The 144179-nt window shown below is 42.1% G+C and overlaps 7 protein-coding genes and 1 long non-coding RNA gene across 12 annotated transcripts in view; 3 read left to right on the top strand and 5 right to left on the bottom strand.

Annotated features, from left to right (window-relative positions):
- Window positions 1-19034, bottom strand: part of LOC306969193 (leucine-rich repeat-containing protein 3-like) — a gene marked incomplete at its 3' end in the record, with an annotated part of 20604 nt that extends 1570 nt beyond the window's left edge. Inside the window, exons 1-5 of the mRNA XM_079564793.1 lie at window positions 19025-19034; window positions 4593-4804; window positions 3186-3311; window positions 409-573; window positions 81-159 (exon numbers count right to left, since the gene is read on the bottom strand). Coding sequence (XP_079420919.1) covers window positions 81-159; window positions 409-573; window positions 3186-3311; window positions 4593-4751 — 529 coding nt within the window. The 5' untranslated portion in view covers window positions 4752-4804; window positions 19025-19034. The remainder of the gene's footprint in view (window positions 1-80; window positions 160-408; window positions 574-3185; window positions 3312-4592; window positions 4805-19024) is intronic.
- Window positions 19035-28633: 9599 nt separating this feature from the next.
- LOC306969409 (dehydrogenase/reductase SDR family member 7C-B-like) lies at window positions 28634-32722 on the top strand. The gene is made up of 7 exons (XM_079565030.1): window positions 28634-28808; window positions 28872-28984; window positions 29173-29295; window positions 29372-29459; window positions 30135-30227; window positions 30301-30444; window positions 32342-32722. Exons 1-7 carry the CDS (start codon window positions 28646-28648, stop codon window positions 32551-32553), a joined length of 936 nt encoding a protein of 311 aa, XP_079421156.1. The 5' UTR covers window positions 28634-28645; the 3' UTR covers window positions 32554-32722.
- Window positions 32723-34132: 1410 nt separating this feature from the next.
- Window positions 34133-36719, top strand: LOC306969025 (protein NATD1-like). The gene is made up of 3 exons (XM_079564635.1): window positions 34133-34355; window positions 35027-35139; window positions 36424-36719. The coding sequence occupies exons 1-3, from the start codon at window positions 34196-34198 to the stop codon at window positions 36538-36540; spliced, it is 390 nt and encodes a 129-aa protein (XP_079420761.1). The 5' UTR covers window positions 34133-34195; the 3' UTR covers window positions 36541-36719.
- A 639-nt stretch (window positions 36720-37358) lies between these two features.
- gsg1l2a (gsg1-like 2a) lies at window positions 37359-45071 on the bottom strand. Its single transcript, XM_079564576.1, has 6 exons — window positions 44619-45071; window positions 43467-43514; window positions 41930-42082; window positions 39286-39397; window positions 37505-37994; window positions 37359-37414 (listed from the first exon to the last, which is right to left on the bottom strand). The coding sequence occupies exons 1-5, from the start codon at window positions 44920-44922 to the stop codon at window positions 37688-37690; spliced, it is 924 nt and encodes a 307-aa protein (XP_079420702.1). The 5' UTR covers window positions 44923-45071; the 3' UTR covers window positions 37359-37414; window positions 37505-37687.
- LOC306969049 lies at window positions 40501-41039 on the bottom strand. 4 transcript variants are annotated; one of them, XR_013793288.1, is made up of 4 exons: window positions 41014-41039; window positions 40755-40874; window positions 40601-40675; window positions 40501-40555 (listed from the first exon to the last, which is right to left on the bottom strand). It is a non-coding gene; the product is annotated as an uncharacterized lncRNA (long non-coding RNA). The 4 variants fall into 4 exon arrangements; XR_013793289.1 differs by having other exon boundaries at window positions 40521-40561; window positions 40596-40669; window positions 40744-40874; XR_013793290.1 differs by having other exon boundaries at window positions 40521-40561; window positions 40596-40658; window positions 40744-40874.
- A 3632-nt stretch (window positions 45072-48703) lies between the features above and the next one.
- Window positions 48704-50425, top strand: rcvrna (recoverin a; the record flags this gene model as incomplete). Its single annotated transcript, XM_079564989.1, has 3 exons — window positions 48704-49084; window positions 50027-50138; window positions 50307-50425. 3 exons carry the CDS (start codon window positions 48704-48706, stop codon window positions 50423-50425), a joined length of 612 nt encoding a protein of 203 aa, XP_079421115.1.
- A 9841-nt stretch (window positions 50426-60266) lies between these two features.
- gas7a (growth arrest-specific 7a) lies at window positions 60267-97575 on the bottom strand. 2 transcript variants are annotated; one of them, XM_079564560.1, is made up of 11 exons: window positions 97491-97574; window positions 89653-89886; window positions 72108-72197; window positions 70229-70344; window positions 68803-68877; window positions 65559-65637; window positions 65356-65487; window positions 63887-64007; window positions 62671-62750; window positions 62489-62587; window positions 60267-60534 (listed from the first exon to the last, which is right to left on the bottom strand). In XM_079564560.1, exons 2-11 carry the CDS (start codon window positions 89782-89784, stop codon window positions 60421-60423), a joined length of 1038 nt encoding a protein of 345 aa, XP_079420686.1. In that variant the 5' UTR covers window positions 89785-89886; window positions 97491-97574; the 3' UTR covers window positions 60267-60420. The 2 variants fall into 2 exon arrangements, with proteins under 2 accessions (XP_079420686.1, XP_079420687.1); XM_079564561.1 differs by lacking the exon at window positions 60267-60534 and adding an exon at window positions 62327-62366 and having other exon boundaries at window positions 62460-62587; window positions 97491-97575.
- Window positions 97576-102939: 5364 nt separating this feature from the next.
- Window positions 102940-109802, bottom strand: sco1 (synthesis of cytochrome C oxidase 1). Its single transcript, XM_079564846.1, has 7 exons — window positions 109591-109802; window positions 108229-108303; window positions 106994-107084; window positions 106643-106840; window positions 105213-105305; window positions 104677-104792; window positions 102940-103304 (listed from the first exon to the last, which is right to left on the bottom strand). The coding sequence occupies exons 1-7, from the start codon at window positions 109735-109737 to the stop codon at window positions 103170-103172; spliced, it is 855 nt and encodes a 284-aa protein (XP_079420972.1). The 5' UTR covers window positions 109738-109802; the 3' UTR covers window positions 102940-103169.
- Between the last annotated feature and the right edge of the window lie 34377 nt (window positions 109803-144179).

Genomic DNA, 144179 nt, shown 5'->3' with positions numbered 1-144179 from the left:
GCACACAGGAGTACACGGGAGTACACGGGTATGTAGTAGTGTCAAAGCAGCAGAGGTATCAATAGTATTAGTATCAGTACCCAGGTTGGGGATGTCGGAGCTTTGACATATGACGTCGTTCAGAGACAGAGGGTCGAGCTTCAGCTCCGGGAGCGCCTCCTGCAGGAGCACAACCACACATCCATCAGGAGGCACTCTAGATAGGACGTTGTCATGGTAACCTGATGGTCATGTCCAGCTTTCTGAGCCTGTTCCTTCTGTGGCTCCTGGACCTGTTTTAATTGAGCGTTCTCTCCCGACACAACTGAACGGTGAAGCCAGTCCCTATACTAAAGAATGGTGAGGGATGATGTGTCCATTTTCCCTGTATTAAGATGACGTTTAGTGACGAGGTGGAGGTGTTGGTACCTGAGTGCTGCAGTCACAGTGCCAGGGGTTGTGGCTGAGGTTGGTTCGGGCGCGGAGTCCATTCAGCGCCGCCAGCTCCAGCCTCGACAGCTGATTGGACGAGAGATCCAGGACACGCAGAGATGCAGCCAATCCCCGAAAACACCCGGGCTCCAGGAACGAGATCTGAACCAGAGTCGGTGTCATTTTAGTCAAAGTCATATGTTTGCAGACTGAAATGAGACTAGAACTGAATTAAAAGCAGTTCATGGGACAAACTAAAATCTCATGTCAATATTATTTAAATTCACTGGCAAAGGAACAGGTGCTTTATTGTGTATTATATGGTAAGATTTGAACAGAAGCGAGAGAGAAGTTGTCAGAAATCAAGCGTGAACTACAGTGCAACAAGTCCGAGTGTCGTCTTAGGTTGTCAGGATGCAAAGATGAAATGTACAGATTTAACGGATACATGAGACGCCGAAGGCAAGGGCATCTCAGTAAACATGTCCTTGCCCCTTGTTATCTATAGAAGCAGAACCAATGATGTAATCGGCGCCGCTGCTTCCTACACGCTCATTATGCACAAGTGCTTCGAGGGGCATCACATGACCTTTGACATAAAGCGAAAAATCAGAAAGAAGAGTGTAAAGACTTCACGCACATATGAAATATATAAATTCATTGACAAAATAGACAGTTGTGCTGAAAAGTTTACATACCCTGGAACAATTTTTCATTATATGACTATTTTTCAAAGAACACATAAAGGGTTTTTTTCTCCACTCATTGTTAGTGGTTAGTGTGAAGCCATTTGTGGTGAAACTACTGAGTTTTCTTCTTTTTTTTTTAATCATAATGAAAAGAGAAAGTATCAAAATGACCCTGATCAAAAGTTCACATACCCCAGTTCTGTGTATTTCCCCCTTTAACATCAATGACAGTTCGGAGTCTTTTGTGATTGTTGTGGATGACTTTCTGTATTTTTCTGATGGCAAAGCGGCCAAAAAGCCTCCATTTTCTTGTAAATTCCTGGGCTGTTTAGCATGACCTGCATGTTTGAGCTCTCCCCACAGTGGTTCAGTAATACTGAGCTCAGGAGACTGAGATGGGACTAACGGGACCTTCACTTGATTCTGCTGGAGCCACTGGCATCAGTGAAACACCTCCATGTTTCACAGTTTGGTGCACTTTGTTGTTGTCGACAAGGCCAAGGATGAAAAACTGGGTTATGTGAACTTTTGCTCGGGGTCATTTTGGTTCTTTCATTTTTCATTATGATTTTGAAATAGGAAACTCAGTTGTTTCTCCCTAAACGGCTTCACACAAACCATTAACTATAAGTGAAAAAAACACTTTTTGTTACCTTTCACATTCTTTGAAAAATAGTTTAAAAGCACAACTATAAGTTCCTTGACAAAACTTTTGCATCACGGAGTGTTCTCTGGACCCAGTGCTCATCTCGCCAAGTGAAAAACAGAGAGAAAGGTTAAGAGTGAGAGTGAGGAAAGGCACCGACAATTACACTCGACAGTCACATTTAAAAACTCATTCAGTTCATTTCTACAAACCCTCTGTCTGAACTCTACAGCTGCTCAGAGCTGAGGAAGGCCACCCAGATCACTGAGGACCCCCCAGATCACTGAGGACCCCCCAGATCACTGAGGACCCCCCAGATCACTGAGGACCCCCCAGATCACTGAGGACCCCCAAGACCACTGAGGACCCCCCAGATCACTGAGGACCCCCCAGATCACTGAGGACCCCCCAGATCACTGAGGACCCCCCAGATCACTGAGGACCCCCAAGACCACTGAGGACCCTCACATCCACTCTAAAGCTTCACACTGCTCCCATCGGGCAAGCGCTTTAAGGTCCCCCTGGCCCACACAAACATACATATATAGAAGTCATTTGTTCCAGATGTGTCACCACTATGACCGGTCACAAATAATAATCCTGTTGTTCATTATCTTTATAAAGATAAAGATGAATTTCTGTCTGTCACCCTCTGGGACAGACAATAAAGTATATCTTATCTTATCTTATATCTTATCTTATATCATATCTTGGGTGTACTTTCCAGTTTGTTAAACACAAGCTGGAAACTACACCCAAGACAAGTTTCCCTCACTTCAGTTTAGGGCGGAGGTTCCCAAACCTTTCTGGCTGCGACTCCCGAAATGACCACACAAGCCTTTTAGACCCGCACTTTAAAAGGGCCTTGGTGATTATAATGATATCAAGCAGCAAAAGTCTCTGTTTTAGACACTTCACCCTCCTGGCCTCCAGTGTCTGTGTACACTGGTGTATGAATGAGAGAGTGAATGGGTGAGTGTTCCTTTCTGTAAAGCGCTTTGGGCCTGATGAAGGTAGAGAAGCTTTACATAATATAATGTACCACTTACCATTTAACATAGTTTTCTTTACTATTTGAAATTATTTGAAACATCTTCTTAAACATAGTGTCAATATCTATTTATTTGTGTCTTAAAATCATCTTGGGGGCCCCACGCAAAGCTTCATGGCCCCTGGAGGGTCTGACCCCCCTGGCTGAAATGCTTTCTGTTCACAGGTCACTGTGTGTCAGGGTCACATGTCAATGAGGCAAATGTAACATGATTATGTAGTAGAGGAACACACAGTCAGTCATTCAGTCGACTAATACTGAAAGAATAAACAATAAATATTGACTAAAACTAAATAAAAATATTTTATCAAAATGAAGCCGAGGCCGGGACCAAATCGGAGCTAAACCTAAACCAAGATGAGTTGAAATCCAAACCCCGGGTCCGGACCTTGTTGTTGGACAGGTCGAGCGCCTCCAGGCGGCTCAGGTGGAGGAAGGAGCTCGGAGGAATCGACACGAGGAGGTTTCGATCCAAGAACAGACGGACCGTGTGGACCGGGAGACCGACCGGGACCTGCACCGGAAAACACATCTGGGTGAGACACTTCAGAGGCGCAGCATAACAGAGGGGACCGGGGCAGGTCAACATCAGAGCGTCCCACAGGACACACACTCATATTAAAGGTAAGCATCTCTTCCTTTAGTGTGTGGGGCTGTGCCTGTTCTTGTTAACTTTGTCAGGCACGGTGGCACAGTGGATAGCACTCATGCCTCACAGTTAGAAGGTCCCGGGTTCGATTCCCACCTGGACGGGGTCTTTCTGTGTGGAGTTTGTATGTTCTCCCCGTGTCTGTGTAGGTTAGTGATAAAAACATGTGCAATAGGTAAATCCTACAGCCAGGTGTTTGTGACCACCAGCCTGGCTCCACAGCATGGACCATCTCTCCCAAGGCTCCTGCAGGTCACCCAGCACACCCAGAACACATTTCTCTACAGAGATTAATAATAAAGTGTAACTTAACTTCATGTGGAAAGTAATGTGTCACGTTTTTGTTTCTTGTAATAAAGAGACAATATTAGTTTTAATATACTCACTTATCAAAGCCTGTTTCACTAATTTTAGCTCTTAATTTTGCATCATAAAGAGATGAAAAATGTTCCGTTATGCAATATTCTTAGATTTGAGGAAACTTTTCGACTCAAAGAAAATAATATTTTTCAATGAATTCTTATTTCTTATGGACACTGTGAAATGCAAATTAATTATAGGTTTATGTTATATTTCGTAAGTTATAAACAATGTTGGGAGAAACGTACGACAAAAGTACATTGTTACAAAAATACATGACTATGTTCAGTAACTAAAGAACATATTACACAAAATACGTGAATATATGAGTCATTACAATCCAAGTAACTCGAGTTACAAGAGCATTTAATGTATGAATAAAAACATGCTGAACTCCCCCCGAATCAAATGCACCAAATCAAGTTTGAAGTCGGTGAGTAAGATTTTTCTGGGTGGTATTATTACTGTATTTTCAGGTTCTATTTCGCAAAAAGTAACTCAAAGTAGTGTAACTCAGCTATATTTTTGAAACAATGTAATAGAAACATATTACATTTTTAAAGTAACTTACCCAATACTGGTTATAAACATAAACTGCTCAAATAAACTGCACTTAACTAGAGTAGTAGTTTGCCAGACACAGACAGTTAAAAATGCAAATACAAACCAGCTCCACCAGAGTGAATGAATAAGGTATGACTGATGTTCTGTAACAATATCAGTCACAGCGCCCCCTAGTGACGCCCAGCCCAACATGAGGCCGTGTTCGTGTACACTGGTCCTGACCTGGGTGAGGGCGCGGCCGCTGCACCTCAGGGTGAATCCGGCCAGAGACTCCGAGCTCTGACAAACTCGCACCGACACCACGTAGGCCGACCCGGCCGCCGCCGCCGCACCGGAGGGGCAGAAGAGAAGAAGAAGAAGCCGGAGGACCGCGGCCGCCATGAGCCCAGACTGAACAAGGACTGGACCAGGACTAAACCATGGCTCCGAGTGAACTGGAGGAAGAAAATCTGAACAAATCTGAATAAATAAATAAAAAAAAAATATATATACTGATGTCAAACAGTGGAAAAAAATGACAAAAAATATAGCAATAAAATAAAATAGTAATATATTTATAGATAGTTCAGACAAAATTTGAATAAAAATAAAATTGCACTCATTAGCTCCATAAAACAAGTATTTTTAAAGGAAAATCATAATGAATCAAGTATTTGCGTAGAATCCCAGCAGGAGAGAAGGAGACGTTCTTCACTGACGAGTGAAAATGTGAAATATGAGGATGTGAGGGCGCGGCGCAGAGAGCAGAGATTAAAGCGTGGATTATAATCTCAGAACAAGAGGCTTATTGTCCCAAATGCAGATTAGACGGATCCAGTGGGTCTTAAAAAACAGGATTTGGACTAAAATAACCCTTGTGTTTGTTTCTGTGGATAATTTAGACACAACATGAGGTCGTAATGTCGCTCGCTCAGAGTCTGGCCAATAGAGAGAGAAGAACAGAAGTCACCACAGCCAGAACAGGCAAATATGGCAACTTTACAAACAAGTGCAGGCCTTCAATCAGATAAATCACTTTTGCTTTTAATTCTAATGTAATTATTATATTCATTACTAATGCTATTCTGACATCAAATGCTCTGATTCAAAGCGTTTGCTCCAGGGATCCAGGATTTATGTTTTTTAATGACACCAGACGGATAACTCATTTCATCGAACACGTGATCGATTACCGGCACATCTTCTGATTTCAATCATCTGAAATTGCAATGGGACTGACTTTTACGCTTGAGCTGCCAGGCTACTCATGAAAGGACTGGCAGTTTTGATTCTCTCCTCCTCAGAGGGCCATGAGGCCTTATATATATGAACCTGGTACCTGCCACTTTAGGGTTAGGATTAGTAAGTATGCATATATATTGACTGGAGAGTTTACAGCCTATATGCCACTGTGATGCCTCATTTGAAAGCTAAGACCTTCCAGTTTCTTAAAATATGTGTGAGATCTGCGTGAGTGAAACACAAGTTCACATTTGCCGTTCCTAATCATAACCCTAATCCCCGACCCTAACCCTCGATCAGGGGGCGGCAGGTGACAGGTTAACAACGCTGTGGCTTGGGTTCCAGAGCCACATTCTGAAGAAGCTTGTGTGAATAGAAGCAAATTGTCCTCAACTTAACCAAACCCAGTCCAGTCGACGATTTAAGCTTCGTGACAAAAGAGGAAGGACAAATAAACCAACTGTTGGACACAGGAGTAAATAAATGATTAAAAAAACAACAAATTCAGTCCTGGAAAGAAGGTAGCAATAGCTATAGTGTGGTGATATCTGGATCAGAACCTTCTCATTAGGGCCCGACTGATATATCGGCCGGCCGATATTAGGATAATTTCAATACCGGCTATTGGCCAAAATCGGCCGATAAAAAGGCCGATATCTCCAGGACCGAAAGTGATAGAGACTTTGAGCGTTTTCGGCTCCGTCAGAGCAGAACCCTCTCACAACTTCCTCGGCCTCAGGGGGCGGAGAAACATTGCGGTGAAAATTGTTTGTGCACCTATTTTACATATTGTAGTTTATAAACTTCTGGTTCCATAAGAAATAGAGAATGACCGTTTTTTGTTTTGTTTTGGAATCTACTGATTTTTGTCTTTCAAACAGGCTCCCTCTGAAGTAACTACTAAACATAAATATACAGCGCCCCCTGCTGTCACAGTTCAACACTGACACATTTAGAGGCTTCGTACACAGGATTATACACAGTTACAAAATCTGCCCAAAAAATATCAGTGGTGCATAGATACCGGCATCGGCCAATCAAATAAAAATAATTGTTTAGTTTTGTTTATTAAAAGGACAGTGTGTAGTTACATTGAAAAGATGTTGCACCAGATTTAGCACTATGCTCATTTCCATCTGTAATCCCCACATCGGTCGACCGTATGATAGAAACATTTGCTATAATAATAAATGTTTAACTTTATGTTGAACTTTAGGCTTTGAGAGATTTAAAAAAAAATGAAACACACTATTTCATAAGGTCTTTCTTTCTTTCTTTCTTTCTTTCTTTCTTTCTTTCTTTCTTTCTTTCTTTCTTTCTTTCTTTCTTTCTTTCTTTCTTTCTTTCCTTCTTTCCTTCTTTCTTTCCTTCTTTCTTTCTTTCTTTCCTTCTTTCCTTCTTTCTTTCTTTCTTTCTTTCTTTCCTTCTTTCCTTCTTTCCTTCTTTCTTTCCTTCTTTCCTTCTTTCTTTCTTTCTTTCCTTCTTTCTTTCTTTCTTTCTTTCTTTCTTTCCTTCTTTCCTTCTTTCCTTCTTTCTTTCCTTCTTTCCTTCTTTCCTCCTTTCTTTCTTTCCTTCTTTCTTTCCTTCTTTCTTTCTTTCTTTCCTTCTTTCTTTCTTTCCTTCTTTCTTTCTTTCTTTCTTTCTTCCTTTCCTTCTTTCTTTCTTTCCTTCTTTCTTTCTTTCTTTCTTTCCTTCTTTCTTTCTTTCCTTCTTTCTTTCTTTCCTTCTTTCCTTCTTTCTTTCTTTCTTTCTTTCTTCCTTTCCTTCTTTCTTTCTTTCCTTCTTTCTTTCTTTCTTTCTTTCCTTCTTTCTTTCTTTCTTTCTTTCTTTCTTTCTTTCTTTCTTTCTTTCTTTCCAGGTCAGCTTCACCCAAATCACGCCTCATTTGAAAGCTAAGCGAAACTAACCGGATCCTTTTTCCTACTTATTGTCGCTTTTTTGTCATTTTTCTGTTGCTTTTCCATCCTTGTTTTTGTCTCAATTGTGTTACTATTTTGACACTTTTTTTCATGAAGCTTTTAGATTTGGGTAAAACTGGAGAAAATGTGCTCGGTTCAGGCGGGGGGTAAAAATAAACTTACCTATGTACACGCCAACACGTCTTCAACAAAGGTGGTCGTCTTTAGGAAATTGAATGCCCTCCTTTATGTGCCAATCTAGTATGTTTCTCACTGCAGACGTTCTTTTTTTAAAAACCACACCTGTAGTTATGTATATATTTTCATAGAACTTGGTCATTTTTTCTTTTGGCTGCTTCTACACACACAGTAAGCCGTTCTACAAATCAACAGCCTGTTTTTTTCTCTGTGATTCAGGACTCAAACAGGTTCATCCATGTGGGTCAAATGAAGAGTTTTCACCGTGAGGACAATAAGAAGTTGAAACCTTCCCTCCCAAACAGACCGAGTACACGTGCAGTAATTTATGTAGTGATTTGTGAAGTAATATTCTCTCATATGAGCTCTGCGCCCGTGCTTCGCCTCTGCCTCTGACCCACTTTCATTCAGCCGTCATTATATCACATTAAACTTTCATCTCGTCTGTGTCTAATTTCAGCGACACGCGACTGATCACTGTCCTCCCGAGACCGGCGCCCAAACCGCGGGTCTGCCCCGGCGCCGCGTAGCAACAGCCGACCCGGGATCAGCCAATCGGCACGCTCGCCTCCCCGATAATCCGGACGGAGACGCTGTCGCTGCAGGAAACAAAAGTAAAGTTTAAAAACACGTCTCTGAAGGAGCAGTTCTCTCACTTCAAAGTCTGGAGTGTGGCGGCCCCGTGAACTTTACTTTAAGTTTATACTTCTAATATCTTAAACTTACTTTTCTTTCTCCTTTTTGACAAGGAAGATCAGCCGACTTCATCGTGTAGTGAACAGTTTATCACCAGTTATAAAACGAGTTGCGGAATGATGTGCGTCAGGAGGTTTAAGGGGATATTTCAGGGTTTTTGACATAGGGCCTCATTTCCTCACTATCCAGAGTGTTGTTGATTTCTTGCGATATATATATATTTTTTTTAATTCATGCAGTTCTTATATTTGAAGAGTTTAGTGGTGCTAGGCTAGTGCTAGGCTAGTGCATGTCTATGGTATCAGCTAGCCTGCATTAAAAACAGTCTGACCCGCTCCACAGTGCGCCTGAGGCAAATCACTTATAACATCAGACTAACCATATACATGTCTGTGTCCATAGAGTAATTTTGGGAATATAACTGACCTTGCATCACATGACTGATCACATTTTGAGGGACTATTTTCTAGCAGATCACTCCACCGCTGTGTAGCTTATACAACCACGAAGCTGATGCTGCTCAAATATAAGGTATTTTAAATGCAAAATGGTTGAAATTACTCTGTGGACACAGACATTTATATGGTTAATCTGGTGTTATAAGTGATTTGCCTCAGGTGCACTGTGGAGCGGGTCAGACTGTTTTTAATGCAGGCTAGCTGATACCATAGAAATGCGCTAGCCTAGCACTAGCCTAGCACCACTAAACTCTTCAAATATAAGAACTGCATGAATTACAAAAAAAAACACTCTAGAAATCAGCAACACTCTGGATAACTAGGAAATGAGGCTCTATGTCAAAAATCCTGAAATATCCCTTTAAGCATGAAGTGAAGTGTGCGCATGAACTGTGTCACCATTACCGAGAATGTAATCTCTTAACCCCCACCTGAACCGAGCTCATGTTCTCCAGTTTGGCTTTGCCCAAATCTAAAAGCTTCTTGAAAAGGGTTGAGAAAACGAGGATGAAGACAGAACAATAAAGGGACATAAGGGCAACGTAAAAGCAACAAAAGCGTGACAGAAATAGTGACAAAAACTGACGAAAACAAGACGAAACGCGTCAAAAAAGAGACGGAGAAAAAGACACAAAGAAGCAATGAGAGACAAAAATGTATAAGTAAAGCAACAATAATATATATAGCAAAAAGTGACCCAAAAAAAAGGGATAAAAATACAGCGACAACAAAAGTTACGATCAGTTTTGCAGGTCTTTCAAATGAGCCAAGAAGCTTTTTGTATGAGGTTAATGGAAAACATGATCATTTACATTTAAAGCAGAACTAAGTAACTTGTTTACCTTAATAAATCCTTTCCGTAGTCCCTGTGGGGGTAATACAAGTGTTAATGGGATGATTGGAGGGTCTTTCATCTCCCCCTGGTGTCTCTGGCCAGAAAACCACAATTGCAACTTGACTGCCACCGGACCATAGTCACCAATACACACTAATGCAATCACGAAGCAGAAGCTAACAGGCTAACGGGCAAAGCTAACTGTGGGCTAGCGCCACTTAAACAGTATTTACAGCCAAGTTTAAGTAAAAACAATGATTTCCATTGTATAATTGGATGTACAATATCCCTCTGTCCCTTTGTCTTTTCTGTCAGTGTAGTATTTACTCTCACGGACAATTAATGAGTGAAAAAATGCGACATGCTACGACACCTGCATTGGCGCTTATGGCCTCAAGGGGCAAGAGTTACTTAGTGCTGCTTTAAAGGGGCTGGAAGCAAGTTCGCCATTTTATACTCACTACTGCCACCTCTGGCCATATATGTAGCTGCACCTTCTATGTTAAGCTCGTGCATGACGGCAATTCGGGCCGAAGTGATACATTTTTGAGTGACCGTACAGGATTTTAGAGGCAGTTGTGGTGAACAGGTCTGAGCTCATTCTACACATTAGGACATGGCTGGAACATGTAGGTGGAGGAAAATACTTAATTTTAACATTTTTAAACTCCTTATAGTCCCTTTAAGGCTATGGCATAATTTTTGTAGAATGTTTTTTTGTACAAGTCACTTTCTCATCCAGCCAGAAACAAAAACGTTTGTAAGGATTAACTCAAGTGTATGAGTATCTAAAGTAAAGCTTGGCCACTGATAAACAAAAATAGCATCATCTCCTTATAAATGAATACAACTATGTCTGATACTACACCCAACAGAATTAATATTACAAAAACAACAATGGATCTTCTGACTAAATATTGCTAATATATAGAGGTTAGAGGTTAAAATGCATTCTTTTAGATTAGGAAAATGATTTGTTTCCAGGTGAAAGCTCATGCGTTAAGAGCTGTGACACGTCTCCTTTAAAGCCTAATGAATGGTCCAGTGTTTATCTGCAGTTTGTCCCGGGACGTGCTCCGTTAAAAGACGCTGCATTCCTCACAGAGCGGCGGCACCGGGGCGCACACCGGCACTTTCCCGCTCACTCTCCGGCTGCGAGTTTGTTCGCACATAAATCACTGCACGAGGAGGGGAGGGAACCGGTCAGCGCTCGCCAACTGCACCGGGAGAATACACAGCCGTTATCATGTTAGGGATTCAGATCACGTCACAACACCCGGGACACTGTAGCTGTGGGAAAGTGCTGCTGCTAATCCCCTGAAACTGCTGTTTGGTCGGTGTAAGCAAGATAAATGAGCGAGAATATCAATGACCCTGGGAAACTGTTGGAAGTGTTCAGGGGAGTGGATATCCTTTCTCTTCCTCACTCCATCCAAAGATAAGCAAAGGAGACCAGGGCTGGTTGTCACACGGGTTGGTTGTCACATCACTTATTATAGCAACTCTAGATGTTAATACTAGGGCTGTCAAAATTAAAACCACAACTCACGATTAAGCGAAAAAATTATTGTTTGTAATTGATTTAATTCATTGTGATTGGTGGCGTTCACGTGACCTAAAGAAACTACACGTTTGTTAAGTGTGACGTCACGAGTTTTGTTTCCTGGGACTAGCATACTGGCTAATACGCGAGAAAAAAACATTAAAAACTGTTAAAAACAACCGTCAATATTTCTGAAACTCAACGGAGAGTTACTGAACCTCATTAGCCAAAAATGCTAAAAAAGTTATATTTACTTAAGTCACTACTTAGCGGGTTAGCGTAGCTGCTGCACCGTTAGCATTTATCTCCGCTAACCCGGAAGTACTGATTTGGGTAAATATTGCTTTTATAGCAGTAGGTGCAGCATTTTTGGCTAATGGGCCTGATAAATAAGTATGTTCAGTAACTCTCTGTTGAGTTTCAGAAATATTGATCGTGGTATTAAAGAGTTTTTTGTAGTTTCTCGCACATTTGCGAACCCGGAAGTAGAGCTGTGTCGTCACCACTTAACAAACATATAGATCCAGATGGCATCTCTGGAATCGTCAATATATTGTCATGTTTGAAACAGTTAAGGGGGAAACAAAGAAGAGAAAAACCTTAACTTTCTCTAATTATTCAATAACTACAGTATTTCAACAAATGCTGAATTATTAATATACTTTTCTACCCAATAAAGATTCAAAGACGTGGAGAGGAGCAAAGTGGTTCAACAGCCCACAAATACAAAAATAACGGAGAATGCTAACATGATGCTTTATGTTAGCATTATGCTACATGCTAACGCTAGCTGCCATTTTTTCGATTCTGCTGAACAATCTGCTGTGAAAAAATATCCATATGGAGCCGATTTAGACTTGACTTTATTCATGTGTGATCAATGAGTCCATATTCCACCAGAAAATGGCTAAAGAGTGGAAAATTGTGTTTCTCCAAATATTATCTGCCACGCCCCCTTCTATGACGAGATGCCGTCTGTATCTATAGTTTAAAGTTGAGGTGGAGCAACTGAAAAGCCTATGGCAGTAACTATGGTAACTAACGAACTGCAGATTTGTTGTCTTAATTTTTAGCGAATATCTCATTACTGGGAGAATCCATATGAAACAAAAACTGTCTCAAAGTTCATCATCTTCTCTGTCAGCATATATAAACTATGTCTAATTATTTCCCCATACAGTGGAGACAATACATGAGCGTGATGTTGCTCAGTAGAAAGGACTTTCAACCATGAAAATAATGTGGCAGGTTTGTGAATCCAATCACTGTCAAACACTGATGAGGAAAAACTTTTGATAGTTTTAGTTTTGGAGATTCTCCCATAGAGTTATATTGGCCCTCCTGGAACCGCCACCTCAACATGGTGGAGGGGTTTGAGCTCCTGAATGATCCTGGAGCTCTGTTGTCGGGGCTTCGTGCCCCTGGTAGGGTCTCCTGAGAACCGTGAGGCCGTCCTTTTGCTGACCTACCACCTGCAGGGGCCGCCATAGGGGCTGGTGCAATGTGATTACGACCCGGAAAGGTGGAAGTAAATGGATGGATGGATGGATAGAGTTGTATTAGCCCCTGCCTTCCACCTGACATTATGACATCATCAAAATCATCTAAAAAGTGAACGCCGCTTACTAACTACTGTACATAAATGAAAATTACTTTAATTTTATACCTATTTTTTTTTCACTCCAAAGTCTGGAGTGTGGCGCCAGTAGGACGCTTGAGGATCTTTTTGTTTTTAAGGCTTTCCCTGTTGATTGAACCAACAATCGAATGGAGTAAAAAGCAGCATTGGAGTATTCATTAACTTATTTGGTCTTTTTTTCTCAATCTAAAAAAAAAAAAACAAGATCATGCACAACACTAAAACCCCATTAACAATAATAGAACAACCTGCTCCACACATGGGACACATTGTCACAGTCGATTTTCCAGTTGTTGATGCTCAATGACTATTTCTTCCTGTAAGCTGGAGGAAAAAAGGAAACAACACCTACTTTAAGTCAAGTTTTTTTTTTAAGTGTGATTCTGGTGAGTTGTTTTGTTGATGAAAAGTGGATTCTAGAAAAGAAATGTGTGACAACGAGCCCCGGTCTCCCCTACAGGTGAAGAAGAGCAAAGAAAAGGCCTCGTAAATGAACGTGAGAGTGAAGGGTTGGCTCATGGCGCTGTGCTGCCCCCTGCTGTCAGGCCTCTGGCACTACAGCCGTGTCAGTGGAATAACTTGAGTAGTATAGTTTTTGTTGAGAACTTTTACACCACTGACTGCATTTGAAAGATTAATATTAAAATCGTCGTCATAATCTGTTTATTTTTAAAGGCTAATAATGCTCCAATCTTTATCCAAACCATACATTGCTTTTAAAATGTTTTAGCAGATGAAAAAAATGGCATCTCTGGAATCGCACATATACACATGCTTGAAAACAGTTAAGGGGGAAAACAATGTGGAGAAAACTACTTTAACAAATGCTCAATCATGAATATAGTTTTCTACTAAATAATAATAAATATAAATATAAATATCTTTATATTTAGACTTGACTTTATTTATGTGTGATAAATCAGTTCATATTCCACCAGAAAATGACGAAAAGAGTGGAAAATTGTATTTCCCAAAAGTCTGTTTTCGCCCCCTTCTATGACGCAATGCAGTCTGTATCATAGACTGTAAAAATAATTGACGTCTTCTGCTCACTCCTCCCCGTTTACCATAATGACCACGGTCGTGGGGGAAGTCATGGAGGATTTACAGACTCCCCCTCCCCAGCGCTGATGAAGCATGTTCCTAAAAAGGACATAGGGGCGGGATCTTCACTGTAGACTCGGCCCTTGCGTGACGTGTAGCTCGCGCTGCTCCAATGCTAACAGTCCGACCCGCATTAAGTACGAGATTTCTAAAATTCATATTACGAAAACCAGCCTGGTTTCATATATTGTTATTAACCCAGCGTTATCTCAGGAGGAATATCTAGCCTAGTCTAGTGTTGAAAAAACTGAAACCAGGCGTTAAAGTTGTTTTTAAGGTGTCTAAACTCCAATGCTTTTCAATGGAGAACTAGTGGTGATATGGAGGTACTACAGCAATGGCGGAGCAATGGCGGAGCAATGGCGGAGCAATGGCGGAGCAATGGCGGCCCCCAGGGTCGTGTTCATAAAGCAGAGCAGCCAGCGCCCATTGGTCTGTATAGATCTATACGTAAGTGGTGATGTCACAGCTCTACTTCCGGGTCTGGAGATGTGCGAGTAACTACAAAAAACTAAAGTCACTACTTCCGGGGTTAGCGTAGCTGCTTCGCCGTTAGCATTTATCTCCACTAACCCGGATGTAGCAATTTAGGTAAATATTACTTTTATAGCAGTAGGTGCAGCATTTTTGGCTCATGGGCCTAATAAATAAGTCTGTTCAGTAACTCTCTGTTGAGTTTCAGAAATATTGATTGTTTTTTTTCGAAGTAGAGCTGTGACGTCACCACTAAACAAATGTATACTGGATTGCGTTACCCTGGCAACGCAATGCACTTCTGCTGTTTTACAACTGCTGCTGCTCTTAAGCTAAAGACTGCGATTTCAACTCGATGTTAACACTACACATGGCACAGGTAAGTAAACTTGTAGTTGTTTACCAGATTTTCAAGATTTTGTTTTGATGATGTCGCCATTTATCATGATGATGAAGAAGCTAGCATCTCTCAGAGCTAGTAGCTAATGTTCAGTTAGCCAGCGTTAGCTTATCAGGAGAGTAACTGACATTTTGCTTCTTGATTTGAGCACATTTTAGGATTTTAGGAGTACATATATTTACTTTAGCCAGAATTTATAGGGAAAAGAGTTCAGGAAAATTCACTGTTACCACGGAGAGCGGCCATGTTTGTGGGTACTAGCAAACATTTGCCGTAGATTTGCTAAAAAACAGTATAGAAAGTGGAGAGAAATGGCCGTAGAATGACAGTTAGCTGCCGAGTACGTCAAACTCACTGTAGTGTCCAAGTGTTTTAATTTGATCAATACCTCTGAACAACAGGATTTTTTATCTTTTAAAACCATTGGTTTATTATTGCTGCCTAGGGATATGACATCACGATCCTGAAGTCTATTGAACTGTCCAAATGCTGTAATAATGAGAATTCCAGTAGACTTTTTTACATTTTAAAATCTACATTTATTTATCATTATGGAATGTGCCAGAAATCCCAGAACAAGATATTCAGGAATATTAAAAAAATGTAAATCTAATCAGTCCAAACCTCATTGTTTTCTCTGGTTAGGTCTGACCCATTTGTGACTTTGTGAACATGCCTAAAGGCCAAATGTTCAGAGCGTTGGTGAACGAGCGGCTGGCGGCAGCTGCTAAAGACATCTTTGCGCTGTATAAAAGAATGATCACAGAGAATGAGGAGGAACTACGTACATCTGAAGAGGAGAACCAGAGGACGCAGCAGCTCCTGGACCAGGCCTTGAGTCCAAGAGTTCTGCAGCACAGAGTCGGTCCTGGTCCTGGTCCTGGTCCTGGTCTGAACCAAGAAATGACTCCATGGATTAAAGAGGAGCCAGAGGAGCAGGGCGCCACACAGGAGCAAGAGCAGCTGCCAGTGTAGGTTCAACCACTTTCAAACTGTTTCACAAAAAGTGTACTTAATATTTGTATTCAAATAATTATTTCAGGTCTGTCCCTGGGTCCAGTGCACATATCAGCTTCGAGGGAATTCACACTGACAGCAATGCAGACTGGACACGTCCACTCAGCTGGTCAGACGCAGATATGGAGACAGAGTCTGATGGAGACGAGAACAACCAAGCCCAGATCAGGGGCAGAAGTACCAAACGCTCCGCCCGAAACAGGCCTGCACCAGACACCAGCGCCACTGTCCAAGCACCAAGACCTGACCGAGGAGAGAGGACGAAGCCCCAGCGCCCTGTTTGCAGTAAAAGATTTGGACACAAATGTAATTTGCAAAAGCAGACAAGATTGCACACAGGAGGAAAACAATTTAAATCCAATCTAGATACACATAGCAGAACACACACAGGCGAGAAACCTTACAGCTGCACAGTTTGTGTTAAAGCCTTTGCTCATAAAAGTAGTCTAGATACACATAGCAGAACACACACAGGTGAGAAACCTTACAGCTGCACAGTTTGTGACAAAGCCTTTGCTCAGTCCAATACTTTAAAGAGACACAGTAGAACACACACAGGTGTGAAACCTTACAGCTGCTCAGTTTGTGACAAAGCCTTTGCTCGAAAAGGTAATCGAGATACACATAGCAGAACACACACAGGCGAGAAACCTTACAGCTGCCCAGTTTGTGACAAAGCCTTTGCTCAAAAAATGCACCGAGATAGACACAGCAGAACACACACAGGCGAGAAACCATACAGCTGCTCAGTTTGTGACAAAACCTTTGCTCTAAAACGTCCTCGAGATATACATAGCAGAACACACACAGGCGAGAAACCTTACAGCTGTACAGGTTGTAACAAAGCCTTTGCAGACCCCTCTACATTAAGAAGACACACCAAAACACACAACAGACAGACCTTAGCTGTGTAGTTGTAGCTGTGTATGATTTCAGAAGACACATGATATTTGAAGTGTATCATGTAAATATGTTCCATGATGATGATGCTTCCAAGCAAATGTGTCAATATTACAGACTAAAGGAAAAAACGTCTGATTTTTGACAATGTGTTGTCTTCAAATTGCAAATAAAACCTTTTAAAGACCCCGTCTCTGCTACTCATGCTTAAAACTTCAATCTTTATGTGAGGAGACAGCCAGACTTGAAATTGCTACTTTATCAAAACAAAAACATGCACTTTTTAGAGTCTTGGACGTCATGGTCTTCATCAATCAAATCTCTGTAATGACTTGTTAATGTGTATGTTTCTCATTTTAAAAATATACATGCTTTTCACACCGAAGTAGAATTATGCAGTACTACAACATGTAACAATATCTCTACTCAGGATGAAAAAGAAAGACAACTGATTGACTGTGGCAGGTTTATTTACTCAATTTACTATTTGCTCAAGAAGATAACAATAAACACACGGCCCCAGAGACACACGTTTATGTGAAGAAACCAGTGAGTCAGTGTTTAACCTGCTCAAGATGTTAGCATGCTAACGGTTAGCATTTAGCTTCAACAGCTCAGCTCTGACCTCTCCAAGAGAAAGCTCTGAACCACACTCCAAACCTCGGATACAACATGTGATAAAGGTCAGAGCTGAGCGGTTACTGTATTTCCTCAGCGTTCATAGATGTGAGACACACATGTGTTTATCGTGTTGAAGCCAATGACAGTTGATTGAATCAAGTGTCAATGGTTGAAGCTAAATGCAAACCGGTAGCATGCTAACGTCTTGAGCAGCTTAAACACTGACTCAGGCTGAGACTCTGTTGACATGACAAACTGTAAAAATCACAGTTAAAGGTTCTCAGTTTCCTCTTTGACGGGTTAATTTAGTCTTCAGAGTGAAGCAGATCTTTAGTAAATCCTGCTGTAGCTCCACAGACAGAGCTGCTACGTCTGAGCCACATTTGCTGGTTTTATCACATAAACGTGTTTTTACTGTTATCTTCTATGATTTCGAGTAAATAAAAATGCCACTGTCAATCAGTTGTCTTTCATTTTCATTTTTCTGCAGAGCCTTTATAGAAATGCAGTGGGGTAGAAAGTATAATCTTTATCTTTCAAATGTTGAGGAGTAAATTCAACACGTTCTGAACACAAATACTCCTCAAGTGAAGTACAGATCCTCAAAAACTCTACTTAAGTACATTTGCTTCGTTACTGACCACTTTTGAGACTTTGTGTGTGTGAGGCGGTTTGTTGTTCTGAAGCGTGTGAAGCCCTGAGTGGGTGAGGTCCGGGCCGTTCCTGGGCTGCCGTGCGGTCGCCCATTCCTTGCCAAAATATCCAAAATGGCATTCACTTTCCATGATTATTTTAAGCCTTTCTCGTCCAAAAAATGTTTAATATTTGAAAACCTAGAATAACACTCAGTAATGCTATGTCATCATTTTCCTCCTCATTCCCGTATATTTTGCTCCACATTGTGAAATCTTGTGACAAAGTCTGCGAGTGAACGACCTCGTGCAAGTCCTTCAAAGGAAGCAGGTCTGACATATGGGTTTGTGGGTCCTGGAGCTAAAACGGGCCGAGTTGGAACAAAAGACTAGGAACTTGCATCGGGGCTGAGGTCCACTGTGACTAAAAATAACAGTTAAACATAGAAACAGAAATGTCACTATGGATCTGACACCAGGCCTATTCAGGGCACAATTGAAACAAGCGAGTGGATGCAGAGCAGGGGTTTCGAAACCCTTCATGCAGATGCGATCCCCAAAATGACTCCAGAATAATAAAACTTTAGTTCAGTTAACTTTTGACAGGGACTATGTCCGAAATACATTCATGAAAATATGCTTTGTGTAACAAGTCCTCCAAAAGTCGTTTGTCCCTGAAATACGACCATAAGACGTCTGCTAAAACAGTTCAGAAACGACTTTATTGTACCTTGTGTATCTGACCAACCAATCCAAAACTCAAACGCAAAGAAATGAATCACAAACTTGCAAAATTAGCCCCAATTGTAATATGTTAGGATCAAAAGCCGTCCCAGATCTTCAGCCCTGCCACACCTGTGGAGGAACTGAACGTCCAGCTGTGCCAAAGGCTCTCCAAGCGCGCTCTGCGCTATTACGCATCTCCCCAACAATTCACCGCTCTCATATTATATTACAAGGGTGAGCTAAGTTATCGCCATTTTACTCACAACAACAGCGACACCAAAGCACAACTCACCATTGATGTCTTCGTGAGTCCTTCTCCTCCACAGCTCTCCTGTGCACTTCCATCTCTGTCCTCAAACGACCCCGTGTGGTGAGACGTCCGGTTGTCCGGTGACCGCGGCGAGCGTCGGATCGGCGCATTGACAGAAGCAATCCACTGCCAATGGATTCCGGGTTCCAGTGCGTCTGACACGGGGAAACTTCTCTCGTCATCCCGGCAAAGTCGGGCCTCGCTGCTGTTCTCCACAGAGTCCTTTCAGAGTTCCTCTTCAGATCGTGGCGCCAAATGTCCGAGATGAAGTTGATTTCCCCCAGTAAACATTACAGCTTGTTTAGCTCGCGGGTTTTTGAACTAGATTTGACAGACACGCGTATCAGACAGAGGGCGTTTGGGCAGGTGAGCCTGCGCCTCTCATTGGCTGAAGGGTCAGCTACGTCATAATGCGTGTCATAGTCAGTAATATTTCTTAAAGGAATAGGCCACCGTTTTTACATACTGAGATATGCTCTTACCTCACTTTAGCCGAGTTAATATATCCCCGTCTTTGTCCGTGCGCTCTGCCAGGCAAACGGAGCACATACGCAGCCTCTCCCACATGTCATATAGCTCCAAAAAAGCTCACGATAGAAGCTACCAAGCTCTTCCACGTGTTCCCTATTTAAATAAAGTTACGTGAAGTGTTTTCATGCGAAGTATATTTACACAGAAATGTAGCATGTCGATTTTATAAGCAGATAAAAAGGGGTACTATATTGTGAGGCGTAATGATACGAGGAGTAAAACGTCCGCGCAGTAACTCCTAAAGGTTATTGACAGAAGTGAGCGAGGGAAGTCTTTAGGAGTTACTGCACGGACGTTTTGCTCCTCGTATCATTACGCCTCACAATATAGTCCCCCTTTTTATTTGCTTATAAAATCGACATGCTACATTTCTGTGTAAATATACTTCGCATGAAAACACTTCACGTAACTTTATTTAAATAGGGAACACGTGGAAGAGCTTGGTAGCTTCTATCGTGAGCTTTTTTGGAGCTATGTGACATGTGGGAGAGGCTGCGTATGTGCTCCGTTTGCCTGGCAGAGCGCACGGACAAAGACCAGACGAGGATATATTAACTCGGCTAAAGTGAGGTAAGAGCATATCTCAGTATGTAAAAACGGTGGCCTATTCCTTTAATGCGTGTCATAGTCAGTAATATTTCTTAATGCGTGTCATAATCAGTAATATTTCTCAATAATTATCATCATTATATTATAAACTATCTGAAATAACAATCTTTGTGTGTTGGAGGACTGTCTCACTTTGTACTAGATTTTCCATTTGCAGTCCCTGGTTTAACCTCTGACCCCCCGCCTGAGCCGAGCGCATTTTCTCCAGTTCGGTTTTACCCAAATCTAATAAAAGCTTCGGGACCTGAGAGCAACAGTGTAACGCCTCATTTGAAAGCTAAGACTTCGAAAGCGTTTCTGTCACATTTTTCTTTTCTTTTCCGGCATGTTTATGTTACTGTACAATTACGTTGGCCTGCCAGAGGGTGACCTACTTTTGCGCTGCATCTGGTTAACTCTCTCCCATTCATTCTCAATGGTAAATTTGGATGCAGTACACTATTTGGCCACCAGTGTCAAATTGGGGGCGCTGTTTCACACCTTTCACAAAGTTAAGGAAACACTGTTGTAGTGTCTGGTTGTTATATTATCAATTACAGAGCGTTGTAGCATCAACTTTAACATTTTTCCAACTTTTATTGCAAAGGTTGTTGACGTCAACAAAGGTACATGTTAAAAATTGACTTATAAAAGAATTTAAGCTGAACTGACACTTTCAAAATTATCTATGTGTGTGTCATTTTCTTTTAGTTAACGAATGTGGTAAAGTTGCTGTAGGTACTTTAGATACAGGTGGTGTTGTTGTTTACATTTTGCACTATATTGCTACAATTGTTGATTTTTAAGAAGTTAACTACCAGAACGTCATGTCATCATTTTAGTGGTTTCTTTTGTTTAGTACAACTCAGTGGGAGAGAGACAGTTTTGGAATAAATCTCCAGAGGGGAAATGCCCAAATGTTTCCCCAAGTCATGTCAAATTCACCTTATGGCTGAAAGTCCCTTCACCTCCTTTTGAACACTGATCTCCAGTCATGTGACCAGTGTTAATTTTGACAACATATTTTAATTTCGTTTTAGTCTTAGTCTTTTGACGAAAATGTAATTAAATTTGAGTCTAGTTTTAGTCGACTAAAATTGCAAGTAAATTTAGTCGACTAAATTCAAGACGAATTTAGTCGACTTTGCATTGATAATATTCATTATAATAATATTTAATCTTGCTCCTCTGCTTCATGGAGCTGTTTCCACATGAACAAAGCTCAGAGCTGATCCTTTGGCAGTGACTTTACATGATCTGAGGCTCTTTCAGACGCTCAATAGAAGTTTGGATGATTTCAGTCTCTCCCTTTCATTTTTATTTAGTCTCATTTCAGTCGACTAAAATATCTGGACATTTTAGTCATAGTTTTAGTCTCATGAGAAACTTTTAATTTAGTTTGAGTCCAATTTTGGTCGTCAAAAATAACACTTTGACTAAAATTAAGACTATTAGGAATATTTTAGTCGACGAAACTAACACTGCACGTGACCTGAGTTCACATGTGCTGAGAGAGAGCGTTTTGGTTTCATGTGGATCGCTCCAGCTGTTACAGAGACAATAACCATGAACCAAATCCAAAATTCAGCAATTTGACAGTTACCATGGTTACCACAATAGAACGCACCAACTCCTGTGAAAGCAGAGGAGGGACTGTGAATGTGGGCGTGTCTCTTAAAAGAGCTCCCTCCTCTGCAGACCGTCAGCTGTGGCCTATTTTTACACCGGGGCGCCGTTTGTCCCCTTCAGTTCAGGACCAGACTGGGACCAAACCAGGACTAAACTTAGGACTTCAAGGACCCGACTGGAAACTAAACCGAGACAAGACTTGGATTAAAGTCTGGGGGTGAAGGACTGCGGGAACTGAATCAGGACTTTAGGATTTTAGACCAGACCGGGATTGAGACCGGGACTAAATCCTGGAAACTGCTGAGGTAAGTCGGTTTTCTCTGTTTTGCTTTGACAGTTCAGGCTTGTCCGTTCAAAAGTCAGAGATATGAATCGTGAAGTAAGTAAAAGCATTTATTTCATGCAGACACACAAAAAACAAACAAAAACAAATCACCTTGCCTCAGACCTGACTGGAGCGTCACTGTTTACAAAAATGTTCACTCTTTTTAGCCGTTTTCTGGCTACAAATAGCCAGAAAACGGGATGTTTTTCACAGCAAAATTGTCCAGCAGAAGCGAAAAACAGCACGCATTGCTAACGTTAGCATATGTAGCATGAAGCTAGCGTAGATCCCTGGTTAGCATTGTCCGTTTTTTTAAGTATTTATGGGCTGTTGAATCACTTTGCTCCTCTCCATGTCTCTATATCTTTATTTAGTAGAAAAATATATTCATGATTCAGCATTTCTTAAAGCAATGGTAGAGAAATGGGAGACAGCTCTGTTTTTTCCCCGTCATATTTGTTTTCCCTCCTGCAGCTTCGATCATGACCATAGGCTATATGGGTAATTCCAAAGATACCGTCTGCAGTAAAGATTATGTCAAAATATGGCATTAACAGTGAGCGATATAAGAAATGTCAGCAGGAGATGGTAGAAAACTTAATCCCACTATAATATCACCATTTCTGGGACTTAGCTCTGACAGAATTGACCGAAAAACTGCATGGAAATGTGAGACACGGGGCTTATTTTAGCAGCAAGAAGCTAAAATCGTCAAAACATAATCTTCATAATCACGTCTGGAGCGAAACACTGGACTTTTGTTAGTTCATTAAAACTGCTGAGAGTTGTTGATAATCGTGGTGTCACATGCGGGACAGTCAGCGCCAAACTGGAGGGTAACAGGCAGCTTTCCATGGACTTACACACGGCCCTTTTCCACCAGGCTGGTGCCGGTGCTGGTTCCGGGACTCCGGGTTCTTTCGTTTTCCATTGAAAAAAACACTGGCTCAAACTGGTGCCGGTCGGGAACAGCTGGACTAAGAAACGAGCACCAGTGATGTCAGCACTGGGGGGTGTGGCTTTCTCTTCCGACAAACAACCAATATTAGCTAGTTAGTCTCTGTGGAGGAAACTAACTGGTGTTTTGCTTTATGCTGTTGAGCTAAAACAAGAGGGAGCAGCTAGAACTAAGAAATGAAAATGTTAAAGGAGGGGTATTATGCAAAATCGACTTTTTCAAGCTTTACATCATGTTATTATGTCATTCCCTCATTAAAAACATGCAAACAAGTGTTGCCTTGGCACATTCACGTATTTTTGAGTAATCTGTAAAAACTCCGATGGCAGCCATTTTAGGGATAGGTTTGCCTGAGTCCTCCTAGGAACGCCCCCACCTCCTGGAGACGCCTCCGAGCTTTCGTCACCAGCCGAGTAACCAACCACTGCTCCTCAGCAGAACCCCCTCCCCACTGATGCCACAGACAGCGTGTGGAGGGGGCGTGTCGGAAAGGCTCAGAGGTTCTTAAAGAGACAGAGGCCGATTTCAAGACATTCACTACAGCCATTTTGAGAGAGCAATTTTATACAAGGCAGTTATTCTAATTTACTGCATTGACAGACCAACAGAAGGTTTCGTCATCATTGTAGTGTGCTAGACTGGTGCTATGTGATTGAAAAAAGCATAATACCCCCTCTTTAAGGACTACAAAGTCATTTTTGTGTATTTTATAACTAGAAATGGCTGTAGCAAGGTGTTACTATCCATGTTTTATGTGACGGTTGACTTCCCAAAGTGTTGCTATGGCGACACCATGCCAGCTCTCATTTTGGTGAAAACCAAGCCAGTACGGACCCAACCCGGCACCAGCACCAGCTCTGAGCCGGCCCAGAACCAGCACCTTGGTGGAAAAGCCCTAAGAGAGAAGAAACTGATCAATGTTTACGGTTTCCAGAATACATTTCCTTTCTTCTCCCTCTGTGATAGTAAAAAAAAGTGAGGATATATGAGCAGTTATAGCTTTGTGTTCAGTTCAGATTCAGTGTGACATTATTTACATTGGAAGTATTATCCAGAATGGCGGTGGCTGCCGTCAATCCAAAGGAGATAATCCCACAGCTTGGAATGCGAATGGAACGGATTTTCCCTGACAAACATATTCAGAGCTCAGGTGACGGATCGAGCATTTAATTCCTTCACATAGTAAATCAGTGTCTGCAGGAGGGACTGTGAGAGCTAGAAACGAATCAGCGCATCAGCAGATACTTTATAAACCCCTCTTTCGCGGCGAGGTCACGCATTGGAAAGTGAAGGCACCGCTGCCGTTCAGGAGACTCAGCTGTCGAGGGCCGTGTGACATTCAAAGACCTCTGCGGTGTTTGTTTTGAAGCTCGCCGCTAAAAATACGGCTTCTGACAGCTGCAGGGACAAAGCCACTGTTCAGGATTTCTGCGCAGGGGATTGAAGGCGAGACGCTGCAGGTGGATGGGGAACTTGTGGAATAGTGACAATCTATGGAAAAAAATAAAGTGGGAGGAAAATGTATGTGAACGCTTTGGAATTTCTCACATTTCTGCCTCAGTTGGTCATAAAATGTGGTCTGATCGTCAACAAAATCATAAATATGAATAAACAGTGTCTGCTTAAACTAATACCACCCAAACCATCGTATCTTTATTGCCCATAACATGTAAACATTCACAGGAGAGCGTGGAATATGTAAGTACACCCCCTGACTCTCGCTGAACTGCAGCAGTTTTGTAAAAGGGGACGGTCCAAGATTCATCCTGATCGTTGTTCGAAAAGCAGTTATTGCTACAAAAGAAGGATCAGCAGCTGTTTAATACAGGGGTTCACTTACTTATTCCACGCTGCTGTGAATGTCTCAGGTTTGGTCTGGTGCAGGAGAATCATGCCTCAGGGCCTCGACAACTTGCTATCAATAGAAAAATGAATTCACAGGTTTATCAAGATTTAAAAATATTCACAACATGCGTGGAATAAGTAAGTGAACCCCTGTATTAAATCGCTGGCTGATCCTTCTTTTGTAGCAATAACTGCTTTTCTGTAGTTTAACGATCAGGATGAATCTCGGACCGTTCCTCTTTACAAAACTGCTGCAGTTCAGCGAGGTTGCTGGGTTCACTTACTTATTCCTCCCTGTCCTGTGAACATTAACATTGGCCAGTAAAAATATTTTAAAATGTAAATGTTTGGGTGGTATTAGTTTAAGCAGACACTGTTTAACCTCTTAGCCCCCGCCTGAACCGATCTCCAGTTTGACTCTACCCAAATCTAAAAGCGTCTTGGAAAAAAGGCGTCAAAATATAGCGACAAAAACGAGAAGAAAATGGATGAAAACACAACAAAAAGTGTCAAAGAGTGACCAAAGGAGCAACAAAAATGTGACCAAAAAAAAGCGATGAAAGTGCAGCAAAAGTGAGACAAATGTGGCAAAAATGTTACAAAAAACAGAATGAAAAAAATCAACTAAAGTGCAGCAAAAACGTGACAAAAACTCAACAAAATAGTGGCAAAAAGGAGATGAAAAAGATCAGTTTATATCAGTTTTGTATAGGTCTGAGGCGTTACTCAATTCCACAGTTACCATGGAGATCCGCCATCTTTGCAGCTGTTAGCATGCATTTCCACAGACTAACATTAGCTAAAAACAGTATAAAAAGTGAAAAAAAAAAAGCTGTGGAACAACTCTGTTAGCTGCCGAGTTATTGCTGGTAAATACAGCTAACTCCCTGTGGTGTCCACGTGTTTTAATGTGAATAGTAACTCCAGTGTTTGAACTTTTAAAATCTCCATTAGTTTACAATTGCTGATAATCCCATAATGCTTAGCGACATCACATTCCTGAACTCTATTAGCTGTAAACTCCAGTAGAGAAGCTTTTAGATTTGGGTAAACACTTGGTTAAGGCGTTTGGTAAGAGGTTAATCATTCGTGTGATGTGGATGAAGATCAGACCTCATTATATGACCAATGTAGGCAGGAATGTGAGAAATTCCAAAGCACATAGTTTTTCCTCTCACTGTATGTGTCAGTTTTATATAATTTAATGGCCAAAGTTGCTGGAAATCAATGGAAATTAATTGAAAGAGCCAGGTTTAAACATGGGTTTATATTGTTGACATATTACATAGAAAATTGATTGGTTTTGCCTTGTTTTCTGGGCTAAAGCTGAATAAACCAAACTAGGAATTAGAATTCATAAAATGTACTTCATTAAAAGATACTAGTACTCGGTGACATTTACTTAAGGACAAGTACTTGAGTTGAAATTCATGAGAAATATCCAAAACAAAAATAGGTTTGCAAGATCTATTTATCCCTCTACATTTATCCGACCAGAACTACAGAATCTACGTTTTACTTTCCGCCGTCTCAGTAAACACCACAGCAAAAGTACCTGTGACAGTTTGATTAATTCATCCCTTTAAAAACATTGTGAATGTTTGTGAATGTTTGGAAATGAACAGTCTTTCTTTCAATCGTATTATTTGTTTGTGTTTTCGTTGCAGAATTTGTGAACAAAACACAGTTAGTTACAAAAGTAAAGTAAATGGAGCCCAATAAAACAGAGGCGGACAGCAGCTCGGTAAAAAGATCACGATCGATCACCGTCATCAATCCATTTTCCATCGATTAAAAAACGCTGATTTCCATTGACTGAACACAGAAACATAGACGCTGGGATCTCACGTCTATGGTGCTTCATGAGAGTGACTTTAGCTCAAACATTGACTTGTGTTTTGTTCAGTTTATGCATGTCTATTGTTGTTCCACTGAAGACGACTCCTGCTTCAGGCCGAGAAGGTCCTGGGTTTGACTCCTGGACACGGTCGTCCTGTGAGGAGTTTGCATGTTGTCCCTGTGCGTTGGGTTTCCTCTGGATGCTCCTCCGGTTTCAAAAACACGTGTGGAAGAGGGTCGGCGCTAATCCTCCGACTGAGCTGAGCTATGTCTGTGGTGGCGTCAAACATGGATGAGGATCTTTATGATGACAGAAACGCACTTACAGGGTTAATTTCAATCCATTTTGCATTTTCGATATTTTCCCTCAGGGTTCGTAGGAAATTCATTTAATCTATTTGTCTTTATGAAATGCTCCCTGTGCCACTGGCTGCAACAGAACCCCGAGGGATGATGGATCCACCCCCAGGCGAAACAGTTGGACAGAATATATTTTCAAGAAGAAAAGAAATTCAAGAAGAAAAGCCCCTTCTTCTCCCAAACAGACCTTTGTTCACTGCGGCAAAACAGTTCTACAGACGGATGCAAAAGTTTAGGCATAACATTTAGACAAGCCTCATGCATATGGAAGTTTAAAACAGAACTTTTGGGCCGGAATGAGTGAATGTCCATTTGGGGATGAAGACTAAAAAGCAGAACTATAACTTATTTACCTTAATAAATCCTTTCCGTAGTCCCTCTGGGGGTAATGCAAGTGTTAATGGGATGAGTGGAGGGTGTTTCATCTCGACCGGTGTCTCTGGCCAGAAAACCACAATTGCAACTTCGCTGCCTCCGGGTCGGAGTCACCAATAGACACTAATGGAATCGAGAAGAAGAAGCTAGTAGGCTAATAGGCAAAGCTAACTGCGGGCTAGCACCACTTTAGCAGTATTTACAGCCAAGTTTGAGTGATTATTATTTTATTTTTTTTAAAGATAAAAGATGAACTTCAATGTAAACTGTCATACAGACACTAAACACATGCCTATAGTAACTGTACCTAGATCTATTGTCTGTAATGTTGCATATCTGTGAGCATGATGTGCTGCACCGAAAACAAATTCCACCAACTCTGCTGTGTGACCATTAATAAATTATTCTGATTCTGAAATAATAAAAAAAATAAAAATAATAATGGGCAATGTATGGGGCTTCAACTGCAACCTTTTGCCTTTTGGAGGCCATTTCATCTTTTCCTTGCTTCATTATTATACAATTGTACATGATAGTGCATTCAGGTGTTAGTTCTGAACCGCTGCGACTGAGCGCGCTGCCATTGTAGGCCAACCTGACCTGGATGTTTTTGGAGGTCGGGGAAACCGGAGAACTGCCTTTAGTGATCGTCTGAATCGGTGCCCCGCCTCCTGGGTTTGTCCCTGTTTCAAAGCGTGGTGTCCTGCACTGGTCAGCCCCTCCTTCCTCCTGTGCAGCTCCCTCCACTCCACAACAGTCTTTCACCATCTTCTCCTCGTTTGTCCCTTTTTGTTTCCTGTAGCTCCTCTTGTGACGCCTCCACTGTCCTGCAGGGGGTTCTTGGTGCCTCTTGAGTGTTTCAGGAGAAGACATTTCTAGGTCTCAAATGTCTTTGTTTTAATACACTGTGATGAGATGAGACCTGCATCCCATTGACTGTAGGAATGGTGAAGGACAGTGAAGTCTGCTTGTGCATGGACTTCACCATTTTATGTGAAAAAAGTGTTGCTTTATAGAACTAAATATAACTACATGTAATAGATGTCCTAGAGGTATAGACATGACACAAGCATTGTTCTGAGATGTGCTACAGGTGAAATACTGAGGCAAAGGTGTCTCATGACCTGTTCTCCTGCAGGTGGGAGCCCCAGGGATGGAGTGGCTCTGGGGGACCACGGTGCTGCTGGTGCCCGCTGTGGTGGTGCTCACGGCGGGCTTCTTCTACCTCTACGGCCTGGTGCTGAGCCTGGTCTCCAAAACGTCGGTGAGGAACAAGGTGGTGCTGCTGACGGACGCGCTCACGGGGCTCGGCAAAGGTAACGTCTAATAAAGGTAAATAAATGATAGAGCACGGATGAGCACTGACGCCGTGTGTGCAGAGTGTGCGGGAGTGTTCCACCGCGGGGGCGCGCGACTGGTGCTCTGCGGCCGAGACTGGGACCAACTGGAGGAACTGTCCGAGGAGCTGAGCCGCAACTCGGACCCGGCTTTGGTGAGGCGCCATTTTATAACTCTCTAACTGGATGTGATGGGTTTGACTTGGGAAAAAGGAGACCTAGAGGAGGGTTTAAGAGATTTATAAATGTAGGAGTGCATTAGGACATAAAGTTCGTTGGTGCAGAGAATGCAAACGAGGAGATCTTCGTCCTAATCTGGATGTCAATGGTGTTCTCTCCCCAGACTTACCCGGTGAAGCTGATCTTGCTGGACTTTGGGGACATGGACAGTCTCCCTGAAGCCGTGGAGGAGGTTCTGGAGTGTTACGGCTGCCTGGACATCCTCATCATCAACAGCAGCCTCAAGGTTCACGTTTGCTCCTCTACGCAACACGACAATCCCAATCAGCAGAGAAACGATTTGTATTGTCCTTGTAATTAAGGTGAAGGCCCCGGCTCACAGCGTGTCTCTGGAGATGGACAAGCTGCTCATGGACAACAACTACTTCGGGCCTGTCACTCTGACCAAAGGTACGGCTTCGAAGGCGCAGCAACTTTGAAATTGCCGGATCTGTAGTGCCAGGTTTCAATCCATGTTTACTTCTGCAAACACATTGCACTGTGTCACGTGGTGCACAAAAGTTCTTGTCCCACATGAACTGGAGGCATTATTTTATTCTCAGAGTAACCCCTAACTCGAGGGGTTGGGGTTACTCTGGCGTTATGTCCAAAATAGAGCTAAAATACTCTCAAAGTCAAACAGTTGGAGATGCATTTGTTCTGACAGGACACTCGTCACAACCGGGAGAGTTGGGACCAATTTCCGATTGGTCTTTCAGAATCAAGGAGATCAATAAATAACAGACTTCCACAGTTGGAATATTGTAGGTCTAGGGTTTAAATGGGCTGCAGCAGGAGTGTGGAGAAAGTAGTCCAATCAAACAGGTTCACACAACAACAAAGTGTCCCATGCATGATGAATACGTTGGATTTAATTTATTAGAACACTATTTTGACGATGCATCAGGCCCAGATTATGCGCCAGCCCCGTGTGAAAAGAGAAAGTGTTGTTTTGCGAGTGCGATCTCTCAATCTCTGACACAAAATGTATCTACTCTCCTAGTGAGCTGAACTTCCACTCAAAAGAACGAAGCCTAAGTGGGAGTTTTTGAGAATACTTACGTTTGCACGTATTATTTCCAACAGCGGTGCTCCCAACTATGATCTCTCGTCGGACCGGACACATTCTGCTCATCAACAGCATCCAGGCCAAGCTCCCCGTGCCTTTCCGCTCCAACTGTGAGTCCCAAATCTCCAATAAAGTTGAAAAAAAGTATTAAAATAGAAAGTGAGCGGATGCCTCTGTTTGCAGACGCGGCGTCCAAACACGCGGTGCAGGCGTTCTTCGACTGCCTGCGAGCCGAGGTGGAGGAGTTCGGGATCACCGTGAGCACCATCAACCACACCTTCATCAGCAGCACCGCCATCGAGGAGCCGCAGCGCCCCCTCTGGTCATGTAAGTGCACTACTGTAGGACTGTTTGGGGGAAACGAAAAAGAGATAGGTGTAGAAAAGGAAAAGCTTGCCCGGGATGTCAGGATAATTTTGTGATTGGTGGTGGTCAGAAAGAGCACAAAGTGGCAACTCAGCTATAAACTATAGGCTGTTTAACATGTCGTAATGTCATGTGAACGCCTTGCTCTGGTGGCCAATTCAAGGTTTAGCTTGCCAGGTTGGTAAATGACTTTGGAACCAATGACCCGGTTCACACCATCACCATTTTGTTTTCACAAGAGACTGCCACACATACTGTAAGTCTTTAGCTATGAGTTAAAGACATTTGAGACCTACATTTTTCCTCTTCTGAAACACCAAGAGCCCCCCACACGTGCAGGACAGCGGAGGAGTCACAAGAGGCGCTACATCAATCAAAAAAGGGACAATTATCATTTCCCTACATGAACGTCTGGGTCTGATCTCTGGGGCCACGTTACATTGGTTGAATTTCAACCTACCATTCAGCGAGCGGAGGAGTCGGGGCTTGTAGGTGACGTCAAGCATTTGCTGGTTGTTGTTTGGCAATGGCGGCGGATACGAAAGTAATGGAAGCTCTTCAATCCGTTCTGGCTCGGCTCCCAAATATCCAGAAATCGAAACTGAAGCCTTGGAATGCACAAGGAATGCCCCCAAGAGTTATGATAGAGTTTTGATAGAGTTATGATAGAGTTATAATAGCTGCTTCACTCAAGGGCGCATTACATACGTCACGACCAAACGCTAGCGAAAATCAGATCCAATCGTTTCAAAGGAGTTCACCCCTCCCACCACATAACGGAGCTCAATTGTGAAGATCCAGATGCTCTGTAGGAAACGCAATGAGTACGAGGGTCTGGTAAAACCAGGCTACTTCTAACCCTACTACTAATAATGTTTGTGGAGAACAAGACGGACTGCTACAGTCGTCCTAGAAGATGGTGAAAGACTTGTGGAGCAGAGGGTGCGAAGGGAACGGAGGGAGCCGGGGTGGAAGGAGGAAGAGGAGGTGTTGACCAGTGAGGAACACCATGCTCTGAAAAAGGGACAAACCCAGAGGCGTTGCACCGTGTCAGGTTTCCCCGACCTTCAAAAACATTGACCAGCATGTTTTCGGAGGTCGGGGAAACTGAAGTACGGCTGGTCAGGTTGGCCCACAATGGCTGGAGTACTAACCCAACAACTGAAGGCAATTTTGTTGTACAATTAAACTTACAAATAAAGCAGTTACTTACTTCTGACTTACTTACATCATCAAAGACCCATCTTCAGAAGGCTTTGTCCTTGCAAACTCTTACACATGTGGGTCAAAACCAAGCTCAGGGCTCACTCTGACAACAATCTGGCCCTGGTCTTAGCAAAAAATACTGGAGTGAGGAGCTCTTAGAGAAGATTCAAAGTCGCTGAACATATTGTAAAGTCTTCATGTTTGAATGCCACAATGCTGCAGCTCAAATCACAGCATTTTCGACGTGAGAAATGGAAGGTGTGGCGTGTGATAGACCATGAAATAAGTGTCTCCCGCTCTCCCTGCCTTTCCAGCCACTGGGAAACCTCCCGACACTCACGATTAGCCAGCACGACATCATAAACGTGTCTCGCACACGGCTTGAAATCGCTTTTGACACTGCAAACTGCACAGCCGCCAGGGCCACAGTCCGCAAATGTAAAGGCTTCGAAATGAAAGAAGGTGTTGGGTCTGTCTTTCGGAGGGTGTGAAATACTGGTGGCTCAGTGTTTTGTACTGACATGTCAACAAAAGTCCATCGTAATGTTGCAGCTATGGAACTCGACAGGACATCAGGACAGTCTACTTAAAAATGAACCAGTTCTACAATAAAAGTACTAATAACTTGTACTGCGTTGTTTTCTCTCTGAAGGGCTGTACTCCAGGAAGCCACTAGGGGTGTCTGTGGACGAGGCGACGACGGAGATCGTGAAGACGCTGAGCAACAGAAAAAGAGAGGTCCTGATCGCGCCATCTCTCCCCAAAATGGCCGTCTACGCGAGGTCCTTCTTCCCGAACACGTTCTTCGCCGTGATGGCGGCCGGAGTGAAAGACGCAGCCGCAGCCGCAGAGAACCTACAATAAAAGGGAAAATAAAAAATTCAACCAAAGATGTTTAACGGAAAGTGTAATGGATTTGTTGAGGAAGATATGTCACACAGGGGACACTAGACAAGGTGAAAAGGAGGAGGTGGAGAGGCTGATGGTTCTGCTTGCTGAAGTGGAGATAAGGGAAAGGAAGGTTATAGCTGAGATGGAAAGTTGATGGAAGAGAATGTCGGAGGCATTTGGTTGAAAGAGAAGTAGCAGAAGTACCAAAATACAGCATTTACTCAAGTAGAGTAATGTTACTTCAAAATTATTTCCCTCTAGAAGAAGTAGTGACCCAAATAATGAATTAAAAGTAAAAAAAAAAAAGAAAAAAATCTTTGTAAATGCAGTACTTAGTATTTGCGTTTGAGTGAAAGTCTGATGTTTAGTGTGAATCAGTGGTGGAAGGAGTGCTCAATGTTCTTACTTGAGTAAAAGTACATATACAAGAGCAACAAATTTACTGAAGAAAAAGCAAAAGTATCAGACTAAATTCTACTGAAGTAAAAGTAAAAAAGGGTATAAACAAAAAGAAACTCAAAGCAGGGAGGGATAAACCAGGGCCAAACCAGGGCTAAACCAGAATAAATCCAAGACTAAATCAGGCTAAAGCAGGTCTAAACTAGGAATAAACTGGGTCTAAATTAGGTCTAAACTAGGACCAAACCAGGGATAAACCACAACTAAACTAGGTTTAAACCAGGTCTGCCTCTTAAAGAGGTCCGTGTGACTCCAAATCAAAACTGTAGTGGTGTAGAAGACAAAGTTAAAAGTAGTCATCCTAAAAATGTTTACTTGTACTTTTTACTTCATTACTTTCCACCACTGGTGTGGATTTAATTGGACGGGACTCAACATACGATGAAGTGAAAAGGGTTTTATTTAGAAGAATTATTAAGAACAACTTAACATTAATAAAAAATGAAGCTTTTGTCTCTTTAACAAGTCATGTTTATGGGAAAGAATAACCGAATGTTTCTTCAGATGATACTGTATCACTCAAGTAGTTAAAGTACTGTGTGGTAAAACTGCAGGAAGTGAATGTAACTATACCCGCCTCTGTGACTGACTGACTGACGCGTGACAGGGAGAAAACAGAAAGTGAAAAGAGAGAAAGTTGAATTGGTTGAATTAGAGTTAGTTTTTTGATCTTGCTGATTATACAGATAATGGGAAATAAAGATGGATGTTTCATTTCTGCAGTTGTGTGTAAACTGAACTCTGTGACTGTTGTTTCACTTTCATAGTAAAAACATGATTCACGTTTTACATACACGGTTGGAATTCATTTAGTGAAAAATACATATAGCAATAGACTGTGTACACAGGATAGTTTATCTGCAGCATAGTAGTGACAGCTTTGAATATAAATAAAATGAATTAAATAAAATGTGTTTTATATAGGACTCAAGTCTATTGCCATAATCAAAAAATAGTTATCATTATTATCTTTTTTTTCTATCATTTTTTTTATTTTGTTTCAATCTAGTTTTGTCACTGGGGGGCGTCCAACAGGTCAAAGTCTGGCAGGTGTCATTTCTCATGTTAGTGCGCCCTCTAATGGCGGCCGGCTGTCCCTACAACTACACGTGCCCTGTGTCCTCTCGTTTCAAACTGCAACAAATCTTGGTTAAAAATGTCTTTTAAAATACTCTCCGGCCTCGCACGCTTCAGGCCGGGTTTGCAGACGGGTCCCGCGGCCTTCTGTTCGGTAAACTCCGGGAAAGTCAGCAGTTTGATGGTGCGACACGACCGGGAAAACCAGCGCTTCACCGTGACTCCTGACAGCGGCGAGGGTGAGCGACTTAGCCCGGGGACAGCGCTCTGAGGCCGGGGAGAGTGTGTAGGAAACACCGGGGTCTGGCCGCGGCCTGTCCTGGATGGTTCGCTTTATGTGAATTAACTGGGCAATATTTACTCTTAATCTATAAAAAATATTTATTATTAATCTGAACAAATACTTGGTTTTATAATATTTTGAAAGGCCTACAACTTCATTTGTGCTAGTGGACTTTATTTTTATTTTTAAAAGACCTATTTGACTTTTAATTAATGTATTGTCTATAGTGTCATTAAATATTGGATTCAAGCTTTCATTAAAATGTGTAAATAATGAATGGGCTATTTTTATTATATAAGTTCGTGAAACATTAACACATTGAACAGCTGTTTTAGCTGAAATTATATATTTAAAAAAAGAAAAAAAGTTGTCCTTTGTATTCAATTTGCTTTTGATTGTTTTTATTTGTTTTATTTTATCGTATTATTTGTTGCATTTCAATATAGTATTTGGAAACTAATGACATTTCAATCTGACTTGCTGCTACCCGAAGAAACCTTGTATTTATTTTGTTTTTACATACTGCTATGTTGCCATACTGTCCACTTAGTCCAGGTTTAGTTTAGCTTTAGTCCGTTTTCACTGTTGCATAAATGCCATAAAGTGTCTCTTTGTCCTCATGTCCAGGGGAGGACGCGGTGCTGTCCTACAAGTTCACTGGGACGTCTGAGGTGGAGCTGATGTCCACGTTTGTCCCCGAGGTCTGCAGAGGACGAGGGCTGGCTGCGATGCTCTCAAAGGTAGCAACCAATAACACACCCTGTGTTATTACAAAGTCAGTGCTGTTAAGTCTGACACCTGGGCTTTGACTGCCCGAGGTGGAAGTCAACAACAAGGTTAAAAATGATTAACCTACACACATTATTGGAAGCAAAAATGCACCACATCCATATTTAGGAATCGTTTTTATCTTGTGACGATGGAAGGGGCGTAAGGAAAAACAGATTGTTAACCACAGCTCATGGACACAAATTAGAGAACAATGGTCAAATGCCTACATATTGAATTTTAATATTTCTCTGATTTGGAAACGCAGCTCTAAGCTACAGAGTCACGACCGATGTTTCCAATGTCTCGTCTGTAATCCTGTGTATGATGCTTCTAAATCGTTAAATGTGTCTGTTGTGAACTGCAACAGCATAAGATAAGTCTCTTTACTTTTGGTTCTCAAGATATGGGCTTACCGATATCCAAAAATACGCAAATATTGGACTGAGGTCGACCTCTAATATTGATCCATCTCAATTTGTAATATTGAAAACAAATACATGTCACTGATTTATGAACACAGACAAGACCTTTTACCATATTGTCCGGACTATAAGTCACTCCGGAATATAAGACACGTCAGCCAAAATAAGCCTAATGAAGGAAACAACAACAGGCTGAATAGAACACATTGATGGTTAGCTACATGAAGCATAAACAACAAACGAAATATGTGTCTGATATGCTAACGTCACATAAACAGTTCAGATAACCATAGCATAAAGAACAAACCAAACTCTCCATCTCACTCTCATTCTGAACAATCGCCGTGGCAACGACCTGGGCACAGAGGCGTAGCTGCACCGTTGACAAGCCTCTCCCAGCAGCACGTTTTTCAAGCTCTCATTTGTGAACTCGTTCCTCTCGCTGTGGCCATCGAGCTTTTAGTAGCTTTGTTTTGTTTTCTTCCGCTTCTCGCTCACTCCAAACTTTCTTTCTGCTGCTTGATTAGCCTGCAGTGCCCTCTAGTGGCACGTGAAGTTATATATTTGAATTTCATATTGGTTGCTCCGGAGAATAAAACCAAACTATGAAAAAAAAAGTGCAACTTATAGTGCGGAAAATACGGTATATATTTTACACTTTTCTTTAGTATCACACAGAAATTTCCCATTGTCTCATTCAACCTACAATTTTGATTACGTTTTGAAAACTGCTCGACTACCTCTCTCGATATCGTTATCGATACGATAACGATATGTATTTCAGCCCTACCTCTCACACACACCTCTTTCTCTCATCCTCTGTCTCCTCAGGCGGCCCTGGACTTTGTGTTGGAGGAGCAGCTGAAGGCGCGTGTCTCCTGCTGGTACATCAACAGATACCTGGAGGAGAACCCCCTGCAGAGCTACAGGGACCACATCATCGCATGACCTCAGGACCGCAGAGTCACATGACCCCCTGCGCCCCAAACTCTACCTCAGTCACCTGTGCAGGAGTTTTAAAGTTGTCTGTCCAGTTCATTACTTTGACACTGGAGTAAGACTTTCTGAACTGAACTTTAATCATTTTAATGTCAATTAATTACTGCTTGATTTAAATGAGCTGTTTAATTCTTCCACATTGGAACATAATATATAATGTGTTCTGTCAATTGTACTGAACATGAAAGCATTAAAACAATATCATCCGGTACATGCATTGGTTTATTCAAATATCACACACATTTAAACATTAAAAAAGACTCTAAATGATCAACTTAAAGGCCCTATACCTCATTTCTAGTCATGGAATTCATTTTGTTTTGTCCGGTAGTATATTGTAAACTAGTTAAAAAGCATTTAGATTTAGAAATTATAGGAAGTTCGTATGGACAGCAACTAATACTTTAATTCTGTGTCTTTTTGTAAAAGAAAAAAATGAGGTATAGGGCCTTTAATTCGATTTTCGTGGATGTGTGCTGCACAAGGAGAAACCCCCTTTGCAGCACACGTCCACAAAAATCTTTCACGGTTCCACTTTCTGAATAAAAAATAAATAAATTAGTATTCTTGTATCGATTATGTAGTGTTTCCATCATAAATAATATCCCAAAAGGCCGTATTATTAAGTGCCGTAATCTTTCATCGTTTGGTAACCTGAAAATCTAGCCCCGGGGGTTTGTTGTTGAACAGTTTCTCCTAATGGCCGCCTTCTTTCCCGCTTTCCCACAGACGAAAAACCAGAGAAGACTCACAACAGTTCAAATGCTTACACCAATTTTAAGAGTCCCCTAAAAGCACTCTGCAGTTGTTTAGGCGACAGTGGCTCAGGTGTTTAGCGCGTCTATAGTTCCAGAGGTCAGTGGTTTAAACACTTCACCCACGTCGTGTATGAATGTGCTGTGAGTGGACGGACTGAATGAATAACGTGACCAGTGTGGCGCTTTGAGAAGCTTGTCAAGCGCAACACAAACATAAGCCATTGTTTTTTTTATTATCATTGTTATCCAAACTGTTATAGCCCTTCTAACTCCACAAATGCAGGAGTCGAACCTAGGGCGTCCTGTGCTGTCCTTTCATGTAACTTCTTGAGTGTTTTTCAGCAGTACTCCTCCGACTGCCCCTCCGGCTCCAGCTGCAGTTCATACGCGCTGCCAGTCGGGGGCTTGAGTCCGTTGAGGCGGGGGTCTAAGGAGGCCTCGTGGTCCCGGGACAGCTCAGGGGTCATGTACGCGTCCCACATGTGCTGGGGCAGGTCCAGCCCCAGGTCCAGAAGCTTCTGTTTGACCAGGAGGGACTTGGCGATGTTTCTCCGCTTGTACTTGAACTCCACGATGGTTTTGGTGTAGCGGTTGAGCGCGGTGACGGCAGACGCCATGCAGGTCCCGAACGAGCTCCAGGCCAGGCTGAGGGGAGAGAGACTGTGGTTAGACGGGGGCTGAACCAGGGCTGTGTCCGAGAGTCCACCCTCGTCCCTGACTCCTCTGATTTTGTTTGTGATTTGGACACGTAGCTCACAACTTTCTACTCGCCGCAGATCATGTGACTCTGGCACTTGGATAGTTCTCTGTGATGTGGAGAAAGAAGCGAGCCGTGTGTCCAAACAGCAGAATGAGTGCACTGTCTTATTAAACTCCTGTGATAGTGGATTTCTGCAATAAAGCTCGACCAAATTCAAGTGACATTCATGGGTAAATAGACAGATTTTTTTTATTTAACATGGATTTGAATCATTACCTTTTTTTATGTTATGTTATATTACTTTTATTTAACCAGTAAATCCACACTGACATGGAGGTTAGTGCTTGTGCTTCACAGCTAGAATGTCCCGGGTTCGATTCCCACCAGGACCTTTCTGTGTGGAGTTTGCATGTTCTCCCCGTGTCTGGTTTCCTCTGGGTAGCTCAGTTTCCCCTACCAATAAAAACATGCACAATAGGCCTGGAGGAATGAGAGTGTTTGAGAGTGCGACTGTGGGACAAACGGATGCAAATTAGCCCAAGACTACGATCTGGCGTGGTGTGTTTACATGCATGAGTCCCATTTATGTTCATTTACATGCACTGTCCCGACCCAATAAACAAAAACACAAAAATTTCTTTCTTAGTGGAGTCATGGTCCCACAGACACGGGAATTACATGCAAAACTCCACACATAAAAGCCCATCCTTGCCCGGGAATTAAACCTGAGGCCTTCTAGCTGTGAAGCACCCGCCACTCTGTGGGGGCGCTATTGATCATTTAACAGCTCAAGCTAAAGGTCAGCAGCTAACGTTAGCGACTTAACCATTACAAGGTATATTCATAAGGTTTATTGGTGGTTCGATATCACCAAGTAATTAAGAGTCCAGGACCAATGTTAGGGTTAGGCTGATTACCTGGCTGTAACTTTACATTGGTCCTGGACTCTTAATTACCTGCTGATATCAGATTGACCCGGTTTATTCATGAAAACAGCGCAAAACATGATTTAAACAGTTCATTCAATCATGTTGCGTTCAGTTCAAAGACCTCCGACTTCCGCAATGCGTTGTGATCGATCTCTGCTTTCTGCGTTTCACAGATGCATTGTGGGGTATTTTGAGCGCCCGACTTCATCCTCTGTCTGGACATCCGGGCTCCTGGACAAAATGGCGTGACCTCTAGCACTATAGTGTGGACATCCGGACACAGCCTTGGCAGCCGTGTGGGACTTACACGTAGGACCAGCTGTAGTCCCAGGTCTTGGGTCTCCAGTCCTCGGGGCCCATGACCACAGCCAACTGGTAAACTGTGGTAAACATCATGTGAGCCACCATCCCGCACAGGCCTGGACACACACACACAAAGCATTAACATGGATTTGAACTGGCATTAAATCAAAATGTCTTGGAATATAATGACATCACTCTATTTTTTACTGCATGTGTTTATGGAAAATACAACAATGATGCTCCATAATACACTACTTTTACTTTACATTAATGTAAGATTATCTTATGAAACAATTTGATGCTTGCCTTCATCTGAATAAGTCTAACAGATTTGAACAGATTTGGAGAATGTTCAGCATTTATCCCCAAAGGCGGAGTTTTCGTAAAAGTAAATCCTGCTGAAAGACAGGCAGAATTTCCATTTGTGATATGTTGTTTTGTTTTTTTCAGCAGGAAAGATGGAAATAGAGACATCAAACTGGCTGAGGGCCACATGGGAGCTCTGAACACTCTGGATGCTTCGAGAGCAGGTGCTTCACACATCTTTTTCAGACAACAGGTGTGTTGGAGATGTCTCCCGCACACGGTCTATCTTGAGATGTATTTACAGGAGCAAGGGCTTTTTACTTTTTACTGGGCTTTTTCAGGTAATTTTTTTGGCTGATAGACAGTGTGTGGGAGATTATTTTCTCCAAAGTTTAAGGGTGATTCGAAAGCAGAACAGAGTCTTTAAACGAGGTGCATAGACCTGCCATATTAACCTTGTGTCTTAAAAAGCTTTCAATTTACAACAATCGCACCCTTTATGAAACGTAAAGGGACTAGAGAGCAGGAGAAAGCTGCAGACCCGGAGCCGAGACAGATCTACCGTGAAGCGAATCCACCGTGATAGTGCGCCCTCTGCTGGATACGGCGGATCTAAACCCATCAGCTTTTAGGAAGGTCTATGTTGATTGATGTTGATCTACTTCACGCACGTGCGGAGATAGTAGGCTAGTTATTTACTCTATTTCATGAAAACAAAACAAAATTCTTCTGAACAAATTTGGAAAGTGTAATTAGATGCTTTTGTTGATTGATAAAGATGACATAACTTTGAACTGCATACAAATTTCTTCTTATTTTTGTTCCTAAACAATCCTATTCTTAACCTAACATTAATCCTAACAACCCTAACTTAATCCTAACCCTAATCTTAACCTAACCCTAATCCTAACCTAACCCTAATCTTAACCTAGCCCTAACAACCCTAACCTAATCCTAAACCTAACAATCTTAACCTAGCCCTAATCTTAACCTAACCCTAATCTTAACCTAACCCTAATCTTAACCTAGCCCTAACAACCCTAACCTAATCCTAAACCTAACAACCTTAACCTAGCCCTAATCTTAACCTAGCCCTAATCTTAACCTAACCCTAATCTTAACCTAACCCTAATCCTAACCTAACCCTAATCTTAACCTAGCCCTAACAACCCTAACCTAATCCTAAACCTAACAACCTTAACCTAACCCTAATCTTAACCTAACCCTAACAACCATATCCTAACCCTAATCTTAACCTAACAACCCTAACCTAATCCTAATCTTAACCTAACCCTAACAACCATATCCTAACCCTAATCTTAACCTAACAACCCTAACCTAATCCTAATCTTAACCTAACCCTAGCAACCCTAGCCTAACCTTAACCATAATCCTAACCTAACCCTAATCTTAACCTATCCCTAACAACTCTAACCTAATCCTAAACCTAACAACCTTAACCTAGCCCTAATCTTGACCTACGCCTAATCCTAACAATTTTAAACTAAACCTAACAATTATTGTAAAACATAAATTATTAACAAAAAATACTGTTGTGAATCTGCTCCTACCAGCAGAGGGCGCACTTTCACGGCGGATCCGCCTCACTGTCGTGAATCTGTCTCGGCTCCCGGTCTGCAGCTTTCTATTATTGGGACTCAATGCAAATTGGTCATTTTATGCTCACTACAGCCACCTCAGGTCTTACGCGTAACTGCAGTCTCTATATTAAGCTCATGCATGACGGTATTACCTTTTTGAGTGACAGTGCAGGATTTTAGAGGCAGTTGTGGTGAACAGGTCTGAGCTCATTCCACACATTAGGACATTGCTGGAACATGTTTGGTTAAAGAAAAATATATAATTTCAACATTTTTAAACTCCTTATAGTCCCTTTAAGTGATAAAATATATGTAATCTTGGTTCATTTGTGTTGACAGAGAAGACATTAGAGAAGAGCTAGCGATAAACTACCATAAAACCCTGAGCTCTTTTATTTGAAATGTTCATGTGAAGACTCCCGCTCCCAGGTGAGGGACACCAGCTCTGTCTCCCTCCGCGGTGATGCCTGGCGGTGGCGGAGAAGTGGCCCCTGCCTGACGCTTGCTCATGCCCAGCCGGAGCTGCTCTTCCTGGGATTATCTCGGAGGAACAGGGGGGTGGGGCTCCTCCTGACACGGCCCAAAAACCACCGCTCCAATCGGATTAATCCACAGACACAAATCCCCCCGCGCAGCCTCCTGGACAGAGCTGCAACCGCTGCCCCGTCAACCTGCACTCTGTCAACCAGGACACCCACCCTGCCACTGTCACACACTCCACGACCCCCCCAACCCGCTCACCTGAGGCGGCCGTGCAGAGGGCGGCGAAGGCACTGAGCTTGAGTTTGTTGATGAGGCTGAAACAGGGACACTGCTCCAGGGTCATGAGGAGGCCCCCCGCGAAGAGCAGGGACAGGTACAGCGACTCGGCCACGACGCACAGCCACAGCACACCTGAGAGGGGGGGCGGAAAGGGGGGAGGTGCAGGGGGGAGGAAAGGGGAGAGAGAGAGACAAGGGAGAGGCTTCAGCTCAAATTTCACTTCAACATTTGGAGGGGCTCGGAGCAAAGCCTGTAGAAAAGCGATGGATGAAGTGAGGTCAATAGCGTTCAGGGTGGGCTAACTGAAGCTCGTTCATGCTAGCAATTTGGCTGGGTTTGTGGAGCCAGTTCCTACATTTAGAATAGGGTGAAAATAAAAAAAAAGGGGATGATGTTGATCAGGACAAATACATGGAGAATAAGAATGACAAGCGCTCGGGGACCCGTCTCCATGATGTGGAGCCAGGCTGGTGGTCAGAAACACCTGGCTGGAGGATTCACCTATTGCACATGTTTTTACCACTAACTTACGCAGACGCGGGGAGAACATGCAAACCACACAGAATATTTTCTACCTTTCATTTTTATTAACATCCATTAATATGGATCATGTGTCCTCACTAGTGTCCTTAATAAAGATTGATTGAAAGGCCCCGTCCAGGTGGGAATCGAACCCGGGACCTTCGAGCTGTGAGGCATGAGTGCTACATCTGAGTTTCTCACGGTCTGTGTGCAGTAGAATGTCAGCGCCCCATGGAGCGGGGCCCACTGGGAGACCTACAGCAGCAACATTAGGCCTGGGGCAGCATGACCTCTGACCCCCTTGATGATTCTGACAAAATGAGCAGAACTTGGATCTAAACACCTAAGCTATAAACTTACTATAAAATACTGTAAATTTGGTCAATGCCTTTAAAGATTTTCCAGGGAGAGGACCCCCAGACCCCTGTGCGTATTTATACAAAACAGTATTGCAGTTAGGGAAACTTTTAATTAGAATTAAAATCGTTCCACCTCTGAACAAACATTCCTATTCCTGACCTAGAGGAACCTACGGCCAGTGCAGGGTCCACTTAAAGCCTGAGCTGTCTGTCATTAACAAAACACTAAAAGGACAATAAAGACACTAAGACACAAGTGACTCCAACTAAATAAGATGAACCAGACTTCAGTTTTGTGTGAATAACATTGGAATGGCTCTCAGGAACATTTTATAGTTGGTAATATAGCATGGTAACTTTGATGTTAATTGTTAGGCACAATTTTAACAAAATGGGGGCTCGTCCGGGACATGGAGGCTGGTTTGATTCCTGGACCAAGTGGAGCCTTTACCCCAACACTAAAACATGTACAGTAGCTCCCCCTCTTCTCCAAACAATACATTCTGAAATCTCAATGGGACTTTGCTGGTTAAATATAGGGCAAACAAACAAAACTATGTATCAGGAAGGATATCTGGGCCTCTATGATTATTTAAATACATTTTTCATATCATTTGTCAGAAGCGTGGACTGACCTCGACCCTGTTCAGGAGCGATCGCTGAGAAATCCCGACAGTCGAACCCTGTGGAGACAACAGCACGGTGTTACAACAGAAACATTCAGTTACTTACTTGGTTACGATTATTAAATCATCTAAAGCAGGACAAAACCAGCTGCAAACTACTCTCTACTCTGACACTTTGAACTTCAGAATGTCACTTAGTGTGTGTAGTTGCTTTTCTCGGATTGTCCAATTATGCATTTTAATTTTTAAGCATTAACGGAACAGGCCACCGTTTCTACATACTGAGATATGTTCTTACCTGAGCTTAGACGAGTTGATGCGTACCTGTCTGGTCTGTGTGCGTGCGCTCAGTCACACAAAACAACCAAAGGTGTTGTTAGCATTTGGCCTCTCCCAATGTATTCCTATAGCTCCAAACGGGGGTGAAGTTGGAAGCTACTACGCTCTTTTACGGGCACAAAGACCAGACAGGTACGCATCAACTCGTCTCAACTATCTCAGTATGGAAGAACTGTGTGCCCTCAGCCACACAAAACGACCAAAGATGTTGTTAGCGTTTGGCCTCTCCCAGTATATTCCTATTGCTCCAAACGGAGTGAAGTTCTAAGCTCAGGTAAGAACATATCTCAGTATGGAAAAACGGTGGCTTCCTTTAACTACAGTGTTCAATTCATATTCCTGTTTTGTTTCATTTGTGCTAATTTGATCTATTTAAGCGGTGGGGCTTCTCTTCACTGGACTCATTTTGATCATTTCGTTGCGTCACAAGAGCAACTAAACTGTCGTGAAACACAAAACCACGGAGGCGAAATGTGCTCCTACTGATCAGAAAGATACTGGCAATGCTCTCATAAATATGAAACCATGCTCGAAACAACTACCCCTATTATTTTAACAGGCTCTGTGTTTCCTACAGAAATAAATATTTTCTGGGACTGGGTCGTAACCCTGAAAACGCTTACACAACCCACTTTTGTGTCCCTCCAGTTGAGAACCACAGAGCTTATGCACTTACATCACTAAACAGAATCACAGCATTCTGGACTAAGTTTCAATACAAACAAATCTATAAAAGCCTTTCAAAACTCTGACACTCATTTGGTTCCTGTATCCATGGTGTGACATCACCTCCATACCCTCCACAGGCCTCTTAATCCTCACCGTTCATGTCTGCGGCCTGTTCGCAGGAGAAGAAGATCCCCGTGTGAAACTTCCTCATCAGAAACTTTTCCTCGCCGGTCTCGAAGATGTACTGGACGAGGCGCGAGTCGTTGACGTTGGAGCTGTTGAATCGGATGCAGTACCACTGCTTGACCTTCGGGGCCGGTCCCGTGCAGAACGGCTTGGCCACCTTCCGGGTCCCCTCGCACCAGTAGCTCGTGGTGACCGCCGACATCGCCAAAGCCAAGGCCAAGAAGTTGAGCGCTAGCGCCACAGAAGCCCGACGCCCGCGCTCTAGCCTCATGTTCCAGCCCCAAACGGATCCCGACACACGGCGCTAATCCTGGCTTTTGATCCGCAAATCTTAATCTTAATCATAATCTGCCGCTGCGTTCGGGGCTCCTTGGGTCAGTGAAAGGGAGGCATCCCCGGTCGCTGGTGGCTTCCTCCTCTCCTCGCGCTTGTCCCTCCATGGCGTCTCGCGGTCAATGTCACCGTCCGACTCTGGCTTCAGAAGTCTAAACTCCCCCCCAAATCCTTCTGCGCTCGCTCCTCCCCTCTCTCAAATCTTCCTTCTGCAATATCATCCATTTCAAATAGCAAATTATGTGCCGGGCTTCCTGTGCGGCGCACCAGTACCAAAGATTAGGCCGGCCGGTAGATTAAAATCCAGTATACGCTGCGTGTTTACATAGCCAGATTTCAGCACGAATGGACAGTGTTGAAATCCCCCATATGTCCATAATCTCATGCTAAAGATTATACTCTGGACCGTCATATTTCAGCCACTGGAGCACCATTCAAGCTTTCTGTGTGTTTGCGTTTGCTTTTGTGAGTTCTCCAGTTTCCCTCTTCAAACGAAATAACGTAGTTTTGTGGTTTGTGCTTGAGCTTCAAAAATCTTAAAGGGACATATGCTAAATCAATTTCCTTCATCAAAAGCAAACCAGGAGTAGCATTGTTGGCTTTATTCACACAGTTTTGAGTAAATTTGTTTCTTCTCTGGCTGAAACTAGGTCAGTGGCTGAAATGCACAGATTCTGGATTCTGATGCAAAACACTTTAGATCAAGTATCTCCAACCAGTAGCTCCCCAAAGACTTTCTACATCTCTACACGCTTGATAACTCAAATTTTAGATGCATTTTCTGTTTGTTCTGAACATGCTGAACACAATCTGTAAACAGTTGGTTCAATATAATATAATAAAGTATAAGGACTAAACTCAAGTCACTTTCTTTGAAATACCATCTTGGCAAGTCATTCTTCTGGGTGAACTCCACCTAAGTTGCGTTTTTCAAGTGTTTTTGAACATAAGAAGCTCTCTGATGGTAATATTGTGTAAAAGTAGTTTGTCGGGTAAAAAAAAGTTGGAGACCCTGCTTTAGATGAACCTGGAAGTGTCATTAAACCATTGGTAAACCCTGATGTGTCATGTGTCATGTTTAATATCCAGAGATAACCAAAAACTCAAACAAACCGGGGCTGAAAACATGTACAATAGGCCAGAATGAATGAGAGTGCGAATGGGGGACGACGGATGGAAATTAGCCCATGGCTACAATCCGGTGTGGCTTGTTTACATGCATGTGACCCATGTATGTTCAGTAACATGCACTGTCCCAACCAAATAAACAAAAAAAGAAAGACGGGGCTGATGTAAACAATGACAAGGGAAACACGGGGTATAAATACAGGAGGAAACAGGGCACAGGTGAAACACATCCGGGCGGGGCAGGCAGGTAACGAGGGAAGTAAAACAGAAAAATCACAAAGACCAAAAAGACATGTCAAAACACTGGTCGAAACTAGGGCGATACGATACGATATAACTACGGGTTAGGTGAAAACAAAGCATTTTACAGAAAAATAAAAACATAATACCAAAGAGTGCTGTTTCATATCGTTTATATCTTGCTTTCTCGATTTAATGTTTTGAATGTTCATATCTCGATATCGATACGATAACGATATATCTTTCAGCCCTAGTCGAAACCCATTAGAGTCCTGCTAATGAATAAAGAACTTTTATTCAGTGTACCTCGGACTACTTTGCCTATATCTTTGAATACTTTTCGTCAGGACATGATTTTATATTCATCTAAAAATCATCATTGATAGAGTTCCATGAAACCATCACCAGATCCATTCTAAATCAAGTAATTCACCTTTTGTTATGCATCAAGCTAGCATAAGTAGTTGTCTTCAAGACAAAAACAAACCTTTATGAACGCAGAGGTCTTCTCGTCTCCGTATTGATTCATTTTCGAGGTGATCACCATCTGCATTTAGGAAAAATGAAACATAAGACCTTGATTACAATTAATACCTCTTTCTCATAAATGTGCAATATTATTAACACTGACTATACATATTTTTGCTATAGTCTGTTTACTTAATTATTTACTGTTTGTACTTTTGTCCCCACAAAGTCCTCATTGTACATAAGATACCACTATTTTACTATTTAATCGTTTTTTGTGTATTTTCTCACATTTTCTGCCTATTTGCACAGCCTGAATGTTTCTAAGAGCTGTATGTAACAAGTACATTTCTCCATTGTGAGATCAAAAAGGCTATCTTATCTTATCTCATCTTATTTTAGGCTGAAAAACAGAAAAACAAGAAGGAACATTTGAACATGGCCGTACATCTTTGCTAACGTGAACAGATTCCAGGACGTCGTTTCAAAATCCGATTACTGCTTTTGAATTATTGTCTTGTATATCGTGGTTGGATGTAATCGCGTGGCGTTGTTTGCCTGCGTTAACCCCGGGCAGCTCAACCCCTGGGGAACAGGACTTGGGCCTCACATCTGCCACTGCTCATCCTGCTGCCTGCCCTGCTCCGCACAGCCATACTGTAGGTATACTGTGGACCGGAGGCTTACGCAATGATCATAATGCAATCAGCGTGGTTTGGATTTACAAGAAAATTACTTCCAGCACCTGCGCTTGTGCTCTGCTGCCTCCCAATCTGAGCAAATCTGGACCCACAACAGGTAAACGGTCACATCATGCTCATACATAGTTCTCTTTCAGAGCAGTGTTTCTCAACTGGTGGGTCGGGATCCAAAAGTGGGTCGCAAGCCTTTCGTAGTGAACATTTCATGCAATATTTTTCCGTTAAAATGACTCAAGTAGGGTTTTTTACTACCGTTACTTCAGCTTTAAAGGTTTATTCAAAGCTTCAATAAAATAATGTAAAAAGTATTTTACAGATTCAAAATGCAAAGTGTCGGTAGAATAGATTGTGTCCACGTGACATCAGTTGGTGCAGCTACAAATTCTTTTGCGGGAATTATGGTAACTCCAAAAGTGCTGATGTTTTTGGCTTGGTTTATGGTTAATATCTCTATAATTCCTATCCGCAAGAAACAGAAACTGCTGCAAAGTTCAACATCTTCTCTCTCAGCACATATGAAAAATGTCAAACTTTAATGTTGTGAAAAAGTGGTATCAAGGGAACAAACTCAGGAGGACGTGCACTGTTTCAGAGGATCAGAGGAGACTGAAGGCAGCCAGGTTTGCTCTGGGTGCTACGGTTTCCCCGACCTCCAAAAACATGCTGTTCAGGTTGACCCACAGTGGCGGCTGAGGCTCAGTTGGAGCGGCTCAGGACTAACACCTGAACACTATTTCATTGTACACTTGTACAATGACAAACAAAGCACTTACTTACTTACTTAAGCTCGTGACTTTTTGTGCTTCTTATGAATTCCGGGGATCTCTTTTGTGCATAATTGGTGGTGTCCCCCAAGGCTCTACTTTAGGTCCATTAAAATTCATAATTGCCTTCTACTCTATTATAACTGCTTTGACTCAGCAGTCTGCAGATGGTCTTACATAATTAAAATGGCTGTGATAAGTCTTCCCAGATGTTGAAGTTTCAGGGTTAGCACCTGTTGTGGCTAATCCTCACACAGTTTCATGGCTCGCTGACGTGTCTATCCTCTTATCCCCGCAGCAACTCAATAGCATTAGCCACCGATCGCCATAATCTCATTGGTACAGTGCAGGGCAGAGGTGTTCCCCCATCTCCAAACCATTTACACAAAAAGTACTTATATCTGATATTCTTTGAGCAATGGGGAACACCAAGAGCAGCGCACTTTCCAAGGAGCTTCTGGAGGAGTTGAAACTGAACACAAAATACTCCGAGGCCGAGCTGTGCACTTGGTACCAGTCGTTTTTGAAGGAATGTCCCGGGGGGAAGATCAGCAAGGAGCAGTTTGAGGGGATCTACGCCAGCTTCTTCCCGGACGCTGACCCCTCGGCGTACGCGCGGCACGTCTTCCGCAGTTTTGACACGAACGCGGACGGGACGCTGGACTTTAAGGAGTACATCGTGGCTTTGCATCTGACGTCGGGAGGAAAGACTCTGCAGAAGCTGGAGTGGGCCTTCGCTTTGTACGACGTGGACGGGAACGGGACCATCAGCAAGAGCGAGATACAGGAGATCGTCAGGGTAAGTTCAATCAATCGGTTCATCTGTCCACAAAGGAGCCATTAAAAGGCCCAGGGAGTAGAAGTGTACAACAACCGAACTAAAACACCTTCAGATTCCACACATAGATGAAAAGGTTGTTCAGTGGTGGAACTTTGTTTATTGCTGCTGTCGATATTGTTTGTCAACCTCTATGATATTGTTGGGCTGATTTGCAGGTCCAATTGTAATACATGTCTCAGCACATAAACATCAAAGAACCTCCATAGACTTTGTTTCCATGGATTTACGTTGTCCTTGTAGTTCACTGCTAGATCCAAGACTGTGCTTTTTAGCGAAGGGGGAATGTTATTTGTATAGTGCTTTTCACATGAGGCAAGTCGCCCATAGCACACATCTGCGCAGACCCTCCGACCTCCAGCAATCATTCACTCACATTGTCTTCCTGGTATTCCTCAGTGGTCTCCCATCCAGGCACTACTAACCAAGACTTTCACATTGACATTGTATAAAATCAGTCCTATATTAAACGAGAGCCTGACCCCACATCGCCGTCAGCCAAATGGCAAAGACTTATGTTGCAACGATTTTCTTATATCACGATTGTTGTACACGGTTTCCTTATAGCTTTCCTTTAAAGGCTACCTGCTTTTTTATGATTGTCCACACTTCACAGTGATTGGCCGAGTCTGCCTGTCAGTCAGAGCATGCCAGAAGTTGACCAGTAAAAGGGTCTGGAAAATTAGATGATGCATGCCTGTGTTTAGATCTGCATTGAACAACAGACCATAGGGACAGACTGGGGGAAGAGGAGGTTATTCGTGTAGCCAGGCCCACTCCTGCTTAGCTTCCGAGATCTGACATGGACATTCACAAGGCGGTGTGGCACATGGGCTGATGGGAAGGTCATGCATTTTACAACATCAGTTTGCTCAGCTGTGAGTTGATGTGTTTATTTTTCAGTCAATTTTCAACATGATTCCGACGGATGACCAGAAGAATCTGGCCGAGGATGAGAACACCCCAGAGAAGAGAGCAGAGAAGATCTGGACCTACTTTGGGAAAAAGGACAATGGTACTTCACACTTTAACTTTCTGCATTTACTCTGCTTTAACTGTCGGAACCTTCGTACAGGCAGTGGTGTTTTATTATGTTGTCGTTATTTTCGTCTTTCTCAACCTCTGGCTTTTGAAACGAAGGAGCACACCTCGAACACTTGTTTTCTTTGTGGTTTTGTCTCAGATAAGATCTCCGAGGGCGAGTTCATTCAGGGAGTCATGGACAACAAAGAAATCCTTCGCCTGATTCAATACGACGAGCCGCAGAAAATCAAGGACAAACTGAAAGAGAAGAAGCACTGATGGAGAGACTCAGAGGCTGCACTACATTATCATCATGTCCAGTTTTATACATGTTGTGTTTCGTTATGTCTTGTATCATTTTTTTAAGTGACACACTACTCTCAATGGAGAGCACACCACATCTGTGTGGTGGAAATGGAACAGCCAGGATGGGAACATGCTGTTCCTCACCCACTGATACTGACTTACCTAACCCGGATAACTTTATATTTTAAAGGTATAGAATCCACAGCACAGATCACCCTTGAAATCTGACTCTCCAGGTGCCGTCCCTTCTCAGACTGGCTGAGGCAGTAAAGTGGGGGGTAAGTAGCAAACCATAAATATGGGCTCCTGGCACTCTCTCACATATTTAAATGTACTGGCTTTAAAAACAACCTTAACCTCGGGCCATAGGCTGATCCTCATGAGCCTCGCCTCCTGAGAATGCACCGCTCTGAGAGGAAGGACTGTAGGAGAAGATTTAGTTTGCAGTTTAATAAAAGTTTACATTACAGCAAGACCAAACATAAACACATTTGGGGAAAATGCCATGAATAAGCAGAAACCTACAATCCACAATGATCAAATTTGAGGGTTAAATAATAAAAAAAATATATATATATCTAATTTCAAAGTGCCACCGCATTGAAAAATATCTGGACACAACCCCAGTGTCTGATTTTATAAACTAACATTGAGGTGCCATCTTACCATGTATCTCAACCAATCAGCACCTTCGCACAAACCATTGATCTGGTCTCTCAGTGTTGACAGACAGGACCAGATTCTCTGAGGAATCAGGAGATTTCCTTCTGATTTACAAAAGTTCACATAATATTCTTTTACTGTTTAGACTGTTCCTACCCCGGCCTGTCGACGGCTGGTATTATCTGACTCATTAGGGTGAGAGCCCAGAGCTCCTTTATCTGAATTAAAACAATCCGCTCGATCCTCTTATGCCTGAAGGTCAGTGAACATCTCACTGTCTCCAAACTAATGCTCTGTGTGGCAATATGCATCTTATTTCCTAATAAAGAAAATAAACGACACGACCAAAGTCCATTTACTTTAACCACACAGTAATGTTGAGTTTATGGGAACACTTTCTGCTGAGTGTTTTGTGAAAGTTCTCCATTTTCATTACGTTGCTGCTTCACAACTCACAAGTTACTGCACAACCTGCCCCAACCAAGACCTTTTACGTACATACAGCACTTGAAACCGACTTAGTTCAAATGCTTTTCTAAAAAGTATTGTTCATTTGCCTTCAGAATTAAAAGCAGCGTTTTGTAGTTGTAATGTATGGACTATTGTAAATGTGTTTAAGGGAAGATATATATTTTTACATGTCTTGATCTAAATATACTGAAACTTTTTGTGCTTTAATCTTGAATATTAATAAATTGGTAATGCTCTGAAGTCCTTATTTTTATTTGTTCTATTACTCTGGGCAGTGTGGACACACATCTGTTTCACATTCACGCTCATTCACAGAGTGAAGTGTGCATGGACATAAGGTATCCACAGGCCGGAGCTTGAGATTAAAATAGAATGCAAAATGAATACAATAATGTAAATACTTGTTGAACTTGTTGGGTTCCACCAGGGCTGCCTTTTGTCCCCGCTTCTGTTTATTACTTTTATGGACGGAGATTCTAGCCAGGGGCCAGGTTCGGAGGCTTCTGTTCCGGATGCCTCCTTGATGTCTTCTTGGGGAGGTGTTCGAGCTGTGTTTCACTGCAGGAGGCTCCGGGGAAGACCCAGGACAGACCGGAGGGACATGTGTCTCTCTGTGGCCTAGGAACGTCTTGGGATCCTCTAGTAGGAGCAGGAGTGAAATGGAAATGGATGGAATATAATGGTCATTGAAATGCATATGATATTAAACAGAAAGTCCTACATTATTGTGCGTGTTGTGAACAATTTAAGAACCACTGGCCTATAGAGATTGGATTTTGATATTGAAGTAGAAGGCAAAGAAAACGTATGCATTGTTTTATTTGTATTCTTAATGAGTACAATGGCCTTTATTTAATTCTGACCTCCTATTTAGGGACAGCGCCCTCATTATGTAATAGTGGTTGAGTATTTGTTTCCTGCTCTGACCCATATCTGGCAGATACATGACTCTGAATTAAAGTCTCTTGTTCCAGATTACTGTTTCATCTAATGCGCTGTTGTTGTTTAAGGCCCATCTGTGTGTCCAAACATGCCCTGCAGCTGATTAACCTGCACCTTCAAAAGAGCTTTACCGACCGCTGCACGACGACTTACATAAGACTCACAGACTCTGCATTTTTAAACTTTAGTGTCTTATTCTATTGGGCATTGTCTTGTCTGTTGTCCACAGAACAAAGATAATCTAGAGCAGTGGTTTTAGATTCAGATTTACAGCAATGAGGGAAAAGTGGGTGAAATGTTGACATCTGTCCATTTTAAATCTTTAGCTTTAAATCTACAAGATGGAACAGTCCAGTGTGAACGATGTTAAAGGGCCGTGAAGTGCCCATCATTGGTTACTGCAGAGCTGTATCCACTATACTATGGTGCAGCTGAGCTGTAAAAGAGCTGTAAAACTGTACAAGATGTTTGTTTACACTCAGAAATTGTAATGTCAAATCACTGTTAGTTATTGGCAAAAAAAAAAACTGTTTAAATGTCGTATATTAGGAATACAGCACTATAATGTTAATGCTTTAACAGTTAATTGCCGATTTTCAAAAAGGTTATAGATAACTGTAAAATAAAATACACCCAAGACCTGGAAATCAGATCCAGCAAAACACAGTAAATGATTTTACAGTAGCAGACTTTAAATTCTACAATACATTGCTGGCAAAACAAATGACCTTTTACTTGTTGTAAATTCTACAGTTAATTTGTTACAGTGCAGTTCTTTTGAACTGAACACTTTTATGTAGGTCACAGCTTGTCTAAACCAGGACTCCCCAAACTTTTTTGGCAGGGACCCCGAAAATTGACACATAAGCAACTCGGGGCCCCCCCGTAAACAGTTATTGCCTCTTATGCTACTTTAGGTCAGAAACAAATGTAAAAGTTAATATGTGGTTGAACTGTTTATTTGGAATAATTGAATGGATTTCACAAATTAAAGGCTGTTTTACATTCAAAAATATGCTAAAAAAACAGGAGCATTTTTCTTTTTGTTTCATCTTCAAATCATCTGGGGACACCCACCCAAGACCCCCCCGAGGGGTCCCGACCCCAACGTTGGGAACCACTGTTCTAAACTATAAGCTACAAAATTATTATTATAATAATTGCCCCCCTATTATTATTATTATTATTATTATTATTATTATTATTATTATTATTATTATTATTATTATTATTATTATTATTATTATTATTATTATTATTATTATTATTATTATTTGGAAAAAGATAACGTCATCCACCTGTATTTAAAAGTTTGTGAAGGCTCTAATTCAGGGGTGTCAAACATGCGGTCCGCGGGCCGGATCCGGCCCCTGCCCTGTAGAGCATAAATTCCAGAGTATGTCAAAAAAGTCTCTAGCCCATTCCTGTGCGGAGTTATGAATTTTTACAGAATAACCAGAATGCTCATTCTAGCCACTAGGGGGCATTAAATTAAAAAAATAGATAGAGTTCCACACGTGTACAGCAGAGGGCACTGACATAATAAGAGCTCAGGATATGAACAACACATTATATAGCCATGTGGTAAATGGACAGTCTGCCCCAGGGCGGCTGTGGCTTCAAAAACAGTTTACCACCACCAAGTGAATGAATAATGACTACTGCACTTTCAGGAACTTGTGACACAGGCTTGTAAAGTGCAATACAAGTGTGAGCCGTTGTCATTAATGAAGCAACAGTCAAGTTGGGGCTTTGACCAAATCACAGCTTATTATTATTCATTTATTGGAAACATTTTCTCTATTATATGTGGCCCGCGACTCGCCGTGGGAGCTGAATTTCGGCCCGCGACCCAAAATGAGTTTGACCCCCCTGCTCTAATTCATCGTGGTGAAGCTTATAATAACAATAATGCATTGGTTTTATATAGCGCTTTTCTGGACACTCAAAGACGCTTTACATTGCACTCTTTGTTTACTCCATACTTGGTGGTGGCAAGCAACTATTGTCGCCACAGCTGCCCTGGGGTAGACTGATGGAAGCGAGGCAACCAGTCTGCATCATCGGCCCCTCCGACCACCAACACTCACTCCATTCACTAGGCTTCCTGGTGTTCCCAAACGGTCTCCCATCCAAGTCCTGCCAGGCCCTTCCCTGCTTAGCTTCCAAGGTCTGAGGGGATCGGGCATAGCGGTCTGGCCTAAATCGTTGACTGGGTTTGGATGAGTTGAGGACATTTCGCTTCTATTCGCTGATGCTTCTTAAGTCTTGTGGCCAGATGCACTTTCTAAGAGCTAAGAAGAATAGCAGGATTACTATGGCAACAACACATCAACACAAACCCAGCTCATGTTCCCTATGGGGTGAACAATCCAACCCTTGGTGAATTCTTCTTCACAATGACAGGAAGAGCCGACATCGAAATATCAATTCATGTGAGTTTCTGGCCAGAAGAATACAATGGAAAGTATGAAATAAAAGAAATCAGACTCTTCCTTTTAAACAGTTTATTTTTTGGACGTTGCATTCCACGGAAACAGAAGTCAAAGGAACACGGGCAGAACCTTTCCACCGCACGGTCAGACGCTCACCACGACATCGACAAAACACCGAAAACTCTACAACGGATCCATCAAAGAAAGACGCTACAGACGGGGCTTCAAAGCAGGGATTCTCAAAGCGTCTCTCCGTCATTTGAGAACCTCTGCTGTAAATGACACACACAGACTTGAGACAGGGACAAAATGCGACAGACAGGACTCAGCAGAGAGCGCCCCCTCTGGCCTTCTGGTGAATTAAATGAACTCGCCCACTGACTTTTTCCGTGAAACAAAGGCACACACTGACAACCACTCTGCCACAGGGAGGACACGCGAAGGCAACGGAATATGGAGTTCACCAAAGGAGCCACAGGGGGCGCTGTCTGCTGAGCTCCGATGAACATGCAGGTTTTGTGCAACATGGACCATCAACGACGTCACAGAGGAGCTTCCTCCAGGGCCGCTCCCAACATCTTTACATACATTTATCGTTTCTGATTTGTGCTGATTGTGTTTTTAAAATGTAAACTGGAGACATGTGCTTTCATGGTTTTGCACGTATTTGAGAAAAGTTGAAGGTCTGCTTTTTACGATAAACTGAGGGACAAAAGAGATATGGAAATATTCAAGTAAAGGACTTTAAACAATGTTCTGGTGAAATGGGTAATTCCTTGTGTAATTCCAAGAGCTTTGGGTCTGTGGTTGAGTACCTTCTGAAAATCCCATTTCGTTCTGTGCTTCGTTCATTGTGCTCACGTAACCTTTCATAGTCGGCTTACAGAAAACATAGCTGCCACTGTCTTAGTGGCAAACCTGGACAAGCTGAAAAAGTTGTGTCAAGTCCTAAAGCGAGGGTTTATTGTGCTCAATAAAAGTGTTTTATTTTACTATAGAGAGTTTGACTGGTACTGCTTCATAGAAGAATTGATTTTTTAAGGGCAATTCTGAATTGGAAATCTCAAATCAGCCATATCAGACCATTTCAAGAAGGAGAACCACAAAATGGACTGGGACTATGTCATTATCAAGTAACAAGTACTGCAGCTGGATCAGAGAAGCCATCTAGATCAGGAAATGTGCATCAACATCTATGAAGCGGGACGATGGAGTAAACACCTTATAGGCATTAGTCAGTAAAGGGCACAAGCTCTCTCTGTTGACTGACAAATCCAAGAAAGCAGTCTAAGACATGTCACTTCACCAACTCTTGGCGCTTCTGGCGAAGGCTATCAGAAGTATAGTGTTAGAGGAAAACATTCAATCGCTATTTATCATATTGGGTCAAGCTGTACAGTCGCACTATCTCTGTCATAGCCTTGACTGTGGTGCTCAGACTCTTGCATATCAGTCTGACGCTCTGAGAGGGTATTCATCCCTCTTCTGTGGAAGCATAGACAGACTTGAATGGTAGGACGAGCATAATGTCTCGAGTTCATGTCTCCGAGTCCCGCACCGATGGTAAATAAACTGCTCCTGTATAAGACATCCAGACTGCTGCCTGTTCTTCATCTATCCTCTCGAACACCATTGTTAATTTTCTAACATATAGTAGTTGAAACCAGTAAAGCAGAACTTCCCAACCACGTTTTTTCTTGAGAACCCTTGTCCCCTTAGTGGTACTATGTGTCACTGAAAAGGACTATTTGTGAGTAAAAAAGACTATGTTGCCTTCAAAATAAACCAACAAACAATACTATCTATACATTTTGCAGCAAAAAGTGTAGCTTTTCCCTTCAAAATAATGTTCAGTTTCCACTTTTCAAGTACCCCAATGTACTCCCGGAGTGGTTCCCTGGTTGTAGACAAAGCCTGCCTTACAAAAAGAGCAAACTTGAACCATTGAGATGCAACGATTGAATTAGTCAATCAAAAACCAGATCACGACATGCTTCTGTTTTTGAAAGAGAGTTACTTCAAGAGTATAAGAGTTGTGTATTTTTTGTCATGACCCTGGATTGGCAAGTGATCAACAACTGTGTCCACTCGCACTGAAACAAATGAACAGGTCACGCTTACATTTCGACTGGTTGATTCTGCGCCTGTTAGTTCTGTCCTTTAAATCAAAGCTCTACGAAGCAGTACCAGACAGTTTGGAGTCTAGCCTTCATGGAGTAAGTCAGCAGTGAGTGAGGCTAGTTCCCTGTATGTGTATAATCTAAATCTTAGTCATAAACACAGCGAGAAAGACACAAATATCAAAAGTCTTTATCCATCCAATGAACTGTTCATAGCACCTCATTCATTTGTATTTGTCCTGTTGCTGCATTTCTTTTTCCTTGTTGGGAGCAGCCCTGTCTACACCGTAACACAATATTCTCTCATCGTGAAAACATTTTTGGTGACATTTTTCTTTTCTTTTTTTTTCTTTTTTACACCTCCATAAAGTTACTCTGTTTTACATTTACCAAAAATAAGGAACAGCACTGTACAGGCCCCACAGAAACATGTCCAAAAGTCCACGCGGCTGTCCACGACATTCAGGACGGAGCGGTAGGCACTGAGAGGTCTTTCTCTGGACTCCAGTCTGGGCTCCCGTCCCTGGTCGGCCGGACAGACCCTCCCTCCGAGACCTGGGAGCTCTGCCGTCGAGTGTGATTTCAAGTAGATGGAAGATTGACAGGTGGAATGACCAGTCAAAGAAAGGAGGGGCATAAGCAGCATCGACCAGAACAAACATGGCGCCGCGATGTTTGTTTTTTGTTAATGCGTTTCGCCGACTGGTCAGTCGTCGGAACTTGGAGTGAAAGGATGAAGTCCTGGAGTCTAATCTTCTGGAAAAGTGAGCATGTCTTGAATGACTAGGCTGGACAGGCAACAAATGGAAACACGTTAGAAAAGAAAGTATTAAGGCCAGCACACACGGCAGGTCATACAGACAGTACGCAAATGTGATCTTTTCATTCTGAGTAGGACCTTGAGTGATCTGTACATCGTGTCAAATCAAAAAACACATATAAAGACACTGCTCTGTTGCTTTTCTCTTGTCATAATGGAACGCTATCTGCATACCCTCTACAGACAGGAGTTTACCTGCAGCTCGTGATGGGCAAAATGAAGCCCCATGAACCAATGTGGCTCTATTCTGCCACCTCTTGATTATTTGAATATTACAATTTTTAAGGTAAGTTTTTTTTTTCCATTGCCCAAGTTAAAATATAGTATGTTTTATGGGTTAGGGTTTGGAGGTTTTGAGACCATAGTTTCAAAGTTTTAGGCTTCAGTCACATGATCTCCTGGTTCATGAAACACAAAGCTTCATTTGGCCCCGCCCCCTGTAGCTCGAAACACGCTTCAAAGCCTACTTCCTTTTGCCCATCACTAACAGCAGCCTCTGAAGCATTAGTTCAGACGCTGTGTTTCTGCTTCTGCTGAGCCTCTACAGCGCCCCCTGCCTGTCACAGACCAAAGAACGGTCACTGCAGGAGTGTAAAAAGTAAAACGACAGCCTATCTCGTGTGCGTCGGCCTTCAGGGACTGACCGGGCTCGGACTGGACGAGGGTTTACTCTGGAAAAAGATCCATATCTACAGGAGATAAAATGCTTAAATGTAGGCGTTCTCCTTTGCACTACATTACTGAGCTGTGACAACTCTTTTCTTCTTATTCCCCTGATAAATAACTAAACATAAGATTCATGGTCTCGATTCCAGACTCGTGTAGATTTTCCTTCTTTTGCAGAGTAGATCTAATATATTTTTTAACTACTCCATGACTCCACAAAGCGCCGGGGCGCGCGGGTAAAGCAGAGGTGAGGACATGCAGGAACCACCGACTATCAAAAATACCCAACGCCCGCTCCGTAAACAAAATAAAAATCTGCCGCTAACTGAAAGAGAGAGGACGGCGGTCGTCATTGTACGGCGGCAAAACGCTGCAAAAACAACACCTGCAGGAGCTAAAGAAAACAAGTTCATAATATCTGCCTGTTTTAAAGCCTCAGTGCGGAACATTTCACCCAATAGATTCAATAGAACGCAGTTATTTCGTAATATACACAATATACACGACCGGTCCAAAGTTTGGAGTCACCCAGGCCAGTTCTGTAGCTTCTCTAAACTTTTCCGCAGTGCAGCATAATTACACAAGGGTTTTCTAATCATCAATCACCCTCTAACACAGGGGCGTCGAAGTAGTTTGGGCTGTGGGCCGAAATTCAGCCCCCACAGCGGGTCGGGGGCCGCATATATTGTAGAGGACTGTGGCCTCGTAGGCTTACACTTATTGTGCTTCATCCGCCTGTGTCACATGTTTCTCAAAGTGCTTCATGAAGTCATTCTTCATTCACTCCACACTCGATGGCAGCAAGCTACGTAGCCACAGCCGCCCTGGGCAGACTGCCCATTTACCACGTGGCTATAATATGCTGTTTACATGCTGATCTCTTATTATATCAGTTCCCCCTGCTGGACACGTGTGGATTTTGTTCCTTTTTTTAATTAAAGCTGCCCCCTAGTGGCTGGAGTGAGCAAACTGGTTATTTCTTTAAAAATCCATAACTCCACACAGGAATGGGATAGACACTAACTTTTCTTTTTACATGCTCAGGAGTCCATGCTCCTCAAAGGGCCACATTAGGCCTTGACCTTGACACATGTGCTCTAACACAATGTACCATTAGAACACTGGAGCGCCTCTGCACACCTATGTAGGTAGAACAATGTCTACACTGTATTTATGATTCATTTAATGTTATCCTCATTAAAAAACAGCGCTTTTCTTAAAAAAAAATAAGGACATTTTAAGTGACCCCAAGCTTTTGAACGGTAGTGATATTATCCATTATACAGCACATGCTTGTTATTCGGTTTGGCTTTGATTTGACTTCAATATTATCTCTAAAAGGTAAAAGATCCAATCATCATAAAGCTGGAAGAGTGATTGCAACCAAACCTTAATTAGAATGAGAGCCGTTTGCAAATATGGGCCAGTAAAGTTTGTAATGAAAAGTCCTCCACTTTGAGATGAATCCCTTTGTTTCCATAAAACCTGCTTCACGCTAAATCTCTACAAATGTGTTCTCAAATGCACATATCTCATGAAATGCTCATATCTCTGAAATAAATGCTCATATCTCTGAAATGTTAAAACTCATGTTCACAATGAGCACTTTGAACTAAATCAATATCTTATCGTAATTAGCTTATTTTTACACTGAAAAAGCTCCTTTAAACTCCTGCAGGAAGGATTGATTTTCCATGAAGCGCGGGTGCGAGGAACATGCTGGTGCTGCCGGGACAGTCCTGCAGGGGGCAGCAGCGGGCTGGTCCTTCTCTCTCTCTCTCTCTCTCTCTGATGGGGGATGAGGTTAGCGGTTTGGGGGGGTGGGGTGGGGGGTTAAGGGGGGGGGGGGGGTTAAATGTCCAGGTCGACCGGCCGCACGTCCCCCGTGTTGTTCTCTCTCACCCACAGCTCCCTGTCCTTGGCCGGGTCCACGCTCTGCAGCAGCTGGTCCACAGGCTCCACAGTCTGAGAGGAGAGAGGGGGGGGGGGTTCACATGGTTCACTTAACATGGAAACTTTCACCTTTTACTTTTACAGCGAGGTGTTTCATTAATGCACTGTTTCTCCAGAGATTTACTATATGGGAAATGGGATATTCATAGCCTATTTTCTCACATTTTGACGACATCTTCACTTAAAGACAACACATTTTCCACACTACATGTACATTCCCCCCACACAATCACATTCACCTGCAGCGCCAAGCCTTAATCCCAAATAAAGACGAGAATATAAATAAATAAATGGAAGCATCACGTGGAATTGAGCAAAAATACTCTTAACCCCTTCTTTACCTGAGTGTATTTTCTCCAGTACCTTACCTAAATCTAAAAGCTTCAAGACTGGACTTGCAGACCAGTGTAGCGCTTCATTTGACATTTGAAAGCTAAGATCTGCAAAACTGATCCAAAGAGATCTTTTCCCTCACACTTTTTTGTCGCCTTGTTTTCTTCAAGAAGCTTTTAGATTTGGGTAAAGCCAAACTGGAGAAAATGTACCCGGTTCATGTCGGGTTTCATGAAGAGGTTAATCAATATCCTCACAACGGCAGCCAGTGATGCAGTTGTGAAAAAGCAATTGCAAGAAGTAATCTAAAAATGAGGGAAATTTGGGGGGATAAAACATCTTCAGGTAGAAATGGCATAAATGTACTGAATGTATGAAGACTTCAAATCTAGAGTTTGAGCAGGTTTGATCTTGTCTTAGATCAAATCTCTTATTGCCAGTGGAACAAGCACATTTTTCTTGATTTCAGATTATTTGGTAAAACTTCAAATAGAAAATACATGTATTTAAATGAAAATAAAAGTGAATCTGTCTGATTTCAAGTGGGATTTCTGCTTGTTCCTTTGGCATTAGCATTTTTATCTTATCTTAGAGTCCTTTTTCCAGTGCTGAAATAAAGTTGTTTTTGTTTTTTTATTAATTTGAGTGTAAAAAAATCTTGGCCCATGGACATATTTCGTGAAATTAGTCACTCAGATCCAGGATGCCTTTCAGTCATGTGACATTTGTTGTCATGACGGCCATTTTGAATACCGAAGTAGAAGTATGCAGTACTACAACATGTAACGATATCTCTACTCAGGCTATAATGGATCGACATCTGATTGACAGTGGCATTTTTATGTACTCGTAATCAGAAGATAACAGTAAAAACACGGCCCCAGAGATGCACGTTTATGTGAAGAAACCAGTGAGTCGGTGTGTAAGATGTTAGCATGCTACCAGTTAGCATTTAGCTTCAACAGCTCAGCTCTAACCTTTCCAAGATAAAGCCCTAAACCAAAAACATCTAACCTTGGATACAACATGTGACAGAGGTCAGAGCTGAGCTGTTACTGTAGTATTTCCTCAGTGTTCATAGATTTGAGCCACACATGTGTTTATCGTGTTGAAGCCATCGGCAGTTGATTGACAGTTGCTAACCGGTAGCATGCTAACGTCTTGAGCATCTTAAACACTGACTCAGACTGAGACTCTGTTGACAAACTGTAAAAATCACAGAGAAAAGTTTTTCTGTTTTCTCTTTGATGTCCTATTTTAGTCTTCAGAGTGAAGCAGATCTTTAGTAAATCATGCTGTAGCTCGACAGATTTTCTGTTTATATCACATAAACGTGCGTCTCTGGGGCCATATTTTAACTTGTGTTTTTGAGCATTGTCAATCAGTTGTCTTTCATTTTCATCCTGAGTAGAGATATTGTTACATGTTGTAGTACTGCATAATGCTACTTAGGTATTCAAAATGGCCGCCGGAACTATGCGTGATGTCATTGGAAACACGTGTATAAGGAACTGCAATATAAAGTAATTTAAATTGAATGGTAAAAATAGAATAAAAAAACAGAATCAAGTCAAGTTTCAACAAGAGCTCATATTGCGGTACACGCTCCCAGCCCTCCCCCCTCACTACGTACGCTCTGGTTGAACATGTCGGTCTCGTGTCTCAGAGTGGTGTACTGTCTGAGGTGGGTCTGAATGAACTCGATCCTCTCCACCTCCATCTTCTCCAGCTCCTGAGCACACAAAACACACAGGCAGCAGTTTAGCAGCATTATTCTCATGGGACGAAGAGAAACACCAGCGTTCCAGAGTTTACCATGCTGGACGTGACCATCTCCTCGAACCATTTGCACTGGGTTTGGTTGTAGAAGTCCAGGGAGCGCATCAGGTCGTCTCCTGCACACAAACACAGAGGAGAACCTTCGGTCATTGTTTTAACACAACGATGTCGCAATCGTTTCATTAAAAATGTTTTAACTTTCTTTGTAAATAGATTTGTTTCAGGAAAATCTCTGGTCGACAAAATTAAATATCTCAATACTTTTGGGGAGTTTCTCAAAGACAATGACGAAGTGATCAGAAATATGCAAAAATGTGCTGCTCGAATTATACAGTAAATTGATTTGTCATTCAAAACAACAAAACACAATTTTTTCTAAATATCTTCCCCATTTCTCCACCATTTTCAAAGTTTTTACCCTCACTTTTTTCCCTTTTGCTTTTTCCACATATGTGTAAATTTGCGTATCCTCCAAACTGTAGACTCTTGTAGATGATATATTGTCAACTTGTAACCGGAATACATTGCCGATTACTTTATTTTTTAAAGCCACAAACCCCCAAAAAATCAGTGCAAGTGGCATTTCTTCAGTTTTGCAATCGTACAATCAAATGAGGATGGAAGGGAAATGCCAATATTCAAAAGCAAAGTTTAACTTTTGAGCAAAAACTGAGAACAATTTCAGCTAAAACTGCTGTTGAATTTGTTTTATATATATATATATATATATATATATATATATATATATATATATATATATATATATATATATATATAAATTCATGCAGTAAAAATGTAAACAAAATGCTAGTTGAAGTCAATTTAATGCTTGTAATGACAGTCAAGACATTCATTTTGGCACATATAATAGAATGAGAATGCTTTGAATGCCCCATGGAAACCCTGATGTAAATGTAAAAATGTAATGTGTGATGTAATGTAAAAAAATCTGTAAAAAAAGAAAGAGAGAGCAACTGAAGCTGTACTTCACTTAGTAAAAGTGAACTCAAGAGACTCCTGTAACACCACTATTCTCCAGCAGAGGGCGGCCTCACTCCACTCTTTCACGTCAGCTCTTTCTCTGACACCACTGTACTATTTCATCTGGAAGACTTTTCTATATAAACATGCTCTGAAATTCATCCACATACTGACTGGTGCATATTGTAAAACATTTTATAATATGGCGATTTAGAAGGAGATTAGATTTAAAAATATGAAATATAAACCTCTGTATCTGCCTGATCCGTACCTGCCTGAGTGGATTTCCTGCGCGCCTTCTTGATGTCTTCTTCGTGTTTGTGGGCTTTGACATCCAGCTGATGCGTCTTCACTTCCAGGTCTTTCTGACGGTCGGCCAGAGCTTTACGCGCCTAAACACCAGGAAACAAACGGACATTAGGTCAAGCTTTTATGGAGTAAAGCCAGGAGCACAGAGGATCTGTACTTCACTTGATTAGTATTTGCATTGAGAACTACATTTCTAAGTTCAAAGGCTCCAGCCCCCAAGGTAAAAGGTAAATGTGTCCATGTGTCCATTTAAAAGCCTAATAACGACCAGTCTAGAACAGTTGGTGGCGCTGTGTAGATGTATTGTTAAAGGTCACTGGTTCACAACAAGGAAGAAAGTTTGTCCCCGGCTTGTTGCTGTACACCGCGTTCCAAATGATTATGCAAGTTGTATTTCAGTGTCAAAAAGGTGATGAAACTCATAGATGGTATTGTGTCTCAGGGCTCTTTGAATCACTGACATTAATCTCAGACGCCTGTGATGATTAGTTTTCAGGTTAAGCCCAGTGAAGGGAAAAACTACTGAAAAAGGACGTTCCACATTACAAAGCATCATCATTTTCAAGCAATAAGAGAAAGAAAAAGGATCTCTCTGTTGATGAATCGTGTGAAATAGTTGAATGCCTTGGTCTAGGTATGAAAACCTTCGATATTTCATGAAAGATTAAGCTTAATCATCGTACTGTTAAGAGATTTGTGGATGATTCAGACACACACGGGTTTGTGCAGATAAAGGCACAATAAGGACGGTTTCTGCCAAACAAATACATCAGGTTAAGAGAACAGCTGCTACAAAGCAGCAAACAGGTATTTGAAGCTTCTGGTGCCTCTGGAGTCTCCCAAATATCAAGGTGTAGGACCCTCCAGAGGCTGCAGTTGTGCATAAACCTTCTATCCGGCCTCCCCTAAACTGTTAATTGAAGCTGATGAACAGAAACGGCTGCAGTGGCTCAGAAATACATGAAGACTCATTTTCTTTTTTTTCTTTTTTTTTGAAGACTCATGAGGACTCATTTTCAAACAGTCTTGTTCACTGATGAGGCCGTGCAACCCTGGATGGTCAGATGGATTGAGTAGTGGATGGTTGGTGAATGACCACCATGTCCCAACAAGGCTGTGACTTGAAAATGACCTCTGAAAAATATGTGGAGTTTCTGACTGACCACTTTCTTCTATGGTACAAAAAGAAGAGCCGTGCTTTCCTGAACAAAATAATTTTCATGCAATTATGCTGACTCTCATTTGAGTTGAGAGTTTAGAAAATCAGAGAAAAATGTAATTTGCATAATATTTTGGAATGCAGTGTACAGAGGGTGCATTGGGGCGTATTTTCCGTGTTTTTGAAGCTACAGAGTTATTTTTCTCAACACTTATTTAAACCGATCACCTCCCAGCCTCCCTTCCTGGGACTATGGTGAAATGTTCCAGTACCTTCTCGACTCCGGCGTACTTGGAGGCCAGCTGCTTCCTCAGGTCCGCGATGTGATGGTCGTACTTCTTCAGATCCTTCTTGAAGTGCTCTCCTCTGAACGCCAGCAGGGGCTTCTCCACTTCACTGTGCAGCTGCGACAACACCACACACCGCGGTTACAACAGGAGCGTGATACTGCAAGTGCAAAGCGGCAGAAGCTGACCTTGTTGGAGAACTTGAGATGGACCTCCGCCTCGTCATGAAGGCTCTTCTTCAGCTGCGTCCAGGCCTCGCCCAGAGTCCTGCCGATAAAACGTAGACACACAAACACCGCTCAAAGCTGTATCCGAGACGAGTTTAGCTTCAGAAGGTTGTTTATCTCCTGGTGTCGATCGATTAAGCGGAGATGCTGCAGGCAAAACTGTTTTTTTAATTTACATTTTTCGGTTTGGGGCAAGTTAACTTAACATACATACTTTCAAGGTCAGTGTACATTTGGGTATTTGGATTTTCTTAATTGGAATGAAAACAAAAAATGGAAAAACAAGCCATTTTTTAAGTGAATGAAACGTTGTTTTTAAAGATAAAGCTGATTTTCATGTTTGCATTGTATATTTAATAAACAAAAAACAAATTAAGACGAAAACGAAAAACAACCCAATTTTCGTTTATGTAGCCGGAAGTTGTGCGCCAAGAGCACTAAATCTAAACGCCTCTTATATGAAGGTGCTGTTTGTGCAAAAACATCCACCTTGTGATTGCCAGCCTGCAGCTTGAAGTGTGCCGCTGTATTGGCAAATTTAGGCCATTCCTTTGGTTAGTTACCAAGTTACCAAGTGCGCCGCAGAGCTCACGGAGCCCCGAGTCAAAGGGCGGTTTTGATTGGGGGCCGAGTTAAAGCGAGATGTTGACCACACTGGTTTAGATTATTAGTCAAGAGCCTGATCTACTGAAGGACATTATCATAGAGAGACAGTAGTTGTGCGTAAAACTGATTAGATCAATCCTATAGCTATCTAAAACATAGTTATTCGTGTCTCTCCAGCACTTTTTATTAGACCTTTGCTAACTTGAGATGAAAATGAATGTGTTCCTCCCCTTGATTTGCTAATGGAACATTGATGACAGAGAAAATCCTGCGCTCTTCGGTTGACACCAGTGCCTCACTGGGCACAAAAGAGACCCCAGACTCCGGCCTCTATAAAGATTTTTTTTATTGCCATCATTTCTATTATAGTATCTATAGTGTCTGCTGGCCGTCTGCCTTTATATTTGGCGCTCTTGGCGCACAACTTCCGGCTACATACACGAAAATTGGGTTGTTTTTCGTTTTCGTCTTAATTTGTTTTTTGTTTATTAAATATACAATGCAAACATGAAAATCAGCTTTATCTTAAAAAACAAACCGTTTCATTCACTTGAAAAATGGCTGTTTTTATTTCGTTTCGTTCGTGTGATTAGCAAACCAAAATTGAAAAACAACTTGTTTTTCCATTTTTTATTTTTATTCCAATGAAGAAAATCCAAATACCCAAAAGTACACTGACCTTTCAAGAAGGGGAAACACATATCTCATCTTCACAATAAGGTTTCATTATTGCACTGATTCACCATTTCTCAATGGAATTATATGGGAAAATGTCAATTAAAATGCCTTGTCTTGTACTAAACAATATTGTCAAGGTTTGCTCAGAAGGATTTTTCAATATTTGATTCCCGCCTGATTAACTGAGCCTTGAACCCAAAAAACAATGCAAAATTATTTTTTTTACAGATGTGTATTGTAAGTAGCTTATTCAAAATCTACCGATACGTCCAAAATCCCCACACAACAAATCTTTGTAACTATTATGGCATTACACATTATTAATATTCAATTGTCAAAATATTGGCAATTTTGGCAATTTTCAAATAAAAAAGGCCTTATTCTTTGTTGTATAATGACAAATAAAGCATCATATAGGAAGAGGCCACCGTTCTTCCAGACTGAGATTATGTTTCTACCTGAGCTTGGACGAGTTGATGTGTACCTGTCTAGTCTTTGTGCGTGTCCTCAGTCACGCAAAAACACCAAAGATGTTTAAATAGAGAAAATGTGGAAGAGCTTGGTCGCTTCTAACTTCACCCCCATTTGGAGCTATACCTATGCTGGGAGAGGCTAAATGCTATCCAATCAATCCACTTTATTTATATAGCACATTTAAACAACAAAACGTTTCCAAAGTGCTGCACATGCAAATGCTAACAACATCTTTGTTCTTTTTGCGTGACTGAGCACACGCACAAAGACCAGACAGGTACACATCAACTCGTCCAAGCTCAGGTAAGAACATATCTCAGTATGTAGAAACGGTGGCCTGTTCCTTTAACCTCTAAATTTAAAATGCTTCGCCCTCTTCACCAGCAGCGTCTTGCCTTAATTGACAGCACAGGACAGCGGCGTGTCCCCTTTGTGTAGCGCCGTGTTGAGATCAGAACGCCTTTCCTTTGTCAATGCTAATGCCTCGTCACAGCCGTCTGTCTCAGCAGCAGAGCGTGACAAAGACGTGCCAATCGAGTGATGCGGTTAAAAACTTCAGGAGATTGGTTGTTGTCAGTCTTCTCTCCAGAGCGCAGCCACAAGAGCGAAGAAGAAGTGAAACGCCCTCAACTCAACCAAACTCAGTCCAGTTGAAGATTCAAGTTTCTCTAACAATGTGTGAGGTGTCCCTGAAAATGTGGAATGATTTTAACGCAGTACTAAGTAACTCTTGTCCCTAGAGGCCATAAGCACCACTGCAGGTGTTGTAGCATGTTGCGTTTTTTACTTATTAATTGTCCGTGAGAGTAAATACTACACTGACAGAAAAGACAAAGGGACAGAGGGATATTGTACATCTAATTACACAATGGAGATCATTTTTTTCACTCAAACTTGGCTGTAAATAGTTTCAGTGGCGCTAGCCCGCAGCTGGCTTTGCCCGTTAGCCTGTTAGCTTCTTCTTCGTGATTCCATTAGTGTGTATTGGAGCTTCCGACCCGGAGGCAGGAAAATTGCAATTATGGTTTTCTGGCCAGAGACACCAGGGGGAGATGAAAGACCCTCCAATCATCCCATTAACATTTGTATTACCCCAGAGGGACTACGGGAAGGATTTATTAAGGTAAACAAGTTACTTAGTACTGCTTTAATATCATATTCTGAAAGGTTTATGATTAGTGATGGAAACACCTCTTCCAATAATCCATTTACACAAAACAATACCTACATTATATTACATTATATAAATTCAGTATTTCTTGGGAATTTTGAGAAACCCAAATCCATAATGTGCACCGGGGATAATGGCTCTAACACGATTGGAGTCATGTTTCCGACTCTCACCGTTAAATTTAATCCAATCTAAAAACATGGATTCACCGGAGCCTCATAATAAGCGTTCTACTTTCAGAACAGGATCAAATCGTAGAACAAAACCGGGACTCACCCCTCCTCCAGCGCGGCCAGAGGGCTGAGGGAAAGCTTGGACAGGTTTTTGGCGTATTCCTCTTCGATCTTTATCCTGCAGAACGAAAAGAAACGTTTGAAACAACCCATTCTCCACAGTAAAAAGTTAATCTATTTAATATTCATCAGCCTTCACTCGTTCGTCTCTGTCACAGTGTTGTCAGAGCGTTTTAGAGGTTGCAGTGTACGGAGAGGAGATGGATAGGGCAACCACAGACCCAAGGGAACAGTTAATAGATGCACAATGGAGAGATGGCACCGATTCGTCTGCCATATGGCAATAGGCGGACACGCTAGAATGCCATGACATCATTTCAGTTGGAGCAGGGTCCGAGGCGACACAGTTTTGGAAAGAAATCTCAAAATGTTTTCCCTAATCATTATTTGGAACTGACAGGATTCATAAACCTTCCACATTCATCTACGGCTCAAAGCTCATTCATCTGACTAACATCGAGCACGTCATTCTGAATATTGTCTCTACTTTTGGACACTTTTATGAGACAGTCATGTGACCTTAGTTCACATGTGCTGAGAGAGAAGACGCTGAACTTTGTGACAGTCTTTGTTTCATGTGGATAGTTCCGGCCGTTACAGAGTTACTAACCATAAACAAAGTCCGATATCAAGCATTTAGAACACTACTATAGCTACCATGATCTCTAGCCGAGGGGGAAGGAAGTTTTCTGGCAAACTGTAAGCATATTTAGCACTCAGAAATAAAGTTGAGTCGAAATCAGGTCAATGTCAATGTCTCAATCTGGCAACAAGAATTAGACAGATTGTCCAGTAAATGTGAAAAATCCGGCACTCTAAACTAGCGCCTAGCATGTAGCATGAAGCTAACGTTAGGATTATGGCTAGCATTCTCCGTTATTTATGTATTTATGGGCTGTTGGCCACTTTGCACCTCTCCATATCTCGGTTTCATTATTCAGTGGAAAATAGATTCATAATTCAGCATTTGTAAGTATTTTTGGAGTAAATGGTGAAAGAGAAGCCTGCCTGTGTTGTCATATCGCTAAGCAAAATACTGGAGTTATTGTTCACATTAAAACACCACAGTGAGTTAGACGTATTCACCAGTAGTGGCTCAGCAGCTAACGGAGTTCTTCTAGGCTTTTTTCTTCACTTTCTATACTGTTTAGCTGATGGTAGTCTGTGGAAAATGCATGTTAACAGCCACAAACATGGCAGATCTCCATGCTGATTTACTTCTTTGTCTTTCATCACAACCTATTCTCAGTGGCATGAACTCAATTTTAGACTAAATAAAGCTCTTTACAAAGTTGTGACATCATGTAAACACTTTTAGGAAAGCCCAAGGCCTCCAAAATCAACCAAAATATGGTGAATAGAAGGAACAATCATGGCTCTCACTTATTCCTGTTTCAATCCTGACTCACCTCTCGTGGATGAACTCGGCCATCTCCTTCTGTAGTGATTTTCCTTTGAGCTGTTTTTGGAGCAGGACTTCGATGCCGGGGATGCAGGCGCCGCCCTGAGGGTCCTTCTTATCCGCCTAGAGACAGGATACACACACAACATTCAGAACACAGTATGTAGAGCTCAGAGTATATCGCCTTTCATTAAGGTACATCACAAAATCTTCCATCTTTTCAACATAAATGACTTGTCTGCGTCTTTTATGCACTTGTCGTCTTTGATTGAACACAATTTACACTTCTGCTTCTCCTGCACGGCTAAATAAAGATGTGAATTGTGGTGCGTTCGATATGAGAGCTCTTCTCATAAACCTGCCTCGATCGATCTTTATGCTCTTTGTTCTTTTATAGACGCAAAATCTAATACAAGCGTTTAGTGGCTAACTCGAGCATCAATCACCGGCTCCGGTTACGGCAGCAGCGGGCCGGATAATCGGCTGAGTTGGGACGTTTCACAGTGGGACGCCAGTCTATTAACGGTAGACTCATCAGCCCATGTACCTTTCTTGTTTATTTTGGTAAACAATTGATCTGCAGATGGAGCTTTGAACCATGTTGTTGTGCTAGAGCAGACACTCTGACATTTTTTACGTCATAGTGTCAAACAGAAAGAGCCCGATGTCTGTAATGTAATGCCTTGCGGCATGATTTTAATTTAGAAAACAGCCTTTTTATTATTTCTGTTGTAAGAAAGAAATGACGCCTGAGGCGTCCGCGGCTCCGCGCTGCCCCTGCAAAGAAAACAAACCCCCTGAGCGTCTGAACAAATGTCATGTTTGCTTTGAAAGTTGCGAAGAAGGAGCTCTTTCTAACCTACTCTGGACACGCCTGTTCTATTTTCTTACCTAACAATAAAGGCCACTCACCAGAAGTTGGAATTTCTTTCTGGGATTCAGTGACTATCACCAAAATACTGTTTTTCTGTGACTGTCTCTGATGGATGTTTGGTGAACCTTCGCCAGAATCAAAGTGGATTCACTTATATAACCAACGTGAGTCCCATAATGTAAACACCAGATGGAGCGGCCAGGACAGAGCGGTGAGTCAATCAAAACGCATGTTAGCTTGTGTGTGTTAGCGTGTGTGTGTTAGCCATTCATGAAGCTGTGCTGCAGATGTCAACTCCTTATAACTACATTGTGAAGTAACTTCACTTACTGCTGTGATTTTTATATTTCTTACTGCTAATAATGGGCAGATTTCCTCGGAGAGAGGGGGCGGAGTCAACTGAATCAAGTTCTCCATAGTGGTAGAAGTACAATATATCATTTATTATCGTATTTACCAGAAAACAATTAATCAATTGCTCAGTTAAGCTCTATTTGACTTATGTGTAAATCACTTAAATACTGACTGAGGTATTGAAATCTGAAAGAACCTTTGTGGTGCACACTGGTCTTGAACACCCCTCTGAGTTAGTTCAAGTTGAAAGTGTTGTATCTAGTGGCTTCACACAACAGACGTGTCTATGTGAGTTTTAGAAAAATAATTTAAAAAGAACCAGGCGAGGCTGAAAAAAGGTGTAAAAACATGGATAAATGAGATATGTTGATGCACAACTGAGATGTATCAGGCCCAGATTATACAAAAGAGAAAATCTCACCAAGCAAATGCAATTTCAAAGCATATTGTCTGAAGGCAAGCGACTATCTAGCGAGCTAAACCCCAGGCAATAAAAAGGGCTGGTCCAAATGATAAAACGACATATGTATATTCTTTAAGCATCTAAACGAGCATTATTAGCTGCTGACAAAGCTTATTGGTGAGAGTCCACACAAATGTCCTCCACCAGTTCCAGTTACCGTGGCAGAGTGGTCATCCCGGAGGCTTCGATACTGACCCAGAAGTAGTCGCAGTAGCTCCAGTCGTTGGGTTTGAGGAGCTGCTGCTCGGGGCCTTCTCCGGGAAGAGGGAACGTCACACAGTTCACCTGCAGCACACAAAGAAACAAACAGTTAAATTAACATCCAGTAATCAGTTGTCGACCGAAGAGTTTGATGGTTCAATCTTTGAAAGCAAAAGGCAGCCACATCTTTGTCAGTTGACCCCAAGGCAATGAATACACGACCAAAGCATGAAGATTGTTTCAAAATATAGATAAGATAATAGATAATAAAGATAATAAAGCAGAGGAACGTTACTGGGACACATTGTGGCTTTAAGTTTGATATGAATAGGGCTTTGGATTTTTGAAGGTGACTTGATTTAAAAGGATATTTCAGGATTTTTGACATAGGGCCTCATTTCCTCGTTATCCAGAGTGTTGTTGATTTCTGGAGATATATATATATATTTAAATTCATGCTGTCCTTATATTTGAAGAGTTTAGTGGTGCTAGGCTAGTGCTAGGCTAGTGCATGTCTATGGTAACTAGTAGCCTGCATTAAATACAGTCTGACAGTGCACCTGAAATCACTTATAACACCAGCCTACCCATATAAATGTCTGTGTTGACTGAATAATGTTTTAAATATAACCACTTTGCATTTAAAAGAACATATATTTGAGCAGCATCAGCTACGTAGTTGGAAGCTACGCAGCGGCGGCGTAATCTGCTAGAAAATAGTCCCTCAAATCGACACAGATATTTATATGGTGTCGTCTGGTGTTATAAGTGATTTGCCTCAGGTGCACTGTGATTGGTTCAGATTGTTTTTAATGCAGGCTACTAGCTACCATAGACATGTGCTAGCCTAGCATTAGCCAGCACCACTAAACTCTTCAAATACAAGGACTGCATGAATAAAAATTACTCTGGATAACTAGGAAATGAGGCCCAATGTCAAAAATCCTGATATATCCCTTTAAGGCTCATTCATGCTTTCGATTCTGAAATGCATTGAGATACGCATCTAGCTTTCTGTCCGTGTGCTCCGTTAGTCGCTTTGTTTATCCAGCGTCATAGCAACAGAGTAGTACATGAAAACTGGGACGCGATTCAGGAATACGCCGCAGGGGTTCCAAATCTTGACCGTCTTTTCCCGCGCTGAATGGCTAAACTGTTCAAATCTCATCACATGCAACAATACGCACTGAGGAGATGCCAGAATTGAGATTTTTTAATCGGTTTATACTCGGTAATTGATGTTCACGTGGGCCAAAAACATTCATTTTCAAGTGAAGCGTGTTATTTTGGGGACTGTATTGGGGACAGCTGAGACAGAGATTGGATAAAACTGGGACAAATCAAGGGTTTTGGGGAAATCTATTGGGACGTGGGACAAAGGACTCAAAACTGGGACTGTCGCGGGGAAACTGGGACATCTAAAAAGTGATGCGACCGGACTTCAGTAAGTTTGGTGTAAAAAAAACATCACGGGGGGCGCCATATTGTTTTGGTCCCAGCTCTTCATCTCCCATTGTGGTAAATTTTCCAGCGCCCTCTGATGGTAGCTTTCGATAACGCATGCTGGACATAATAAACGTGTGGAAGCATAAATGCAGTGACTGTAACTACACTTGAAACTTACAGATCTTCTTATGTACGAAATGGAAGCATAAATGAAGCTTTATGCAGCATTTAACAGGTTTCTCAAAGCACCGCACGAGGCCATTATTCTTTCACGGCACAAATACCTGCGCCGGGGCACGACCGATCACTCACTCACACTCCATATACATGTGGGCCTGCCGGGCGGGTGATGTGTCTTGCCCCAGGACACAACGACAACATCCACGGGGTTTGAACACGGTGAGACTGCAGGAAGCCGGGGTAATGTCAGCCTCGCAGTGCCTCGTTCCCGTTTTATTCGGGAGCTAAAGGTCGAGTGAATAAACATGAGGCGCCCGAGGACACTCTTCACCTAAACACGCCGCGATCCTGGACGCCATCTTGGACCGCGACCATGCAGCTGTTCAGGCCCTCGCAGCTGTTCGCACCAAGGCCCTCACCGCTGTGTGGCCAAGTAATTACTTAACAATTTGGGTTTTAAGAAACATCCAGAGGCCGCACTGGCACTGCTTTGGGCTCGATGGGGACGTGTGGCTCAGGGGTTGTGGAAGTAGAAGAAAGGGTCCGTTTACGTTCATTTCCAAACTGGTTTTAATCATAGAATGTGGCAACGTGTTTACTTCGGACCAAGAACGGAAAAAGTGAATCATGAAGTCCAAGATTTTTGTTGATTTATTTGAGCCAGAACCACCAAGTTACTTTCTTTTAGTGCCGTTGCAGGAGTCATTGCATTTTTATTTTTCTGTAACAGTTTTTGGAACCTGACTTTTCCGTTTCCAGTAGCACTTTAACTATTTACCAGAACTATTAACTATTTACCAGCTCCTTAAACTACCGCTGAAAAGTTTGGGGTCACTTAAGATGTCCTAATTTTTTTTTTAAGAAAAGCACTGCTTTTTCAATGAGGATGACATTAAATGGGCTGTATGCACGCAATCGTCACGTGACTTCCAGGAGCTCGGAGTAGAGTCGAAAGGAGTAGCTGAGGTTCGGGCATCTGTTTGAAATGCCTCCTGGCCGCCTCCCTCAGGAGGTGTTCCAGGCATGTCCTAGTGGGACAAGGTCTCGTGGAAGGCCCAGGACACGCTGGTGGGACTATGTCTCCGAGCTGGCCTGGTGTCGCCTCGGGGTCCCCCCAGAACAGCTGGAGGAGGTGTGTGAGGATCGGGAAGTTTGGGCGTCTCTGCTGAGACTGCTGCCCCCACGACCCGGCCCCGGATAAAGCGGAAGAAAATGGATGGATGGATGGATGGATGGATGGATGGATGGATGGATGGATGGATGGATGGATGGATGGATTGATGGATGGGTAGCTTTATTTTTTTATACTAGCTGCTAGCTCTGAGATAAAAAAAAAGTTCTACCTCAAAAAACACAGATGTTTCCTGCAGTGAAGAATTTACATCCAATGTAATGTTTTTAACACGTAGTGAGTCACTTCGGATCAGTATCTCACTGTCAGTGATGTTTCCTTGACCTATTTTTTTTTTTTAGACAAGATACGCAAACGCCAACTGAGGATCCACTCAGAAGTCACGTGTCGTTTGCGTGTATAGAGCCTATTAGTCAGAAATACATTGTTCATGTTGTGTCTATTCTAGCAGGAAATAGGTGATTTTTAATGGAATATCTACTCCAGTGTTCTAATGGTACAATTATGCTAGCACTGCTGAAAATGTTGATCAGAGAACCTACAGAACTGGCCTGGGCGACCCAGACCTTTGAGTGGTAGTGAATATTTTAACATAACATCAGGAGCACTTTATCAAGGATCGATTTTGTGATGATTGATGACGACATGAATCGTCAAAGCCTTTATGCCCAAGCAAACATTTACGTAGCAGAACATGTAACACCTCTTTTCGCAGCCCCATGTGGTGCAGATGTAAAAAGGCGTCTCTGCAAAAAAGCTGCTTAAATGATGCTTTTCATTTCCTCTTAAAAAGCCAAGGAACACAAGTGCCAGTCAGCCGTTTCGTCAGGCTCGCGTTTGCACTTTTGATTCTCTCATGAGAAATTGAATGTACAGCAGGACATGAACCACTGAAAATGAACCACTTTTTGCTTTGGTGGTTATTGTTTACACACAGTATCATAGAAATATAGCATTTTACTATTTACAGTACTTTCATTTTGGGATGTTTTCTATTTGTCTTTAAAAAATGTTCTTGAATATAATGTTTTTAATAAAGTGGTGTTGTGGCTCACTTTACCTCAGGAGCAGGTAAGTTGAACCACCAGATGTAAGGGTGAAATTTACACTTAAAATCATACAATCTACAATTATAATATTATAATATGCAATGTTGGCCCTAAACCCCTCAAATATTTTAAGTGTAATATTTCATTTCAATTTGCTTGTCTCTACCAAACCCAGAACCACTAGAAAACAAAGCAAAAACTATAGAATTTTCTTGAGTTTGTTATTCACTGTTTCTAACCAAATGACCCAATTTTTTCTTCTTTGAAAAAATAAAATAAAATAAATAGTTGTGTTTATTCTAAAGGAAATCTGCCAAAACTCTGTATCTGCTTTAATACCAAACAAACTTACCAACATCAGAAAAAAAAATCCCTTTTGAGCTGTGAAAAACACAGAGGAGAGATTGTATTTTTGCCTGGAGAGTTCAGATCTATAATCTAACATGAAATAAAAGTTTTTCTTTACAAAATATAATGAACTTCCCCAGAGGCTCGACTTAACCATCTCCTTTCTACAGATTGTGCTCTTTAAATCCGAGCACTTTCTTTTCTGGACTTCAGTGTTGTGCCGTTGGGTCAGCTCTGTAGAAGCTCTGGTACAATGTCTTTAAAACCATTTTATTTGTGTTGTTTGTGTCTGTGTTCATGGACCTCCAGACTGTCAATAAAGATGATGACGTGTTTTGTCATGAAACAAATATGGAGCCGAGTTTTCCATTTTCCATACATGCCCGTGTCATTCTTATTTAATTACATGAATATGAATAAATGTGCTCCGCGTCTGAGCTCAGGTGACGCTCCACAGATTCTGCAGCAGCGTTTATTACGGCGTCCACTCGAGTGGAAACTCACACATCACACTGCGGCTCTCATTTAGCCTCAGCTCCTCCGGCTCTGCTCTGAAGCTACACAGCCGACCGCAAACAGATCGAAAACGCACTTTTAATGGCCGCCGTTTCAACTGCAAGCATGCTCTGGAATGCATTTAAAGACGAGACGCTGCAGGGAAAGAGGGATATCAGTTTGAATTGACTTTCTTGCTTTGATTTGGTTGACTAATTAGTTACAACTTGTCACTTTGCATGGCTTATGTCTAGTTTCTAACTTTCTAATGAAAAATCTAAATATCATGTTCTACTTTTGTTTTGTTGGAGGGTTTAAAAAAATGTGCTGCCTCTTGGTACTATTTTAAGGGAATAGAATGTGAGAAAACGGCCTCACACTTTCCCATATAATTCTATGAAGGAGCGTTTATTCAATGAGATGTAAAGCAGCTGAATGAAATCTAATACGGAGAATAAAAACATAGATCGATGCCATCGCTATGTATTGCATTCTCTGCAGTGTTGGGGGTAACGTATTACAAAAGTAATGAGTTACTAAAATAAATTACTTTTTTCAGTAACTAAGGAACATCACATATTACTTACATAAAATATGGGAATATATTTGTCATTACAAATGAAGCTTCAGAGCAAATTCAACTCTTCCAATCATCCAATCACAGAGCCAGCTCAAGCCGCACCTCCACGTCAGCCAATCACCGCAGCGCTCGTCCCTACTCCAGCCACTCATCGCTCATGATCCCCCTTCTTCCTACTTACGCCTCCTGGTTAATCACTCATTGTTTCCCAGCCGTGCTACGACCCTCCTCCACCCCTTCTCCGCCCGGCCTCTCCTCGTCGCCCCGGGTCTCCTCTTCCACCACCACCAGTGTCCAGGCTCCGGGGAACATTCTGGCTGTCGTTCACCAATGCCATGTAACTCTTTCATTCATTAATACAATCTTCCGCCGGGGTCTGAGCCCCAATTACGATTCGTGGTCGTTGAATAAAACTTTCTTAAAGCCTTTCATTTAAATGTATGAACAAAAAAACGGCAAACTTCCCCCCAATAAAATGCAGCAACAAATCAAGTTGGACACTGGTGAAGAAGATCTGCAGTTGAGTGTAGTTAATGTCGTCAGAACAAAACGAGAGAATGGGGGAAAGGAAAATAAACCTGAGACCTGAGGTGGCAGTAGTGAGTATAAAAATGACCAACTCGCATATAGTCTTTTTAAAGCTGTTATCACTAATATATAGAATATATTGCAAATTTTAACTTGCCAAACACTGGTTCTATGACAATCTACCAAGCTGCATACAAACTAGAAAATTGCAATAGTTTGTTGACAGCGTCGCAAATATACAATCAGCACAAACATTTAAGTTAATTTGGAGCTCAAACAATATTTTGAGAATATTTGAAACAACACTTTTGAGAAACAACAGAGAGTTCTTTGCAAGAACAGCAGGAAGTCTGTTTAAACCAGGATGGCACGGAGCATTAAGTGTGTGTCATGGAGGGGGACTCTTATGTTTGGTGGTACGACTTTGATGACCATGGCTTGACGTAACTAATGTTTAGCATACAGATTGCGTATTTGTGTTCAGCTATGCGTTCTTTCTCTTCATTCTTGACTGCCCAGGCTCTTTGAGTTGCCTTGTGTACGGAATGCGCATTATAAAGTAAGTCGTCTTTCCTGCCCTGACGAAGACGGTGCCAGAAGTCGAAACGTGTCGGCGTTCAAATAAAAAAAAGCGTTCCAGCAGCAGGATCTGTGCGCCTCGGATTTCATTCAGCAATTTTGCAGAGTAATTCTCTGCCCACTCGGGATCCTGAACGGCACCAGATCGCTTATAGCTTATATCGAGTTTGGATGTGGTGAGCGCAAGTTGTTTGTCATAAAAAAAAAAAGATGATTGCACACAATAAGGGGAAAGCATATGCTCAGACAAATGATTCTGTTGTTTGCCTGCAATGTGTCGTCCCCTGAATCTAAAACACTGTGGAGAAGAAAAGAAATAAATCTTTAATCTGATAGTAATCGCAAAACGTGTCAGAAAAACTGCAATTAGATATTAATCTGAAATGCTGCAGCCCTTCCCTGCTCCTGTTTCCTCCATGACCCGAATCTTCTGCTCTTAAACAGTGAGTAATGCCTCCTGTGTTACATAAGCACATTATGTTCAGGTCAAATAATGATACAACGATCTGCTATTTCAACCAGGGCTGGAGCCGGACCGAGGCTGAACGAGGGAGCAGCCAAGACTGAAGAAAAAACAAAACCAGTGTAAAACAGTTGTAACGTTGTATTTAATGTGTTTCTGGTAGAAGCTGTATGTATTTAGTGAAAATCAGGCCAAATAACAAAACAGTGTCTAATTATAGATACAGGCAAGGTCACGGTTGTAGTTCTGCTGGACCACATTAGACACAGTGGACCGTGGGATCTTACTAGAGAGGTAAAAACCTGGGTGGGAATCTCTGGAAAGGTTCTCGAGTGGTTCAGATCCTACCTTGAGGACTAAACATACTATGTCGAGATTGTTAACTGTGTCTCAGGCCAAATACCATTGGCCTGTGGGGTTCCCCAGGGGTCGATTTTGGGGCCCATCTTGTTCAATCTGTATCTGCTTCCATTTGGTCAATCAATATATGCAGCAACACCGTGTTCTATTACAATTACGCAGACAATCCTCCGGACACTAGAACGATGGTCCATATTAAAAGAAAAGACACACATAAAAGCAATACATTTATCTCCTGTGTAGGGTCAGAAGCCAGTGAGTCCATATACGAGAAGGATATCGCACGGAGCTTAGTCCAGTCAATGCTACTACTCCAATGTGGGACCCTGAGTAGCATCCGCATGGCATCATCATACGCTACAGTTAGCTTTTGCTTACTACTCGTTTTGTAGCGCCTGCAGAGGTGGCATATGTGTCACTGACAGCGGGTGAACATGGGCCTGATACACTTTGTCATTGTGTCAAACAAATTAGTGTGTAGATGCAAAATAACTTCCTCCAGTTAATAAATACAGATAAAACTGAGATATCGAGATTGTCAGAGGTTGTCATTGGTCACCTTTAGGCTCTTTCACTAGAGTATAGCCAAAAATCAATTCAATTCTCGGGGTAATCATGGACTCAGACCTGAATATCAACAGTCATATTAAGTCCATTACATCAGCGGCCTATCTAAAAATATTGCTAAAATAAAAATAACCAGACTTGGAGAAACAAATTCATGCATTTGTCTCCAGTCGGTTTGTCTAAACGAGCTGTTAGGCAGCTGCAGAACATCCAAAACGCAGCACCTGAAGCCCAAACCAGAACCAGGAAATACAACTACATTAGTCCAGTGCTCTGGTCTCTGCACTGGCTTCCTGTTCCTCAAAGAATAAACTTTAGGGCAGCTCTGCTTGTGTACAAGTCGCTTCAAGGTCGGGCACCAAAGCATATAGCGGACACGTTCGCGCTAAATCAACCACCTCGAGCCCTGAGATCCTCAGGAGGGGGTCTTTTTGCTGTACCTAGAGTCACGACTAAACACGGTGAGACCGGGTTTCAGTTTCATGCAGCAAAGGTCTGGAAAAGCCTCCATGATGATGTGAGACAGGCCTCAACTCTGACTATGTTTAAATCCAGGCTGAAAGCAGGTTATTACAGCTGCATATGGCAACTGAACATATTTTAACTAGTTTTAATATACATTGGTTTTGTTGTGAAGCAGTCTGAGTTGTCTTTGACATGTGAAATGTGCTGTACAAATAAACATTGCCTTGCATAGAATTGAATTGAATAGGCAGTGGTGGAAAGAGGGCTGTCCATATTATAGCAAAAGCTTGCAAGCTAGTTTTTGTCAGCATTACTGTGATACTGACCCCGAAAAGTGACGCTGAAAGTAGTGAAAAAGCTCATAAACATATCTTTGAGAAGAAATGTTGGGAATGGGTTTGAACACAACTTCTGCTTCCTCTTTTATCGTTTGAAGTCCCCCAAAAATCAAGCCAGCTGTGATGTGTGTGGATCTTGACTGATTGAATAGTTTTGCTCCTGATGTTATTTTTGCCACATCCGCTTTATACCATGTGAGGCCACAAGTTGTTGTCTAGTGACTTTGGGGAGTCGCTGCTCAAAAGGTTTGGACTCTGACCGGACCTCACTGCTAAACGACCTCCTGACTGAGAGGCGGGAGTCCGGCGAACCACTCTGCCGCTCCTTATGGCTTAAATAACAACTGTAAAGAAGAGAAGGAGGACGGTGCGGGTGGAAAAATCAATTCTCATCACTGTCCATAAAACCAGCGTCTGTCTCCGCACGACTCGACGCGGTAAAGTAAGTGGCTCTTAATGGCCTTTTCTCCCGGTGATGACCTACATGACGGCACCGTGTGGAACAGATACGGCGGAACGTTTACATCAGATGCCCTCCAGTCTAAAATATACAGTTCCAGTTTTTTTAAGGTCATGTGAATTTCTTTTGCTCGCGGTCAAAGGTCCTCCAGCGGAACCATGCAGGTGTTTTCAGTTGTCTCCGTCCGCACCTGCCGTTGCTAATGAACGCATGTTAATGAGCCGGTGACAGTCGCCACGGCAACAGGTCAGACGTCACCATGGTAACCGCATCTTCCAGGTGTCGCCGAGTGCGTGAAGGTGACGCTAAGGTCGTTTTTATTTCCTAAAGAAGGGCCTTGGTGTTTGGGTGAGTCCTGTGGCTGATAACGAGGTGGGAGTGAGTGACTGGTGGTGGTGGTGCTGGTGCGGGGTTGCCGTCGGTGATGGGGATGCGTTTCCATGGCGACCATAGGGATGGGATGGACTGTGGGGGGGGAGGGGAGGGGGAGGAGGCGTGTGAAACGTGAGGAGCCGAGTGAGGAGAGCCGAGAAACAAAAACACACAGAGCAGGCGGCTGACGTCACGGAGTCTGCCACGAAAACCAAAACACGACTCAAAGCGGAACTAAAGCAGGTCCTAAAGCGAGGACTAAAGACCAGCTCCAAAACCAAAGCTGGAATAAGACTGAGCAAGGCGAGACACAGCAGAGGCCGATAACACTCAGATCAGAGACACAGTTTTGGAAAGAAATGTCCAAATGTTTTCCCTGATCATTATTTCGAAGTGACTGGATTCACAAAACTCCCACATTCATCTTTCGGCTAAAAGTCCTTTCATCTGACCAGCATTATTGGACACCTCTTAGTTCATAGAGAGAGAAGAACTTTGTGTTTATGTATCATGTGGTCCAGCCATTACAGAGCCATAAACCAAGTCCAAAATTCAGCATTTTGACCGTTACTGGAATCTTCCATATATGGTCATGTTTGAAAACAGTTAAGGGGGAAAACAATTGAGAAAAATCAAAACTTTCTCTAATTATTAAAAAAAAACTTAAACAAACGCTGAATTATGAATATAGTTTTCTACTAAATAATGATACAAAGACATGGAGAGGAGCAAAGTGGCTCAACAGCCCATAAATATATAAATAACGGAAAATGCTAACTTGATGCTTCATGTTGGCATCGTGCTAATGCTAACGGCTGCCGTTTTTTCGCTTCTACTGAACAATCTGCTGTGAGAAAATATCCATATGTGTCCGATTTACACTTTACTTTATTTGTATGTGATAAATTGGTTTATATTACACCAGAAAAATTGCTAAAAAGATTCTATTTCCCCGCTCGGCAAGGCCCCCTTCTATGACGCGATGCCGTCTGTATCTATAATGTGTGCTTTAAAGAGACACGAATCGCATTTGATTAGGTTTGCTCCACTTTTGTGCACATTTCTCGTCGTGAGCAAAATGTTTGATAAATGTTCCCCAAAGTGCATTTTTCCATGTTAGATATACACTTTCATTCAGAGGGAATTTGCTGTCTTTATTTTGTCTTTTACTATGATTAAAATCCCAACAAACCAGGCCAGGAAGTTGTTACCGAAAGATCCCTTCTAGAAAATGTCAAAATATTGCACAAGACTGAAAACATGGCGTCTGTTGGAGCTACTTTATATGGAGATGTCGTCCCGAGAGCGCGACAAAAATACATTTTGAGAAAACCGCCTTTGAAGGTACAACTCCCCACTTAACTCTGCGGAGGGAAGTTGTTCTGCGTTTCCAGGTGAGAGCGCAAACTGGCCAAAAAAACCTAAAAATAGAAACATCCGTGTCTCCCCTTAATTTTTGATTTTTCTAAAGAAGGTCTTTCCCGTCCACACCGTTAAATCCAGCACCGCTGTCTTTCTCTATGTGTTTTTCTCTCTCTCTCTCTGTCTCTACCCTCCGTGGCGGCCATTACTCCCGTCGCCATGGAAACTGGAGCTGCTGCATCGCTACGTCTCCCCACGGTTTTTTGTGTCTGCTGCACCTATGTTTGGGTCAGGACGCTCTCCTCCCAGCAAAACGGCGTCAGGTTCCATTCAAGGATCAATGTTACTGCTCAGATGAAGACAGACTAACTCAGGTTTACGATGAAACTATAGAGTTGGACGAAACACAGACTAAAAATAGGACGAGGAATGAGACAATATGGGATTTCCACAGTATGATGTCATGGTTTACGCTCAAGTCTCGTGTTTTACACAAAAAACAAGGGCCTTATTTGACAAAATTGGTTTATTTATGGTACATTTCGACTGCATTTTTATGGTGTGAATGATCAATAAAGTGGGAAATTATGAACATATTAATCATTTCTTATCCTAATGCTACAACTGTTCTCATACGATGCTAACGCTATGAATGTTTCTCCAAATCAGATTTAATTAAAAAGTGCAGTGGGTTTGTTACAGTTTTATCATTAGCTGCTCCTCCATTGGGGGAGTCATTACTGTCTTCATCTCGCATTAGAACTCGTAGCTGTCTTGAGGCCTCTGAGTTTACAAGTTGTAATTACCAGGCATTTTTCCAAGTGGGAGATACCAGTTAATTATGGTGTGTTCCAGGCAAGTGGTAACTGGGAAATTTACCACTTCCCACTTGGAAACATGCCTTGGAACGCCGCTCGAACCGGTAAACTTGTAAACTCGGAAAACTCAAGACTGCTACGAGTTCGTATACGACACATGTGTCGGAGCATGAATTCCTGAGCATGTCAAAAAAGTAAGTCTCTAGCTCATTCCTGTGCGGAGTTATGGATATTTAAAGAAATAACCAGTTTGCTCACTCCAGCCACTAGGGGGCAGCTTAAATTAAAAAAGGAAAGAATCCCACATGTGTCCAACAGAGGACACTGAAATAATAGGAGATCAGGATATAAACAGCATATTATAGCCATGTGGTAAATGGTAAGTCTGCCCCAGGGCGGCTGTGGCCACAACTGCCATCGAGTGTGGAGTGAATGAATAATGACTTCATGTAGCAGTTTGAGAAACATGTGACACAGGCTGATGAAGCGTAATTAGTGTAAGCCGTTATTTATGAGGCCACAGTACAATATATGCGGCCCGCAATCCGCTGTGGGGGCTGAATTTCGGCCCACGACCCAAACAAGTTCGACACCCCTGGTATACGAGATGAAGGCAGTAATGGCGGCCCCCAGTGGAGAACAAAACCACTGCATGAGTGACATGAACATTACTTTTAGTCACAGCTTTCAACATAACGCTATGTTGTATGTTTTTAATTATATCTGGTTTGGAGAAACTTTCATAAAACGTTAGCATCGTATGAGCTAACGAGCTATTAGCCATTTTGTTTACATACGAGTTTAATCACCTGGAACGCTCTGAGGTTTTAAGTCGTAATTTTCAAGTGGGAAAAATACCAGTTACCAGTTGCCTGGAACGCACCATCACATTAATACAGATACAGGCGGCATCTTTGGAATTGTCCATACGTATGAGGTCATGTTTAAAGCCGCCAAAGTGGGGAAGCAAAGAAGAGAAAAAACTGAACTTTCTCCCTTTCCTCCACCATTAGTTTAACCAATGCTGAATTATGAATATATATATTTTTTACTAAATAAAGATACAAAGACAAAGCTATTCAGGAAGCTATGCTACCTTGATGCTACATATGCTAACGTTAGAAACAAGTGCCGTTTTTCGCTTCTACTGAACAATCTGCTGTAAAAAAACAAACAAAAAACATCCACATGGACCCTATTTTGGCTTGGCTTGGCTTTATCGGTGTGTGATGAGTATGTTTAGTCCACCAGAAAACTGCTAACAAGAGTGAAAAATGTGATTCCCATGAGAGGTTTTCTTCCCCCTCAGAAAGGCCACTCCCCCTTGTATGACACGCTGCCGTCTGTATCAATATCCAAACTTATTAGCATTTGTAGTGTGATTATTTTTCAGACCCAATTATAGTGAAAAGGTCTATTTTGTTGAATATATTTTAGTCTTCTTCTAATAATGTGAGTGGAGAAATAGCGGGGGCGGCAGGAGCTTTTTCAGTGGAATTAACAGATAAAACAAGTATTTTTAGTCCTGTCAAACACCTGTCGCTACCATGGCATGTTTCAACAACACCACATGCCTTCGAATCGGTCCTGTCCCCAACTATAAATTTCAATCTAACCCAGAATAAATCCAGAGATAAACCAAGGACTTTGCTTTGAAATTTGAACACAACTGTTTGAAGACCAGCCACATTTGACAAACATGCAGCACTTAACCATCTCTCAGCCCACCTCCACAGTTTTATGTAACCTGTCATATAAACCAGGGCTGGACCTGAACCAGGGCTTAGGAAGAAATAAAACCAGGACTATATCGTTAGAAATGCAGACCAGAATCATCCCTGCCTCTTATGTAACGTGTGTGGAGACTTCACCTGACACTAGATCCCAGAATAACAAATGGACCTGGAGCCACAGCTGGCGTCCAGGGAGCGAACGGCAGAGCAGAGGCGGCGTTTCTAATGCACATGGATTTTCGAGCCTCCTGGAAGTGCTGCTCTGTTTTCTTAATCTTTCACCTCCAGATTATGCTCACTGCATTGCAATCCTCCCGGGTGAGGGTCACATGCCACACGTTTTATTGAAGCAGTGCCCAAAGTGCGGACCGTGGGCCAACTGCGGCCCTGAGAGCGATTGGTGTTGGTCCTCAGGCTTCTTGCAGAGTTGATAGTTTGTGGTAAACATTGTGGTGTGAGATGGAGCCAACCTGGGAGACCAATTCCAGTATCCCCTACCTCCAACCAGTGATCGCTTCTGAGGGTCACACCTCCACCTCAAGCCCATCAGCGCAGAGCCGAAGCTCCGTGGCAGCCAATCATCTACCGTGGTCCTGCTTTTAAGCTTCTAGCAATCATGGTTCATTCGCTTCCCAGCTGTGCTGCGACCCGACTCCACCCCATCTCCGCCTCTTCCATCCACGGCTTCAACCTGCTGCATCTTCACGGGTCTTTCATACCAGCACCAGTGTCCGGGCTCCAGGGAAGACATCCCTAACTCCAACCTGTCCAACCATACTGACTTCAGTTCTTACATCAATGTCTACCGGTCTACTCGCCAAAAAACTAATATTCTGTTAATAAATCTCCCTAATTGCTGCTTTTGTCTGTCTGAGTCTATCCAGGTTGAAATAGGGTCGACCACTGCAGCATTGCTTCCGCCAAAACCTCATCATAGATTTTTACTGATTTTTCCACTGATCCAAAATCACCTCCTTGTAATTAATATATCAAAAACAACCCCATACATTTGAACCTGGCTCTATCCACAATGAAAAGATTTTGTCAAAGAAAACATGGGCAATTTTAAAGGTGCATTATGCAACTTTTTATGTGGAAAAGAAGTCAATATTTGTGTGTATTTGACCTTGTAGTGACCCAGTGGCTGTATGAATGGTCAGAATGGCACCTTTACTTTCCATCACGGTTGTCTCTACGACCCTCCAGGATCATTGTTTAGAAGGTTTTCACTGCTGAAGGAGCCTCTCACCAGAAAACCTACAAAACAGCTGATCCTGGAGTGTCCTAGAGACCACCGTGATGGAAAGTAAAGGCGCCTTTCCGACCATTCATACAGCCACAGGGTCAATACAAGGTCAAATACACATAAATGTCAATGTTCTTTTTGCATGCAAAGTTGCAAAATGCACCTTTAAGAACTCCTCCTGCTGTAATGGACTTAACTTCTAAATGCTTTCCAAACAATTAACAATTCCACTTTGCAAGAGACAGACAAAACTTTAAAAAAAATACATTAAATAGAAATTTTATTGACAACCATCAGATTTGTGGAATATTTTCATCTTGGGGAGTCCATAAAGGGCCAGCTTTCTTTTACAAATTGAATGTGCGATCAGAGAGAGGATGGATTATATGACGGCGGTTTGGCTAATTTGCATTGACAAGGATCAAACAGCCTTTTATGTTTCTGGACGGTGCCAGCTCGAAATCCTTTACGACAGTGGTCTCAAAACAATCCAGCACCATGACATGATCTTCGTACTATTTCCCGCTTATTAATGAAAATGATGCCCATGAAGGATTTGTTGTACTTACTCCACAAAGCTTTTAGAGGCATGTCAAAATCTGATATGAAAATGTTTAAAATTTAATTCAAGCCATAGCAATTTTTAGCCCATCGCTCGCTCGCACTATAAGCACTATGATGTCTAAATGATTGATGGTAGGCTACCGCTGTCATCTGAAGCTCACAATTCAACCCATTATTCTTGTGTCAGAGCAGCACCACCGCACTGTCCTGTCAAAAAACGTGATTAAATCTCATATACAAGATAGCGGCTTTGTCGATCCATGCCTAAATGTACTATTGATGTCCAAGTAATTCGATATACGCGATATGAAGCTCACTATTCATGTCAGGGCAACGAAATCTTGCTTTTATCAAACATCTTTATAAAACCGGGACTTTGTAGCCTAATGTTTGGTTTGTACTTGGACTTAGATCTCCCTGAAGCTTAAATTATGAAGCAGGAGAAGTGCTATCTCGGTAACACTTAAGATTACAGCCTTTAAGTTCCATGTGTGCACAGGAAACAATAAAGTAACTACACATGCAAGTACTGGTAATTACTAGTGGTGGGTTAATTAATTAATCGCATTTTAATCGAAAACCAAAAACAACAATTTTTTGCACCGAAATTATTCAATAATTAGATAACATGAGAAACATGAGTTCAATGTATTATTGTTAATCTGTATAGTTAATCTAGTAAGAGAGGCAAAGTGCATTTATAGCATTTAGCTTTCAAGTGTTTTAGGAACTCTGATCACTCATGTAACTTGTAGAGTTCATTAAACAGTAATAATAATGCCACATTTATATAAAAGTAAAAAATAAATAAAGCAAAAGGGCCATAAAACAGCCCCTTTAAGTGTTTAACAGTTACTCTAAACAGAAATCAAAGAGCCATTTGTTATCCTGACAAGGGTTAGGGTTGTTGTGGCTCAGAGTGGGCTGGCTGGAGCGTTTGTTTGAGGCTAACGCTAACATTAGCATCGAGGACGTCTCTGTGTTTGAGACTAACGCTAACATTAGCATCAAGGATGTCTCTGTGATTGAGGCTGAACGCTAACATTAGCATCGAGGACGTCTCTGTGTTTGAGGCTAACGCTAACATTAGCATCGAGGACGTCTCTGTGTTTGAGGCTAACATTAGCATCGAGGACGTCTCTGTGTTTGAGGCTAATGCTAACATTAGCATTGAGGATGTCTCTGTGTTTAAGGCTAACGCCAACATTAGCATCGAGGACGTCTCTGTGTTTGTCCAACATGTTTTGCATTGAGATGGTTTTAGACTTGAGTAACTATGGTGGAAGGAGAACTCTTTTTAAATAGAAAGGTTCCGGCTTGGGGGGAAATCGGTGAAATACGATTAATTGCGTTCAAAAAAAATTAATGCGTCAAAGTCCCACCCCTTGTAATTACGCATTAAAGTGCCAGATTAAATGAAGGAGTAAAGTGTAGCAAAGCACACTAGTTTCATAAATTGGAGGAAAATGACTGGACAACTAATGTGCAAATACAACGTACCATATGTGTAACTATACATGTAATCTGTAATCTGGGCTGTAATCTAAAGTGAGACGCTATGTTCTCCTTTATAACTCATTGGACGCCTCTACTTCGTCATTAAATCTATAAAGACTTGCACGTTACATGTGTAATTACTTTCTTGTTGCCTGCACCTACACATGGAACTTGCATAGGCTGTAATCTTAAGTGTTACCAATGAATCAAGCAATGTGTTATTTTGCTTGGCTTTAATGTCTAAATGATTGCTGTTAGCTCACACTAGTGTATGTAGGAGCAATTGCACAAATATATCTTTGTCTGTATGTCAAAAACTGTATCAAAATTCATCCCTGGCATGACGATTTTTAGCCGATCCCTTAAATCCCTGAAAAAAAAACAATGATTTGTATTGGGAAATCCATGCTCTCTGAGGCTGCATGATTCATCCCGAAGTGCCACCATGTTTTTTTTCTTTCTCTGTCAACAATTGATACAAAAATGAATACAATTTGATTCATGGCATTGCAATTTCAAGCCCGTCCCTTTGCTCCGTGAGCACCAATAACAAAAATGTCTAAATGATTAGTTATACCATGCTCTCTGAAGCCCGCGATTCCTTCCAGAAGCACAGGAGCAGTTCCACCATGTTTTTTTGGTGTGTAGGTCAAAAACCTATATAAGATTTAATTCATAAGGCATGGCACGTTTTCAGCTAAGAGCTTTATGAACACAATGTTTAGATGAGACCATTCATTCCACTAAAACAATCGTTAACCCTTTCACAGCATTTCAGCAACAGTTACGTCAGGTATTGGTTGTGTTTGCATTATGAAGCTGCTGAATGACAAAAACGTGAAGAGAAGTGTGTTGAATGTGCGTGCATGTGAGGTCCCCGGCGCCTGAGTGACAGCGCAGAGGCAGAGAGGCGGTCCCTGGTTGGTGCGCGGTGGAGCAGACAGGTGCGTTCCTTACCGTCGCCTTGGTCTCTTTGACTTCCTTCACCGTTTGGCGCCTGGCGGGAGACACCGATCCCGGGGGCTGCGGAGCGAGGCAAGACGGGTCGTCAAAGCTCTCCTCTGTGTCAAAACTGGCCTCCATCATCATTACTGTGAACACTACGGATACTGCGAGTAGTACAAATACTAGTACGAGCTGCTGCTGCTGGAGGAGATGGTGCTACTACTACTGCTGCTGCTGCTGCGGCGTCTGGAGCGAGAGAGACGCTATGAGCGAGAGATGAGGAGCCACTGATGGAGAGAGAGAGGGAAGGAGGGGAGAGAGACAAAGGGATGGAGGAGAAAGAGGTAGAGCAACGGGGGGGAGAGTCAAGGCAGGAGAGGGAGGGAGAGAGATAGAAAGGAGAAAGAGCGAGGGAGAAACATGACAGAGAGATAGAAAGGAGAGAGGGGGAGGGAGAGAGATAAAGTGGTGCTTTGAAGGAGAGAGAGATAAAAAGGAGAGAAAAAAGGAGAGAGAAGGAGAGCGACAGAAAGTAGATAGAGAAAGGAGAGGAGAAGGAGAGAGAGAGAAAGGAGAGAGACAAAGGAATGAGAGAGAAATGAGAGAGACAAAAGGAGGGAGAGAGATAAAGTGGTGCTGTGAAGGAGAGACATAAAAAGGAGAGAGAAAAAAGGAGAGAGAAGGAGAGCGACAGAAGGTAGGAGAGGAAAGGAGAGAGAGAAAGGAAGGAGAGGCAAAGGAGAGAGAGAGAAAGGAGAGAGAGAGGAAGGAGAGAGAGAAAGGAAGGAGAGGGAAAGGAGAGAGAGATGGAGAGAGAGAGGAAGGAGAGGGAAAGGAGAGAGAGATGGAGAGAGAGAGGAAGGAGAGGGAAAGGAAGGAGAGATAGAGGAAAGAGAGAGAGAAAGTAGAGACAGAAAGGAAGGAGAGTGAAAGGAAAGAGAGATGGAGAGAGAGGAAGGAGAGAGAGAAAGGAGTGAAAAGGAAAGCAAGAAAGGAGTGAGAAAGGAGAGAGAGAAAGGAAGGAGAAAGAGGAAAGAGAGAGAAACAAAGGAGTGAGAGAAAGAAACTACACTAAAATAAAAAAGGAGAGGGAGAGAGAAAGGAGAGAAAGGATATGGCGGAAGGAGAGAGAGAGATAAAGGGGTGCTGTGAGGGAGAGATGAGGAGGCACTGATTGAGAGAGAAAGAGAGAAATTGACGGAGAAAGAGAGAAACAAAAAGAGGGAGTGATAGAAAGTCGAGAAAGAGAGAGCGATGGAGAGATGGAGAGGAGAAGAGGGGGGTGGGGGATGGGGAGGGGAACATTTACAGCATCACACCTGTACAAGGGCTGAACATAGAGCTCCCACGGGGCATGTTTCCTGTGCTCATAACATTGCCTTATCTGAACTAGATCTTGAATTAACAGGTAGGATCGGCAATGTTGTTTATCTCCGCAGTTTTTCACCGGATGTTTTGGTGAAAGGTGGGCAAACAGCTGCTTCATCCAGCTGTGTGGCGACGCTTATTCAAATCACTGACCTTTTACAGCGCAAGGGAAGCAATGCTCTGCTTGTGAATATATGGTTTGGCCTACATAGAGGTATTATTATTATTATTATTATTATTATTATTATTATTATTATTATTATTATTATTATTATTGAATAGGTGGATCCAGTTTAGAGGAAATAGTGGATAGAGTGTGGAGAGACTAAACCAGGACCAACCAAGTCTAAACCGGACTAGAACACTGTGTCCTCTGAGGATTTCTGTCAAAAAAAAAGAGAGAAAGTAATCTACTTCATACACAAAGTCTCAGTGGTGATAGTGTCATGTTTCAGCCGCAAATTATCCACAGCTCATGCCACGGACGGTTTTTCAAATACACGGGAAAGAAAGAGAAAGGAGAGGGAGGAGGAGAAAGAGAAAGGAGAGCAAGAGGAGGGGGGGGGGAAAGGGGAGAGAGGAGAAAGAGAAAGGAGAGAGTGAGAAAGGAGGGAGAGAGAGATGTACATGAGGGCTGGGGGAGAGGGGGAGAAAAGGGGGAGAGGGGATAAAGGAGAGGGTGAGAAAGGAGGGAGAGATAGAAAGGAGAGAGAGAGAGAAGAGAGGGAGAGAAAGGTTGGCGTGAGAGAGGAGAGATAACGGAGACAGAGAGAGAGAGAATAGAGAGACAGGAAGGACAGAGAGGGAGGAGAGAGTGATAAAGGAGGGAGAGAGAAGTACATGAGGGCTGGGGGTGGGAGTGAAAAAGGAGAGGGGTAGAAAGGAGAGAAAGAGGAGGGAGAGAGATAGAAAGAATGGAGATAAAGGCTAGAGAGAGAACAAGTGAGAGAGGGGAGAGAAAGGAGAGTGATGAAAAGGAGGGAGGGAGAGGAGAGAGAGCGAGAGAGGAAAGCGAGAGGAGAGGAGAGAAAGGAGGGAGAGAGATGTAGATGAGGGTTGGGGAGGGAGAGAAAAAGAAGAGAGGGGAGAAAGGAGAGATTGAGAAAGGAGGGGGAGAGAGAAGAGAGAGACAGAAAGGACAGCGTGAGAGAGGAGAGAGAGAGAGAGAAAGAAAGAAGAAAAGAGATATAGGACAGAGAGAGAAAGAGTGAGAGAAGAGAGAGCGAGAGAAGAGAGAGAAAGGAGAGTGATAAAAAGGAGTGAGGGAGAGGAGAGAGAGAAATGTAAACAGTACATGGGGGACTGGGGGAGTGAGGGGAGGGAGGGAGGTGTGGCGTGATGTGCCTCTGGTGCAGCTCCTGTCACTGTCAGAGTGAGGCTGCTGTGTCTGATGCATTGGGAACATATTTAACCCTACACATTATAGCAAATATTCAGCATCTTAATATTTGACACTGTACCCAACTTTTCACATTTTCAAATGATTATTTTTTCCAATATGAAGTGAAAACCGCTTTTCGCCCTATGTTGTTTACCATATTGAACAAAAAGGCCAGAGGGAAGCAAAAACATATTTCGATATAGCATCATCTAATATTGCGATACGATATTTCGGGCGATTTATTGCACGGCGTGATTGTAAACCCGAGGTCCTGGCTGAAGCTGGGACAGATTGCCCCCGAAGCGTTGGAGGATGAGTCAAAGAGATGGAAGAGTCACCGTTTCAAAGCCAAAATCTGCATGGACCGAGCTGTCCGTGTGTCACATGTTTACACATCAAGGCCCCGACATGCAGTGATTGCGAAAGGATTCGGCGTCTCCAGGGGTCGTCGTGGAGGCCATTGTGGCGGATAACGATCTGTGCGCAGTGCATTGTCGAGTGAAACAATGTCAGAAATCAGCAGGTCCCACTGGGCTCACGCCAAGATCCACCTGCACACGCATTATTTATGAGGACAGTGACCTGAGAGGGACGAGATTTACGCTGCACCAGGAATAAACCAGGGCCTGACCAAGACAGTGTTTACGCAGGTGTCGAATCTAAGGCTTTTTTATACCCTTTTATTGTCCAAATATAGTGTTTATAATGCCACAAATGCAACAAATCAGTGTATTTTAAGATTTGTAATATTTCACCTCAGGGTAAATTAGACACAGACAACTTAAGCGCAAAAAGTTAATGGACTGAAATCTACTGAATTGTTTAGTAATAGTATTATCATGTTTGTGTTGTTCAGAGGGCTGTTTCATAAAACTCGCTCAGTAAAGCTAGGCTTAGGTTCCACAGCCAGACTTTATGTTAGGCACAGCAAGTCAAGCTGCGATTACTGGGTTTCACCAAAAAGACACATGCTGCGTCCGAAACGAGCAGATGTGCGTCAGCGTCCGCCATGACAAGATGCTTCCGAATTGGGCTGTCAGTTAGGAAGGAGTTAGGAAAAGGAGCCTCGATGCTAACTATCATGGCCACTTTAGCATAGGGACCTCTGGTGCTAACTAACCGGTGATTAGGAGCTATGTGCCATCCCATAAGCCACTGCGCCAAACCCCCCCACCCCCCTCGGCCCCACCCTCGAGTGATTCATGCGCAACCACTGTTGACTGACAGAAGCACATTTAATAATTTTTTTTTTTTAAAGAAGAAGAAGCCAAACTTTATAAAAGTGACAAAATCCATGTTGTCGTCCCCACAGCTCAGTCACATGTCAGTGTTAAAGAGCCGCCTCAGTAAACGGATTAAATGAAGACAGTTTGTTCTTTTGTTTTCATTTAGTAGAAACTTAAGCCACATGGATCATTTGCATAATGTAGCTTTATGAAACAGCTGTTGAGATAAAATAAGGCTAAAGGGAAATGTATGGATCATTTGGATTTTGTTTCTTCTTAAATGTCCTTGTTTGGACACTATATTGTTGTTGGACACTATACAGTAGGGGGCGACATGCACTTTTGTTTGGCCTGCACTCCACCAATAACTTTAAAGAAGAAAAACAGCTGTTGGTGATGTCACTTCCCCTTCCCCTGGGTAAGGACGGACGGATTGTGCAAAATAGCTCTGAAGCTCCAGTTCACTAACTGCACAGAGGTCTAACAGTCGACCCCATGAAAGGTTAAGGATTAGTTGCTAGTGTTAGTGCTTAGAGGCTTTAATTTGATGGTTTCAGACGCAGCCACAGAGCTTGGCTAATGTCACTAATTCAAGACTGGTCCAACTAATGAGCACTTGCCACGTACATAAGCAGACCACACTAACAATCACAGAGTTCATTGAGAAATCATGGCCAACAGTGAACGCGCTGCAGACTTCACAGGCCGCCAGTTTTGATCTATTCCGTTAGCTCCATAGGTGGAGCGCAGGGCTCCAATTACAAGACAGTGAGATCGAACCCAGCTTTGACTTTTTATTGTTTTTCTTGGAAGAACATAAATCGGCGCCTATGAATTTAACGTAGGGCTGCACAATATATAACGAAAAATATCGTATCGCGATATTAGCTGATGCAATATCCGTATCGCGAGAAGCCACAATATATCGCAACATTACCATAGCCTTCATCTGACTGAGATCCACCCATTTTTTTGCTAACTCAAAGTCATGCATAGAAGTCATGTGTAAAAGTTTTAGTTTAACATTTACTAGCTTTGTTAAATTCTACCCTTGTTTTGGTCCTGATTGGGTGTTTTTTAAGTCTTCTTTTGACACAATTTGCTGAAAAAAATGGAACATATCGCGTTTGGTGAAATATTGCAATAATATCGTTATCGCGATATTGCACAGCCGTATCGCATCTCGCAAGTCACTTCAATATCGTGCAGCCCTAATTTAAACACTGTTTTTTTTTTTCTTCCAGGGATTCAAACACATGATAGGAAAAAAAAGAAAACACTCGCCTACCCAAGGCGCTCCATAGTGGTATCTTTTAACAGTACCCAGCTCTACTAAAGGCATCATAAGGTGACGGTGGAGTAGAGCGGGTCGTCTTGTGATCGGAGGATCAGTTCGAATCCCGCAGGTGCACACTGTCGTTGTGTCCTTGGGCAAGACACTTCTCCCACCTTGCCTCCAGTGTCAAGCAGGTAGAAAGGTGCTATATAAATGTGACCATTTACTATGCATTTTTTAATTGAAGCCAAATACCATAGTAAACAATATAAATGCACTTTACTAAACCAGATGTGAACACTCTTTCTTTTTTCTTGATAATCAATATTACAAATGACTTTTTATATCAATGGGCCAGGATTGTTCGCTTGGTAATTTTGGAGGTCCCGGCCTGAAACGTTTGGGAACGCCTGCCCTAAGGGGTTAAATAATCTTGCAACGTAATCATTTTCAAAAGACTTTGGTCTCGTAAGGTCTGAATGACATTTAAGACCATAATTTGATTCAACGATACTCTGAGCTTCAAAGCAACTCTGATAAATCTGTTCACTGACGATGGGAATTCCCTCTAACTGCACCAAACTGAGCCTCGTCCCTGCCCGTTTCCCCTGCGCTGCAACACCTCGGTTTTGAGGAGCACGCGTTCACTCGCTCCCGAAATATATTTGCCTGTTTCGCTGAATTTTTCAGTGGCGCTAAACTAAAGCTGCGGCTGATTGGCCTCCTCTGAGGGAAACGATGAAAACAGCTGAGAGAGAAACAAGCTGTTCAGCGGCAACCGTGGGAGGAGAAGCAGAGAGGGGGGGGCGGGGGAGAGGGGGCGTTCAAGGCTAACGGTGGATCAGAGACACAGGGGGAGAGAGAGAGAGAGAGGGAGGAAGGGGAGGGGGAGGAACCGCAGAGGGAGGGGGGGAGTCATGGTGTTGTTGTTGTTGCTGCTCCGTTGTGTGGCGTGATTCAAAAAGGACCAGCTGACACTCAAACTGCTCCAACGCATCGTTCCCACTCTCACTTTTGTTGCTCTCCTCGTCCCAATCATCTAATAATAACACATTTTACACTTCTCAACATATTCAGACACAAAAGGTACAAGAGCGGCACAATACAGGACACGTCATCCATAAAGAAGCCACAATATTCAGCAAAACTAAGAGTTCTTCCATTTGAAGGAGATTGGGGACTTAAAAATAGGCTACAGATCAGTTTAAATCATGTTTTGCCTAATTTAATTCAATTCTAGTCTTGTTTTAGTCTAGATATAGTATTTTGTTCATGTCTTAGTTTGGCAAATTTATAAAATGCATGTACACTACAGGTAAACTCATTTATTTTCAATTGTCAGGTTCTAGGACGGTTTGCTCTTAAAGGAACAGGCCACCGTTTTTCCATTCTGTGATTCTGTGATATGTTCTGACCTGAGCTTAGACGAGTTGATGCGTACCTGTCTAATCTTTGTGCCCGTGGGAGAGCGTGGTATCTTCCAACTTCACCTCCGTTTGGAGCTATAGATAAAGAGGGCATCACGTCATAGAAGGGGGTGTGGCTTCGCCGAGGGGGAAAATAGAATCTTTTGAGAAACACAATTTTCCACTCCTTTCAGCCATTTTCTGGTGGAATATGAACTTATTTATCACACATGAATGAAGTCAAGTGTAACTCGGGCCCATATGGATATCCTAATGAACAGCAGATTGTTCATTAGGAGTGAAAAAACGGCAGTTGTAGCTCGTGCTAGCTAGCCGTTAGCATTAGCACGATGGTAACATGAAGCATCGTGTTAGCATTCTCCGTTATTTATGTATTTATGGGCTGTTGAACCACTTTGCTCCTCTCCATGTCTTTATATATTTATTTAGTAGAAAACTATATTCATAATTCAGCATTTGTTGAAGTAGTTTTTGAATAATTAAAGAAAGCTTAAATTTTTATCCAAATTGTTTTCCCCCTTAACTGTTTTAAAACATGGCCATACATAGGCGATTCCAGACACGCCGTCTGTATAGGAATACATTGTGAGAGGCCAAATGCCAAATCTTTGGTCGTTTTGCTTGACTGAGCGCACGCGTAAACACCAGACAGTTACACATCAACTCGTCTAAACTCAGGTAAGAACGTATCTCAGAATGGAAAAATGGTGGCCTGTTTCTTTAACATACAAACTCTGAAATCTCCACTTGAATAGTTCCTACAGACTCCAAACTATTCGGTCTTGGACTTAACAATATTTGGAAGGACTTTTAGCCTGACCTTTTGGGCTTTGAACTGCAAAAAACAAGAAATTAGAATTTTTACTGATTTTTCCCAACTAATAAATAGCTTCTTCTTAATAAAAAAAATAAAATAAAACCATACACTTAAACCTTGCACTATCTATTATTTGGATTTTGGCCATGTTCTTTATTATGACAGAAAACTTCACTAGTCACCAATCTACAGAAAAAGTTTCAAATTGTTATCTCTAATTGATCTATCTTTTCCCCCTTTTCACCAGTCCTGAGTGTTGAAAGGAAAACTTGAATTGAAAAAAATTCACAAAACTCAAGACAGTTCCCCTCTATTGCATTCCACTCTAATTTTAGGTAAAGATCTAAAATCTGACCTTAGGAGGGAACATGGCCGTCGTCTTGGTCCCAGCGCTCGCTCCGGTCCCCTCTTCAGTCCCGGTCCGCTCCCTCTCAGAGCGGTGGATCTTCCCATTTGCAGTGTCCCCTCTCCCTGGTCCATATGTCGCCCCTCTGTCCCGCTCTGGGGGAGGATCATGTGACCAGCTCTGGCCGTGGTTCAGAGACACAAGAGCAGGTTTGGGTCCACGCTCGGCCTGGGCTCGGATCAGTCTGTGCTTTTAAGGGGAGACACAGCGGGGCAGAAAATACTCTTTGATATTCAGACTTTGGCCCAATTTGTTCCTGTAACATAATAAACTTTCACTTGAAAACAAATGCCTAATTTTCTTGAATAAAGTAGAATTTTGGACCTGAGACAGTATTTCTCCATAGATATCTTTCGGACAATATAACTTTAACTTTCTCAAAATACGTTTTTCTCACATTATGTTGTGACTTTTGCCTTAAAGTGACAGTCTGTAAGTTTAAGGGTTTTACACATTTAAAGCAGTCCCACCAGCGTGTCCTGGGCCTTCCACAAGCCCTTGTCCCACTAGGACATGCCTGGAACGCCTCCCGCGGGAGACGACCAGGAGGCATCCGAAACAGATGCCCTATAGCCACCTCAGCTGCTCCTTTTGGCGTGAAGGAGGAGCGACTCTACTCCGAGCTCTCGGGTAACTGAGCTCCTCACCCGATCTCGGAGGGTGCGCCCAGCCACCCTGCGAAGGAAACTCATTTCGGCCGCTTGTATTCGCGATCTAGTCCTTTTGGTCATTACCCAAATCTCATGACCATAGGTGAGGGTGGGAAGATAGATTGATCGGTAAATCGAGAGCTTTGCCCCCGGACTCAGCTCCCTCTTCACCACGACAGACCAATACAGCGACCGCATCACTGCTGACGCCGCACCGATCCGTCTGTCGATCTCACGCTCCATCCGCCCCTCACTCGTGAACAAGACCCCGAGATACTTGAACTCCTCCACTTGAGGTAAAACTCCCCACTGACCTGTAGAGGGGAAGCCACCTTTTTCCGGTGGAGAACCATGGCCTCAGATTTGGAGGTGCTGATCCCCATCCCGCACGCTACACACTCGGCTGCAAACCGCCCCAGAGCGTGTTGAAGGTCCTGCCGGTCTACCAATCCAGGGGCACTGTCCCCGACCGTCACGCGATGTTGCAGAGACGTGTCAGCCAAGACAGTCCTACAACATCCAGAGACTTTAGGTACTCAGGGCGAATCTCATCCACCCCCGGAGCCCTGCCACCGAGGAGCTTTTTCACCACCTCGGTGATTTCAGCCTGGGTGATGGACGAGCCCACCTCAGAGTCCCCGGTCTCTGCTTCCTCATCGGAAGAGGTGACGGTGGGATTGAGGAGGTCCTCGAAGTACTCCTTCCACCGCCCGACAACATCCCCAGTCGAGATCAGCAGCCCCCCACCCGCACTGTAAACAGTGTTGGTGAAGCACTGCTTCCCCCTCCTGAGGCGCTGATCTGCCTGGATCTGCAATTTGATTTGAACGTAAACATTGAATAGTAATATTTTTTCTCCCTTCCTTTGCTGATCAAAATCAATAATCAGAGTTCTTGGTGCCATCCCTTTGACCAATGAGACAAGATTCCCTGTAAACCTACTTACTGTTAACATTTCTTTCTCTCCTCATTTTGCAAAATAGGACTAGCTTTCAGGTCCAGTCAGGAGGGTGGGACTTGACAGTTTGTTTTCAACATTTCTTTCTCTCGTTTAGCAGTCGGCTAACAGTGGACTATAGGCTAATACTTGAAAATAAGGCAATCTGATCTTTTCACATGAAGTCCCCAAAGGAGCTTCACAAGGAAAGAGGCACACACTCCAAATTCATGGAGGAAAAAGGATCGGACAAAACTTGATGGGAAACAAAAGGGTCAATTTCAGCCAAAACTGCAACGGACTATGTTTAAGTCCTATAAAATAAAATAAAATGTATGAACTAAAGTAAAAAATGCTCATGTCATGCCAAGAAATTTACATTCAATGCAGTTTGAATCTAAATGAAATACTTTTCAATGAAATTAAAGGCATTGACTTTGGCACAAGTCACTTCTTAAGGCTTTTAATGCCACAGAAACCCTGATCTTTGTTGCCGATACATGAAATATGAAGCCTAGGTTTAAGTTCTACCTGGGAGACCAATTTAGCATCACCTCCAGCCAATGTTCGTATCTGCAAGGGTCACACCTTCACCTCAGCCTATCAACGCAAAGACACACCTTCATAGCAGCCAATCATTGCCCTCGGTTTTGCATTTAAGCCTCTGGCATTCATGGCCGTTCGCTTCCCAGCCGTGCTGTGACCCACCTCCGCCCCATCGCCTCTTCAATCTACAGCTCCCCCTGCTGCGTCCTCCCAGGCCTCTCTTACCACCACCAGTGTCCATGCTCCGGGGAAGACATCTCCAACTCTAACCTGCCCATCCATTCTAAATTCAATTCATATATCTGATGTCTACTGCCGGGGTCTGATGGGCAAAAATATACATATGTCTATAAATCTTTCAAACCGTGTTTTTGTCTCAGTCTATCCAGGACAAGTCGAGTTAAACTTAGCCCTATCCATTCTTCAGATAAAGTAGATATCAGATGCTTTTACACATTATAGGCCTTGAAAGAACACTTGCAAAATACTATTCTCTCATATTTCTTTCAGTAATCAACAGAAAACGTTTCAAATGGATTATTCTAAATGTATTTATTTTTGACTAATGTTTTTATTCACAGCTGCCCTGGGTCAGACTGGTGCAAGTGTAGCTGCCCGTCTGTGTCCAGGATGTCTCCAAAACTCAGACGGCAGAGGGCGAGACGCCGCCCCCACTGCTCAAGTCACTTATGTAGATTTCCCGGTGCAGAAAATGAACGTTGACAGTAAAGCGCATAAGCTTCAGTCTGAATCGCGTTAGGGCAGATTAAATTGAGGCTGATCCGCTCCGAGCTGCGGAGTTCACACTGCTTTTGTGTCGCCGTTCACATGTGAAAAGAGAGAAGGGAGAAAGAGACGAGAGAGTCACAAGTTCAAATCCCAGCTCTAAGAGTTCATTGTTTGTCTCACGCAAAGTCTCTGATATGGAATTCACAACAAGGCATTAGGTAAAACATTTATTTGAAATCATCTTCAGTCCAAACAACAATAACAAAAGGCACAACAAAAAGCAATAATTTACTTTATTTACAGATAAAGTTTGTGGATAATGAACTGCTATTGTTTTTTTGGTTTGTCGTCTCATCCCAGCCCCCAACGGGATCCTGCTAAAGTGGCTTGTTTTAGTTTTCAGGGAACATATTATGCAGAATCGACTTCTGTGAGCTCTTAAGTTGGTTGTGGTGGTTTCCTGTGTCGTTCGGGTCAGTGCTTCGTTTCTAAATTAGTCATTTCAGGAACACTTTAGGACTGATGTGATGGGCTCCGGGAAACAGGTCAAAACAGTTAGCGGAACGTTCTCATTAAAGACCATTATATCATCTCAAATCTTTGCCAGATCCGACAAAATAGTTCTCGGATCCTTCACTCTGAAAAACTGAAAGATGGATGAACGTGTTTCCCCCAAACGGGAAATCAAACTACGCACTGTTTAGGGAACTTAGCAAACTCTCCATCAGACCAACAAACTCAGGACTCGCCCACTGTCAAATATTATAGTACTTATAATAAATTCAGGTGCACAAAATTTAAAATCTGGTTCTGATATGTTTTGATATTTGTATCAAAAATATATCGTATGCAAATGGTCCTGTGGTCTGGAAATGTCCTTTTGCCCCGTCTAAGGTACCGCGAGGAGTACCCAGGAAGAGCTCAGACCTGCTCTCACTCCACTGTCTCAAGAAAAGAAACACATGCAGAGCTGCTGAAATAAAATGTTTATCTTCAGGAGAAGCCTCATTTTCAAGTTTCCAAGGCGATGGCACAAGGCGAGATCAGTCAGAGTTTGTCTGTGGCAAGGGCGTAGGTTTGGTGTCACTATTGGTGGTGAAACATCCGACATAAATAAACGTGAAATATCGCGTGTTTCCGTCGGACACGTAAATGTAATAAGGCATAAACAGACAGAAGCTCTGTTGCAACCTGAAAATATGAATATCTCGTCCTCTCCCGAGCCTAAAGTGCCACATCAGAGTCAAGTCCTTGTGAAAGATCAAACAATGTGAAGATCTCCACATGAAGTTGGAGGGGACTTGACCATCCTGAAATATTGGTCCCCACACAAACCTGAGCCCATCTTCTGAGGTGGCCATCCTTTGGACCAAAAGGCTCTTATTTGTGCTTTGTAAATGAGGACTTAGTTTATGTCAAACCAGGTGCAGCCACAAGACGCTGCTGCTTCCCCAGAGCCAGAACAGTGAGTAAGACTACAGCAGAATGGTTACATTCGGGTAGTGTAATGTGCATTGAGAGGCTGGAACAGGAAAGCTACCGGTAACTCTCTACCCTAACTCTCCAGCCCTTTCTAAGTCGCTCATAAAACTTTCTACATTTATACAGATTTTCATTTTCTTTTTGTTCTTAAAAGGAACAGGCCACCATTTTTCCATACTGAGATATGTTCTTGCCTGAGCTTAGACGAGTTGATGCGTACCTGTCTGGTCTTTGTGCGTGCGCTCAGTCACGCAAAAATGACCAACGATGTTGTAAGCATTTGGCCTCTCACAATGTATTCCTATAGCTCCAAACGGGGGTGAAGTTTGGAACAAGCTCTTCCACGGGCACAAAGACCAGACAGGTACACATCAACTCATCTAAGCTCAGGTAAGAACATACATCTCAGTATGGAAAAACGGTGGCCTGTCCCTTTAACACGCTGAACCTGAGAATCTGCAAACATTTGGGTCAATATAGTAAATTATAAGCACAAAACTCAAGTGATTTTCTTTGAAATATCATCATGGCCACTAATTCACCTGGGTGAACTCCCCCAAAGTCTCGTTTTACACAAGTGTCTTTGAAGAACAAGTAGCTCTCTGAGTAAAAAAAGTTGAATATCACTGGGCTTGAAAGTAAGTTCTTCTCAGGTTATGAATACGCTAAGCCTGACTGTAACACTAAACATAAACAACGCCTTTGTTTAAGACACATGGTTTTGTCTTACTTAACTTCAATAACATAAATGTTTTCAGTTCAAAATGTTCAGAACGAAAAGAAACTACGTCCAAACTACTTATCAAGCGGATGTAGAAACGTGAAAAGCCTTTGGTGAGGACCCAACCCTTTTTATACTTTTTAAAGCTCATTAAATCAAGCTACAGATTAGATATTAAAATCCCTCACGCATTTTTAACTGCAAGACTGGAAAGTTAGGAGCCGTAGGAGCTGCTAAAGTGGAGATGTGGAGAGTGGAGAAAAAACTAATTTAGCGAAAATGAGCCCAAAGGTTTTGTAACTTCTACTAAACTAACTAAAACCTTCGCCTTTAGGGTTTTTTCCACACGCACACATTGGTTCAAGTTTTAAGACATAAAAAATAAAGTTTGCTGAGGTGCTCAAAGCTATAATTATGCATGATATGTCAGCAGGGGACAGTAGAACGTGTCCCTCTCTCAGATGTGAGCAGGATCCTGTGTCCATTATGTAGTATTTTCATTAGAAACATCCAGAAAAAGAGAAATCCAGAAATGTTACACCTGTCACTACGTCCAGCAGGTGTCAGTGTTTGCTGCTGTACTTCCTCATGTGCGACGCGATGGAGCTGCTGATCTCGGGGCTCCTCTTGTTCTGACCGTAATACTCCACGAACTCCCCGTCCGGCCCCACCAGGTACATGATGATGGTGTGGTCCACCTGCAGCCACAGAGAAACAAGCCGTGATCGAGCTGTTTGTAGTGTAATGAGCAGAAGCATAGGGTTATTAACCTCTTAACCAAGTGCATTTTCTACAGTTCAGCTTTACCCAAATGTAAAAGGCTGCATATAGGCCAGTGTAATGCCTCATTTGAAAGCAAAGACCTACAAAACACATCTAAATGAATCCTTTCCCTCACGTTGTTGTGACCTTTTTGACATTGCGTTTTCGTCACAATTTTTGGGTAAAGCCAAACTGGAGAAAATGTGCTTGGTTCAGGTGTGGGTTAAGAGGGTAAAGGTCATGACCCCATTTGATTCTAGTACTGGTAGTGAAATCAAACGCAATTCATCCTCCTACAGAATATTGTTAAAGCAGATATTCATGAAGAAAAGTAAAGTTCTTTTTTATATCAGTTGTGAACTCGTACAGCAGTTGCTGAAATTGCTGTTGCTCCACAAAAGCAGCTTTTAAACTTATCCCTATGAAGATCTGGGTTAAGTCTGGAACAAAACTAACACAGAGTAGCAGAAAGTCACATTCAGTGATGTTTAGTTCAATGCCCCAATGCAATGTTTATAAGGCTGGACAATATATCGCAAAAATATTGCGATACTACGGGATATTTGTATATATATTTGCATTATATTCACAAGTAGCCACAATATATCGCAACATCATAAATTCTTTTGCAAACTCAGCCAAAAACAAATAATGAACAGAACTTAGAAAATAAAAGTTCAGTTTTAGTTAAACTTTTCTTGTTTAGTTCAATTTTATCCTCGTTTTGATCCTGATTTTTTTATGACTTCTTCTAACTGAAAAACATGCGATTTGTGTTTAATTTGAATGGAACATGTTGTGTTGAAACGGTTTGTTAAATATCGCAATCATATTGTTATTGCACTGCTTATATTGCACTGCTGTATCACACATCAGTGACTTCAATATTGTGCAGTAAATGTTTATGATGCAACAAATGACATAAACATGCAAAATTATTACTTCCAATTTTGTTAACAATGAAATATGGTTTTAATATTTTCAATTAACTTTTGGAGTAACACAAGTTGAGCAATGTCATTATTTCCAAATAATTACGGCTGGGCAATTAATTGAATCTTAATCTAATCGTGATTTTAATAAATCTGGAAAAAACATGGATGGCGCTGCTCCTTTGCAGATTTTTGTGTTGTTGTGAGGGGAGGCTGTACTGTAGTGTGGAGTTTGTTTTTGCTGATGAGTTAACTGCGGTTTTCAGTTTGGCCACAGCATCTGTTTACATGCTCGTCTAGGATTTACTTTATGTGTAAACAAAGCAATATTACTTTAAAAAACACCAGATTTTGCTGGATTAATAAAGACACTCACGATGTAGTCGTTGTCCTCGTCCTTGGGGCCCTGGCTGTAGTAAACTCTGTAGGCGCGAGACACCTGCTCTATCTGCGGCACTGAACCCGTCAGACCCAGCAGCTTCGGAGAGAACTCTGCAAACACGACACCGGCGTCACTAGAGGAGAAGATCTGCAAATACAACTCCCCTGACGCTCTTCACATGCAGTTCAATGAGAAATCCCCCAAAACAGAGACCGGAGAACTGGGATGCAGATTTTCTGCCTCAAACGTGGAACACACTGCCCCCTGCTGTTACATCACTGTCATCGGTAAACCCTTATATCATGCTAACTAACTCCCTCTTAACTAAAAAAAAAAAACATTTAAAAGGGTTAAGAGATGCATGCAAAAAGAAGTGGGAAAAACATCAATGTATGTCGCAGATGAGGCCAAATCTAAAATTCTGCAAGGGTATGTAAACACTTGAGCACAACTACATATGGATCGGACTCTAAAGCCGTAAAAAGTGTCTTCAGTGTGTCTTCAGTGTGAGGTCAGTGCGAGGTCAGTACCTTTGACATAAGTCGCCATGGCCTCGGCAGTGTCCCTCTCGGGGTCGATGGTGATGAGGATCGGCGTCAGGTTTGGAAGAGAGCGGATGTCGTCTAGAACAGGAAAAACAGAATGACTCTGTGGGACCAGAGGAATTATGATTTATTTATTTTTTTCAGCTGCAGGGGCTGGTGTTTTTATTTTATTAAGAACATGTACAATAGGTTTGGATGAATGATGTCTGTGCGTGTGTGAATAGTGGTGAGCAGTGAGTTTCTTTCTTTCTTTCTCTCTTTCTTTCTCTCTTTCTCTCTTTCTCTCTTTCTCTCTTTCTCTCTTTCTCTCTTTCTTTCTTTCTTTCTTTCTTTCTTTCTTTCCAAAAGGTGGAGCTGTGGGGCTACAATCGACAGAGAAACAACAGGTACTCCCTTAACCTCTTGACTCCCACCTGAACCGAGCACATTTCCTCCAGTTTGACAACTCTGTAAGCTTCTTGGAAAGTGTCGAAATAGTGAGAAAAACGAGAAGACAGCAAAGAAATCACAACAAAAAAGCAACAAAAATGTGATAAAAAAAAAAAAAGTGTGCCAAAAAAGTGACCAAAACAAAACAAAAAGTGGCAAAAAAGCCCCCAATTTTAGATGAAAAAGAACGTGAAAAAAGTGACGACAACACAGCAACACCGCGAGGAAAAACATCAGTTTGGATCAGTTTAGCAGGTCTTAGCTTTCAAATGAGGCGTTACACTGACCTATAGCTGTAAGCGCCAGTCTTTTAGATTTGGGAAAAGCCAAACTGGAGAAAATGCAATACTCGGTTAAGGGGTTAAAATATTAAATGATTTTAAATGAAACTATAAATATTCTGAATTCAGGAATATTAACAACTAGTGCTGTCAATCCATTAAAATATTTATCACATTTTTATCTGTTCTAAAAGTCCCTTGAACTGACTCTGTGCACAACTTCAAATCCTTACAACGCTGCCCAAGAAGTGACTTCCTGTTTCGATCCAGCACGCCAAAATAAAAGCACCATCTTACTCATTAGTTCAACTTTCTTTCTGCCTAACTATTAACAGACAAAACACTTAAAATGTGTGTATTTAATAAATATTCTTGTAATGTTGCAAGTACCTGCTGAACTGATCAATGAGATGAGCTGTGTGCTTTTATTTTGGCGTGCTGGATCGAAACAGGAAGTCACTTCAGCGTTGTTATGATTTGAAGTTATGCACACAGTCGATTATCATTTTAACACCCTCTCCAACATGGAAAGGTGACAACGCTTGCTTTGTGCTGCACCTTAGACTCGTCCGTTTCGTTCAAATGACCTCAAAAATACGTAAAGTTGACGGCTCATCACGAGGCCAAAGCTCATAAAAAACTACAAGTTCACTGAGGTCACAAAGAGCCACAGATCTGCAGGATCTGAGCAAACTTGCTCCTCACCGATCTCGTCCACCACCTCGATCATCTTCTCCAGCTCGTCGGGGCAGATGTCGGGGCAGTGGGTGAAGCCGAAGTAGATGAGCACCCACTGGCCCAGGAAGTCCTCGCTCCGCACCGCTTTGTTGTTGTGGTCGATCAGAGAGAAGGGGCCCCCCAGCGCCGGCCGACCCATGGACCTGGTCCGCTCCCTCTCGATCACTGGAGGAGCAGAGTTAGATCAGCACATGCGCCACGAGTCCGAGAGAAGATTAATCTACACAAACTGAGCCAGTCCAGTCCAGTGTCATGCAGCTACAAAAATAAAATAAAAAATCGAATATAAAAGCGCAACAATGGCTGTGGTTTACTCACTTTCTTCTTTCTCCTTTTTGAAGTACTTCATTGCTCCGAGGAGAGTGCTCCCTATGGCAAACGTGATGGCGAGAGACTTCCAGGTCACCGGCTTGTGGAATACACAAAATATATATATTAAATCATATTATATTATTTCACAATGCGAAGCCATGATATATGTGTTTTTTTTAAGTAAACCAAGTGTTGCATATCAATTACATATTTAATTTAACCCCTTAAAAAGGTCTAGATGAAAGTTGGCCATTTTATACTCACTACTGCCACCTCAGGCCATATGTGTAACTGCACCTTCTATAATAAGTTAAAAAATAGGTCCAAAAAAAGTGACGACAACTCGACAAAAACTAGGTCTGCAACTAACAATTATTGTGTAATCCATTCTTTTTACGATTAATCGATTGGCAGTGAATGGTGTACGAACATTTTATTTGTTCACATTTTTTTAATCACATGATGCTAAAGTGGCGCCGCTTGAGGACGTGTTGATGGAGTAAACTTGAAGTGAATGTTTGTTGGAGCCTCTTCGTGCTAATTCTGCTTCTGATTGGATTAGACACAAACAGTGTGTGTAGTGTTTTGTACATTGTAAATTTCCTGAATATCCAACTATAAAAACAAAGTAGGTTTTCATCAATAATACTACATTTTCACGTATTTTTTGCTCTATTTGAGTCTGTGTGAACCAAAAAACAATTAATCGATGACTTAAATAGCTGTCGACAATTTCAATAATCGAGTAGTCGTTTCAGCCCTAACAAAAAACGCTTCAAAAATGTGACAAAAACACGATGACGACGTGACAAAAAAGTTGCAGTCACATTTGTAGATCTTAGCTTTCAAATGAGGCATTACACTGTTAAAGTTTAACTGGAGAAAATGCACCTGGTTCGGTGAGGGTTAAGAACATAATTTGCTGGGTTGCAGGTGACACGTTCTAAAGGCCTATACTATTATATAGAGGGAAAATTATTTTGTTTTTGAGGACATTTTTGGTCTTGTACAGAGAGATCACGGACCCAGTGACTGATATTAATGATATATTTTTTAATTAATATATTTTCTTTTTAGCTACGACTTGTGAAAGTGTAATGCTGTTAATAGGAAAAACTGGCTCCTCCCCCCGCTGGGTCCGATGACATCATCATATTCTAGAACCTGCATCCCACCAATATTAGAGCGTACAAAGGAAACGCTGTTATCATAATGTAAACAGAGTCAGAGGCTGCACTCACCCCTGTCCTCTTAGGCGGGTCCGACGAAGGCCTGGCGTAGTTTCTGTGAAACTGAAGCCGGACGCTCTCACTCAGCTGCAGCAAAGAAACACACAAGATATAAACTGTTCTCTAAACTGTCAATAACAAAACAATCTTTTTTATGAGACAAAAAAAAAACAAGGATAGTGCCTTTATAGTTCACTGGAAATATAAATTAAGATGAATATTTTTTCACTTCCTTATTGAACACGAGGTGAGTGTAGAGAGTAGGATATATATGATGCAACAACATTGTTTTATTCTACATTGTGATTCTTTGACTCTCAGTCCAGAAAGTTGAGTGTTGTGTTTGGAATGAAGATGATTCATGTCCGTTCCTTCAATAGAGTTCGGGAAAGTCTACAGTTACCATGGAGATCGGCCATCTTTGCAGCTGTTAGCATACATTTCCATTAACATTAGCTAAAAGCAGTATAAAAAGTGGAGAAAATAGCCGTGGAACAACTCCGTTAGCGGCTGAGTTACTGCTGGTAAATACATCTAACTCACTGTGGTGTCCAAGTGTTTTAATGTGAACAATAACTCCAGTAATTTAACTTCTAAAATCTCCATTAGTTTACAATTGCTGCTAATCCCATAATGCTTAGCGATATGACGTCACATTCCCGAACTCAATAACTACAGCTTTGCAACGATGCTGAACTAAGAGGATATTATGAGCAAGTCCCACGTATGTTTTTATATATAAACTAATGTTGAGTGGTTCCCAAACTTTTTTGTCTTGCGGTACCCCGTAGTCTTTCATTTCTACTCGAAGTCCTCCTAATCATCAGGGTGCCCCCAGTTATGTAGAAAATTATCAATTAAACCCAGATTTATTACAGATTGGAGGTTAGCACTCGGGCCATAGAAGGTCCCGGGTTCAATTCCCACCTAGAGGAGCATTCCTGTGTGGAGTGTGCAGGTTCTCCCGTGTCTGCGTAGGTTTCCTCCTACTAAAAACACGTACAATAGGTTCCCCTCTGGGACCAGGACTCCCCTATAGAAGAGATTCTTAATCTCTGTGGTACTTTCCTGGTTAAATAAATGAATAAATGGGTATATAGGCTAACTACTGTGCCTTCAATGTTGCATTACACTGAAATGCAATTCAGCTCTTTTCTTTTTGATCTGTTTTCAAGGCTTGTCCTCGTGTCACCTGAACTCAAAGTGAAAGACACGCGTTACTTGGACGTTACGAAACTTTATTGATTAAAATGTAGGCCAACTAATCCACAAACTCGACTTATTGATCCGGTATCCTCGAAATAACGGCGCAGGTCCGTTTACCGATAAGGAATGCAGTGTTATGTGATGGCGGTGCTGGGGCTTCAGTCTCACCGAGGGGCAGTTCACTCCGGCGGGCAGCGGTCTCAGCCCCGCCCGGGACACGGCGCACAGAGCCCGGGCTGCGGGGCTGTGGAGACATCGGTGTAAACTTCTCCCGTGGACGTGGTTCCACCTGAGGAGGACCAGGCTCAGAGACATGATGTCGGGACCTTCAGAGCGGCGCTTCTGTAACCAGGAAGCGGCTTACAAAACGTGAGGACCAGGCGCCGGGTCCCCGCTGGTCCCAGATCAGTCCGTGGTCGCGTGCGTTCAGGGGAGAAGGGGGAGAGAAAACGTCATCGCGCTGGTCCCAGATCAGCGTCGGGACAGAGGAAGTGACGGACGCCAGTGCAGGGGTCACGTGGTTTGTGTGGAGAGGTCTGCCTCCTGCTGGAGACAACTGGAGCTGCGTTTGAGAGACGTTTATATTTGAGAATGACCTGCCAGTGTGTTAACCTCTTAACCCCCGCTTTAACCGAGCACATTTTCTCCAGTTTTAACGCCTCATTTGAAAGCTAAGACCTATGAAACTCATCTAAACTTCTTCTTTGTTTGTTAATCACATTTTAGTTGAAATTTGCCACGTTTTTGTCACGTTTTGCCGCTTCTTTGTTGCTTTTTTGTAGCTGTTTTTCCACATTTTTGCCATATTTTGTCTCATTTTTGTCATGATTTTGTTGCTTTTTTCCCAACATTTTTGACACATTTGTGTCGCTTTTTTGCCACATTTTTGTGGCTTTCTTTTAAATCTTTTTTTTTTTTTTTTTTTGCAAATGTTTTTGTCATATTTTTGTCATGATTTTGTTGTTTTTGTTTGTTTTGTCAATTATACAATCAAATATATTTTCCAACTACAGCTACAATCCCGTGTGGCCTGTTTACACGCATGAGACCCATGTATGTTCATTAACATGCACTGTCCTGACCAAATAAACCAATAAATAAAACAATAGGTGTGTTTAAGATGAAGTGCGCCTCGCCTCGATTCCAGACGAGACCAGGCGGTGGCGTCAGAGGGCGGAGAAAGGCGCCTCTAATCAAGGCAGACACATCTCAGCCCCGAGAACAGAGAGGAGCCTCAGATCACGCAGCGTCTCGCGTTTGTTAGAAAGAGTTGGGAATAAAACTATTTTAAAAGTTTGTGAACACATTTCTGCTTCTCCCACACACCAGACAGACGCCTCATCACTACAGCAAAAATAATAGACTCTCCACTTACAGTTTAGGATTAGAATAATAAACGTATGCATATTTAAAGTGTAGGCCATATGTTGAACACACTGGCACTTTCTGTCAAATATGAAGACTCTGAAGCATTCCTGCAGATTTAAGTAGATCTTGGTGATGAGAAAAAAGGAGGCAGGAGCTGCGGAGCGTCAGGGCAACACGTCTCCGATCTAAACACAGCTCATATCCAATCGTCTGTCAGTCCTCTGTCAGCGTACGTGTTTACAGCACTACATTTCCCACAATCCCTTTGGCCTTTGTAGATCAGCCAGCCGGAGCGAGACGGAGAAAAGCAACTTCGCTCGCCCAAGGCGCTCCAGCCGCCTCGGTCTCACGAGAATACGGGCACCGTCGCACAGGTGGCGTCAGAGCGATTCTGACCGGCATGCACCGCTCGCCTGCAGCCGCGCCTCGCTCATCTTAAACACACCTATTGGCTGTTTCCCAATTGCCAGGATCCTCGGCGTCTCGACCACTTCGGACGTCATTCGCGTCATCACGGCGCCGCCAAGTGGTTCCATTTCACCTGGACCACTCGCCCCCTCGCAGCTCGACTCCTCCGTGTGGCTCATTTACGAAGGATACAGCTGTGGATCCTCCGCTGCCTCGGAGAGCTGAAATTACCCATGATGCACTGCAGCATAGTTTCTTTTTTCTTTTCTCGCAAAACTTTATTAGTTTGAACTCACTTTAAAAAAAGTTTTGTTCCACATAAACAGTTTCCTGGCCTCTGTTATTCATAAAACAGTTGTTTTAATGAGCATAGGTTGACACGTGACCTGACGCAGCTGGTCGCTCCGGAGGCCGTTCCATTTGAGCTCAAAGGCGGCGGGGAGAGGACACTCCGCTCCGTTTTGGAGGAGCCGCCACCGAGGACGTCAACAAAGTGGCCAAACGGAGGATGGATCCTCACAATTGAGAAACAGCCGCTGGCTGTTTCCCAATTGCCAGGATCCTCGGCGTCTCGACCACTTCGGACGTCATTCGCGTCATCACAGCGCCGCCAAGTGGTGTTCCATTTCACCTGGACCACTCGCCCCCTCGCAGCTCGACTCCTCCGTTTGGCTCATTTACGAAGGATACAGCAGTGGATCCTCCGCTGCCTCGGAGAGCTGAAATTACCCATGATGCACTGCAGCATAGTTTCTTTTTTCTTTTCTCGCAAAACTTTATTAGTTTGAACTCACTTTAAAAAAAGTTGTGTTCCACATAAACAGTTTCCTGGCCTCTGTTATTCATAAAACAGTTGTTTTAATGAGCATAGATAGACACGTGACCTGACGCATCCGCTCGCTCCGGAGGCCGTTCCATTTGAGCTCAAAGGCGGCGGGGAGAGGACACTCCGCTCCGTTTTGGAGGAGCCGCCACCGAGGACGTCAACGAAGTGGCCAAACGGAGGACGGATCCTCGCAATTGAGAAACAGCCACTGTGTGTCTCTTCCTGCATTAGCCCCTCCCCAAAAGACCCCTCCCTCACCTGTGTGGATGAAGTCTCTGCTGCCCCCTGCTGACATTGTACTGTACAAACACCCCCTTTCAGCTAATTTATAGTGAAAACTTGATAATTCAACAATGCCTTTGATTGAAGCAATTTTCAAACTTTTATTCTGGTTCAACACTTTTTAAACCCCAAACTTAGAGCAGAGGAGCTCATTGAGGAGAAGCAAAAAGCAAAAAGCCAGTTCACACCTCCAACCTGTGAATGAGAAGCTCTGGGGCCTCATTTATCAAGCTTGCTGCGCACAACATGAGGCCAAAACTTTGCGTAGCCGCTCCTCTGCGCCAAAGTGAAACATTGAACGTGAAACATTGCGCTCCTCCACGCAAACTAAAGAGCTGCCGTACGAGGTCCGCACTTTTCAGAAACACTGCTGAGAGACGGGAGACTTGTTTGAGGAAGTCAGGTTTGGTTTGGTTTGGTTTGACATGGTTTGAATTTACTTTCTTCAGCAATGACAAAGATTAGAATGAAATAAGCAACTTATCACGATGTTTGTGAATATTGGTGCGCACATACGTGCACGCTCGTACCCGTGCACGCTCGTACCCATGCACGTATGCGCACTGGCGCTAAAGCCTTTAACGGGAAGCAGGAATGATCCCGCTGTCCTGTGCTTTGAGTGATCTCCAGACATAAGTCTGACCAACTGGGTTTAGGTCCAAAGCTCGGGTCACATGACCTTCAGACGAGGCCGTCTTTACGCAGTGCGCACTGGCACCGCGGCTCCACTGCCCACGCCCTCCTGAGACACCACCACTGACCTCTCCTCACCCACACCACCCGGACACTGACCTCTCCTCACTCACACCACCCGGACACTGACCTCTCCTCACTCACACCACCCGGACACTGACCTCTCCTCACTCACACCACCCGGACACTGACCTCTCCTCACTCACACCACCCGGACACTGACCTCTCCGAACCGCTGCTTCATCCTACACAGAACATGACCTAATGTACAGCGCGTGCAATCTGGAGTTTGACTGAAATGCCCCACAGTTAATCGTACCTTCTAAACATGTGTTTTGAAAAGTTTTATTGATGGAATATGTAGAAAGATGCCAATACGTGTGATCAGAGAAGCAGAGTTCACTCTTCATTAAATCTCCTCGAGCCCGTGTCGTCTCTGCCCGAGCTGCGGCAGCGTCAGCCCCTCCCTCTCTGCCCCGCCCTCTCTGCCCCTCCCTTTCTGCCCCTCCCTCTCTGCCCCTCCCTCTCTGCCCCTCCCTCTCAGCCCCTCCCTCTCTGCACCTCCCTCTCTGCCCCTCCCTCTCTGCACCTCCCTCTCTGCACCTCCCTCTCTGCCCCTCCCTCTCTGCCCCTACCTCTCAGCCCCTCGCCTTCGGTAAAACCCACTCATTATCGCCTCATGTTTAGGGAAATCTCATTCCTTTTATGGTCAAATGGAGGCGGGCAGAGGGCGTGGCGTGAGGTCTGCAGCTTTCTGCTCCAGGTGTAATCAGCGAAGGAAAGATTGCGGTCAGGTGTGCGTACCGGCGCATACGCAGGGTTTTATAGATCGGAAACAAACTTTGCGTACAGAATTTGTCCTTACTTTCCTACGCACTTTCAAAGTCAGAGTCTCACGCACAGTTTGGTAAATGAGGCCCCTGGTTGTGCCCTATGGTCTAACAATATTAAACATGTGCATCGGTTTAAAACCCGGAAAGTAAGTGGAACCATGTTGTTGTAGACCTTCATGGTAACACAGCCTAATCTTAACCTGTGGGGTAGAGCGCTTGGTAAAAAAACGATAAAATCTAAATAATATTCATTGCCTATGACTAAGATGGTGTTGAAATTTATTCTTTTATGAATTGGCTGTACGTCCAAAGTGTCCACAAGGATAGAACTGTTTTTACTGGTTACATTCAAGACTGTAGTCACACACCTTTTCATTAATCTAGTTTCACTGTTGTAAAATTAAAGTTTGCGTAGGACTGATTTGATGTTCAGAGGATGTGCTTTACCACCATGGGGAATCAGACAGACTGAAATACTAGGAGGAAAAAGTTGATACAACATTTATTGGACAGAAGATTTGATGGCACAGATGAATTAGGGCAGAGCATGTCCTGGGTTTCTGCAACAAAACAAACACAGGAATTAAAGGTACTGACAAAGATACAGCCATATGCAAGAATTCAAGTCTAAATGTGCATATGACAAACTCTTACCGAAGAAAGCCGTGTGGATACAGGCTTCTTGAAGGGGATTAGCTAAATTGCTGTGGAACCAAAATGAGGATGAAGGAGCAGGAAGTAAAGTGAGGTACATTAACAAAATAAATGTTAAAAACTAAACCTGTCAAAATATAATGAACTGTATGAACTTACTACTCAGTTTGTTAGAAAGAAAGCTTTATTTGTAAAAACAAAAGGGGAAAAAAGAATTCATGATGAAATGCATTTTAAAAAAGCAAATTCAAACAGCAGCATGTTTGATACATTAGTAACTCCACAAACATGTCGATGTCGCTAAAGAGATTTGACCTCTGCATTTGACCCGTCTCTAATGTCTGTAAGTCCACTGTTCTTCACTGTTTGTCCCTTTAACGTTTCTGATTCTCTGATCTGCTTCCACCCTGCTCCTGGATTCATCTGCTCCACATTGGCTCCAATTGAATCGGATCGTTGAACTCCTTTAGGGATTCTCTCTATTGTGGATTCTCCTGTGATGTCATACATGTGGGAGCTGCCTGAATTTCTTTCCACACTCCTCACACCTGTAGGGCTTTTCTCCAGTGTGGATCCTCATGTGTTGTTTGAGGTAGTGTGATAAAGCAAAGTATTTCCCACACTGATCACACTCGTATGGTTTTATTCCACTATGAACTGTCATGTGCTTTCTGAGCGTTGAGGACTGACTGAATTTCTTTCCACACTCTTCACAGTTGTATGGTTTTTCTCCAGTGTGGACACTCATGTGTCGTGTAAAATTTTGTACTAAGCTGAAGGCTTTCCCACACTGATGACACTCGTAGAGCTTCTCCTCAGTGTGGATAATCTTGTGTAGTTTTAGATGAGATGATGTACTGAACGATTTCCTACACTCCTCACAGCTGTGCATCTTTCCCTGTGAGTGGGGAGTCTGCAGAGTCTGAGCTGGGTCCATTTCTCTGCAGATAGAAAAATGAAAGGAATTAGTGTTCTGTTACAGACAATGTTATGTAAAACACTGAGTCACAAATGCTGTTGTTCCTCTCCCGCAAAACCCCATGATCTACGTGCATGTATCGACTCCAATGCGAATACTACAAGAAGTAAGCAGCTATAAAGACTACAATGAAGGTAAGCAACATGCAAATATTATGCTAACATCAGCTAAAGTTGCTAACAGCGGCTAAATGCTAATGTCGGCAAAATCACTTGAAGTCATACAGCGGTTTGATGTTGTGAAATGTTAAATCCATATGAGCTGCATGTTAATAGTGAGGGCTGTCCTAACCCTGTTGGCCAATCAGAGGCCGGCAGTCTGTTCACGTCACCTTAGTCACAGTTTAGTGCTTTGGCCACAGCCAACTACTGACTTTCCTCCATTAAACAGAGATTATGCTTTTAATCTTTCATTGATGTTATTTTTAGAGCCACATCCCTGATCACTCGTCACAATACACAGATCCTACTCACCTGTGTGCAGACAGACTGTGGAGCTGCTCTGTGTGTCCTGGATATTTCCTACAAATCAGCAGATTCCTCCCAGGTGCCTTTATGGCTCTTCCTGTATTAGCCCCTCCCCCAAATGACCCCTCCCTCACCTTAGTAGAGGGTGAAGCTTCTGCTCCCCCCTTGCTGACATTATCCTGCACAAACACTCCTCCTCCTTTCAGCTCTTTTATAGAGAAAACATCATTATCCAACTTTTATTCTGGTTTGTGAAGGCGCTCATTCATCCAGGGAGTTTCCATCATAGCAAAAGGTTAAATCATCGACTGGACTGGGTTTGGTAAAGTTGAGGATGTTTTGCTTCTAGTCACAGAAGCTTCTTCAAAGCTCTTCAGGTCATAAAAGACACAATTACCCAAACACATTATCAGCATTTGTCATACTTTACATAATTAGGTCTAAATTAATTCCTTTTTGAAGCAGTGTTTTAATGACCGTGTAACTGGACCCATGTGTAAGCTTGTTGTAGACCTTCATGGCACCACAGTCTAATCTTCACCTGTGTTTGACTGTTGGGGTATAGTGCTAGGTAAAAAAAACAAAACCATTAAATATTCTTTGTGTTTAACCAGGGATGTTGTTGCCGTCAAGTGTAATGTTTTCTTATTCAGAGGATGTGTATTACCACCATGGGGCATCGGGCAGAATGCAACACCAGGAGTTTATACAATATTCATTAGACAGATGACTTGATGTCAAACAGGTGGATCAGTCATATGCTAGAATACAAGTCTAAATAAATGTGCATGAAACCAGCTCCTGCCAAGGAAAGTCGCCCTACGTGAGGATGACCAAAAGAGGAAGGTGAGAGGATGCAGACTTCTTAATGTGATACAACAGGTGAAGGAAATTAACCAAGTTGCTGTGGAACCAATCCAAAATGAGGAGGAGGAGCAGGAAGTAAAGTGAGGAAAGTACAGCATAAACAAAACATAAGAAACAAATAAAAAACCTTCAGAACAAATGTAATGAACAGAATGAGCTCAGTTTGTCAGAAAGTACATTTTATTTGTAAAAAAAAAAAAAATGTCATTCAGTAAAAGCAAAATCAAACTTGCAGCTTGTTATGATGACGTCATTGAACAGATCTGACCTCTGCATTTGACCCGTCTCTAATGTCTGTGAGTCCAGATCTTCTCTGACCTGCTTCCACTCTGCTCCTGGAGGGTTCTGCTCCACAGTGGCTCCTGTAGAGTCAGATCTGTGATAATGGTTACTAAACTCTAGCTGGGCTTCCCTCCAGTGTGGATTTTCTGGTGTTTGGTGAGTCTAGTTAAACATCTGAAGGTCTGACCACACTCACAGCTGTAAGGCTTTTCTCCAGTGTGGATCCTCATGTGACGCTTTAGGTCCTGTGAGCTCCTAAAGGCTTTCCCACACTGATCACACTTATATGGTTTCTCTCCAGTGTGGATCCTCTGATGTGATTTGAAACCGCTTAAAATCCTGAAGGTCTGACCACACTTCTCACACCTGTATGGTTTTTCTCCAGTGTGGATCCTCATGTGACGCTTTAGATCCTGTGAGCTCCTGAAGGCTGTCCCACACTGATCACACTCATATGGTTTCTCTCCAGTGTGGATCCTCATGTGGCTTTTAAGATGTTGCGATCTCCTGAAGGCCGTCCCACACTGATCACACTCATAGGCCTTCTCTCCAATGTGGATAATCTTGTGTCTTTTCAGACTTTGTGCTCTTGTAAATGACTTCCCACACTCCTCACAGCTGTGTGTCTTTCCCTGTGCGGGAGGAGTCTGCAGAGGCTGAGCTGGGTCCATTTCTCTACAGACAGAAACAGGAGAGGAGTTAGTGTTCTGTCACAGATATTATTCCTGTAAAACACTGACTCACTAAGTGTTGTTCAGTGCAGACCTGGTTTGACCCCCCCCCTCCCTCTGACTCTGTTTTCATTCACACAGACAGAATCACGACTCTTTGTGAATCAGTGACAAACCTGTTTCCAAATCCAAATGTTTCCAAAAGCGTCTGTGTGCTGGAGCTGCAAGAAGAAAGTCCTGTATCTTTTTTCAATTGTAAATCACGTCTTGACTTTAGTCTGTGCCTTCTATGGAAACATTAGCAGTGTCTTGATAACTCTGTGCTACTGACTTCCCTCCATTAAACAGAGATTATCTTGTTTTTCCTTCAGATTCAGAGTCACATCCCTGATCACTCGTCACAATACACAGATCCTACTCACCTGTGTGCTGACAGACTGTGGAGCTGCTCTGTGTGTCCTGGATATTTCCTCTTAATCAGCAGAGTTCTCCCAGGTGCCTTTGTGGCTCTTCCTGTATTAGCCCCTCCCCCAAATGACCCCACCTCAACCAGAGTGGATGAAACCTCTGCTGCCCCCTGCTGACATTATCCTGTACAAACACTCCTCCTCCTTTCAGCTGATTTATAGAGAAAACTTGATTATCAGACATTGCCTTCGATTAATGCACTTTTATTCTGGTTGAAAACTTTGAGACGGATCAGAGATGATGGTTTTACATTTGAAAAAAGGTGCATGTGTCTGGTCTATGTGCATGGGCTCTATTTGTTTAGTCTTGTTTAATTTGAAAGCAGGATAAGTTATGATTATATTTGTAATTATTGGTAGTATTTATCATACTTTACATAATTAAATCGACATTTATTCCTCTTTGCATGAATGTTTAAATGACCGTATTTAAAGCATTAAACAGAGCCTCAGCCTGGAAAGTAACTAGAACCATGTTGTTGTTGACCTTCATGGCACCACAGTCTAATCTTAACCTGTGTCTTCCTTTTAGGGTATAGTGTTGGGGGAAAAAACAACTTTGTGTTTGACCAGAGATGTTATTGCCTTCAAGTGTAATTTCTACTTTAAGACATGACTGTATGTCCACACTGTCCACAAGTTCACTATTGTTTTTTTGGTTAGATTCAACACAGCTACACACATTTTCATGAATCTAGTTTCACTGTTGAAGGTTCAGAGGATTTGTTTTACCACCATGGGACATCGAGCAGAATGCAATACCAGGAGTAAACAGTTTATACAATATTTATTGGACAGAAGATTTGATGGAAGATGAATTAGGGCAGACAGACACACATGGGTATGACAACAGACACAAGCATTAAAGGTGGTGATTATGCAGTCAAAAGCTAGAATACAAGTCTAAACAAATGTGAATATGACAAACTCTTACCAAGGAAAGCCGCCCCATGTGAGGATGAACAGGAAGGAAGTAAAGTGAGTTAAGTATATCATCAACAAAGAAATGTGACAAGCAGAAACCGTAGAAAAAAACGTAACAAACAGTCTGACTTTACTAGTTGGTTACAAAGTAAATTTTATTTGTGAAAAAAATATATAATAATGCTCATGAAATAAAAAATGAAGATGAAAATCACAAAAATATTGATGTCATGAAGCAGACCTGACCTCTGCATTTGACCCGTCTCTTCACTGTTTGTCCCTTTAATGTCTCTGATTCTCTGACCTGCTTCCACTCTGCTCCTGGATGGTCCTACTCCACAGTGGCTCCTGTTGAGTTGGATCTGTTTAAACGGCGACGAAACTGCTCACTCTATTAGGGCTTCTCCAGTGTGGATTCTCTGGTGTCTTGAAAGACTTTTTGAAAATGAGAAGGTCTGACCACACTCCCCACATCTGTAGGGCTTTTCCCCAGTGTGGACACTCATGTGAGCTTTAAGAGAAGAAGAACGTCTGAAGTCTGTCCCACACTGATCACACTCATAGGGCTTCTCCTCAGTGTGGATCCTCATGTGTCGTTTAAGATGTTGTGATCTCCTGAAGGCTGTCCCGCACTGCTCACACTCATATGGTTTTTCTCCAGTGTGGATCCTCATGTGATGTTCAAGGGACTGTGATGTAGTAAATCCTTTCCCACACTGATCACACTCATAGGGCTTCTCTCCAGTGTGAATAATCTTGTGTCTTTTCAGACTCCCTTCTCTAGTGAATAATTTTCCACACTCCTCGCAGCTGTGTGTCTTTCCCTGTGTGTTGGGAGTCTGCAGAGGCTGAGCTGGGTCCATTTCTCTACAGACAGAAACAGGAGAGGAGTTAGTGTTCTGTCACAGATATTATTCCTGTAAAACACTGACTCACTAAGGGTTGTTCAGTGCAGACCTGGTTTGACCCCCCCCCCCCTCCCTCTGTCTCTGCTCTCATTCACACAGACAGAATCACCCCTCCCCCATCGACTCTTTGTGAATCAGTGACAAACCTGTTTCCACATCAGCGTCTGAGTGCTGGAGCAGCAAAAAGCTGTATCTTTTTTCAACTGTAAATCACGTCTTGACTTTAGTCTGTGCCTTTTATGGAAACATTAGCAGTGTCTTGATGACTCTGTGCTACTGACTTCCCTCCATTAAACAGAGATTATCTTGTTTTTCCTTCAGATTCAGAGTCACATCCCTGATCACTCGTCACAATACACAGATCCTACTCACCTGTGTGCAGACAGACTGTGGAGCTGCTCTGTGTGTCCTGGATATTCCCTCCAAATCAGCAGATTCCTCCCAGGTGCCTTTGTGGCTCTTCCTGTATTAGCCCCTCCCCCAAATGACCCCTCCCCAACCAGAGTGGATGAAACTTCTGCTGCCCCCTGCTGACATTATCCTGTACAAACACTCCTACTCCTTTCAGTTGATTTATAGAGAAAACTTGATTATCAGACATTGCCTTCGAGTGATGCACTTTTCAAACTTTTATTCTGGTTGAAAACATTACAAGTGTTTGTGTCTAGTCTATGTGCATGGGCTCTAATTGTTTAGTCTTGTTTAATTTGGAAGCAGGACAAGTTATGATTATATTTGTAATTATTGGTAGTATTTATCATACTTTACATCATTAAATCGACATTTATTCCTCTTTGCATGAATGTTGAAATGACCGTGTTTAAAGCATTAAGCAGAGCCTCAGCCTGGAAAGTAACTAGAACCATGTTGTTGTTGACCTTCATGGCACCACAGTCTAATCTTAACCTGTGTCTTTCTTTTAGGGTTTAGTGTTGGGTAAAAAAACAACTTTGTGTTTAACCAGAGATGTTTTTGCCTTCAAGTGTAATTTCTACTTTAAGACTTGGCTGTATGTCCACACTGTCCACAAGTTCACTATTGTTTTTATTGCTTAGATTCAACACAGCTACACACATTTTCATTAATCTAGTTTCACTGTTGTAAAATCAAAAGTTGGAGCAGGACTGGTTTGATGTTCAAAGGATTTGTTTTACCACCATGGGACATCAAGCAGAATGCAATACCAGGAGTAAAACGTTTATACAATATTTATTGGACAGAAGATTTGATGGAAGATGAATTAGGGCAGACAGACACACATGGGTAAGAAAACAGACACAAGCATTAAAGGTGGTGATTATGCAGTCAAAAGCTAGAATACAAGTCCAAACAAATGTGCATATGACAAAGGAGAGGACCAAGGAAAGCCGCCCCATGTGAGGATGAACAAAGGGAGAAGGTGAGTGTGTGCAGTCTTCTCAGTGTGATACAACAGGTGAAGGGGATCAACAAAGCAGCTGAGGAACCAATCCAAAATGAGGAAGGGGAAGCAGGAAGTAAAGTGAGTTAAGTATAGGAAAAAAAACGTAGCAAACAGTCTGAATTTACTAGTTGGTTAGAAAGTGAACTATATTTGTGAAAAAATGTATAATAATGTGCATGAAATAAACATAAAGATGAAAACCACAAAAATATTGATGTCATAAAGCAGATTTTCTAAAGGGTGGATTCTTGCGTGAGATTTAAGGTTTAGAAGACTGAATGAAAGAGGTCCCACACTGATCACACTCATGTAGTGTCTCTCCAGTGTGGATTCTCTGGTGTCTTGAAAGACTTACAGAGAATCTGAATTTCTTCTCACACTCCTCACAGCTGTAGGGTTCATCTCCATTGTGAATCCTCATGTGATGTTCCAGACACCTTGATGAAGAAAAGGCTTTCCCACACTGTTCACACTCATATGGTTTTATTCTACTCTGAAATGCCTTGTGTGTTCTGAGATGTGAGAGCTGACTGCATTTCTTCCCACATTCCTCACAGCTGTAAGTTTGTCTCTCTCATGTGAGTTTTAAGGTTAGAAAACTGACTGAAGGCGGTCCCACACTGGTCACACTCATAGGGATTCTCATGGTTAAAATGTGTGTCTGATTCTTTTAAAGTGTTTGGTGCACAGTCAATCTAAGCTTTGGACTTCACAAACAGAGAACAGGCATTACTTTTTCTACCATGTTCCATTGAACTCATAAGAACTACCAACATCTAACCAAACGCATCCATCATTTCATGAAGCAGGGTTGAAAAATATGTTAATGGTTTTTTAAAACATATTTCATGTATTTATGAATACAGTGAGTTAATTTCTTAAATTACTGCTCCATTATAACAAAAAAAAAACATCTTATGCCTTTTATCGTGATTTAGATCATGGCGCTTATACGAGAAACCAAAAGAGACAAAAACATACCAACGTTTGCACTGGTATTGTATTGTATGTTCAAGACCGAAGTAACACATTTTCCTTCATCTGGTTTCTCTGAACCAGAATAAATGTACTACTCAACTTGTCAGAAAGTAAACTTTATTCGTAAACAAAACGAAATGTCAAAAAGAAAAAACTTTTATAAATATTAAAAACAAACTGCAGCATTTTTGAAACATTCAGGTAAAATCGAGTAAATTGATCAAGTCTGAACTCCACAAACATCTCTGCATCTAATGTCTGTGAGTCCAGCTGTTGGTCCAGTGTCACATGACCCTGCCTCAGCAGCTCTGTGCTCTTCAGTGTTTGTCCCGTTAACTGCTCCACAGTGGCTCCTGTAGAGTCGGATCTGTTTAAACGGCGACGAAACTGCTCACTCTATTAGGGCTTCTCCAGTGTGGATTCTCTGGTGTCTTGAAAGACTTTTTGAAAATGAGAAGGTCTGACCACACTCCCCACATCTGTAGGGTTTCTCTCCAGTGTGGACACTCATGTGAGCTTTAAGAGAAGAAGAACATCTGAAGGCTGTGCCACACTGATCACACTCATAGGGCTTCTCTCCCGTGTGGATTGTCTTGTGACTTGAGAGACCACTTAATAATCTGAAGGTCTGACCACATTCCCCACAGCTGTAGGGCTTTTCTCCAGTGTGGACACTCATGTGAGATTTAAAGCTAGAAGACTGACTGAAGACTTTCCCACATTGATCACATTCATATGGTTTCTCTCCAGTGTGGATCCTCATGTGAGATTTAAGATTTGAAGAATGCCTAAAGTCTTTCCCACACTGATCACACACATGGGGGTTCTCTCCCGTGTGGATCCTCATGTGAATTTCGAGGTTCTTTGAAGAACTAAATGCATTCCCACACTGATCACACTCATGTGGTTTTATTCCACTATGAACTGTCATGTGCCTTCTGAGATTTGAGGACTGACTGAATTTCTTTCCACACTCTTCACAGTTGTATGGTTTCTCTCCCGTGTGGATCCTCATGTGAAATTTAAGGTGAGAAGACTGACTGAAGACTTTCCCACATTGATCACATTCGTAGGGCTTCTCCTCAATGTGGATGATCTTGTGTCGTTTTAGATGAGATGATGTACTGAATGATTTCCCACACTCCTCACAGCCGTGCATCTTTCTCTGTGTGTGGGGAGTCTGCAGAGTGTGAGCTGGGTCCATTTCTCTGCAGACAGAAAAATGAAATAAATTAAAGTTCTGTTACAGACAATGTTATGTAAAACACTGAATCACAAATGCTGTTGTTTCTCTCCCGCACACGCCACGATCTACGTGCATGTATCGACTCCGATGCAAATATTACAAGAAGTAAGCAGCTAAAAAGACTACAATGAAGGTAAGCAACATGCAAATATTATGCTAACATCAGCTAAAGTTGTGCAAACAGCGGCTAAATGCTAATGTCGGCAAAATCACTTGAACTCATACTGCGGTATGAATCGTGAAATGTTAAATCCATATGACCTGCATGTTAATGGTGAGGGCTGTCCAGCCTCTTGTTGGCCAATTAGAGGCCGGCAGTCTGTTCACGTCAACTTAGTCACAGTTTAGTGCTTTTGCCACAGCCAGCTACTGACTTTCCTCCATTAAACAGAGATTATGCTTTTAATCTTTCATTGATGTTAATTTTAGAGCCACATCACTGATCACTCGTCACAATACACAGATCCTACTCACCTGTGTGCAGACAGACTGTGGAGCTGCTCTGTGTGTCCTGGATGTTTCCTCTTAATCAGCAGAGTCCTCCCAGGTGCCTTTGTGGCTCTTCCTGCATTGGCCCCTCCCCCAAAGGACCCCTCCCTCACCAGAGTGGATGAAACTTCTGCTGCCCCCTGCTGACATCATCCTGCACAAACACCCCTCCTCCTTTCAGCTCTTTTATAGAGAAAACATGATTAGCAGACATTGCCTTTTCAATGCACTTTTCAAACTTTTATTCTGGTTGAAAACTTTACAAGTGTTTGTTTCTGGTCTATGTGCATGGGCTCTATTTGTTAAGTCTTGTTTAATTTGAAAGCAGGACAAGTTATGGTTATGATTATATTTGTAATTATTGGTAGTGTTTATCATAATTTACATAATGAAATCGACATTTATTCCTCTTTGCACGGCCGCTCCCCGGAGTGCGAGTTTCTGTGCGTGTTGAGAAGGTAACTGAGATGGTAGTGCGTGGTACCAGGAAGTTTGTTGCACGGTGAATCATCTACTTTTTTGCGTTTAAAACTACGCAAATTGGGATCGAACATTCATTTCAACTCGTTTGTACTGAGTCCGGTTGAGAGACGAGAGCAAAATGCCAAAACCGCCAAAAACTGAGGCGAAGCAACAGCTGGATTTGGCAGCAGAGGAGGATTATGTGAGCCTTAGTCGAGTTGGCGAATTAATGGATCAACAAAAGGATATGTTCAAGGAGCTTCTCCATCAACAACAAGAGAACTTTAAGGGATTCATAAAAATCATCGTGGAGTCTACAAACTCGCGTATGGACCTGCTAACAAGGGACATTCAGGAGCTCAAAACGAGCCTGCAGTTTACGCAAGGTGAGGTGGACAACCTCAAGGAGCAGAGTGCAAAACTCACAGAACGCAGTAGCATATTACAAGCCGATGTATACAAGGTTTGTGATAGTTTGCTTACTATGACGGATAAAATGGAGTACCTGGAGGGGCAGAGCAGGAGAAACAACTTGGTCTTCGAGGGAGTGATCGAATCGCCGGGGGAAACCTGGGCCGACGCGGAGGAGAAAGTGAAACAACTGCTAAAAGAGAAGCTCCAGCTGCAGCACACGGTGGAGGTGGAAAGGGCGCACCGCGTGGGGAAACCAGACGGCGCGGGGGTCCGGCCCAGAGCCATCATCGCCAGGCTACTGCGCTGGAAGGACCGTGAAGCTATTCTGCAGAGGGCAAAACGTCTAAAGGGATCTAAAATCTTCATAAATGAAGACTACACGGACAATGTCAAAAGGAAGCGAAGAGAACTGATGCCGGAGTTGAAAGCTGCACGAGAAAGGGGAGAGATTGCCTTCTTGCGCTATGACAAGCTAATAGTTCATCCGCGCACCAGCACACCAAACCCAGTATAAACATCAGAATAATACGAATCTGGTATGTTGAATCACACCATTGCACATGGCACTTAGCACATCTATCTTAGGAAGCCCCGATTTGGAGCTCTCACTAAGGAGATTTACTGAAACAAACCTGGAGTTACAATTTTCACAATATAATTTACAGAACATTGAGGTCGACATCGACCCTGAAAATAACTTTTATATGAGATCTATCAATGACTGTCAGTATTACGCAGAGGATGTTTACAATGGAAAATTTAGGAACGTGAATGCCTTTTCTGTAATCCACTTTAATAGTCGAAGCCTTTATGCGAACTTTGACCACATCAAGAGCTACTTAAATCAGTTTTCAAAACCTTTCAATGTAATTTTAATAACAGAAACATGGATTCATGACGACAGGGAAATGGAGTTCTCTATTGAAGGTTATGAGTTTACAAGCATGAACAGAATAAATAAGCATGGTGGGGGCGTAGCTATGTTTATAGACTCAAATTATAAGTACACAGTGATTGAAAATAACACTATGGTGGTTGATGATGTCTTTGAATGCCTTACTGTCGAAATTGCAAGGGAAAAAAAGAAAAATATCATTGTAAGTTGTATTTATAGAACCCCTGGGTCTAATATAGAGGTTTTTTCTAATTGGATGGAGGAGCACTTTTCTAATTCCAATCATAAAGTCATGTTTGTGGGGGGAGATTTTAACATCGATCTGTTAAACCCAAATAACCATAAAAAGACGGACGAATTTATCAACACTTTATTCAGTATAGGTCTGTTTCCCCTAATTACCAAACCGAGTAGAATCACATCTCACAGTGCCACTTTAATTGATAATATTTTTTCCAATGAAATAGAAAGTGATACAGTCAGCGGACTAATGATAAATGATATTAGTGATCACCTTCCAGTATTTGTATTGTACAAAAATGAACGGAAAAAAAAGGAAGAAAACTTGTATTGGTTTAGAAGAGTAAAAACAGAGATAACTATTGATGCATTTAAAAAGGATCTATTAACGCAAGACTGGAGTAATATATACTCTGAGAATGACACCAATAAGGCATATGATGAGTTTGTGCAAAAATTTCAAAAAGTATTTGACAAAAATTGCCCAGTGAAAAAATACTGTAAAAACAGAAAATGTAAAGTAAACCCATGGATGTGTAAGGGTTTGCTAAATGCATGCAAGAAAAAAAATGCACTTTACAAAAAAATTATAAATTATAGAACTAAGGAAGCTGAAGATAAATACAAGAAATATAAAAATAAACTAACAAGTATCATTAGAAAATGTAAACAGGACTATTATAATAAGTTGTTAGATAGCAACAAGAATAACATTAAAGGTCTATGGAATATCTTAAATAGTATAATTAGAAATAAACCAAGGATGATTAATTATCCACAATACTTCAAAGACGAGGATAAAACTATGAAGGATATGAATGAAGTAGTTAATACTTTCAATGAATTTTTTGTAGATGTTGGACCGAACCTTGCAGCAAAAATTGAAAATGTTGAGAACTATAACTGTGAGCTGATAGACAGAAATCCTATGTCCTTGTTCCTCAATCCTGTGGAGGAAAAGGAGATACTGGACATTGTTAGAGGGTGTAAAAATAAAACGTCGACAGATTACTATGATATGGATATGAAGACCTTAAAATCTGTCATTGAAAGCATCTCTAAGCCGTTAACACACGTCTGTAATTTATCGTTGCAAACTGGACAATTTCCTGATAATATGAAAGTAGCAAAAGTCATTCCTCTGTTCAAAGCTGGAGATAAACATCTCTTTACAAACTACAGGCCTGTTTCCCTTTTACCGCAATTTTCAAAAATCTTAGAGAAGGTTTTTAACTCTAGACTTGATAGCTTTATTGAAAGACATAACTTACTCTCTGATAATCAGTTTGGTTTTAGGAATAATCATTCAACTTCGCACGCACTCTTTGATGTAATTGAAGAAATAACTAATGCTGTAGACAACAAGAAATATGCAGTAGGGTTATTTATTGACCTGAGTAAAGCGTTTGATACAATAAACTATGATATATTAATTGATAAACTAGAACGTTATGGGATTAGGGGGGTAGCTCTACAGTGGGTCACCAGTTATTTAAAAAATAGAAAACAATGTGTGAAAATAGGAGACCATCAGTCAAGTTGTCTAGAAATTGTGTGTGGTTTACCTCAAGGTTCCATTCTGGGTCCAAAATTGTTTAATATGTACATTAACGATATTAGTAAAACATCGCAGGTACTTAAATTCATTTTGTTTGCAGACGATACAAATATGTTCACAGCAGGAGACGATTTGCAACAACTGTGTCAGATTGTTAACTTGGAACTCAAGAGTGTCAATAAGTGGTTCAAACAAAACAAATTATCCTTGAATTTGAGTAAAAGCAAATTGATGATATTCGGCAACTGTGATTCTAATGCTCAGGAGGCAATTCAGATAGAGGGTGTTGTTATAGAGCGGGTGCATGAAATCAAATTCCTTGGCGTTATTATAGACGACAGAATTACTTGGAAATCGCACATTAAATATATAACTACTAAACTTTCAAGACGCATTGCAGTAATAGCAAAAGCGAAGCACATTTTAAATATCAAAGCGCTACATACCTTATACTGTTCTCTGATTTTGCCCTATTTATACTATTGCGCTGTGGTTTGGGGTAGTACTTACAAAAACACAATTAAACCAATAGTATTGTTGCAAAAAAGAGCTGTCAGAGTAATTCATAAAGTTGGGTTTCTGGACCACACAAATCCATTATTCTTAAAATCAAGGATCATGAAGTTTTATGACATTGTTGAGTTCCAAACTGTACAGATGCTATACAGAGCAAGGTACAAACTGTTACCAGGCCGAATACAAAGAAGGTTCCAAGAACGCACTGGTTTTTATGAATTACGTGAAGATTTAAACTTTAGGATTCAGAAACATAGCTCAACTTTGAAAAGCTTCAGCCCTACAATTAAAGGGGTGCAATTGTGGAATAATTTGGATATGGAAATGAAACAATGTCCAAACATCAACCTGTTCAAATATAAATACAAACAAAAGACTTTTGAAAAATACAGAAAAGAAGAAATTAGTTGCCATTAGAGGGAGCAATACAACCAATTTACATTGATTAATTAATGGCAGAGTGTTTGGAATTGCTTGTAACGGATGTCATTTCTATTGCTTAAAACATAATTAAGAATGAGCCCCTCCAACAGGCTCATAAACCTCATTGGTTAATGCACTTTACAGCAGACGAACAACATCTACAAAATCAGCTGTTAGGGCGGCTGGGGGCAGGTTTGTTGATGGGGAGCTACTGCCCTCTTCAACTGGCCCGCTCTACACCCGGCTTTTTAACGCACCACTCGATGTAGGGGTCACATCATACACTGTACATAATAAAATATATATAAATAATAATAATACATTAAAAATGCACATAGATTAAAATTGTGTTGAGCCTGGTAATGACAACTGGAGCAACAAGAACACGGACTATAATACGTGCATTAATGTGCCCTTATGTCATGAAAACTAGTGAACGTGGCTGATATTTGGCATTGGAAACTGAAAGAAATATATGAATGGTCGCTTTGTTACTTGCTTGTAGCAATCTTGCAGGAAATAGTAATAGTGTAATAGTGTTTGCTTCTGTTATTATGTGAATAGCTCATACAGTGGTTGTGAGTCAAAAAGCTGTTCTGAAAAGAAACGAGTTCTTCATTTTTTGTTTTGTTTCTTTGCTATTGTTCCTTGTTGTTGTTTTGTTTACACTGATTATACTATGAGAAATGAAAAGTTCATCATTTTGAGTTGGGGGTAGGCGCTCATAAGCTTTTGCTTCAGCCTACTCCTTTTGAGCAAAATGTATGCTCAAATAAATAAATAAATAAATAAATAAATAAAATGTTTAAATGACCGTTTTTAAAGCATTAAGCAGAGCCTCAGCCTGGAAAGTCACTAGAACCATGTTGTTGTTGACCTTCATGGCACCACAGTCTAATCTTAACCTGTGTCTTTCTTTTAGGGCATAGTGTTGGGGAAAAAACAACTTTGTGTTTGACCAGAGATGTTATTGCCTTCAAGTGTAATTTCTACTTTAAGACTTGGCTGTATGTCCACACTGTCCACAAGTTCACTATTGTTTTTATTGGTTAGATTCAACACAGCTACACAACTTTTCATACATCTAGTTTCACTGTTGTAAAATCAAAAGTTTGAGTAGGACTGATTTGATGTTCAGAGGATGTGTTTTACCACCATGGGACATCGGGCAGAAAGCAATACCAGGAGCAAAAAGTTGATACGATATAAAGAAAGCTTTATTTGTCAAAAAAAAAAGGGAAAAAAGAATTCATGATGAAATGCATTTTAAAAAAGCAAACTCAAACAGCAGCATGTTTGATACATTAGTAACTCCAAAAACATGTCGATGTCCCTAAACAGATTTGACCTCTGCATTTGACCCGTCTCTAATGTCTGTAAGTCCACTGTTCTTCACTGTTTGTCCCTTTAACGTTTCTGATTCTCTGATCTGCTTCCACCCTGCTCCTGGATTCATCTGCTCCACAGTGGCTCCAATTGAATCAGATTGTTGAACTCCTTTAGGGATTCTCTCTACTGTGGATTCTCCTGTGATGTCGTAAATTTGGGAGCTGCATGAATTTCTTTCCACGCTCTTCACAGCTGTAGGGCTTTTCTCCAGTGTGGATCCTTATGTGTTGTTTGAGGGAGTGTGATGAAGCAAAGTATTTCCCACACTGATCACACTCATATGGTTTTATTCCACTATGAACTGTCATGTGCCTTCTGAGCGTTGAGGACTGGCTGAATTTCTTTCCACACTTTTCACAGCTGTAGGGCTTCTCTCCAGTGTGGATCTTCATGTGAGATTTAAGATTTGAAGATTGCCTGAAGTATTTCCCACACTGATCACACTCATAGGGCTTCTCTCCCGTGTGGATCCTCATGTGAATTTCGAGGGACTTTGAAGAACTAAATGCATTCCCACACTGCTCACACTCATATGGTTTCTCTCCAGTGTGGATCCTCATGTGAGATTTAAGGTGAGAAGACTGACTGAAGGCTTTCCCACACTGATCACATTCGTAGAGCTTCTCCTCAGTGTGGATGATCTTGTGTCGTTTTAGATTAAATGATTTACTGAATGATTTCCCACACTCCTCACAGCTGTGCATCTTTCCCTGTGAGTGGGGAGTCTGCAGAGTCTGAGCTGGGTCCATTTCTCTGCAGACAGAAAAATGAAAGGAATTAGTGTTTTGTTACAGACAATGTTATGTAAAACACTGAGTCACAAATGCTGTTGTTCCTCTCCCGCACACGCCACGATCTACGTGCTTAGAGTCACATCCCTGATCACTCGTCACAATACACAGATCCTACTCACCTGTGTGCAGACAGACTGTGTAGCTGCTCTGTGTGTCCTGGATATTTCCTCTAAATCAGCAGAATCCTCCCAGGTGCTTTTATGGCTCTTCCTGCAATAGCCCCTCCCTCAAATGACCCCTCCCTCCCCTGTGTGGATGAAGCCTCTGCTGCCCCCTGCTGACAGTATCCTGCACAAACACCCCTCCACCTTTCAGCTCTTTTAGAGAGAAAACATCATTATCCAACATTCGATTAATGCACTTTTCAAACTTTTATTCTGGTTGAAAACTTTACAAGTGTTTGTGTCTGATCTATGTGCATGGGCTCTATTGGTTTAGTCTTGTTTAATTTGAAAGCGGGACAAGTTATGATTATGTTCGTAATTATTCCTCTTTGCATGAATGTTTAAATGACCATGTTTAAAGCATTAAGCAGAGCCTCAGCCTGGAAGGTAACTAGAACCATGTTGTTGTTGACCTTCATGGCACCACAGTCTAATCTCAACCTGTGTCTTTCTTTAAGGGTATAGTGTTGGGGGAAAAAAAAAAAACTTTGTGTTTGGCCAGAGATGTTATTGCCTTCAAGTGTAATTTCTACTTTAAGACTTGGCTGTATGTTCACACTGTCCACCAGTTCATTATAGTTTTTATTGGTTACATTCAAGACCGTAGTCACACACCTTTTCATTAATCTAGTTTCACAGTTCTAAAATCAAAAGTTTGAGTGGGACTGGTTTGAGGTTCAGAGGATGTGTTTTACCACCATGGGACATCGGGCAGAATTCAAAGCCAGGAGTAAAAATGCAATGCCAGGAGTAAAAAGTTGATACAATATTTTTGGACAGAAGATTTGATGGAACAGAAGAATGTATTTACAGGCCACAAAACACAGACGTTTTAAGCTTCAATCAATGCTTCTCAAGTACTTTGGGACTCATAAACTCTGGCATGGACCATCGACTACCTCATGGACCGACCACAGTATGTGCGGCTGCGCAGCTGTGAGTCTGAGGTGGTCGTCTGCAGCACCGGGGCCCCACAGGGCACCGTCCTCTCACCATTTCTCTTCACCATCTATACATCGGACTTCACATACAACACCGACAGTTGTCATCTCCAGAAGTTCTCCGACGACTCCGCCATCGTGGGCTGTGTGTCTAAGTGTGACAGAGTGGAAGGCTTTGGCTTAACACATGTACCACATTAAAAGAAAAGGACCACAGGTTCGTTCATTGAAAAGGCAAGTCGTTCCAATAATTTTATCCAATTTATTTTCAGTTTTTTAAATTAAGTTTCAATCCTCAGTTCCAGTTCAGTTGTTTCAGTTCGTGTCAAAAAAAAAAGGTAAACAAGTTGGCAAAGTCCATTCATTGGCACACCGCTTCTCACGTTTCTCGTTGTTTCACAGTTCACACACATTTTGTAGCCACTCTTCGTTTCTTTTCCATCCCATGAACAAAGCAGCAATGGTTGTCGTTTCTGTAGGTTCGAGATGGTTCACTTCGTGTTCTAAACAAAATCCAAAAGTTAGCTACTAAACCTACCCTGGTTTACTTCACACATGTGCAAAGCACATACCGCTTTTGGAGTCATACTCGTGGGGACGTCATGCTTCGCGTACTGGCCCGTGGAGAACCACACCTCCCACTTACAGCACCGCCATCTCGCACTGCACCTGAAGTGCACCCCAGACCCATAGCTGCACCAAACATAGGGCTCGGATTAGAGCTAACAATTATTAGATTTGTCAAGTTATACTACGGGAATTTGCTTTTACCTGCTCACGAGAGCCTTAGGCTGCACCACCTCCACACCAGGCAGACACGGAAGAACAAGAGGTCAGAGGTCGAACGCAGGTAGACTGTGCCCTTTTATACAGCGCCCCCAGCTGACGGGCGGAGTAATACCGCAGACGGCTACTACTATTACATAAGGGGAACGACCTGGAGTACCGGTCAGTCATCATAGACTTTGTGGACTGGTGTGAGCGCAACCACCTGTGCTTGAACATCAGTAAGACGAAGGAGATGGTGATCGACTTCACGAGGAAGCCACTACCGCACACACCGCTGAACATCCAGGGGGAGGACATTGAGGAGGTGGACAGTTTCAAGTACCTGGGTGTTCACCTCAACAATAAACTGGACTGGTCCCACAACACCAACTCCCTGTACAAGAAGGGCCAAAGTCGCCTCCACCTTCTGAGGAGACTGAGGTCGTTCGGAGTGAGCAGGCCTCTGCTCAGGACTTTTTATGACTCTGTGGTGGCCTCTGCTCTCCACTACGCTGCCGTGTGCTGGGCCCCGGGCAGCACAGAGCGGGACAAGAACAGACTAAACAAGCTGGTCAGGAGGGCCAGCTCCGTCCTGGGCTGCCCCCTGGACTCTGTGGAGGAGGTGAGGGACAGGAGGGTGTTAGCCAAGCTCACCTCCATGACTGTAGAAGAGCTGAGCAGCTCTCTCAGTGGCAGACTGTAAAATAAGACTGTAAAGTAACATGTGCAATAATCTCTGTATCAGCTGCACTTTATTAACTCTGAGTGATCTTCTTGAACGCCGACTGTAACAAGTGAATTTCTCCTTTGTGAGATCAATAAAGGATTATCTTATCTTATTTTAAACAGGGAAAATAAACTGTGCTATATTCTTGGGGATTTTAATATTAATTTGTTTAAAAAGGAAACACATTCTGCTACAGATGAATTTTTAAATCATCAACATTCAAACTATTTTTTTCCCTTCAATTACCAAACCAACAAGAGTGACAGGAAATTCTGCAACACTGATCGATAATATACCTTTTAACACATTAAACCATGAGACAAAATCTGGAATATTATGTACAGATATTTCTGATCATTTCCCAATATTCCAAATGGCTGCATTAGGCAACAGATATGCTGAATAAAGAGCCAGATACCAGTTTCCGAGCATATAATCAAATCAAATCAAATCAAATCAATTTTATTTGTATAGCGCCTTTCATACATGTCATGTAACACAAAGTGCTTTACAAATTTAAAAACATTCTCTCACACCCACTTCCTTCCAAAAAAAAAATAAAATAAAAAAAAAAAGACACATTGTAGCATTCACACTCCCCCCACCCACCTCCCCAGAGACACACTGCACAAGCACACAATACACACTCAAGGTAAAACAGTGGAGATTATGGACAAAAGGCTAAGATAAGGCTGGGTGCAGATAAACCAGGTAGGGAAACACCATCCAAGGAGCCGTCTGCATCGGGAGCGGCACCTCGGCTGCAGCCGCAGGGACCAACACAGGGTGCCCGGACAACACCACACCTCCATCCAGACACCCACAAGACAGCACCCCAGCAGCCACAGCCAATCACCGCTCCCGAGACAGAGGGCTCCTCCAGAGGAAACTGGGAGAGCATAAAAATTGTTAAAATAAATAAAAGTACGTAAGTAAAATTGAATAATAGGATAATAAAAAATAAGAGAGAGGTAAAATACATAAATACAGAATAAATATTAATAACTATTAAATGTCAATTTAATTAATTATAAGGTGCTGATAAATAATAATAAATAGGCCTAGCAAAAATAAATATCAGTTAAAAGCTAAGCTAAAAAGGTGGGTCTTGAGCCTGCTCTTAAAAACATGAACGTTCTCTACGGCCCTGAGCTCCTCCGGCAGGTCGTTCCAGAGGCGAGGGCCGTAATATTGGAAAGACGCCTCACCATGAGTCTTTTTGTTGACTTTAGGAATAACTAGGAGACCCCTGCCGGAGGAGCGAAGGGGCCGTGAAGGTTCATAAGGTAAAAGCAGTTCTGAAAGATAAGAAGGACCAAGACCATTAAGACATTTAAAAACCATTAAAAGAACTTTAAAATCGATCCTGAAACACACAGGGCCAATGCAGCGATTCTAAAACCGGTGTAATGTGGTCCCGCCTCCTGGTCTTCGTCAGGACACGAGCTGCTGAATTTTGTAAGAGTTGTAAACCTGAGATACTCTTTTTGGGAAGACCAGAAAGCAGGGCATTACAGTAGTCAATACGACTGGTGATAAAAGCATGCATTAGCGTCTCCGTGTTGGCCCGAGAGAGAATGGGGCGGACTCTGGCTATGTTCTTTAGATGGTAAAAACCTATCTTTGTGATATTTTTGATGTGTGGAATAAAAGTCAGCTCAGAGTCAAAAATCACGCCCAGGTTCTTCACCTGTGAGGAAGGATTAAAAGACAGTGACTGTAGTTTGGGTAAAAGTCTCTCTCTCTGGGCCTCAGGACCGATGACTAAAACTTCAGTTTTGTCCTGGTTAAGCTGGAGAAAGTTTTCTGCCATCCAGGATTTAATATCTAAAATGCAGTTAAAAAGTGCATCCATTGGCCTGGTGTCATCAGGAGACATGGAGACGTATAACTGTGTATCATCAGCATAACTGTGAAAACTGACTCCATGTCTCCTGATGACATCACCAAGAGGGAGCATATACAGGTTAAAAAGCACTGGGCCTAAAATCGAACCCTGGGGCACACCACATGTGATTTTATGGACCTTAGAGGAGAAGGTATCCACACTTACCATGAATGTCCTGTCTGTGAGGTAGGAAGTAAACCATTTGTGTACAGCACCAGAGAGGCCGATGTGTTTTAAACGAGTTAAAAGAATAGTGTGGTCGACTGTATCAAAAGCAGCGCTAAGATCCAGAAGAACCAACACTGTCAACTTTTTAGAATCATAATTTAATCTAAAATCGTTTAAAATCTTTAAAAGGGCGGTCTCGGTGCTGTGGTTTACCCTAAAGCCAGACTGGAATTTCTCAAGGACATTATGTGCATTTATAAAATCACTAAGTTGGGTAAAAACAAGTTTTTCTAAAATTTTGCTTAAAAATGGTAAGTTGGATACTGGTCTAAAATTGTTAAAATCATTAAAATCCAAATTGCTCTTCTTCAACAGGGGCCTCACCACCGCCCCTTTAAAGGCAGCAGGGAAGACCCCCGTCTGAAGAGAGCAATATAATACTACTATAATACTGCTAACAAAATCAAATTCAAACAATTAGTGGAAAATCTCTCCTTTGAAAAAGTTTTTAGGGAAAATGATCCTAACTCAGATATTCATGCAAAGAATCAATGATGTTTTTGAGGGGTCCTTTCCAATTATAAAACCTCATGGGGGGTAAAGTAAAAAAACAAAATCAATGTTTTACAAGTGGACTACTAAAATCTTCACGCATTAAAAATAAGCTGTATAAAAAGTATCTTTCCTCCCCTTCCCCATTAAATTTAGCAAGTTATAAGTTGTATAAAAATCAATACACTCATCTTCTTAGGATAATAAAGAAAAAATACTTTAGTGATCACTTTCAAAAATCAATGAACAATATTACAGGTACGTGGAAAACAATAAATGAACTACTTCAAAGAAAGAAAGCTCCTTTCCTTACTATCCAACTTTTAGAGATGGAAGTAGTACCTTTCATAATCCTTTTGATATTGCATGTAAGTTCAATAATTATTTCTCAAATGTTGGTGCTACTCTGGCTGAGAGAATTTGCGCCACAAATGTCAATCCACTAGACTACATTAAATGGACATTTTCTTCTTTTAGTGAATTTGTTCCACCTAATTCCAGTGAGGTTCAGGAAATCATTGCAGGCCTAAAAACATCTGCTTATTAAAGATGTTGCATCTACTATTTCTGAACCACTTTCTTATATTTTTGCATTATCTATGAAAACTGGCATCGTACTTTCTGAATTAAAATTGCTAAAGTTGTACCTTTGTATAAAAATGTTGTTTCAAAAATCTTGGAAAAGCTTGTTTATCGAAGACTTCATCAACACTTAATTAAGAACAATATATTATATAATAACCAGTTCGGATTTCGCAAATATCATTCATCACACATGGCCCTTGTTGAACTTGTGGATAGAATTCATAGGGCTTTGGATGAAAAGGAATTTGCAATTGGTGTAGTTTTAGATCTAACTAAAGCTTTCGACACCGTAAACCACGATATTCTGCTTCAAAAACTACATAAATACGGATTCAGGGACAATGTCTATATCTGGCTCTATAATTATTTAACTAACAGAGAACAGTATGTCTGTATGAAAAATTACCAATCTAAACAAAATTCTGTGGAGCATGGTGTACCACAAGGTTCAATTTTGGGACCATTATTATTTATTATCGACATTAATGATTTCTGTTTCTACGACCACCTTTCCAGTTCTTTTTGCTGATGATGCCAATCTATTTATTTCTGACAGGGATTTAAAGGCTCTGATTAAAAATTTTAAAATTATTCAGAATGGTTCAGAGCGAATAAATTGTCATTAAATGTCAATAAATCTAATTTTATGTTGTTTGCTGGTAATAAAACATATGATAGAGATCAAATCAAAATTTATATTAATAATAAAGATATAAACAGTGTGTCATCTACATGTTTTTTAGGTTGACGATAAACTGTGCTGGAAAGAACAGGTCGGAAAAGTTTGCAAAAAGATAACTAAGTCTATTGGAATCATAAGTAAAACTAGAAACCTAGTAAATCGCAAATGTCTGTTAACACTTTACTACAGTCTTATTTATCCCTATTTAAGTTATGGTAATATTGTTTGGGGAAATACTTTGACCACTTACCTAAACAAAATTTTCATTCTACAAAAGAAGTTTGTCCGTATAGCTACTCTTTCCAAACCTGATGCTCGAAGTGCACCTTTGTTTTTTTAAATGAAACTCTTGAACATTTTTTATATAAATACTTTAATGAATTGTACCTTTGTATTTAGATCACTGTATGATGAGAAAGCAGGCTATAAAACGGCACCTTCATCTGCCGTTATATAAAACATCTCGTGATCAACGGTCAATTAGATATGATGGAGTTAAAGTCTGGAACAGACAGATCCATCTTCTGGATTCATCCACCTCATTATACATGTATAAAAACAAACTAAAACATAAATTAATGGCTGAGTATTTGCGCTCAGTACAGAGCAGAGACTCATAAAGGAAAGGATTGTATGAGTATTGTATTTGACTCTGTATTTTTGTACTATATAGTGACTTACTCTGATTCTTATTTAATTGTTTACTTGGGAGTGGTGTAGTTATAAGCCTCTAGGCTTCGACCTCTCCCATTTTTTTTCTTCTTTTTACCGAGTTATGATAAACTGCTAAATAAATAAATAAAAGTAAAAGATACATGAGTTCCTGCAACAAAACCGACAGAAGAATTAAAGCTAGTAAATATGCCGTCATATGCTAGAATACAAGTCTAAATAAATGTGCATATGACACACTCTTACCAAGGAAAGCCGCCTCACGTGAGGATTAACAAAGGAGGAAGGTGAGTGGATGCAGGCTTCTTGAAGGGGATTGGCTAAATTGCTGTGGAACCAAAATGAGGATGAAGGAGCAGGAAGTAAAGTGAGGCACATTAACAAAATAAATGTGAAAAATTAAACCCGTCAAAATGTAATGAACTGTATGAACTTACTACTCAGTTTGTTAGAAAGAAAGCTTTATTTGTAAAAACAAAAAGAATTCTTGATGAAATGCATTTTAAAAAGCAAACTCAAACAGCAGCATGTTTGATACATTAGTAACTCCACAAACATGTCGATGTCGCTGAACAGATTTGACCTCTGCATTTGACCCGTCTCTAATGTCTGTAAGTCCACTGTTCTTCACTGTTTGTCCCTTTAACGTTTCTGATTCTCTGATCTGCTTCCACCCTGCTCCTGGATTCATCTGCTCCACAGTGGCTCCAATTGAATCAGATCGTTGAACTCCTTTAGGGATTCTCTCTACTGTGGATTCTCCTGTGACATCGTAAATGTGGGAGCTGCCTGAATTTCTTTCCACACTCTTCACAGCTGTATGTAGGGCTTTTCTCCAGTGTGGATCCTCATGTGACGTTTGAGGGACTGTGATGAAGCAAAGTATTTCCCACACTGATCACACTCATATGGTTTTATTCCACTATGAACTGCCATGTGCCTTCTGAGATTTGAGAACTGACTGAATTTCTTTCCACACTTTTCACACCTGTAGGGCTTCTCTCCAGTGTGGATTGTCTTGTGACTTGAGAGATCATTTAATAATCTGAAGGTCTGACCACATTCCTCACACCTGTAGGGTTTTTCTCCAGTGTGGATCCTCATGTGATGTTCTCGGGACTGTGATCTCGTAAATGCTTTCCCACACTGATCACACTCATGTGGTTTTATTCCACTATGAACTGTCATGTGCCTTCTGAGATTTGAGGACTGACTGAATTTCTTTCCACACTCTTCACAGCTGTAGGGTTTTTCTCCAGTGTGGACTCTCATGTGTTGTTGAAGATGTTGTGATGTCCTGAAGGCTATCCTGCACTGCTCACACTCATATGGTTTCTCTCCAGTGTGGATCCTCATGTGATATTTAAGGCTTGAAGACTGACTGAAGGCTTTCCCACATTGATCACATTCAAAGGTCTTCTCCTCAGTGTGAATAATCTTGTGTCGTTTTAGAATAGATGATGTAGTGAATAATTTCCCACACTCCTCACAGCTGTGCATCTTTCTCTGTGTGTGGGGAGTCTGCAGAGGCTGAGCTGGGTCCATTTCTCTGCAGACAGAAACAGGAGAGGAATTAGTGTTCTGGTACAGATATTATTCCTGTAAAAATCTGACTCACTAAGTGTTGTTCAGTGCAGACCTGGTTTGACCCTCCCCTCCATGTGACCCTGTTCTCATTCACACAAACAGAATCACCCCTCCCCATCGACACTTTGTGAATCAGTGACAAACCTGTTTCCAAATCCAAATGTTTCCAAAAGCGTCTGAGTGCTGGAGCTGCAAGAAGAAAGTCCTGTATCTGTTTTCAATGGTAAATCACGTCTTGACTTTAGTCTGTGCCTTCTATGGAAACATTAGCAGTGTCTTGATGACTCTGTGCCACTGACTTCCCTCCATTAAACAGAGTTTATCTTGTTTTTCCTTCAGATTCAGAGTCACTCACCTGTGCAGACAGACTGTGGAACTGTTTTGTGTCCTGGATATTTCCTCTTAGTCAGCAGAATCCTCTCAGGTGCCCTTATGGCTCTTTCTTCTTCTTCTTCCTTCGTTTATTGGCGGGCGGCAACCAACAGCTTAGGTGCATACCGCCACCTACTGTGCCGTGTGTGTCTCAGGATGCTAATTATTTCAGGTTACATTCTTGTTTATTTATAATAATAAATAAAATAAAATAAACAAAAAATAACAAAAAAATAAAAAATAAAAAAATAAACCATTATAATAATCCTAAAGTACACCTAGTATACCTATACTTTGTGAAACAATTCTGCCCCTTTTAAGAACCCCATCAGTGCCCTCATACTTTTACTGTCCCCTCTTCCCAAGATCCCCTGCAGGCTCCATGCCCTCTCCAACTCATACATCCTGTCCCTCAAAATCCTTCTCTGCCTTTCATACTTCCTACATTCCATTAACACGTGTTCCACACTCTCTGCCACATCACATATATCACAGTTCTCAGACTCTACTTTTCCCATTAAAAAAAACGTTTTCCTCAGACCGGTGTGTCCTAACCTCAATCTCGAATACACAACCTCTTCCCTCCTACCTTTCCCTTTCACACCTTCCATCCGAACCGCTCTTTGAATACCGTACAAATGTCTCCCTTTCACATCCGAGTCCCATCTAGCCTGCCACTCCCGTCGAATTGCTTCAGTAATCAAGGACTTCGCCTCTCCTTTACCCATTGAGAACCTCATAATGTCCTCATCAGGCAGCTTTAATGCCTTTTTTGCTAGGCCATCTGCTGCTTCGTTGCCAGCTATACCACTATGGGCAGGAATCCAGCAAAAACACACCACCAGGCCAGACCTCTGTACCCTTAACAATGCAAGGCGAACTTCGAGCATCAAGTCCTCTCGGCAAGTGTCCTTAGCATGAAGACTTTTCAGTGCAGCCGCAGAATCTGAACAAATAACCACTCTCTCAGGTCTGACTTCCTCTACCCACTGCAACTCCAGAATAATGGCCGTTATCTCAGCTGTGAACACTGACATGTTATTCGAAATTCTCTTGGAAATTGCAACATCAAACTCCGGGATATAGACCCCCGCTCCAACATGCCCTGTATTTGGATCTTTTGACCCATCTGTATATACATTCAGGTAGCTGTAATAACTTTTCCTTACATACTCTTCAGCAAGCGATCCCCCATCCGCCCCACTCCAACACTTCCTTCTCTCAATCAGATTAACATTCACATTTGCCAGAGGTAAAATCCAAGGGGGAACTTCACCCCACACTATCGCCGGGCCAACGTCCAAATCTTTGATCCCAAACTGACGAGCTGTACTTTCAATATTCCAGCCAAAGCCTCTACACTTCTTTGGCTGCAAATACTCCCAGCAGTTATTCAGAACACTGTTTGCAGGCTGCTCTGTCCCGGACCCCCTTAACTTTACCCAGAAGACAAGTGATAACTTAATTCTTCTCAAACTTAATGGCATCTCACCTGCTTCCACCAGTAAAGCATTTATAGGTGTTGTTCTCATTGCTCCAATGCTGATCCGAAGAGCCCTATGCTGGATCCTGTCTATTTTAGCAAGCACACTACCCGCTGCTGCCCCATATACAATCAAATCAAATCAAATCAATTTTATTTGTATAGCGCTTTTCATACATGTCATGTAACACAAAGTGCTTTACAGATTTAAAAACATTCTCTCACACCCACTTCCTTCCAGAAAAAACAGACACATTGTAGCATTCACACTCCCCCCACCCACCTCCCCAGAGACACACTGCACAAGCACACAATACACACTCAAGGTAAAACAGTGGAGATTATGGACAAAAGGCTAAGATAAGGCTGAGTGCAGATAAACCAGGTAAGGGAACACCATCCAAGGAGCCGTCTGCATCGGGAGCGGCACCTCGGCTGCAGCCACAGGGACCAACACAGGGTGCCCGGACCACACCACACCTCCATCCAGACACCCACAAGACAGCACCCCAGCAGCCACAGCCAACCACCGCTCCCGAGGCAGAGGGCTCCTCCAGAGGAAACTGGAAGAGCATAAAAATTGTTAAAATAATTAAAAGTACGTAAGTAAAATTGAATAATAGGATAATAAAAAATAAGACCGAGAGGTAAAATACATAAATACAGAATAAATATTAATAACTATTAAATGTCAATTTAATTAATTATAAGGTGCTGATAAATAATAATAAATAGGCCTAGCAAAAATAAATACCAGTTTAAAGCTAAGCTTTAAAAACATGAACGTTCTCTACGGCCCTGAGCTCCTCCGGCAGGTCGTTCCAGAGGCGAGGGCCGTAATACTGGAAAGACGCCTCACCGTGAGTTTTCCTGTTCACTTTAGGAGTAACTAGGAGACCCCTGCCGGAGGAGCGAAGGGGCCGTGAAGGTTCGTAAGGTAAAAGCAGTTCTGAAAGATAAGAAGGACCAAGACCATTAAGACATTTAAAAACCATTAAAAGAACTTTAAAATCGATCCTGAAACACACAGGGCCAATGCAGCGATTCTAAAACCGGTGTAATGTGGTCCCGCCTCCTGGTCTTCGTCAGGACACGAGCTGCTGAATTTTGTAAGAGTTGTAAACCTGAGATACTCTTTTTGGGAAGACCAGAAAGCAGGGCATTACAGTAGTCGATACGACTGGTGATAAAAGCATGCATTAGCGTCTCCGTGTTGGCCCGAGAGAGAATGGGGCGGACTCTGGCTATGTTCTTTAGATGGTAAAAACCTATCTTTGTGATATTTTTGATGTGTGGAATAAAAGTCAGCTCAGAGTCAAAAATCACGCCCAGGTTCTTCACCTGTGAGGAAGGATTAAAAGACAGTGACTGTAGTTTGGGTAAAAGTCTCTCTCTCTGGGCCTCAGGACCGATGACTAAAACTTCAGTTTTGTCCTGGTTAAGCTGGAGAAAGTTTCCTGCCATCCAGGATTTAATATCTAAAATGCAGTTAAAAAGTGCATCCATTGGCCTGGTGTCATCAGGAGACATGGAGATGTATAACTGTGTATCATCAGCATAACTGTGAAAGTTGACTCCATGTCTCCTGATGACATCACCAAGAGGGAGCATATACAGATTAAAAAGCACTGGGCCTAAAATCGAACCCTGGGGCACACCACATGTGATTTTATGGACCTTAGAGGAGAAGGTATCCACACTTACCATGAATGTCCTGTCTGTGAGGTAGGAAGTAAACCATTTGTGTGCAGCACCAGAGAGGCCGATGTGTTTTAAACGAGTTAAAAGAATAGTGTGGTCGACTGTATCAAAGGCAGCGCTAAGATCCAGAAGAACCAACACTGTCAACTTTTTAGAATCATAATTTAATCTAAAATCGTTTAAAATCTTTAAAAGGGCGGTCTCGGTGCTGTGGTTTACCCTAAAGCCAGACTGGAATTTCTCAAGGACATTATGTGCATTTATAAAATCACTAAGTTGGGTAAAAACAAGTTTTTCTAAAATTTTGCTTAAAAATGGTAAGTTGGATACCGGTCTAAAATTGTTAAAATCCAAATTGCTCTTCTTCAACAGGGGCCTCACCACCGCCCCTTTAAAGGCAGCAGGGAAGACCCCCGTCTGAAGAGAGCAATTCATCATGTTTAAAAGCTCGTCTCTAAAAGATCCATAAAATGTTTTAAAAAACGGCGTTGGGGCCGGGTCTAAAAGACATGTGGTGGGCCTCACTGAGGAGAAAACTTTATCAAGCATCTCAGCATTAACCAGGACAAAACTGTCCAGTGTTTCCTCTGGAACAAGTAGACAATCAGATGTATTTAAAACCGTGTTTCTTTGGGTAGATAAAATATTACATCTGATAGTGTCTATCTTCCCCTTGAAGTGGTCTGCAAATGCCTCGCAAAGGGAATCTGATGGAGTTTCACGGAAAGCTTTAGGATCATGGTGAAGAAGGTTGTCAATGGTTGAAAAAAGGACCTTTGTATTATTTTTATTGTCCGATATGATTTTGGTGAAGTATGAATTTCTTGAGTTTCTAACTGTTTTATTGTATGTTTTCAACTGCTCTGCGTAAATTTGGTAATTGATTGTAATTTTATTTTTCCTCCATTTTCTTTCTAGTACCCTGCAATTTCTTTTTTGTTTTTTGAGGTTCTCATTTTTCCATGGGGGCGTGGGTTTGACTTGCATTTGTTTCAGTTTTAGAGGCGCGAC

The sequence above is a fragment of the Gobius niger genome (genome assembly GCF_951799975.1).
Source record: "Gobius niger genome assembly, chromosome: 10".
NCBI classification, from domain to species: Eukaryota; Metazoa; Chordata; class Actinopteri; order Gobiiformes; family Gobiidae; genus Gobius; species Gobius niger.
This window is presented reverse-complemented; position numbering and strand designations above follow the sequence as displayed.

Excerpts from the sequence above, each read along its gene's own strand:
- LOC306969409 (XM_079565030.1), top strand. The coding sequence starts at position 28,646 with ATGGAGTGGCTCTGGGGGACCACGGTGCTGCTGGTGCCCGCTGTGGTG. Across the intron at positions 28,985-29,172 it reads GCAACTCGGACCCGGCTTTG|ACTTACCCGGTGAAGCTGAT; the intron begins GTGAGGCGCCAT and ends TTCTCTCCCCAG. Across the intron at positions 29,460-30,134 it reads GCCTGTCACTCTGACCAAAG|CGGTGCTCCCAACTATGATC; the intron begins GTACGGCTTCGA and ends TATTTCCAACAG.
- gas7a (XM_079564560.1), bottom strand. The coding sequence starts at position 89,784 with ATGATGATGGAGGCCAGTTTTGACACAGAGGAGAGCTTTGACGACCCG. Across the intron at positions 72,198-89,652 it reads TCAAAGAGACCAAGGCGACG|GTGAACTGTGTGACGTTCCC; the intron begins GTAAGGAACGCA and ends TGTGTGCTGCAG. Across the intron at positions 60,535-62,488 it reads CCGACATGTTCAACCAGAGC|ACTGTGGAGCCTGTGGACCA; the intron begins GTACGTAGTGAG and ends CTCTCCTCTCAG.
- LOC306969025 (XM_079564635.1), top strand. The coding sequence starts at position 34,196 with ATGTCTTTTAAAATACTCTCCGGCCTCGCACGCTTCAGGCCGGGTTTG. Across the intron at positions 34,356-35,026 it reads GACTCCTGACAGCGGCGAGG|GGGAGGACGCGGTGCTGTCC; the intron begins GTGAGCGACTTA and ends CCTCATGTCCAG. Across the intron at positions 35,140-36,423 it reads TGGCTGCGATGCTCTCAAAG|GCGGCCCTGGACTTTGTGTT; the intron begins GTAGCAACCAAT and ends CTGTCTCCTCAG.
- sco1 (XM_079564846.1), bottom strand. The coding sequence starts at position 109,737 with ATGTCTCTGAGCCTGGTCCTCCTCAGGTGGAACCACGTCCACGGGAGA. Across the intron at positions 108,304-109,590 it reads CCGGAGTGAACTGCCCCTCG|CTGAGTGAGAGCGTCCGGCT; the intron begins GTGAGACTGAAG and ends TCTTTGCTGCAG. Across the intron at positions 107,085-108,228 it reads ACCCGCCTAAGAGGACAGGG|CCGGTGACCTGGAAGTCTCT; the intron begins GTGAGTGCAGCC and ends GTATTCCACAAG.
- gsg1l2a (XM_079564576.1), bottom strand. The coding sequence starts at position 44,922 with ATGAGGCTAGAGCGCGGGCGTCGGGCTTCTGTGGCGCTAGCGCTCAAC. Across the intron at positions 43,515-44,618 it reads ACAGGCCGCAGACATGAACG|GGTTCGACTGTCGGGATTTC; the intron begins GTGAGGATTAAG and ends TTGTCTCCACAG. Across the intron at positions 39,398-41,929 it reads CCTCTGCACGGCCGCCTCAG|GCCTGTGCGGGATGGTGGCT; the intron begins GTGAGCGGGTTG and ends GTGTGTGTCCAG.